Here is a 113,109-nt window from a genome sequence, read left to right on the forward strand (position 1 = left end):
TGTCCATTGACAGATGAACGAATAAACAAAATGCGATATACACATACCATGGACTATAAGCCTTAAAAAGAAGGGAATTCTGATATGTGCTATGGCATGAATGAATCTTGAAAGCATTAGAGGAAAAAAATGAACCACATATAAAAGAAAAATATTGCTATGAGTCCACTTCTATGAGGTACCTAGAGAAGTCAAATTCATAGAGACAGAAGGGGAAATGGTGGTTGCCAGGGGTTGGAGGAGGCAAATAGGGAGTTACTGTTTAATGAATACAGAGTTTCAGTTTGGGATGATGAAAAAGTTCTGGAGGCTGGGCACGGTGGCTCACGCCTGTAATCCCAGTACTTTGGGAGGCCGAGGCAGGTGAATCACCTGAGGCCAGGAGTTCGAGATCAGCCTGGCCAACATGGCAAAACCCCGTCTCTACTAAAAATACAAAAATTAGCCAGGCATGGTGACCCATGCCTGTAACCCCAGCTACTCAGGAGAATGAGACAGGGAAAATTGCTTGAACCCCGGAGGTGGAGGTTGCAGTGAGCCAAGATCGCACCATTGCACTCCAGCCTGGGCAACAAGAGCGAAACTCCGTCTCAAAAAGAAAAAGGAAAAAAAAAAAAAAAAAAGTTCTGGAAACGAATAGTGGGGATGGATGCACGACAATGTAGATATACTTAATGCCACTGAACTGACACTTAAAGATGGTTAAAATGGCAAATTGTATATATTTTTTGACTAGCTTTAAAAAACACACAAAGTGTTGTTTCTCTCTGTTGGACCTTTGAAATTCTGTATAGCAGTGAATCTGAGGTTATTTATTTCTAATACTATGATACCTAAAAACTGCTCTTACTGTGGAAAATCAAAGCATATTGGTAGAAAAATCATATTGAGATGATTTCAGCAGCAAATAGCAGAAGGCAACACAAAATGGCTTGAATAATAAGGAATTTATTATCTCACAAAATGAAAAATGGGGGTGGGGGGGAGCACCTGTAAGGTTGGTGAACTCAGGCAGAGTGGTATCATTCCGGTATCTATACAGGAAGAGGCTGTTCCCTCTTCTCCCTGTATAATGTTCTTTGAGGAAATTCCGCTCTCTGCTACGAGGTGGTTGCCGACATCCTACCATCATATGCGGATTCGGTAACTTCCAGCAGCAGACGAGAAGCTGCCGCTTTGCGCATCTCTTTTCCATAGTGAGGAATGCTTTCTCTAGAAGCCTTCTAGTTGACTTCCTCTCATTTTTCATTGTTCAATACTGGTCACATCCCATCCTTAAACCAATCATAGCACAGGAAATGGTACCACCAGAGGTTACTGCATAACTAGTCAGGATCGTCTGAGGCACTCGGGTTGGGGAGGACACTGAAACAGAAAAAGGAATATGCCACATGGGGGAAGGGCAAAATAGACAACCAACAGGACACAGCCAAGCCTTGAAATTCACTGGAAGTATAATCCTGGGTGACTTGCATTAATATCTCTGAGCCTCAATTTCCACAACTGTGAACTGAGGCTAACAATACCTCCTGCCCCCAATTAGGTGGCTGGGAGGATTGAGAGAATGTTTGCAAAGCACCTAATATAGCGATTTCTATACATTACTGTACTGAATATCATCTCATTGCAGACATACACAATAATGCTTCATAATAATGGCTATCATTATGATTTTTCTTCTCCCAAAAGGGAGAACACACGATTTCTTGGTTATCTTCTTCGGTTACGCATGGAGGTAAACACTCAGAAAATAAATGGCATCTAGAGAAAGAACCGCTGCAGGTTGTGGAATCCAATTCTGTGTCTACCAGAGTCCTAGGGCATATTCGCTTGCACGGCTACCATGATCAAATGCCACAGACTGGGTAGTTTAAACAGCAGAAACTTGTTGTCTCACAGTTCTGGAGGCCAGAAGCTTGGAATCAAGATGTCAAAAGGATTGGTTTCTTCTGAGGGCTGTGAGGGAAGGATCTGTTCCAGGCCTGTCTCCTTGGCTTACAGACTGCTCTGTCTTCACATTGTCTCCCCTCTGTATTTGTCTATGCCCATAATTTCCTCTATTTATTTATTTATTTAGAGACAGAGTCTCACTCTGTCACCCAGGCTGGAGTGCAGTGGCACGACCTCGGCTCACTGCAACCTCTGCCTCCCAGGTTCAAGTGAATCTCCTGCCTCAGCCTCCCAAGTAGCTGGGATTACAGGCACCTGCCACCACGCCCAGCCGATTTCCTCTACTTGTATGAACATCAGTCCTACAGGATTAGAGCCCATCCTACTGACCTGATCTTAATTCGATGATCTCTGTAAAGACTCTAATCTCCAAACATAGTCATATTCTGAGGTACCGGTGGTTAGAACTTCAACATTTGAATTTTGGGGGACATAATTCAACCTGTCACATAAGGTGAAGATTGGCATTGGGAAGTCCATATTCCTTAAAACCAAGAGTGAGAACTCTCATGTCATGTCGTAACACTTTACCCTACCCACACCCATCTCCTTCTCTAATCTCTGTTTTAAATGAATTTGGAAAATAATCGTAAGTCTCACACTGACAAAGCTGGATCCACTGGGTTGTGATATATTTGTGAAGAGACAATTTAGGGATGATTTCCCTAGAGGGGCTATAGGAAACATGACTCTGAAAGAGAGAATAGAAAGTCCCAACTGGTCATTTTAAATGATTTTTTCTTTTCTTTTTTCTTTTTTCTTTTTTTTAGACAAAGTCTCACTCTGTCGCCCAGCCTAGGCTAGAGTGCCATGGGTCACTGCAACCTCCACCTCCCAGGCTCAAGTGATTCTCCCACCTTAGGTTCCCAAGTAGCTGGGATTACATGGAGCCTGGAGGAACTGAGTTGTAACAGATTTGTGAAGAGACAATTTAGGGATCATTCCCCTAGAGGCGCATAGGAAACATGACTCTGGAAGAGAAGATAGGAAGTCCTGATTGGTAATTTTTAATGAACTTTTTTTTTTTTTTTGAGATGGAGTCTCACTCTGTTCCCCAGACTAGAGTGCAATGACGTGATCTCGGCTCACTGCAACCCCTACCTCCTGGGCTCAAGTGCTCTTCCACCTCAGCCTCCCAAGTAGCTGGGATTACAGGCACTCATCGCCATACCCAGCTAATTTGCATATTTTTATATGTTGGCCAGGCTGATCTTGAACTCCTGACCTTAGGTAATCCACTTACCTCTGCCTCCTAAAATGGTGGGATTACAGGCATGAGCCACTGTGCCTGGCCCATTTTAAATGAACATTTATTAAGCACTGAATGCGTGCAGGGCGTGAATACTTTATTCTGCATGATACTGTGGGGCGTGGGTGTGCATGGATGGATGAGATGGGTAAATAACAGCTTAGGATCTAGTGACCATTACAAATGTGTGAACAGCTAACTATGATATAAGGCAGAATGCAAGCGCAAAATAAAACAGCAATGTATTATAAGAGTGCAAAGAAGGTAAAAATGAATGTGGTTGGGGAAATTTGAGTGAGCCTTGAAGGGGAGAAGGTCAAGGTGAGAGGCAGAGATGTAAATGCCCTCAGAAACTTTGAAATTACCATATCTTTTGGGATTGACAAGTACAAATGTGGGTTGCGCTGCTGCATAAGGAAAGGTACAAAGGAGCTGTGAGAGTGAGGATAAGGAGGAGCAGATCCACTTGAAATCATGGGGGAGATATGGGGTCCTAAAGTACTGTGAGCTGCAGTGTCAGGCACCCTGACCTAAAACAGGAATGGCTTGGAAGAGACTGAGATGCATTTTAAGGCAAATCAAGTGCAATTGCCTGGATACTTTGGTCCATGGGAGGAATCAGTGCAGCAACTAGGGGAAAGTGCTTTGGGTTCAGCAGGCCTGAGTCAAGTCCATGTTCACCATTTACTGGTTACATCATATTGGGAAAGATGCTTAAATTCTCTAGGCATTTGTTTTCTCATCTGTAAAGTGAGGATAATCAAATTACTTCTAGTGATCTTGCAAGGACATGTATGGAAACACACAATCTGGTACATAGACTCAATAAATGTTTGCCAATAAAAAAGAAGTTATAGTCATCTATTAATTTTGGACATGGTTGATATGCTGAAGTTCCCTTGTCCTGTAGCAGAATAATTTGTGTCCTTTAAAACCATCAAATCTGCTGTGAACATTTAAGGAGCTGTGAAGCGATAGAAGGAAAAGGTTTGAGAAATAAACAGGGGGTCTTTACTCCATGCCCTCTCCCAGCACACTTCACCCACTGGGAAGGCAGGGAAGGAACAGCAGAGGAGAAACACTGAAGTCAGAGTTAGAGGAGGTGGGTTTGTGTAGACGTCTTACGTGGCATTTCCCTGTGCTGACCTCGTCAAGGTCTGACCTGGGTGATGTGCAGAGGCTGCCATTTCTCCTCTTGACCACTAGAGGGTGAACTGACTTGATCCCCTAGATACAGGTGCAATATAAACAGATGCTTGGATTCCTTGAGTTTGAATGATGACGGCAGGCAGTGGCTGAAAGCAGAGGCAGTGGGGAGGAAGAACTGCCTGAAGCTAGGTCTGGGCCTGGGGCAGGTACAGGGGTGACAGGTCCACTTGAATGAGGTGCAGGTGGATTATAGAAGAATAGATCCTGGAGAAACTGGAGCCAAATTCTGTGGACCACCAGAGGGCAAGACAATGGATTCAGACTTGGGGGTCTCAAAAAACAGTGGTGGGACCTCCTGGTTCTTTTGTTCCTTTTCTCCTTTCTCAAAGTGGCACCATTCCATGATCTGGCAGCTGGAGCAGCAGGTTTAGTTCCCAAATGAGGGGAGGGGCCAAGTGGATGCCAGGAATCTGACAGCCAATGGAAAGGAAAGATAAGGAGGACAGTTGGAACCACATGGGTGACAGAAGGTCAGCTGGAGGGAAGGTGAATAGGACAGATGGCGGAGGTGGCAGACAGTGGGGTGAGAGGGGAGCTCCACATTCCAACCCTTCCCTGGCTGATCACATGTGGTCACTCCAATCCATTAGGGAGGGTGAACACTGTCTTGTGTTGATTGTACAAGGAATGGAGCTCAGTGTATGATGATTCTCCTCTATTGTACTTATAGCAAAAACACCAGCAATTTGCTAGTGGATGTGAGGATCTTACTCAACCCCGAACTGCACAAACATGATAAGAACACAGCAGATACCTGCTGTTTAGGAGGGTGTCCAGAGGACTTTGGCATCATAGTCTGAGCTGATGTTTAGCCAGGACACACACCATAAAGGCCATACTGATTGTGTATGGCCATTGCCCAAAATGATAGGTGGAGGCCTATGCCTGCAGGTTGTTAAACATGTTGCATGGTGACTGACTATCACCCTTGGCAATGGTCACGTCATTCTAGCCAACTGTTTTGGAATGTGTGTTGTGCATATCGAAGATGAGGTTACAAAAAAATACAGAGGTGGGGGGGTGTGGGGCCTCACGTCTGTAATCCTAGCACTTTGGGAGGCCGAGGTGGTTGGATCACTTGAGGTCAGGAGTTCGAGACCAGCCTGGTCAAGTGGTGAAACCATGTCTCTGTTAAAAATACAAAAATTAGCTGGGCATCGTGGCACATGCCTGTAATCCCAGCTACTTGGGAAACTGAGGCAGGAGAATTGCTTGAACCCAGAAGGCCAAGATTGCACCACTGCACTCCAGCCTGGACGACAGAGGGAGACTCCATCTCAAAAACAAAAAAACAAAAAAACAAAAAAAAAAGAGATGGCTTTGTTTAATCCACCACTACTTTTAGAAAAGCAATCTGGGTTATTTCCTACTCAAATCTTTTGAGGTTTCCAAAATACTTCAGTATTTTGTTCTAGATGAAGTTTCATTGTCCTAAGTAGCACTGGGTTCTATATTGAGCAATCATTACTAGTAAACTTTCTGAGGCTAAATAAACTTTAAGTTGTTGTTTTTTGTTTTTTTTTTTGAGATGGAGTCTCGCTCTGTTGCCCAGGCTGGAGTGCAGTGGTGTGATCTCGGCTCACTGCAGCCTCAGCCTCAGGCTCCAGGGTTCCAGCCATTTTCCTGCCTCAGCCTCCCTGGCAGCTGGGATTACAGGCTCATGCCACCATGCCTGGTTAATTTTTGTATTTTTAGTAGAGATGGGGTTTTACCATGTTGGCCAGGCTGGTCTTGAACTCCTGGCCTTAGGTGATCCACCTGCCTCAGCCTCCCAATGTGATAGGATTACAGGTGTGAGGACCATGCCCAGACTAACTTTAAGACTTCTTAGACTTTTTAAGACTTCTTAAAGACTATATATACTTTAAGGTGGCTAATATCACATAAGGGAAAAGTAAATTTGCAGATCAATTTGGTTTAAACATCTATTAGGAAGAATGATAATGTGTTCGGTTAAAGACGACTCTGGCTTATCACTGACACCTTGTGAAAGTTATCTAAACATGGGATCCCACTTCAATGCTTTTAAACAATTTTTTGAGGTATAATTTACACACCATAAAATCCACTCGTGTTAAGTGTAGAATTCAATGATTTTTAGTAGATTTACTGGGTTGTGCAACTACCACCCTAATTCAGTTTCAAGGTGCAATTTTAACATGTAAAATTCAAACACGTTGAGTAGAAAAGTCACTCTCAATATTGGGCTGGATTAGGATCTGCAGGGATATCAAGCACTGAACAGGGTTTGCTTGTTTCCTTATCCCAGTTGCTCTCTCTCTCTGCCTTTTTGCCCCACTGTCTGCCTTCTTCTTAGTGTGTTAGGTGCTGAGGATCCAAGTTGAAAGATGATCTCTGCCCTCCCAGATCAGGAAGACAGTAATGAAAAGTGACTGAAGAGATCATCACATTCTTTTGTGAAAGTGTCATCCCCGACAGAAGGGCTGCCCTGGGTATTATGGGATCACATTAATCTCAGCTCCATGCCAGGTTCTCAGAGATTTAAGGGCTCAGCTCAATAAACATTTATTGGGCACCTGTGCTTCATGCTGCAGGTACAAAGATGAAGAGCTCATCCCTGCCCCAATGTAAGCAACTCTCATACAACCTCAGGTGACTCAGCATCAATCAGTGTTATAGATCTGACTGAGCCTGTAACCCAGTTCCAGCATCTCGACCTTTGCCCATGGGGAAGTGCAGGCACCCCCGACTTGTTCCCTCTGACGATGGGAACAGGCTTTCCCTATTTACTGGCATGACACTTTCCTTTTCTTCCTGCAGTTCTTAGCTCAGAAAACTCCTCTTCAGGGAGGCCCTCCCTGGCCACCGATCTAAAATTTCCCCCAACACACAGACTTCATAATGCCCCACCCCTGCTTTGTTTTCTCCCTTACCTTTTTCACTCTCCAACCTACAAATTATTTATTTATTATGGGACTAAATTCCATTCCTTTTTTTTTTTAATCTCGCCCAAATTCCTATGTAAGGGGTCTGGGGGAGTCATGCCCTACAAATCATAAATTCTCATCAGATGGGTTTTATTTAACCCTATATATCATGATTTACTTTCCACCCTGACTCTGGCATAATATTATAAGGCAAAGAAGAAAATCAACATATTTTACCCCAAAACACGTTTCTTTGCCATAGTTTGAAATGGCCCTGCAAAGCTGTTCTTTGTGGAGGAAAATTTGCATCTGTAAAGAATCTCTGTTAACATAGCGAGATACTTTTCTTCCAGACCCTCTCAATCCTAAAGAGATTAACTAAGATCTGAATAGGAAACATTTGTTGCTTACTGTCTCTATGGGCAGCCGCTATAAGACTTCAAAAGAACTGTGGTCTCCACAATCTTGATCTTAACCTGAACATTCCCTTTCTATCTATCTCAGGTCTTTAGACAAACTCAGCCAATTGTCAACCAGAAAATGTTTAAATTCACCTATAGCCTGGAAGCCCCTGCTTTGAGTTGTTCCTCCTTTCTGGACCGATATTTCTTAAATGTATTTGAGTGATGTCTCAGGCCTCCCTAAGATGTATAAAACCAAGCTGCACCCCGACCACCTTGGACACATGTTCTCAGGACCTCCTGAGGGCTGTGTCATGGGCCATAGTCACTCATATCTGGCTCAGAATAAATCCCTTCAAATATTTTACAGAGTTCGACTCTTTTCGTCCACAGTTGTATTGTCTGATTCCTCTATTAGAATATAAGTTCTGTTAGGGCAGGAATTTGGGGGTGTTTTCTCTATCCTAACCCTAGGACTAGGTTCCCAGTACATAGTCCATACTCAGTGAATATTTGTTGTATGAATTCACGAATATTTGGATCTTTATCTCGGTACCCAGTGCTAGGGTCCCATCTTGATGGCCCATCCTTCAAGACCTGGGATGCAGCCTTGATTCCCTCTCCCTCTCCCACACATGGGCAGTGCCCAGTCTCCAGGCCGATGCCAGATTCTCCGACCATGCTGCCTGCTGGTTCACAGCTCTAAACACTGCCTGGTCCTAACGGCCTTGATCCTGGAATTTCTCACTGAAGACTCTGCTTGGACATGTTGTTGCCTGTTCCTCCTCTGACTCAAACTGTTCTTGCCCGCCCCAGTGTTGGCCTACGACCAGCCTTAAGAACTGGCCTATCCCAGTCTGCCCCAGTTAATTAACCTTCTCTGTGTGACAGCTTTACAAGACTGGACAGAAGGCAGAACACCCATGATGCTCTGTGAATTAAAATCCCAGCCAGTGGCAGCGGAAGACTAAGGATGGGGGTGGTTTTTCCACCTCATGGTGAATGCTTGACTCCCCCAAATAATTGTTTCAAAAGCAGCTGAATAAAAGAGCTGAAAAATTTTGGAACAATTACGGATCCCTGAAATTAGCTTCTGAAGAGTAGTCTTTAAAGTCACTCTTGTATAATCATAACATTTCTAGGCTGAACTTTCCTAGTAAAATCTTGGGATGTTACAACTTACCTTCCTCATTCCAACTCCTTGCCAACGTCAGAGTTTTCAAGACCCTCATTAACTTCTCCTTAAAGTGAATTTCTGGAGCTGGTCCTGGTGGCTCATGCCTGCAATTCCAGCACTTTGGGAGGATGAGGCAGGAAGATAGCTTGAGGCCAGGATCAAGACCAAACCAGAGCAACAAAGAGACACCCCTATCTCTACAAAAATAAAAAAATACAAAAATTAGCTGGGCGTGGTGGTACTCCTGTAGTCTCCCAGTTACTTGGGAGGCTGAGGCAGGAGGAAGCTTAAGCCTAGGAGATAGAGGTTGTGGTGAGCCAGGATTTTGGTCACCACACTCCAGCCTGGGCAACACAGTGAGACCCTGTCTCAAAAAAAAAAAAAAAAAAAAAAATTCTCCTTCCTGCCCTGAAGTTGAGGCTTAAAATAAAGACTCTCGAAGTCTTCTACTTCAAGATTACCTTAGGCCTCTAAAACGTGGATACAGCTTTCACTCTTTTCAGGTGTACGATAGAGGTTTTAGCTTGGTCAAACAAAGGGATAAGGATCAGTCAGAAGACCATAGAAGGCAACGTTTTAATTGGGATCCCCGGGACAACTGATACCCATGCAGCTTTATCTGTTTCTAGATGACCAGTTTTATGTATGTGCTTAGGGACAGCACTTTTGGAAACCCCATCAACAGGTCGTAATTGTGGGACATGACAAGGGTGCTCTGAGTACATTGAGAGTTTTATGGTAGGTTACCTAGCTTCTCCATTGGTTTATAGGGCTTCCTCTGAAAAAACAAAAAACAAACAAACAAAAAAACCCGGGCGCGGTGGCTCATCCCTGTAATCCCAGCACTTTGGGAGGCCGAGGCGGGCAGATCACCTGAGGTCAGGAGTTCCAGACCAGCCTGGCCAACATGGCGAAACCCCATCTCTACCAAAAATACAAAAATTAGCCGGGCGAGGTGGTGCGGGCCTGTAATCCCAGCTACTCGGGAAGCTGAAGCAGGAGAATCGCTTGAACCCGGGAGTCGGAGGTTTCAGTGAACTGAGATCCCGCCACTGCACTCCAGCCTGGGTGACAGAACGAGAGAACGTCTCAAAAAAAGAAAAAAAAATAAAAATAAAAATAAGAAAAAAAAAAAAAAAGAAATCTTGGCAGAAGCATTTCAGTAAGCTACTTGGGGGAGTGAAACTGGGAGCTCTTTCCTTGCGGATACTACCGTAAGACAAAGACGGCTCCACTCCAGCAGTGCGGAAAGGCGGTAAGTACCGCCGGCATCCGTGGGGATCACACACAGCTGAGCCCTGCTGCTGGGGGCCGGGAACGTCCGCAGGCTGAACTTCATCTGAGCTCTAGAAGCGAGTTTTAGGTTTTCATTCTGCAGGGAAATCCTTTAAAAAGGCACCAAAGGGCATGGAACCATCTTCTACCAAGGACCTTTCTCCTCCATTCTCCTACTTCGCAGTTAACTCAAGAGGCGGGAGATTTTCTCCGGGGAACAAGACATTCTAAGTACCTTCCTAGGTCGAAGTTAGGTTTTAAGGTGTGGAATAGGGTGGGTCCCGAGGTTCCGTGGGGTTCGCGCTTCCATATAACCCCTAGGACTTGCATCTCCTTATTCCCCTGCTTCTTGTCCCCCATTTGAGGGATTCAAATAGTGGGGTGTCCGTTCGGGCCTCTTTGGAAAGAGGGGCCCCACCCTGGCTGGACTACGTGAACTTTTAGGGGCAACCAAAAAGTATCTTCGGTGACGAGGATGCAGGGCAGCTTCTGGAAACCTGATGATCTCAGCTCCTCCCTCTCGCTGTTCGGGTCCTAGGCACAGGCTGGGCACCCTCCAACCCGCCCACCGCGGCCCTGGGCCCCCACCCCGACCCCGCCCCTCCTCCCAGCCGCCCCGGCCTGCTTTCACACCTGCCGCCAGCTCGGGTCCCGCTTTTGCATCGTAGAGAGGGCGTCGAGATCCTGGCCTAGGGTGGGCACCAGGTGCAAAGCCGAGGGAGCGCGCAAGAGAGGGCCGGCAGCCCCTCACCCCGGGGCAGGTGGGCGATTCGGGACTGAAAGACAGACGTCCCGGGCCCGCCGGGCTGGGGGCGGGGAGGAGGGGGTGGAGCCGCCGGGGAGGGCGGTGCCGCGGGGAGCTGAGCCCAGCCTCTCCCCCCCACCCGCTTTGGTGCTGGAGTCTCAGTGACAAAAAGCTCCCGCTCGGTGCCCAGCGCCTGGCGGCGGTGTCCGACCGCGAACGCAGAGGGCGGCCAGGCAGGTGGGGGTGTAGCCCGAAGGGCCGGGCCGGGAGCTGGGGCTGCAGGCTCCGCCGCTGCGCTGTCAGCGCCTGCCCCGTGGCTCTCGGCTGGAGGAGCGGCGGCCGCCGGCCCGGGGCGCGCGTCTGGCTGAGCGGGGCTGGCGCGTCGGGACCACCTGGCGATGCTGTCGCCGCCGCCGCCGCCTCTGTAGCGAGCGCCCAAGCCCGCCGCGGAGAAAGGTCGGTGAGTTTCGGTTTGTTTCTTTGCCCGCTCCGGGTCGGGGGCGGACAGAGGGGCGCGCGGGGATGTCTGCGCCCCTACGGCGGCCGCGCCGGAGCCGGGAAAGCGGGAAAGGGCAGCTGCCGCCTGCTGTAACTGGGGGGATCTTCTGGACGGCGGATGGGGTGGCGGGGCCGCAGGGGTCCCGGGGAGAGGAGCGCGGGGTCTGGCGGGGCGTGCGGGAGGTGGTCCCGGGAGTTGCGTGTCTCCCGAGCGCTGGCGGAGTTGAGCGGGCGGCCGCGGCGGAGAGCTGCGCTGTCGGCGGCTCGGCCGAGTCCTCGGATGCCCCCTGGAGCTCCGGTCCGAAGGAGCTCGCCTCGTGCCCGCGCCGCGCGCGCCCCTGGGTGTGCACGTGCGCGCGCGCTCGTCCCAGCTGCGCCCCCGGCCCGCACACACCCCGGCTCGTCGCCTCTCGGTCCCCTTGTCTCGCGCCTTCTCCACCCCTAGAAGTTGCCCCGGGGCCCCTCCCGGAAGGAGAGGACGCTGTGACGGGCAGATGTTGGGGGTCTTTTGTGCAGACACATTCGCCTGGGGCGCTTGCTCCTGGAAGGACAGCGACAGGACAAAGCCAGCTGGACTCGTGGGGCGCTGCTCGGAAGCGGCGGTCTCCAGTCCCGCCTGGGGTGGGGGCATGGCTTGGGGAGCGTTGCCCGGATCTGGAGAGAGTAGAGAAATCGCCAAAACAGAGTGACGGTGACTTGATGAGGTAGCGGACAGGGGCAAACGAAAGAAAGATGCTCCGGATTGCCGTGCCGTGTGTCTGCGCGGGTAACTAGGCGCCCCGCATTCCCGCATGACCGGGTTACCTAGTAGATTTTGCTAGTGTGTCTTTGCCCCAAGATGTTATTCTCCACCCGCTCCGATTTCTTTTTCCTAGGGCTTACTGTTGCTAGTAGACGCTCTGCCACCAGAGGGGAACTCGTGGGCGGGGGAGACTGCGGAGGAGAGGGGAGGTGGTTATTTATCCTATAGAGACAATTAGGAGCCGTGACGCCCCCTTCTCGGCCGTCAGCCCTCCACACCTCAACCGCCTTGCTCCACCTCCTCAGTGTACCCGCTCCAGCCCCGCCGGCCCGGGAGGGCTCTTGGATTTCCTTCTCTGAGGCGCGTATCTAACCCTTCCTGCATGTATTTCACTGCAGGCTGAAGAAAGCTCAGTCTCAATTGTGTTTCCTGCCTGTCAGCCTCTTGCCTCCTAAATGCGTACCATTTCCACTTGATGCCATCATGCAGAAGGGGGTGAAAGAGACTCGGTGACAGATTCAGGTAACCCCCCACGATCTGGGTAGCCGCCTGGGTGTCTCTGGGTCATTTGGGCCGACAGTGCTGGCACAGGGCTGTTTGGGTGGTTTCTGCATCAGCATCGTTCCTATCTGTGAGAAAGGTGTGGGGGCTGTTAAAACTCCAGGTTCAGAGAAAGAAATTGCAAATGACTTTATACCTTCCCTTTGAAGAAGCCATTGGAGGGAGGTGCAGGGTGAATTTGGGATTGTAGAAATCCCACCTGGTTTCCTTTGATGGGAATTTTGATATAATTAATACACAGGCGGTTGTATCTGAATGTGAGGTTTCCATAGATGCCTACTTTCTTATCTGTAGTAATATATTTAGGCTTCAGTCTAGAGGTGGGGTATCCTTTGTTGAAAAGGTGTCATTGGAAGGCTGATTGTACTTTTGCCCAGTGCTCTAATTGAGCACTGGTCAAATGAGGTGACCTTCTTATGAAATACTTTCTCCTGTTCCTTCATTGTAAGAGTGTTTGTAATATTAAGAGAGACACGCTAGCAGTGAGTACTGGGAGGTGGAAGGAAGGGCTGTTGGGGGCAGCAGAAAGAGAACAGAGAAAACAGCTTCAGTGAAGTTTCCATTTCGATAGCCATGAACCTCTCATCTGTATTTTATCTTTAGGTTATTGGGGCTTTTCCAAAAACTCTGGCCTGTTCTTTTCTTTCCAAGGATAGTTCTGTTTTGATGTCAGCCTAACCGGATCTGGGGTTATCTTGGTAAGAGTGCAGTGAAAAAGCATAACCTTCAGACTTAGCAGGACACTCCAGCATTAGCATTTTCTCCTAGAGGGCAGAGTCCTGCGCATCCTACACTAGTAGCAGGGAATAAGGATGGTTATGGAAATGGGCTTTCGATTTTTCTTGTAGGAAGACAGATTGCTGAGGGCCAAAGGCTCCTGGTATACTCTCTTTCACACTGCAGTAGCACCTTGGTATCTGTGACAGATTCTCTCGTCACCATTTTCCTCCAAATCCCTTGAAAAATGAAGTTAAAAACTTGAAAGATTTATTATTCACCTCTAATGTAGTTTTGTTTTGGAAGGTGACTTTAAAACCATAGGTGACACTAGCATTTATCCTTCTACTACCAGCATTCAGGAGTCACTAGTAAAAGTAGTTGGGTTATCTAGTCCCAGGTGAAACAAAGGCCAGTGCTTTGCAAAGACCAGATGAGTAATATGGTGCTAAGCTAGAGGTATTTTTGACAAGTAATTTTTATGTCAGCAATAGTACAGGGTGTGTACTGTGTTGCTGCCAGAAGAAAACACATGTGATGGGATAATAAGGAATGTAATAATGCGATAGAAACAAGGGTGTGGTTTTCTTTTTTAATAGAATAAACACTTCACACACAAAATTCCATATGGCAAAACAGTAGCCTGCGCATGTAAATGCACGTCCAAGAACAAAGATAGCCACAGTGCAGTGTTAGGTTTCATTGTGGTTTTAAATTGTGTACAGTGATAAATCATAATAAAGTGTCCATTGATGCTTATTGTATTTTATTTTTTTATAAGAAGGAGGCTCCCCACCCTCAGATGTGTTTAGCTTTAGGCTGGAGGATCCCAAGACACTATTAGACTGATCTTTGCCTCCAATGCCTGCTTCCTTTCTACAATGCTCATTTATTCATTTAGCAGATGTTTATTGGCATCTGATAGATAATGGACTCTGTGATAGGTAATGGACTCAAGGGGTTGGGATTGGGTGTAGGGGGAGACACAAAATTCAACTCCCTATAGGAAGACCTGATTCTAATTAACTTCAATGGAACCTCAAGAATGGTAGGATTGGACTTCTGGGGAGATAAAATATGGTCATCCAGCCTTGACTTTAATGCCTTTTTCACTGAGGAGCTCACTGCTTCATAAATGGCTGTTCCTGTTGTCAGAAGGTGGCCTTTTCATTGTAGTCTTTTTAGCTGAATTCCATATAGTTCAATCCTTACATTGTTGAGGGTCATTCTGGTTTCATTTCTGATTCCCTCAGAGTTGTTTGAACCCACGTATACTGTCAGCACCCTCTGCTTTTCAAGATAGTGTTCTGTTCCTGATGAAGTTGAATTTTGAAACAAATGCTGTTTTTGCGTGTTATCTGATTTAGAAAACAGATTGATGGGATGCTTTTGCAGATTTTTCTCTTTTTTAAACAGTGATGTACCAGCAAGATAGGTGAGGTTATGCTGCAGTAACAAATACCTCCAAGTCTCCATGGCTAACTAGTTTCTTTCCTTCCCGTGCTGCATCCTGTGTGGTTGGCAGGTGGACCCTGCTCATCGTAGTCACTCAAGGACTCAAACTGATGGAATCTTGGTCTTGATGTGAGCTTGCAAGATCATTGCAGCATTGGGAAGGAAATGCTGCAGGGTCTTGCTCTAGCAATTACGTGATCTCACCCAGAGGTGAGTTCATCACTTTGACCAGAACTCGGCATATGACCCTATTTAATCCCAATTCAATATTTCTTGTGCTGAAAAAGGGAGAAGTGGATATGGGTGAGTAGCACTAGTGACTTCCACAGTGATCTGGTCTAGGTGAGGTTAGAAAGTGTGTCCTACGGGACCTAGCTCAGTGCTTGGTAGGTATTGGATGTCACAAGAGTATTGACTGAATCAACAACCTGTAATTTACAACCTGTATATTTACTACTCCAACCTGTAATTTACTAATATATGGTCTGACCCCAACCTGTAATGTACTACTAATATGTTGATATATTATTTACTAATATGGTTGTACACTGGTCATCAAATAAAATAATTATAATCCTCTCTTTGCCTATTTCAAATGCATGTTTACTCTGAAGTGAAAGGCCATTAGGTATTTTCAAGGCTGATTCACAAGGAGGTTGTGAGCTTAGCATTATGTAATAGAGAGGCGTTACTTACAGACTTTCTCTTCCTCACCATCTGCCTCTTGTTTAAGGCTTCCTGAGTTTGTTTGAAACAACCCAGGGTAGGAAAAGAGTGGCAATGGGCCTAGGGCCACCCAGGAGGTGGCCTCCTGCAGCAGAGACCGCAGGGCAATAGATAAGATCTAAAGGGGACAGGAATGTGTTTAGGGTAAGCTTGGGTCACCCTTTTGTTACTTTGATGTTTACAAAAAGAAATTTGGACAAGAGGCTTTTTCTGGTCACAGGCCTAGCAGAACACCCAGAGAGTTCGGGGACATTTGTGCTTCCATCAGCAACTGTATTGACTAGGAGGGTGGTGAGTTTTAAAGCCTTCCTTACCTCACTCTCCCTAAAAAGAGTTGGATGCTATGGAATAGGCATTGCAGGGTGCTCTGGATTCAGCAGTTGGTGGCTTGCAGAGATTTTGCTTGGGGAAGAGCTTTTCACTCGTACATCTTTGTTCACATTGTGATAACTGCATGCATGGATGAGCATTTTTAAGATTTGATAAATACCTTAAGCATAAGGATAGAATTTAACAAAATGATATTGCTTTTGGTTCGGTACTCACCTTGGCAAAGTCATTTTTATAAAGATAGCTCTCCAAATAAGGAAGTGGTATGGTAAACTATGTTAGTCTCCAAGTCACAGTGACTGAGGGACTGAGGGGGTATCAGTGTCAACCTAGGGAGGTTGAGACCACCCGGCTTCATTCAAGTGATAAGATGTAGCACCCAAAGGGTTTCTGAATTGGGAGATGAGCAGCTGGGAGACCAGCAGGAAAAACCAGATATAGACCATCCAAAAACCCATTCAGGGTGCCTGGGGTTGGGCTGAGGGCCAGGCACAGACTGAGGGAGAAGGAAAATGAAGCCCTGAGGGATAGTCTTGAACTATATTTGGGAAGCCCCAAAAGGCATTTCTGTATTTTCTCTGGCCTCTGCATCCCCACCACTTTAATTTCATACCCAAGTCAGCTGGTCAGGTAGAGGACACTTGTGGCGTGAAAGTGGTTTCTGGCACTGCCCATTGTGACGTCATGGAAACCGGAAAGGAAGAAGGCGTTGGTTTTCCTGCTCCTTTCCCCATGGCTTCGAGAGTTACACTGTGTGATCCTGCAGTCTGACTCCATGATTGAAATCACAACTGGGATAAAGTTGGTAGAGATGCTTCTTAATTTACAGTGGGGCTACATCCTCATAAGTTAAAATAAGTTAAAAATATTGTAAATGGAAAATGCATTTAATACACCTAACCTACTGACATCACAGCTCAGCCTAGCCTACCTTAACTGTGCCCAGAACATGCACATTAGCCTACAATGGGGGCAAAATCATGTAACAAAAAGCCTATTTTGTGTTAAAGCATCAAATATCTCATGTAGTTTATTGAAAGTGAAAAACAGATTGGTTGTATAGGCACTCAAAGTACGGTTTCTACTGAAAGTGTATTGTTTTCACACCATTGTAAAGTCAAAAAATCAAAAGTCATAGGTGAAACAGTTGTAAGTAGAGAACCATCTGTGTTGGTTAAATGCTTAAGGATTTTCTATTTCTAAATGACTCACTGTCATCATAGGATTTAAAGAGGGAGGCCTCAAATAGTGTATCTGTGACCTGCATCTCCTTTGGGTGGTTCTTGACATCCATGATTTCTTGGCCTAGATCATGTTTGGCTGCTGAGGCCTGGACTATGTTCTTTGTGGAGTTGTGAGGGGGCTGCTTGTGATCTCCTGGGAGTGAAGAGGATGCCTTACTTACCCCTTGATGTATTAATGCCTGCATGAATAAAACTCGTTGCAAACATCCTGCCTGATGAAACTTACTCAAACATCACATAGACTTCCTGGGTACCTGCCTTTCTTGCAAAGGAGGGGTTGAGCAGATGAAGATGTGCTGCTGGTGGGAGCAAAGTTATGAGGAAGTGGAATCTCCAAATGTTGTGTTCTGTGCTCGTATCTTCTCTTTCTACAACCTCCTCTCTCCTGCCACTGTCGCATTCCCACCTACCAAGGAAGTGTAACCTTCCCGGCTCAGTTCTGATTTAGACATCCAGATAATCACACTTAGTGCACTCCTCACTGAGGTTTGACAAGAATTGATGAGATTTTGGTGAAAGCTTTGACAGATACTATGGAAATAGGGAATATTCTTCTTCTTCTTCTTTTTTTTTTTTTTTTTTTTTGAGATGGAGTCTTGCTCTGTCACCCAGGCTGGAGTACAGTGGGGCATGATCTCAGTTCACTGTAACCTCTGCCTCCAGGTTCAAACAATTTTCCTGCCTCAGCCTCCCAAGTAGCTGGGATTATTGGGATAATTGTTTTCTATTTTTAGTAGAGACAGGGTTTCACCATGTTGGCCAGGCTGGTCTTGAACTCCTGACCTTGTGATCCACCCGCCTTGGCCTCCCAAAATGCTGGGATTACAGGCGTGAGCCACTGCGCCTAGCCAGGAGCATTCTTCTTAATATTGCGGTTCTACTCCTTAGCAGATTTACTGTTCCCCCTTAGTGACAGTTCCCACTGCCGCATCTTAGTCAAGAACCTTGTTTCTCTCTGGGCTATGACAGTGGTCTTGCTCACTTTCTGGCTTTCCCACCCTCACTCCAGTTTGGAAAATGCTGCCACTCTTAGACCACTAGGCTGATTAATCCTTCATCCCCTCACTTAATAACTTTTCGTTGCTCTTGTGGGAGGAAGCTCATATTGTTCAGTCTTGCTTTTCAAGTTTCTGCAGGTTGACCCCAAACTTCCTTTCCAACCTTGAGTTTTGCTCTGCCTGACTTTAAAACTGAACATTAGCTGGGATGGTTAATCCACTGTTGCCCAAAATGTTTTTCATCGCCTCTTTCTTATTCTAGCACATTCTGTGGCCTAAAATGTCCTCTTCCTTCCTCTGCCTCTATCCTATCGTTAAAGCCTCAGTTCAGCTCTGAACTCTTCTGAAAAATTTAACTTGATCACGTTAGCCTTTAGCAATTCTTTATAATCCAAAGTTCCCTGGCAAAATTGCCTCCATGTCTCATTTCATTCAACATTCATTCATTCATTCTACAAAGGGCACTTGTCATAGATTGTCTTATATTATCACCTAAGATTGAAGTGTCTTTTTCTTTCTGTTTAATTGCAAAGAATAGAAATTCACTCAAGCTAGTTTGCATAAAGGGAGGTAAATTGAAAAGATACCCCCGGATGTCTTGTCATCAAGCCACGTTTCCTAAGAGTTCCGGTGAATGGGACCCTTCCAGTTATCGCTCACCCTGGACCTGCTTAGCTGCAGGAGGAGGGTTGGGGCACAGTTCCTTCCAAGAAGACCTGTGGCTGGCTGATGTAGCAATTGTGACCTGCAATTAGCCTACAATGGGGGCAAAATCATGTAACAAAAAGCCTATTTTGTATTAAAGCATCAAATATCTCTTGTAGTTTATTGACACTGTATTGAAGGTGAAAAACAGATTGGTGGTATAGGCACTCAAGGAGATCTCAGTTCTCTCGCAAGCTCCTTAAAGATGACTGGATGAGGCGTTACACTATTGTGTATTTAACAGTGTTTGTACACAGGAAGGGCTCAATAAACAAATCATTGGTGACTCTTTGACAACACAGAAAATGATTTTGACTTACAGTGATTTAAAGGAATTTTAGACCCTTTAGCTTGAAGTCTCAAAGGAAGTTAAGAGAGAAACTTATTTTTAAGAGCTTCCCCTACTTGCATTCATAATGATTAAATGTTGAATCAAATTAGAATGACCAGGCTGCAGTGAGTATACCAGTGCTTGGGAGGTGAATGAGGGTCATCAGTCTAACAAAATTAGTTGTTATTCCAGGTCTGTTTTTCAACTTCCATTTGCCTCCTACTTTGCCCACAAAAAAAAAAAAAAAAAAAAAGAAAAAGAAAAAGAAAAAACCTCTCAATGGTGACATATAACAGCAGCTTCAGGACTTTACAGCCCACCAGGCCACCCCACAATCTAAAGGAGCAGGCATTGATGTCTGGATTTGCAATGACTGGGTGTAATTGCCCACGACTGACCACCCCATCTCCCTTTATAATTAAGGCTTCAATGCCTTTGTGATATACATCTGTTTTTCCTCTCTTCTTTTGATTGTGGAATACTCATTGACATGATAGAAACTCTTCTTTGATACTCGAAATGCTTGATCATTATGAGAGTGTTATTATGAAAGAGGGAAATAAGTTCAGCTGCTTGAAGAAAATGACCAAAAATACATTAATGTTAAAAATAATACTCTCAGCTAGGCGTGGTGGCTCATGCCTGTAATCCCAGCACTTTGGGAGGCCGAGGCAGGTGGATCACTTGAGGTCAGGAGTCTGAGACCAACCTGGCCAACATGGTGAAACCCCATCTCTACTAAAAATACAAAAATTATCCAGGCACGGTGGTGTGCACCTGTAATCCCAGCTACTTGGGAGGCTGAGCCAGGAGAATTGCTTAAACCTGGGAGGCAGAAGTTGCAGTGAGTTGAGATCATGCCACTGCACTCCTGCGTGGGGGACAGAGTGAGACTTCATCTCCAAAAAACAAAACAAAACAAAACAAACAAACAAAAAACACTCTCAGTTTGAAGGGTAGTGAATGGGGTTGAGATAAATGTCTCAGGAATCAAGTATTTGTTGTGATATTCTTTTGTACTTGTGTTGCTCTGGGGTAGGTTTGCAAATTGCTTCCTCAAAGATTAATAATATGAGATTAGAAGTGGTTGGTGAGCATGTGGACAAATTTGTGTACTTTGGCGAATTTACTGCTTTGTTGCATGAGACATAGGATTACTGCTGTTTTAAGTGAGTAATAGTTAATTCAACCATGCAGTTAAAGAGGCATCCTTAACTGGGATAAATACTTCTCCATCCGCTCCCACTCCTTCGCACTGGTACTTCAGAAACTGAAGGTACAGATCCATCTATTCACCTGTGGTGGTGTGTAAAGTGTCATTTGAAACACTGAGCATCAGAGATTTAAACCACTTATTGGGCAAACAATTGCATTCATTAAATGTATTTGAATGGCTGGGCGTGGTGGCTCACACCTGTAATCCCCGCACTTTGGGAGGCCGAGGCGGGCGGATCACCTGAAGTCAGGAGTTCAAGACTAGCCTGGCCAACATGGTGAAAACCTGTCTCTACTAAAAAATACAAATTAGCCAGGCGTGGTGGTGGGCACCTGTAATCCTAACTACTCTGGAGGCTGAGGCAGGGAGAATTGCTTGAACCTGGGAGGTGGAGGTTGCAGTGAGCTGAGATCGTACCAATGCACTCCAGCCTGGGCGACAGAATGAGACTCTGTCTCAAAAAAAAAAGAAAAAAAAAAAAAGAATGTTGAATGCCTATGTTTTTCCATGCATAATTCTAACAAAAATCCCTGCCTTCTAGCATCCTGTGTGTATTTAACTCATAATTAAGTTGGTTTTCTGCTTTTTTTTGTTTTTGTAATGGCAAAGCTAAACGGGTAGAGAATAAAAGAAGTGTATCTGATATTCTCTCAATTCTCGATACCTTAGCATATGTGCCTGCCTTACATGGCTCTAATTCAGGTAAGTAATTATGAACTGGAATTTTAAAAAGTAATGGGTTTGGGTTTAAATTTCACATCTGCCGTGTGACCTGAGTGCACAAGGTCTGACTGAGCCATGTTCTTCAGCTGCAAAATGGGGGAGAACCAACCTCATTACGTTTGTGTGAGAACAGGAGAGACTTACATATAAAGTGCTTAATGTGTTGTCCTCCACAATGTAAGACTAAATAAATGGCAGCTGTTGCTAAGGTCATGATACCCAGCATCTACCATCCACCAATCACTGGGATCCGTTCTGGCAATATCGGGATGAATAGGCATGGTCTCACCTGAAGAAGCTCTTAAGCTAGCCAAGGAGGTAAGGACATCCAAATAACTACAGCTTCCAGCGTTTACATGGGAGTTTCTTTTGCATGTCATTATTATCAGAGTCTTTCGGTTGGAAAGTCTTTGTAAAGCTTTAAGTGGCTCTGAGTTTAAAATGATAGGCCTTCTCAGGAGGAAGCGGGAAAAAGCTGGAAGCAACTGGAGGAGTCTGAGAAAGGGTTCTGGGCTAGCCCACAGGCAACCTGGGCCTTCCTTAAGGGAGACGAGTCGCCTTTCTCCTGTGGCTTCACTCTTCCCAAGCGAAATGAAGGACATCCTCTTTCCCAGGGTCTGCTTTCTTGGAAATAGAGTGACTCCCAGATTTGCCCATGACTAAGCGCGTACCTGGGTCTTGGAATTTTCCATTTTAAAACAGTCCCAGAAAAATTGGGATGAGCTGGTCACCCTCCAGTCTTGTTCTGTGATTGTTGTTTGGCATCCTGAAGCAGGCTTTGTAGAGATCTAACATTGTTAGTAGAGATACAGCCATCCTACAAGAGAGGAGCAAGTGGGGCAGAAAAAGATGGGAAAAAAACATCGTGGCTTTGGCAACCCCTTTATTTAGGAATCTGCTTTTTGGAATGGGATATTTATTATGATTATTAAAAAGAAGAGAACTGTTTAATAAAGGCAAGGACACTAGGCTATACAATATAAAGTGAATGAGACCTTTTAGAAATTCCTCTTAAAAAGGGGTAGCTGCTTGGGGCCCGGTACACAGTAGACACTCAGTAAAGACTTATTGAAATGGTGGCATCAATTTTTTCTTCAGAAATATTTTTGAAAGCTGCATAGAGAAGTGCAAGGGGCCTCTGAGACCTGCATTCCAGGACAGGTTGAGTGGCTGAACGCTGTGGGTTTTGAACCACTCTGTGCCTCACTCTTCTGGGCCCTTCCACCACTCATTTGAAAATGCATGCGTCTAGATATGCTCTGGGTTTCCTGTGCTGATATCTGAGTGTGTTTATGTTTGAACTGATGCTCTTCATGACTGTGTTTTTTTCTTTCTGGTGGAACCGCATGATGCTAGCAGACGAGTTGCTTTGTCTTTTGTTTGAAGCTAGGGTGCCTCTGGAACGTTCCTGTGTTGTAAACATGATGGCAGTGTGGGCTGGGTGGAGTGGGGCATTGTGTACTCAGCACCCTGTGTTTTCTTTCCAAAGATTCCAGAGGGTTCTTGTGATGAGTCTGTAATACCAAGTGTGGGTTGGGAAGGGAACCAGGCCTGGTTCCACCCTATGGCAGAGATCTTAGAGATCTCAGGAACTGGACTCCAATTTGCCAGCATTTCCTCTCTCTCTCTCTCTCTGAGTCTCCATTACTAACATGTGGGATTGATGGAGACTGTTAAGGCCCTTAGCCAAGCCACCGATTCTTCTAGTATTTCGCTGATACCGCAGATGATAACCCTTTGTGCTCTCTTTCTCCTTGGAACCTTAGCAAATTGCCAGCAACAGTGATTAGTTTGTTGGTTGCCAGTTCTGTAAACCTCACGCACAGAGCACCTGAAGGCAATTGCCAGACACTTGCGTGTCTCTTTCCCATGTAATCATCATGCACACCAAGATACTGTATTCACTGTGTTCCTGGCACGCCAGATTTCTTCATAGTCTATTACTTCACTGAATAAAAAGGCAAATGACTTGTTTTTGGAAGGGGAATCTTATAGGCAAACAGAATGCATTTAATAAATTTCCTTTATTTTTGCACACAAAGTGCTAAATATTAGTACAAAGAGTTCATTTCTCTGCAGATTAAGTACAGGCTAATCTATGTTTTGGATTTTGGATTTTTTTTTGATTTTGTAATATTTGCATTACACTTAACATTCAAACATTATATTTACTGGTTGAGCATTCCACGTCTGAAAATCCAAAATCCAAAATGCTCCAATGAGAATTTCCTTTGAATGTCATGTTTGCACTCAAAAATTTCTGATTTTGGAACATTTCGGATTTCGGATATATGAATTTGAATGCCCAACTGTAGTTTACTTTTCTTTTTTCCAACAGGAATGTCAGATCTATTAAAAATTAATTGTTCATACACCCTATGTCTTATAACAAAATAATAAGTTATTTAAGAATTGCATCTCAAGACAGTCCACACTGCCCTATAAGAAGTCTGTTAATTAACAAGGAAAAATGTCTTCACTGGGAAGGAAATAAGAATATGTCAGATTTCACCCCAAATTTATTTCATCTCATTTGTAGAACTTGTGCGTGGAGATGCTAAACCCTCTTTTTGTGCTCCTTAAAATAACATTCTCTTGGGGTCAAATCTAGTTTGCAATGAAGATTGAAAAATGGATGCCATCTAGACAATTTAGAATTCCTCATAAATTAGGAGGACAGTGACAATCAATTTTGGATTCTCAACCTGATTCAGCCTTCTTACAGTTGCCTCGGCATTCATTTGATTTCATGTCTTTGACTGTTGCAAAGGACAACAGTATTAGCTTCTGTTACCGCTTTTAGTAAAGGTGAATGTGATTTTACTGAGACAAAAACCCTAGAAATAGGTTGTTTGCCTGCAATCTGCAATTCTCCTCTCCCCATCAGGGGAAGCAGTTCTGAACAGGCTCTTTGTCCTCTGGGTTCTGGAGTCTGTTTCCCTCATTTTTATTTCTCCCTCGAGATTCTGACTTGTAAAGAAACGAATTTCTTCCTTTTATGAGGCTTTTTAGTACCAGGTGACTGGTGTCGTTCGATATAATCTATAGTACTTAACAGCTAAGTACACTTTGTTTTCCCCAAGCTGATTACAGTGAAAATAAAATGAGAGGGAGAAGGCTGGACATGGTGGATCACACCTAATCCCAGCACTTTGGGAGGCCGAGGTGTGTGGATCACCTGAGGTCAGATGTTTGAGACCAGCCTGACCAATCTGATGAAACCCCATCTCTACGAAAAATACAAAAATTAGTTGGGCATGGTGGCGTGTACCTGTAATCCCAGCGACTTGGGAAGCTGAGACAGGAGAATTGCTTGATGCACTCCAGCCTGGGCAACGAGAGCGAAACTCTGTCTCAAAAAAAAAAAAAAAAAAAAAAAAGAAAAGAAAAGAAAGGAAAACTAGAGAGAGAAAGACAACAGTTTGAGGGAGGAGGAGTGAGTAAAGAGAAGAATAAGGGTAAATAACTGTGTAGGTGTACAGTATTTTTAAAATTCAATTTTAGTCAAAATGAAGAACAACTGTTGTTTACATAATGGTGTTGGCTTCATAATTAAAAACATTTTTCCCGATGTTTTACAAAATGACATGGAAATTTATCAGATACTTTTCCTTCCCTAACTATTTTGGATTCCACAATGTATTTCATGACAACCAAAAGACAATTTGGGAGAGTGGGGGAGATAACTGTAGTACAAATATAGCAGTAGATAGTGTTTATTAGATGCTTGCATGCTTTCAGTTTAAAGTGCTTTAATCACATTACCTGGGAGGCAGTGGAACTTGGAAAAGTCAGGTGACTTGTCCAAGGTTACGTGGTGAGTTTGTACTGGAGCTGGAACTGGGATGTGTGACCCTGGGCAGTCTGGCTTGAGTCCTTCCTCTTCACTGCCTGTGAGCCACACTCACAACTGGGATTAGGGTTCGAAAGCATTTTGAAAACTTGTTCAGTGTAACGTAATTTAGGAAGAGATCTGACTTCTTTGCCGATCTGTCTTTGGGAACAAAGATGGACGATTTTGGCCACCCATCTGTTGAATGTGTTTGATGTTGACTTAGAGAACAGGTTGTTTGAAAACATGGGTGTCAAGTTTTGTAGGGAAATTTGCAGCGAGATTTCTGGCTATTACCTGAGCTTTGTCCTGTGCTAATTCAGGTTTCTGTGAAGTCAGGTGGTGTGAATTGTTTCTAGAAGGGCCACTTAACTGAACACCAGTGTATATAGTTATGTGAGAGATTCTGTCAGATGCTAGGAGCTTAGGACTTTTGGGAATACGCTACTAAAAAGTGTGAACAACGATTTTTTTTTTTTTTTTTTTTTTTCTGAGACAGAGTTTCACTCTTGTTGCCCAGGCTGGAGTGCAAGGGCATGATCTCGGCTTACTGCAACCTCTTCCTCCTGGGTTCAAGCGATTCTCCAGCCTCAGCCTCCTGAGTAGCTGAGGTTACAGGTGTGAGCCACCACACCTGGCTAATTTTGTGGTTTTTTTTAGTAGAGACGGGGTTTCTCCGTGTTGGTCAGGCTGGTCTCGAACTCCTGACCTCAGGTGATTCTCCCACTTCGGCCTCCTAAAGTGCTGGGATTACAGGCGTGAGCCACCGTGCCTGGCCTCAAAAAACTGTTTTTACAATCCTCCCTCCCTGGTTACTGTTTCCCCCTGACCCCATAGCAGAAAGTGGAATAAATCATACCCTTTTTGATTCCCATTCCTTTGTGTAGTTCCCTTTCCCTGGAACACTCTTTCTCCCTATCTTCCTCTCCGCCCTCCCGCAAAACACAGCATAGTGGTGGAAAGCTGTAAGTACCACATATACAGTCGTCCCTCGATATCTATGGGGTACTGAATCCAGGAACCCCCTTAGAAACCAAGATTCATGCATGCTCAAGTACCTGATATAAAATGTCATAGTTTTCGCATATAACCTATGCACTTCCTCCTGTACACTTTAAATCATCACTAGATTTCCTCTAAAGCCTAATGCAATGTAAATGCTATGCAAATATAATGTAAACATGATGTAAATATAAATGTAAGTTGTTTTACCATATTGTTGAGCAAGTAATGACAAAATGAAGAAGTCTGTGCACATTCAGTGCGGAGGTAACCATTTGGTATTATTTTTCCTGAATATTTTTGATCCATGGTTGGTTGAATCCACAGATGTGCGAACCAGATATGGAGGGCAGACTGTACTTTCTTCGATACTTCATTCCCATTTCACTTGTCCTATTGATCCTCCTCCAGCTCCCTCAGGCGGGCTTACTTTTCTTTCCATTTGTTCTTTCTAATCCCACTTACCCTGTGCGTGATAATTCTGCATATGGTTGCCTCTGCAGCTCTATTGTAAGTTCTTTAGCTGTAGGAACTGCTATCATTTGAATGTACGTGTCCCTCCAAAATTCATGTTGGAACTTAAACCCCAAGATGATGGTATTAAGAGCTGGGCCTTTAGGAGTTGATTAGGCCATGAAGGCTCTGCCCTTTTGAATGGGATTAATGCCCAAAGAGGCTTCAGAGAATGCCACGCCCTTCCATTTCTTCTGCCACGTGAGGACACAACAATAAAGTGTCGTCTTAGAAACAGAGGCCTCTCACTAGATACTGAATCCACGGGTGCCATGATCTTGGATTTCTCAGCTTCCGGAACTGTGAGAAATAAATATTTATTATTTACAAATCACCCAATCACAAGTATTTTGTTGTGGCAGCACAAACAGACTAAGACAGAAATCTTGTCTTGTTCAGGAGTTTGGATGAATGAATGGAGGCTCGAACAAGCAAAGGAACAGACAAATGACTAACACGTGAGTTTGTTGGGATTGCCTAGGGTGTGTGTTAGTGGACGATGATGTTAGACCTGAGCATGAACCTGTGACTGTGGCAGAGGCTGGCTAGATGCTCACCAGAATCTCGGCATTTTGACCTCTGGGGCTGGATAATTCTTTACTGTGGGAAGACCGTCCTGTGCAGCGTGGGATGTTTAGTAGCATCCCTGGATTCTACTCACTAGGTGTCAGTTGTCCCAGTTCAATCAAAGATGTCTCCAGACATTGCCAGATGTCCCCTAGGGGACAAAATTGCCCCTAGTTGACAATCACTGTACTATACCACTTTCTATACCTAGGTGGGGCCATGTGACTGGTTCTCACCAATGGGATGTGTATGGAAATGAGAGACAGTTCAGAGTGGGATACCTTTTCTACCCTCATTTCTTTCTAATCTGCTGGTCAGTTTCCAGGGTCCAGGGGAGAAGTCTGAAGTCCTAGGATATGACAGAAGGAACCTGGGTTCCTAAGAGACCTTGTGGAGCAGATCCTCCCTTGCCAAGTGTCATTGGAATACACTGTGAAGAAGAGAGTAAACCATTACTACATTTGGCCACTCAGATTTGGGGGTGTTCATTTTGGCAGTCTACGGTCTGACCTTCCCTAACATTTGGGACGAAGGGACCTTGCTGAAGCAGCCATGCCAGTGAATAAAAATAAAGATTCCAAACCAAAAAATGGGACAGATTTTGTTTTTTTCTTGTGCAGCATCAGCCTTATTGCTATAATTATTATAATTTCTATATTTTATCAGAAAATGAGATGATAAAATTTGTTTTTCCTACCACTCTAATAATGTTGACGTGTGATTAACAAGCAGCTTTGAGCTGTAAATACTTTTAGTAGAAAGTAATAAAACCTCAAGTGTACTGGCAGTTTTCATTTCACTGTGTATGTATATGTATCTGCAACACAAGTTCAAGTTGAGATATTTGCGGCAATTTATGTATAAGGTATTTTAACATTTTTTTGGGGAACAGTGACAGATGTGGTTACCCTGCAGTCACAGCTGTTCCCCACACCATTAATAAATACATCACTGTATGATATGACAGTCTTTGAAATGGACTCTTACATGCTTAGTCCAACTGAATGCCATGGATTAGTGTCCTGTAAAATGCTGAACCCAAGAACTTGCTAATCAGACTAAATTCAGTGCACCATTCTAAATTTATTCTGCCGCAATCAATTGTATTTGTCATTGTGTCTATGCAGAACCCCTGACCAAAATACGTAAGTCAAATGGTTTCATTTGGTGCCCATCTGGATGACAACAGCCGAGTTGTTTGTGGGAGACAATGGCTATTTGTGGATGAGTCTTTCGGTGGCTGGAAGCTCTGTGTTTGGTTCAGTGGTCTGTGTGCCTGCTCTATTTGCACAGGATTCAATCCTTTGTACAAAGAGCAACCCCAACTGAGTTTCACCATACCTATCAGTCAAAATCCCTGTCTCCAGGAAATATAGCAGATCTGGCTTGAGGATACAATGGTCAAGTCCCTTTTTCTAGTAAATATCCTGCTAGGAGTCTTAACTTCCAGATATCTGAGTCTAGTGTTTTGTTCCACCATATAAAGCATTTGCACAATAATTAGCATAAGACTGACACTTATGCTATGAATCGTGTGCTAGGCTCTAAGGGTTTTGCTACAGTACGTGCATACTCCTCACAGCAATCCTAAGGGGGAGAGTAGACAGTACTATTAATATCTCTATTATATGGGTGAGGAAATTGAAGCACAGAGAGCTTAAATGACTTGCTTGAGGTCACAAAGCAAGTAAAAGCCAGAGCTGGGATTAGAACCCATGCAGGATGTCTCCAGCATTGATGCTGTAAGCCACTGCAGTGTGCTGCCTCAGCCTTGTCTTTTCTGTTAAGGAGATGTGCTTTCTCTGAGATCTCTTGTATTTGCATGACTTCGACTAACATCTGTATATGATGCTTTAAAAGAGTTGTTGATATTATTGCTTAATTTTTGTGTGGGCTGAGTGTACTTTCTCAACTTCATTGTCAGCTGATGCTCTTGTATCTTCCCTAACTCTTGGCATAATGCTTCCATGTCAGAAAGTAGTTCATTAGCATGTTGATTTGGTTATTTTTATACCAAGATGCTCCTTTAGGAGGTTACCCTGCAGGAGTAAGAACATGTGTACAAAGGGATGCAAACGCCAGGCGGTATGGGAATGAAATGGTAGTGGAATTCGGAGGATTCAGAATGCTTTCACAAAAGATGTAGTATTTGACAATGCCCGTGAAGGGTAGATAGTAATTGTCTGGACACGTGGCAGTGAGGAATGGCATTGGTGACAGCATGGGGATAGGTGACTCCTGTCTTCCAGACAGTGAGTAATGCTTTATGACTGGGACTGGGAGTATAGGAGTATGAGAGTAGGAATAGTATGAAAAAGGATTGGAAAGGTTGGTGGGAGGGGGACTTATTTGCCAGGAAGCCATTGATGGTTTGGGGACTGGAGGAGGATGTGGTCATAAAGCTGTGTTTTTAGAAGCTTAATCAGGCAGTCATCAATATGGATTGGAGCAAGAAGGGACAAAGGTGGGGAGACCATGGAGGTGGGTGGGGGAGGTCCAGAGATGTAGTGAAGACCTGAACCCTTGGAGAGGGTGGCAAGAATGGGAGTGTGAGTGAATGCAAGAGACATTTCAGAGACAGAACTAATAGTAGTTTGGAGATTAACTGAATGAGTGATGAGACATACACAGGTTTTCAAATCTGAGGTATTGGGTGAATAATGGTAACAAATATAAAATTGCAGGGAAAAAAACAGATTTGGGAAAAATTAAGAGTTTGCTTTAGAAACAGCATTGAGTGGACAGGTCAGAGCTGTACCTTTGTGGGTAATCCATGCCCAAATGGTCATTATGAATGTGAGGCTTAAACACCTTGCCATCAGGGAGAGAAGCCCTCTAAACAGCTGACCATGTAAAGGCATAGGTCTGAAGGATTGAAGGAACGAAGAAAAAAAATGTGTTTTCTGGAACAGAGGACACTTGCATGCACTGACAATTAAATTATATGTCTTATTTAAAGTTAAGATGTAGCTTAACTTATGTTTATTATTCCCAAATTGGTTATGATTTCAACTGGATTTAAAATACTGAAAATATTTTACAGACTGTGCAGGACTGTTCCATATAGGACCCTGTCTGGAATATTGGGAATCTGGTTGGCAGATCTCTTCTCATACAAATTGGTTAACTCATTAGCCTCCAAATGTTACCCAAGTTGTTGCCTCATTTAGAATGCCTGCCTTCCCTTTCTTCCTCTATCCTTCTATTCAAACCCTAACTCTTCCTTCAATACCCGGTTCAGATCCCATCTCTGAATCCCTGATTCCAACTGGAAATGGCCTTTGCTGCCTCCAACATCTTGCAGACCATGGCATATCACTGGGGATGGCCAGGTGCTGGCCGGTGATGCAGGTGGGTCTTTGAGGGCTGGACTTACCTTATTCATCTTTGCATCTCAAGAATCTTACTTATTTTCTTCACCAGGTCAGCATAAAGAGTGTTTAAGGTCTGTACCCAATGAAGTTAAACTTCATCTAAATTGTAAAAAAACTTAGCTGAAATAAAATACACTGTGGAAGTGACTTTAATATCCTGAAAACACAAGAGCTAAGAACCAGACTGGGATTAGATACCCCACTATGCTTAGCCCTAAACCCAAGTAGTTAAATTAACAAAACTATTCACCAGAGAACTACAAGCAACAGCTTACACCTACTTGGCGGTGCTTTATATCCTTCTAGAGGAGCCTGTTCTATAATCGATAAACCCCGATATACCTCACCGTCTCTTGCCACTCAGCCTGTATACCACCAGTTTCAGCAAACCCTAAAAAGGCCTTAAAGTAACCATGAGAACTGGTATGTCTCTCACTAGTTCTGCCTTCTTAAGGATTGTGGTGATCTAATGCTTTTTAAAATAGTCCCACACTTTTTTGAATATGATTTATTGGGTGGTCCTAGTTGGTTGATCGAGGACTCTTTCATCAAGAAACGTTCTTTCCACTCTGTGCACGCTAACTACACTTTGGTAGCTGAATCCTGTGTCTGTATTCAGAAATACAATATGTTGGCTATCACCAATGTCTAGGTTTATGTTTGTCTGCTCTTCGAAAGACACTGACTACCTTGATGGATTCTTCTCTTTGGTCTGTTCATGCGCTGTTAAACTGCGGCAGCAAGGAGGTAATATTAGGGGAAATTATTGTGTCATTTTGCCTTTGGTTTTACCTAAGATGTCAGGGTAGCTTTTCAGGAACTGAAGTACACTCAAGCCCAAACAAGTAAAACAGTAGTAAAGTATAAAATTAGTTTTTATATTTCTAAAATTAAATTAATTAGACAAAGTACACTTATTATGGTATGAAGAATGATCATGAATAAGCAGAATGAAACTATGCTTATTAAGATAGATTAGGAAAATACTTTAGAGGATGCAAGGGGTTTACTGTTCCTTTTATGAGATTTGTTTACTAATAAAATTTCATCTCCATCAGCCTCAACAAACTCCCAGTAATTAGTACCGATTAGCTAAGATCTGTTACCCTGGGCTTGGACCGTTCCATTTTCTGGGAAAACAAGTCCGCTTTCCTTGGGTTGTGGGGAAAGAAGTTTTATTTCCTCAGAAAATATGTCAAGTAAACGGATGTTCGTAACGGACTTTTCAATAATTAGAGTTTACTATGTCAGCAGAAGAAGAAACAAATGGTGGTGGTAACCCCACTGCTGTAAGATGTGAGGCCTGCCCGTGTTTAAGAATGGAGACTGAGGCTGGGCATGGTGGCTCACACCTGTAATCCCAGCACTTTGGGCGGCCGAGTGGGTGGATCACCTGAGGTCAGAAGTTCAAGACCAGCCTGACCAACATGGTGAAACCCTGTCTCTACTAGAAATACAAAAATTAGCCAGGCATGGTGACATGCCTGTAATCCCAGCTACTTGGGAGGCTGAGGCAGGAGAATCGCTTGAACCCAGGAGGCAGAGGTTGCAGTGAGTCGAGATCACGCCATTGCACCCCAGCCTGGGCAACAAGAGTGAAACTCCATCTCAAAAAACAAGCAAGAAAAAGAAAGGAGACTGCAAAATTTTGAGTACAATTTTAAATATTAAATATTTCTGATATTTGTACTTGTGTAAATTAAAAAATTTCTAATATACTTGGCAATAACTAACTTTTAAGCATTTTGTGAAACTCTGCAGAAGTTACCCAATTTCATTCTCATAATAATTTAGGAGTAGGTTCTGTCTTTGCCCTGTATTTTTTCATGGGCAGACAGAAAGCACAGTAAACTTTAGTAGCTTGCTCAAGATTGTGTTAGCAAGTGGCAGAACCAGAACAGAACCCCAAATCTGGTAAGTAGAAGCATTGATATGTTGTAGTCCATTAAAATATGTTAATCTTTCAAAACTTTGCTGTAAGTTATTGAAAAGTACCAACAAAAGGAAGCTATTATCAGAAACAAAATAAACTAATAATAAACATCTTTAGAGTAATTATTTGCTCACTACAAAAATGAGCATGGTATTAAAAATGAAATACAAATTTTAAGAGTTTTAATTTCAGTCATGGTGTGCTATAGTAATAATAGAGTTGTAATATCTTATTGTGGCTATTTTGTTTCTATACCAGAAATTCATCAGGAAATTATAGCACAACAAATAGCTGTGAAAATCATGATGGTAGTAATTATATCAATGACATAGTTGTGGAAGAAGAGAATAATGAGGTTATTTTGAGGGAAGTCCACTACAGTAGAATAGCAAATGCTTTTCAAATGTAGGGCAAGCCAGAAGGGAAAGAGACCTAACTTTGGGTTTATAATGTATCATGAAAATGGGGGATTGGGAGCAGGGGGTAGTTTCAGGAATACTTTGGTGATTAAAAATTGGACTGCGAGGAGTTAATTTGGAATTTTTAACCAGACATTTTCAAGGTCGTTAGCAATAGTTTTGGCTCTGATAGTAAAATTTTTAAACAAGCATTGTTAGTCTCTAGCCTGTTGCTCTATGAAGTTTCTACCTGTAAGACTGGAAGGAACTTCAACCATCAGGTTTGCTACCTGATGTGGTTTGGATCTATGTCCCTACCCAAATCTCATGTTGAATTGTAACCCCCAGTGTTGGAGATGGGGCCTGGTGAAAGGTGATCGGATCATGGGGGTGGAACCTTCATGATGGTTTAGCATTATCCTTTTGGTGCTGTTCTCCTGATAGAGTTCTCACGAGACCTGGTTGTTTAAAAGTTATAGCACCTCCCCCGCCCTTGGTCCTGCCATGTAAGATGCCTATTCCCACTTTGCCTTCTACCGTGTTTGTAAGTTTCCTGAGGCCTACCCAGAGCTGAGCAGATGCCAGCATCATGCTTCCTGGACAGCCTGCGGAACCGTGAGCCAATTAAGCCTCTTTTCTTTATAAATTACCCAGTCTGAAGTATTTCTTTATAGCAATGTGAGAACTGACCCATATGCTGCCTTTAATATAGGATCCTTTCTTGGAGGCTCCCTCACAAGAGGTTTTAGTTGTTGCCATGAAGATATGTAGGTGTTAGAGGCTTACTACCTCCCAAGTAAATTGCTCTTATTTTATAGTTGGAAAACCTGAGACTAAAAGAGGTAATTCGATAGACCAAGGGCTCTGCAGCTCCGAGGTGGACCATGAATTGTCCCTGCCAGAACAAGCCAGGCTGTTCATGCTCCGAAGCCCAGTCTTACCTTCTGAAGGTTTGGCATCGGGATACCATGAACCCCTGCCATACAATCCCACAACCTGCAGAGTAGCCTGGTTTTACCATTAGAGATTCATTTCTCAATGATGTGGTGAAAACAGCATGAATTTTGTTCATTTGGTCAGCTGAGGGCAATAACCCTTCTGTTTATTTTCAGCCCTGTGATCCTAAGTAAATTACTCAGCCTTGCTGAGCCTCTGTGTTCTGGTTTAAGGTGAGACCAGCAGTACCTATCTCGAGAGGTCATGGAGATGATGAATCCTGGTTATTGATGTGGTGGAGCACTTGCAAGGTATCTGGTGCTATTTTCAGTATTGTATATGTGTTACCTAATTCTCAGAACAGTAGTCTAAGGTGGGAATCCAGAGGCAGGCCCAGAGGAATGAAATGATGTGTCTGAGTCCAGAAGCTGGTAGGTGGACAATTCAGTGTGAATCAATTCCCTTCGGGTTTTTTTTTTTTTTTTTTTTTTTTTTTAATGGTGGGATGGGGGGCGGTTCACTGTCTGTGAATCCTATCCTAAACTGACAGTGTCCTTGTGGAGGTAACACGCACACACTTCCGAGAGGTTGTAGTAGCCAATGATTTCAATCGAAGCCTAAGGTAATAGCCTCTAACAGAAAATACAAATGCTTCTAGTAAATTCTAATAGCCTCTCTGGGAAGCAGGTGCAGGGCCTTGTAATGCCATTATCAGGATGGGGTTGGGGATGTCTGATGGAGGGAATGTGGAAAAGACTAAGGTGGCCCATTATCTAGACAGCTGGGCTGAACTGATTTGGGGCTGGAATCATGGGTGTGATGTGTGCGATGGGTTAGGAGTCAGGTGGGCGTCGGAGGTCGAGAAGGAGTTAGGGAAACAGAGAGAAACAGGGATGCTCAGTTTCCCCTGGACTCTTTTGCCTGAACTGGACCTGGCTCCTTATGTGGGTTTAGCTTCCTTTCTTGTTGGGCCCAAAGAAGGGAGGTCCATAAATCATAGTAGGAAAATAGGACCTTGATCCTTTTTCTTTCTTGGTTAACCTTGAAAGAACTCCCCTTCTCCCTGCATCCTAAAAAAGGAGAGGATGAATGCCCTGATGGAAAATCTACAGGGGGTAGCATTCAGAGTTCATGCTTGGCCAAGAGGCAAACAGCATAGCAGGCTTTGGAACCACAGAGTCAGCAGGGACTTGAAGTCTTCTCTTGAGGGACAACAAGCTAGCGGGTAAAGTGACAAGCGTGGTCTCCCCTTTATTCCTGGGGTGGAAGAAAACCAGAGCAGGGGAGAGCCCAGAGTAAGAAAATACCACGTGGGAGATGAGGACAGGAAATGCATCAGACATGAAGATTTCCAAGCCTGTGCGTATTTACAGTAATCAATCCCACCCTCATAGGCTGGAATCAGGAGAGCCTGTTTCTCTTTGGAGTGCGGAGGCCACGTCACAGCTGCAATGGGATTTGACAACCAAAAGCTCCCTGCTGTGTTTTCCACACCCCCACCCCGACACAGCTTCTTTATAATCCTAAAAGCAGGGTATTCATGATACCTGATGTGGGTGCGGGAACGTAATATTTCCAAGTTTTCAAATTATTTCTTTCCAAGAGAGTGTGAGGTGTGGAAGAAATGGAAATACTTTTTCATGGTATAACAAGTTATATGGTGACTTGCCTGTCTTTTCCTTCGTGGATAGAAATCAGAGTCAACAAGCCCAAGGTAAAAGCCTCTATCAAGAAATACAAATGCTTCTAGCAAATCCTAGTGACACTGTTTCTCTCATGGTTTCCTGTTCAAGGTCCATTTGCTTCTAAACTTTCTGATTTTCCTTTACATCATTGTTGTGCCAAGTTCATGGACGCATGAAAGCTGAGGAAGTTGGTGGGTAAGTGGCTTGTCTGAGTTTATGAAGATGATAAGCTTCCAGGTGTGTGGATATGTGTGCATGTGTGTGTGTGAATGTGTGTGTGTCCACTCAATTATATGAGTTTTCCTTTTCAATCATTTACTGGACATTCATTTATTTTGAAGTTCCTTCTAAAACCTGTACTTGTTCTAATGATCTGTGGTGTCTCCCCGGCACCCTGCAGGATCAGCTAAGTTCTTGATGCCAAACTTTGCTGCATCCTTTATTGAAGGTGTGAGTGTAAAGTAAACCCAAACAGATGGAAATAACACAAAAGTTTGTGTTCCTTTGTCAAGTGTGTCTCTGGGTGTTCGCCTTTAGTGCCGTCTGTGGTGAGGTGACAGGGCATTCCACATTTAGTTCTTTTTCAGTAACAGAATCTCTTTTCAGGTGCAAGAGACAATACCTCCAGGGCCCACATTTATTTGGAAGTAGGGGTTGTTTTTATGTATCCTAAAAGATGAATCTTGGAGACCAGTTTTTTTGAACACTTGAGTTGCTTGGAAATATGACTGGAAGAAGGTCTCTGACAACTTTTTGACCCCACTGGTGATTTTGTGGAGTTAGCAGTTGAAATTTGAGGATAGACATTCCCTATTTCTTTGGATTTTACTAATTAGGGTTTTGTGGTCAGTGAAATGATTAAGACTGGGCTTTCCTTTAGCTCCTCCTACTTAAAGAGACATGGTAAACTTAGGAAATTTTATGTAACAAATGAGATTACCTCTGAGATGTTAGAATATTCTCAGAATCTTTTCTGATAACCTCAAATGCTTATGAAAAATGTGTGTTCTTACAAATGGTGAATGCTTTTTAGTTACTCTAACCATGAAACTGGGAACCCTAAGCACCTCAAGTATGGACGATTTATTGTCCATTCGATTTTAAGTCATCTATGAAGATGTGTGGATGCCGCTGGTCTTTTCACACTGTTGCTTTGTAATGCCTACTCCTGACTTGGCTACACGCTCCACTGCTCTGTCTTTCCGCCACATAACTACAAGGCACACTACTGATTTATGCTTTTCATTCATTTCCTGGACATTCATTTACTTTGAAGTTCCTTCTAAAACCTGTACTTTTTTTTTTTTCTGAGACGGAGCCTTGCTTTTGTTGCCCAGGCTGGAGTGCAATGACGCGATCTCGACTCACTGCAACCTCCGCCTCCCGGGTTCATGCGATTCTCCTGCCTCAGCCTCCTGAGTAGCTGGGACTACAGGCGCCCGCCACAACGCCCGGCCAATTTTTTTATTTTTAGTAGAGATGGGGTTTCACCACGTTTGCCAGGCTGGTCTCAAACTTTTGGGTAATCTACCCGCCTCGGCCTCCCAAAGTGCTGGGATTACGGGCGTGAGCCACTGCACCCGGCCTAAAGCCTGTACTTATTCTAATGACCTCAGTGGCTTCCCAGTGCCCTGCAGGATCAGCTGAGGGGTGGCTGGGCTGGGTTTACCTCTGTCCTGTGGTCTCTGAACTGATACTGTGCAGTGTAGCAGCTCTTGAGACTTGGAATAAGCTGGGAGGAAAAGAGAAGTATTGGGACAAATTTTTAACATGCTTTTAAACATCCCTGAAACATAACACAGATATATGCTGTAGGCTTACAGCAACCCCTGAAGGCCAGCCTCTACAGTGGGCAGCGTGTTCTGAAAGCCTGTGCTGGCTGCGAGGAAAATGGGGAGAGGAGCCAGGAAAAGGCCAGCTGCCCACATTACCGTGAATCTCCTCGGACAACTTTGTAAGTGAGGAGCTGGGGTATCTGAATTGCCCCTAGGAGGCTCGTTAAGTTCTAAGAAGGTGAGCAAAATTGATTTAATATATTTTTCGTGTTAGCTAGCATATTCATTTAAGGTTAAATTTACATAATAGTAAAGTTGTATTTTTATGTGCGTTTTGTGTATTTTTATAGTACAGTGGGGGTTCCTTATAGAATTAGTGTGCTCTGGACGTTCGTGGCCATTTTATAGGATTTAGGAGCAGTATTTTACATTTTAAATGATTACTGTGAATCCAGTTGTTATTTTTATTTTTCCTGCTGCATTGCTGGTAATATCTAGGTTTATCTGATGCTGAGTTTATAGTCAGAAATGTATCCCAGGATGGTGAGGCCAGCGATGTGGCGAGTTCAGCCTGGTTTACATATGGTTCACCCTGGGTTGGGGGTTGCCATACAGTTTCATCAATAGTGGGTGCTCTCCCTCCTTAAAATTAAAAAAATAAAAAACAGAACAACCAAACTCCTTTCAAATATCTCTTTGACCCTGCTCCCCCTCCTCCCAGGAAACAACTATAAAAACCAGAAGGAGCTAACAATTCAGTTTGTCATCTTTTTTTTTTTTTGAGAGGGCGTCTCGCTCTGTCACCCAGGCTGGAGTGCAATGGCGCAATCTCCACTCACTGCAACCTCTGCCTCCCGGGTTCAAGTGATTCTCCTGCCTCAGCCTCCTGAGTAGCTGGGGCTGCAGGAGGATGCCACCATACCAACTAATTTTTTGTATTTTTAGTAGAGATTGGGTCTCGCCATGTTGGCCAGGTTGGTCTTGAACTCCTGATCTCAAGTAATCCACCCACCTCCCAAAGTGTTGGGATTACAAGTGTGAGTCACAGCGCCCAGTCCCCAACCTCTTTATATTTGTCATGCATGGGTAACTCTTGAGTTCCCACCTCTTGCTCTGCCACAGGCTTTCTTCCTACTTCAGCTGGTGAGATTCTAGGCGTTCTCCCCTCTGTTGATTGCAATGTTTGATGTTTGGTGAGAAAAAGTATTCCTGATGTGCAGTGTATAATAAGGCCACATAAGCCCCTTCCCATCCCTCCACCCCTGCTTATAAGGGATCTGACAGTCATTTTGGGACAAGCCCCTAAGTCTGTTTTTTTGTGTTGTTTTGCTTTTTAAAGTTTCACTGATGATTTGCCTTAATGCATTCCTTGGTGCCAAAGGTGTGGGCCGTCTTGTCACATGCTGCTCAGTGGTGGGGACAGCGGGCAACTAGGGGAAAGCCAGAGCCGCTGCTTTGAGGTCATACCCCCAGTGTCACCGCCAGTGTTGGGAGGAAGTAGTGAATGGTTGATGAAGGGATGAACGTGGCACTGTAGGAGCACACAGCAGGGAGAGGAGACATGGAGGAGCACAGGGAACACCGTGTGCAAGTAACTGATGGAGATAGAAGGCAGATGGAGGGCAGGGGTCAGATGAGGCTGGTAACATAGCCAAGTCACCAAAGGACGCGGAGACCCTGCTGGGGTGTGTGGCCTCCCTCTTGGTACTAAGGAGCCATGGGACGGCACGATCAGGTGGCTCAAAGTACAGAAATGCAGACCGAGAGTGTGGGTGTGAATCTTGGCCTCGCAGATCCTCACTCTATAGCTTGGGGGACTGTTTGAACATCTTTGCTGCCAGCTCCTGGTCTGTAATAAGAAGACAATGAAGGTGACTTCCTCAAGTTGTCCTGAGGATAAAGGAATCCCCATGTATAAGGCACCTGGTGGAGAGTAGCCGTCCATGGGGCTGCCTGGGCCCAACTTGCTGTCTAGAAGCAGTAGATTGGATGGTTGGCATTGGGGAGAGATGGGAGGCAGGGAGAACCTAGTTTGCAGGGCTTTGTGATGATCTGGGCAGTGGTTACCAGAGGGGGTGGGGCCCTGTGCCACCACCAAATTCCCTTGGAGGTGGGAGTATGTGGCCAGGAATATTCCTGCCTGTTCCTCCACTCAGCCATAAGAGTGAACCCAGGCAGTGCGAGGAACAGACCTGAGAGAAATTTTAGGAGGCAGAATAACCAGGGCTTGGTAACATTTAGGAAGCCTTATATCATCTGTTGGACAACAGGGTAACTCTTGTGCCTGATTGTTCTAACAGGAAGATATGTAATCGACACTCAACTGACTAGCCTTCCTTGCAGACTAAAAGAAAATAGGCATTTTAAAAAATGGTTTTAAGCAGATTTTTTTGTAGGTTTCTTTGGGGATTGGGACAGCTTTCATGGGAATATTTGCCTTCAACTTAAAGTGAGTTTCCTTGGAAGTCCATTGGGCTCTGTGTCTAAACTCTAATGTTCAGAAAATTCTTTTCTGAGGTACAAAGTATTTGTCTATTGTGAAACTCTTTGTGGCAACAGAGACTCTAAGAACTAAATTCCATAATGGAATGGAAGCTGCTAGCAGGGGATTATCTAGTACTCCGGTTTAGGCAATTTGCAAAAACAATTCAGCAAAGTCTATAAAGGTGATGGGGGACAAATAGTATTGCTTTTTTTTTGTGCTGCCAACCAGGTTTGTCACGTGGCTTAGTAATTTAGATAGAAACAGCCATGAATCACTGCTTAGAGTTTTGCATTTAATTTTATCCTGGAAGCAATTTCCTCTCAAATTCTTGAGCTGTAGTTATTAATGAATTAAACATTATGAAACCCAGAGAACTATTAATTCATTTCGAAATAAGTAGACATTTAAATCCGAAGAAGAAACCTTACATTTTTTCAGTAGTGTTTAATATTTTCAAGCTGACAAAATGTGGCATGGCATTTTGTGGATGTGGTTTCCCCAGAATGATTATTGGTGGGTATCGGAGTATATGTGCCAGACAATTTGGCTGCAGGTTCTACGGGTGTGATGTTGTGATATAATAAGAAACATATATATTTGGTTTTTGTCCTCCATTTCCGGGTACCGAGCTCCTAAAACCCTTGTAATTTCCTGCGTGATAGAGGTTACAGGAATATTTTTTTGTTTTTCATCCTAAACTCCTTTTTTTTTTTTTTTTTTTTGAGATGGAATTTCGCTCTTGTTGCCCAAGAGCGTGCAGTGGTGCGAGCTCGGCTCACTGCAACCTCTGCCTCCTGGGTTCAAGTGATTCTCCTGCCTCAGCCTCTTGAGTAGCTGGGATTACAGGCACGCGCCACCACGCCCGGCTAATTTTTTGTATTTTTAGTAGAAACAGGGTTTCACCACGTTCGCCGGGCTGGTTTTAGACCTCAGGTGATCCACTCGCTTTGGCAGGCGTAAGCCACCATGCCCAACCATAAACTCCTTTCATCCGTACCTTAGCTTATGCTAATATGGTGACTCTTGGTGGGCTCTTAGCTGGCCTCAGAGTGCCAGCTGGTTGCCAGAGGAACCAACCCTGTGATTAGAGGGTTGTGACTTTCAGCCTCATCCCAGACCTCCTGGTAGGGAAGAAGGGCTGAAGATGGAGTTAATCCAGAGTGGCCAATAATTTAATCGACCATATCTACACAATGGAGCCTCCATCAAACCCCTAAGTGATAGGGTTCTGGTAGGTGAACACTTGGAGGAGCTGGGGGAGGGTGACGCCTTCTACAAGGTCATGGAAACTCTGTGCACCCAACCTGGCCCTGTGTATTTCTTCCATTTGGCTGATCTGAGTTGTATCCATTATCATAAACCAGTAATAGTCATAAACTGTTCCTGAGTTCTGCCAGCCATTCTCACAGAGTTCTGCTAGCCATTCTTACAAGTTATTAAACCGGAGAGGGGGTAGTGAGAAACCCCACTGATAGCCAGTCAGTCAGAAGCACAGGAGGCCTGGGACTTATGCTTGGTGTCTGAAATGGCGGCAGATTTGTGGGGCTGAGCCCCTGACCTGTGGGGTCTGTGCTGACTCCGTGTAGTTAGGGTCACAATGGAATTGAATTACAGGACACCCGATTGGTGTTGGAGAGTCGGAGACTTGGTTGTTGAGGTGGAAGACACCCATGTGTTTGATGTCAGAAATGTTCTATGGGTAGAAACAGACTGTGGCTGTAAGGGGCAGGAGAGAGAAGTCAGCTTCTCTTGATAACCAATGACTGGGTGTTTTTCAGAAAGAGAAAGATTAAAATATATGGAAAAGGCAGCTGATTAGAGTGGGAGCTCCCCACCCAAGTTCTTTATCAGCAGTGCTGCTCAGCTCAACCCTTTCAGTCCTATTCTTACCTTGGACACCTGTCACTCCGCCCTGGCTCTGCCTTCCTTACTCTTGTCAGGTGTTGCTTTGGGGAAAAGATTTGTCCAGTCATCAGATGTCCTTGGACATCAGTGTGTAATGCACCCACCACTCAAGCACTCTTCAAAGCCCAGCATCAGGAAAACGTTCTTTGTACAGCATGCTAGGTGAGGACAGGCCATACGGTTAGACAGGATCGCTTGAAGATTTGGAAGCACAAAATGAGACAGGATACAAAAGCTGAAGACTTGGCTTTTTCAGCCTGGAAAATGTGCTTAGTTTTTTTCCCCAAAGATATTAAATACTTCATGTAAAAAGTCAGTAGGAGAATCTACAGATTGTGTCTGCAGTGATGTTACCTGAACAACTGAGAAAAGTCAGAGGACTACTTTTTTTTTTTTTTTTTTTGACACAGAGTTTCACTCTGTCGCTAGGCTGGAGTGTGGTAGCACCATCTCTGCTCACTGCAACCTCCGCCTCCCAGGTTCAAGTGATTCTCCTGAGTCAGCCTCCTGAGTAGCTGGGACTACAGGTGCCCACCACCACGCCTGGCTAATATTTTTGTATTTTTAGTAGAGACGGGATTTCACTGTGTTAGCCAGGATGGTCTTGATCTCCTGACCTACTGATCTGCCTGCCTTGGCCTCCCAAATGCTGGGGTTACAGATGTGAGCCACCACGCCTGGCCAAGGGACTACTTTTCAAAAGCGGATGTTTTACGGGCAGCACATTTGGTTTGTTTTGGACATGGATGGCTTCCAGAACCTTTGGTTAACCTGTCTTCAAAATTTTTTAAAGATAGTATTTTGGGCTGTGTGTAGGGAAAACTCTCTGTGTTTTTTTCTTTGTTCTCACACGTCAACAATCATCAGCACACAACTAGAGACACCAACTGAGTATCCTCTAATTCAGTTCCAACACTGTCTACCCAGAGATAGTGTCAGATCCCACTGGTTAAGGGCTCAGTCCCCAAGACCACCCCTACCCGCACACCAGTGATAAGTCTGGGCCTCTCTGGAACTTCTGGCCCACGAGCTTCAAGTTGGGGTCCCCAGAACCCCTGCTTTGGCTTTGATGAATTTGCTGGAGCAGCTCACAGAACTTGGTGAAACCCTTACTTATGTTTACTGGTTTATTGTAAAAGATATTGCAAAGGATACCAATGAAGAGAATGTGGGATGAGGGATACGGGGCAGGGTGTGGAGCTTCTGTGCCCTCCCTGGGTGCCACCCTCCAGGAACCTCAGCGTGCTCAGCTGTTTGGAGACTCCTTGAACCCTGTCCACTGGTTTTTTTAAGGAAGCTTCATGATGTCAGCATTCCTTCCCCCAGGGCACAGGGTGGGACCCCCTCACTGGAGGGTCTTACGACCCTCCATCAGAAAGACAGTAGTGTTCTGCCCTGGGACAGGTGAAGGGGAGGTAGAAGAAGGTCAGAGGCCCGCCCCGAGACCCAACATACCCAGCATTATAACAAAAGACCATAACAAGGGCTATGGAAGTCATGAGCTGGGAACCACAGAGGAAAGCCAGTACATATCATAACACCACAGACGGTTTCTTACCCTTTCCTGCCACCTTTTGAAAAGCCTCTTGCTCTTACTTCACCTCTTGCTCTTACTTCACCTCTTGCTCTTGCTTTGTCAGCTGAAGTTCTTCTCAGGACCGTCATCTCCTCTCTGGGCAGTCCCTGATCCCATCTGAGCCTTAGTTTCCTCGTGTGTGAAATGGGAATGAGAATTTTTGCCTCCTTCTCTGCCACGCACATTGTCGTGAAGATTAAATGAGATGATAGACATGAAAGTACTGCGTCTAGTGCCTTTCTGGAAGCATATGAAGCAGAGAGGAAATGGGGGTCAGGATGGAGGAGGCAGGGCTTTGTATTCACATGTAAATAGGGAGAAAAAAGCCTCAACTCCTACCTTTTCCCACTCGTGGTCCTTCCCCAACTTAGGACCTGAATTAGATAGAAGGTCCAGCTTCTTCTGGGAAGGAAGGTTCTTCTGAGGGCCTCAGGGAGTTGTCTTCGTTTTTCCAATGTAACCAAGCCACTGCTGTGAAAGGTGTTCCTTAGTGGTATAGTTTGGATGTCTGACCCCTCCAAATCTCATGTTGAAAATTAATGTCCAGTGTTAGAGGTGGGGGCCTAATAGGAGGTGTTGAGGTCACAGGAGCAGATCCGTCGTGAATAGATGAATGCTCTGTGGGTTGGGGAGTGGGTTCTCACTCTGTTAGTTTCCATGAGGGCTGGTTGTTACAAAGAGCCTGCCTCCTCACCCTTGCTTCCTTTCTGGCCATGCGATCTCTGCACATGCCAGCTTCCCTTTGCCCGCTGCCGTAAGTGGAAGCAGCTTGAGGCCCTCGCCAAATGCCCAGTCTTGAACCTTCTGGCCAATGGAACTGTGAGCTACATAAACCTGTTTTCTTTATAAATTACCCAGCCTCATGTATTCCTAACTAGCAACACTAAAAGGACTAAGACACTGAGCGTAACATGTACAGTCATGCCTCACTTGATGACAGGGATATATTTTCAGAAATGCATCTTTGTGATTTTGTTTTATGAACATTATGGAGTGAGTACACTTACACAAGCCTAGGTGGTGTAGCCTAGTACACATGTAGGCTATACAGTACAGCCATTGCTCCAAGACCGCAAACCTGTGCGGCATATTATTAGACCGAATACTGCAAGCAGTTGTAACACACACAGTATTTGTTTATGCAAGCATGGAAGAGATACAATAAAAATATGGTATAAAAGATAAAAAAGGTACATCTGTGTAGGACACTTAGCATGAATGGAGCTTGCAGGACTGGAAGTTGCTCTGAGTGAGTCAGGATGTGAGTGGTGAGTGCATGTGAAGGCCTGTGTGTTAGACTTTTATGCAACCGGCAGCACGGTAGGTTTCTTTACACCAGCCTCACCATCAACATGTGAGTAATGCATTGCAATGCAACGATGCTCTGATGGCTGTATCACCAGGCAACAGAAAATTTCCGGCTCCATTATAATCTTATGGGACCAGCATCTTCGATGTGGTCTGTTATTGACCAAAACGTTATGTGGTACAGGACTGCATTTTCTTTTTGCTATTTGGTGCTGCTTCTAAATTGGGAGGGTTTTATGATTCCTCAGTTGCTTGCTTCCCCCTTATGTGAGTTTTCTAGGGCCGCCTTAACAAAGTGGGTGGCTTCAAATAACAGAAACTCTGTCACAGTTTCGGAGGCTGGAAGTCCACAGGCATGGTGTCGGCAGGCCCATGCACTTCTGAGACCCATGGGGAGAACCCTTCCTCCCTTCCCCAGCTTCTCATGCTATTGGCAGTCCTTGGCATTCCTGGCTTTTGGCTCCTGTCATCACATGGCTGTCTCTCCTTGTGACATGTGTCCTTCTGTATTGAAGGACACTAGTCGTGTTGGATTAAGGGCTAACCCTACTCCAGTATGACCTCATCTTAACTAATGACATCTGCAGTGACCCAATTTCCAAATAAGACTACATTCTGAGATGTTGGGGGTCAGGATTTCTTTTCTTTTTTTTTCTTTGAGACGGAGTCTCTGTTGTCCAGGCTGGAGTGCAGTAGTGTAATCTTGGCTCACTGCAACCTCCACCTCGTGGATTCACACCATTCTTTTGCCTCAGCCTCCTGAGTAGCTGGGATTACAGGCGCCTGCCACCACACCTGGCTAATTTTTATATTTTTAGTAGAGATGGGATTTCACCATGTTGGCCAGTCTGGTGCTGAATTCCTGACCTCAAGTGATCTGCCCGCCTCGGCCTCCCAAACTGCTAGGGTTGCAGGCATGAGCCACCGTGCCCGGCTTAGGTGTCAGGATTTCAACATCTCTTTTTGGGAGACACAACTCAGCTCATTCCCCTGCCCTGCACAGGTGGGCGATGCTTCTTTGCTCTGCAGCCTCCAGGCCCTTCTTCGAAGGCAGCGTCTCCTGCTCTGCATGGGAATGAAGCTCCCTGACTCTCCAGAACCCTTCGCCTTGCAATTATGTCTCTGACGAATGTGTTGGGAGCCCCGGGAACACTGTGTGAAAGAGGCGTGACGTTTCTGAAGCCCGTCAGGTTTGAATTTGCACCGCAATAGAGTGTGCCCTCTCATGCTCTGTTGCCTATTTCACTGCAGTCAACTAAGCCTGAAACTGAGGGCCTTTGATGGTACCGGTGGGAAGGACAAAAGTCCTTCCAGTTTTATTTGAAACAATTGGTTTGGTCGGAAGTACCGAGGTGGGAATTTGAGCAAGTGCGTACTCGTCCCAGTCTGTGGGGTGGAACAAGTGCACAGTGGCATCTGAATGGTGGTGATGACTTGTAGGCAGCCACCAGCCCTCATCTATAATAGGGGGTCATGGCTGAGGGACGTCAGACGGGCCCATGTGGCTTAGAAAGGGCTTCCTTCACCCTCCTGTAATTAGATATTGACATCACCCAGTGCGTAAGAAACATGGAGTTTCCCCAAATATGATTTATACAGTAAGAACAAAGCCAGGGGACCCCAAATTTAGTTTTTGTTTTGTCTCAGGCTTGCTGACCGAACTTAAGCACATTTCCTATTAAAACGGGATCTCCGTTTTTGTGAAAATAGTGAAATTTGCTGCATCATGATGTCTGCAAGGCAATTAATAGGTTGCTGAATGCAAACTTCTGGCAGACCTCAAGTAAACAGCCAGGGGTGATGATGAGGATGGCCACTCTCCAGCTTCGTCTCCACGGAATACAGAAGTTTGAGACTGGGACACAGGATTTCAGTAAGAACAAGGCTAGACTTAGGAAAGGGTACTGTGGACTGGCTTGGTGGGAGCCCTGAGTGGAAGTTGAAAACTGGGGGAAGTGGAGGGGCTGCAGTAGCGTTGGGGGCCCGGGGCATCTTTCAGGGTGATGGGTTGGGATGTGAAATCTAGGGAGAAGGTATTGGGGAAATATTTCTGGAGGTGGCTGGATCTCAGGGGCAGATTCCTCATCTAGGGTTTAGAGTTGCAGGGGAGATAGGTCCAGAGAGCTTGGGGGAGGGAAGGGCTGAGAGGAATCTAACAAGTGGCTGGATCTCAGGGCAGATTCCTTATCCTAGGGTATACAGTTGCAGGGGAGATAGGTCCAGAGGGCTTGGGGGAGGGAGGGGCTGGCAGGAATCTAACAAGTGTCAGGTTCAAAGAGCTAAGGAATCAAGAAAGCACTCAATGTCACAGAGCTCTGGGCAGGAGGTCACAGCCAAGCCCACAGTCAGCGGGACCTGAGTGGAGTCCCAGAGAGTTATACCAAACTACCTAAATGTCTTTACTAAGTTTAGGGCTGGTCCTGGAAATTGGGGTAGAGGGTTTGCGTGTGACTGCAGAGGAAGGTTTCAGAAAGACAGACAATTGTCTTTTTCAGTCTCTGCTGGGGGGGCTCTGCTTCATTTATTTAGTAGATTATAGCAGAGGAGACCCAAACATAAAGCTAAACCCATCCCCACTACCTCAGATTGACTAGAGTTGTTTTTTGCTCCTGCTGTTATTGTTTTAGTTGTCTGATTATTTATATAATCACAAGGCAAATGTGTTATTTTGGAAAATGCTCTTGAATGTAGATGTTTATACACTTCCATGACAAATTTACTTTAAATGACTATTGAGTAACAGGACTGAGGCTGAAAGGTGTTTTGTGATAGGCTATTATCTGAAACTAGAATGAACAAAGACCCGTAGTTTTTTTTTTTAATTATTATTTATTTATTTATTTATTTTTATTTATTACTGGCGAGTCCCTGGAGGATATGGAACATGTGGGATCATTTGCTACTTTTGTGCCCCTGTATTGTCAGAACACGGCCATGAGATGGAAGCTGTGGTCATTTAAAGGAAGTAACAGTAGGTTTGAAGAAAAATTATAGCAATAACAACAGACTGTGGGGAACATTCTCTTGCCTATTGCTGTTTGAAGAGAAAAAACCATTTTTATGGCTTTTGAAAATTTGCTTCATTCTGCCAGGATTCAAACTAGACTATTCTGAGGCCCTAAAGGTTCTAAAGCAATTCTCAGGCAAAATAGTTGGCAGCTTTTAGTATAAAAATTATTTCAGTTTCACCATGAAAATAAAATCATGTGGACACAGTGTGTGGTTCCCGGAGTAGGCATTGAAGATCTAGGCTTTTGACATGAATTGACTTTGGACAAATCATTTAATCGCCTTAAGTCTCAGTTTTCTCATCGGCAAGATAGAAAAGTATCTGCACTTTCTCCCTGTTACAGTGTTGGGGGTAATGGAGACAGAACTTGAACCCTGATGTGTAATGCAAGTCAGGGTAGGAATTATCAGCACAAAGTAAAAAGTGAGATTCCTCTCTTTTATGCCTGTTCCCCTGCCTGTATTTTAATTATATTCACTCTAGAGTTTTGATTGAATAATGCTGGTTTCTCCTTGTTTTACTACTTAATTAATTTAAAATGTTGCCCTGGGTAATAGCTCTGTATCTAAATGAGGGCTGTTAGAAGAGGAGGGATTGTGTGTACAGATGCTTGTAAATAATGCTTAGGTGACACTATTGTGATAATTATAGCTTTTTGAAGATGAGCTTTATAGCTAGTCCTCAATTTTCCTGTCGCTTCTTTCCTGGGCTCTTCCACTTCAGGGAGCACATTTGTTACGTGGAGCTAGCTGTTCGGGGAACTGAATCCCAAGAGACGTCAGCAGCTCTGTGAATCCACTTTTCATTTTCTGTGCCTAACTTTGCAAATCCTCAAAAGTACAGAAGATTGCTCAACCACCCCTCCCCAAACTCCTCACCTCTAGTAAGGATGTGGAATGAGTAAGTACAGCAGAAAGAACGGGTATCAAATCTCCTAAACACTCCAGTTTTCAAATCCCAGGAATAGCCATCCCTGGATCCAAGAGACCCGGAAGTGATGCTGGGTCCTTGGTGGCTAGAAGGGTCCTAGCGATGACCCTTTATGTGGGATTTGCATCTCACAACTGTCTTCCCACCCCTTTCTGTGCCTGTGCTCAGGGAGCCCTGAGTGCTAGAGCTGGCATGAAAGAAATAGGTGCTGTGGCAGATAAGTCCCTAATAGGCATCTTCGAAATTAACTCTTGGGACCCCCAGCCTTGTAGTGTTCCCAGGAGAGGAACCCATTGTGTATTTCCTGGTGTCGTTTTCCAGCTTATGTGTGTTCTCCAGCATTTAGTTTTCAAGAGTCTTCGACATTGGCTTCATTGTCATTGCTTTACTCACCAACTCAATTAGAATCTCATTTCAGATAGAAATCAGCCAGTTAATTTTGTTAATGGATCTTTTGGAAGCTTTTAGAGTCAGAGCTGGAAAAGACCTTGGAAGGTCATCTCATCCAGCCCTCTCCCCTTGCAGATGAGAACCTTGACACCCAAAGAAATCATGTGACTAGGCTAGTGAGTTAGTGTCAGAGTGGGGACTAGAACCCAGGGTTCTTTAAGTACCTCATTGTAGGGCAACATGGCGTGGTCATATTAAAGTATGTGGAGTAGTGAATACTTAGCAGGTGTACTCTCTTTCAGTTTACTCAGTTTATTTTTGATGCTATTGTCACGGGATCCTTGGGGAGTCACTCCGCCAGCCGGAAACCTCTGTGGCCAACGACACCTTCTGCCTGAGTATTGCTCGTGCCTGCTGGGCTCGTTCTGCCCACTTGGCCTGGCGAGCTGCGCTCAGTTCATGCTACTGGCCCAGATCCCACACCTGCCAAGGATGAGCCAGGCATGGAGTGATGAGACCGTATGGTGAGCGAGTGTGGGGTCCAGCCACTGTGCGCAGCCAGGCACACCCGGGGCTGTGGTGGGGCAGGGCAGCTCCAGGTGCTGGCACAGGTGCTGGTTCCATGCGAGGCTGCAGCTGCACCATATGTACTGCACGTGGCTTCCACTGCAGGCACCCACATCTGGACGAGAACGCAGTGGCACCCAGAAGGTTGGAGATGCCAGGAACCGCAAGGCCCCAAAGAGGGTGCCACAGCCCTGGCTCGGGGAGCCCCTAAGTCTGGTCTATGGAGTGCACAGTCCTGGCTGCGCCTCCCCCACTACAGCTGGCATCCCTGCAATGGCTGCTCCAGACAGGCCACTTCTCCCATCACTATGATATCATCAAAATAATGAATTACATGAACCAGAACTTCCTAATTTTATTAAACTTTTAAGGTTGACTCCTGGTAAACCAGAATTCTCTTACAATGACATCCTCATTGAAAGGCTTTACAAAATGCATTTGTTTTAGTTTTCTGAATTAGTGACCACAATTGACTCTTTCTTAGATATTGGGGAATCTTGCTGTCCTTCAAATCATTCCTCCCACTGGTTATAATTGTGTAAGATGATAGCTTCAGAACATGGCTTTGGCATGAACACAAGCCAGCAGCTCCCTCTCCGCACCACCATTAGCTTATTTAAAATATCATATTTAGGTTGTTTGAATTCTTCCACATGACCTTTAAAAGCCCTATTGCTGGTATTTTATAGTATTTGAGACAGTCTATGAGTTATCTGTAGTTCAGAAAAGTCATGTAACTTGCTGCTATTATACCAGTTGCATTTTGATGTGACATTGATTTTTTTCCACCCGCTATTTTCACATCAGGTTGAACACAGACATAGGCGAAATATAAGCCTGGCAGCAAGCTTTGCTTGGCTTGTTTACTTCTCTCATTGGTAAAGTGGCCATGATTCAGCACTGGGTTCTTTTCTCCCTGATGTGCTAGTGGAAGGAGAGAGAGAGGAAATTCCAGGTTACCAATAGCAGTATGACCATCATAGTAGAAAACTGCAATTTGTAGTCACTACCTTCTGATTACCCCAGCTAAAATAATACCCCATTCAAAAAATGACTAAATGAGGCTCCAGATACCACCTTCCAGCCCTCTTTAATTCTATCAGTTGAGAAAGAGGAAGAGGGGAGGAAACTATGGAAAATCATTGAGAGGATGGTTTCCTGTGTAATTTCGAATAGATTGTGTTGAACATGGAAAACACTGGTGTTACCTATTGTGCATTTCCTTCAAGGCTGTTGCTGTGTGTATGTCTTAGCAAGTTCAGATTATTTTGCACTCTCAAAACTGAAGGTTTACTTTTTACCCCCATATACTTTCTTGCATGACCAGTCTCTTAGATTATTGTGACGTTGTAGTCTGTATAATGAATTCCTGCCTTGGTGGGCTTTCTGGTTCCTTTGAACCTTAGGGAAAGGCTTGGTTAGTTTTCATTTGGTATGCATTGGCTGAGAAGCAGAGATAACTGAGGGAAAGTAAAAACACTTCTTGTTAACTGTATAGTGGAAGCTTGGAAAAGAAAAAAATATTGCAAACATCACCTTATCACGGGGAGTCAATAAGCAGTGGCAGAAAGAAAGTGGGACTTGGAGTTGTAAGATTAGGTATCAGCTTGGACCATTTCCCTGTGTGGACCTGGGCAAGTCATGCAACCCTCAGCCTGAGTTTTCTCAGTTGAAAAATGGGCAGGTGCGCAGGGAGGATGGGCACAACAGGGGTGGCGATATTTGCCTTACTCTGTGGTGAATAATGGACCCCAGAGAAGTCCTTGTCCTCATCCTTGGAACCTCATCCTTGGAACTTGTGAATATGTTACCTTACATGGCAAAAGGGACTTCAAGGAAGTGATTAAGTTAAGGATCTTGAAATGGTGAGTTTATCTTGAAATATCTGGTTGAGCCCAATCCAGTCACAGGGGTTTTTATGAAAAAGAGGTAGAAGAGTCAGAGTTAGTAGTAGGAGATACAGTGACAGAACAAGAGTAATACAGGGAAAGGGCTTGTGAGCTGGGGAACGCAGGCAGCCACTGGCAGCTAAAAAAGGCAAGGAACTGGCTGGGTGCGGTGGTGGCTCAGCTTGTAATCCCAGCACTTTAGGAGGCCGAGGTGGGCGGATCTTCTGAGGTCAGGAGTTCAAGACCAGCCTGGCCAACATAGTGAAACCCTGTCTCTACTAAAAATATAAAATATTAGCTAAATATGGTGACATATGCCTGTAGTCCCAGCTACTCGGGAGGCTGAGGAAGGAGAATTGCTTGACCCTGGGAGGCAGAGGTTGCGATGAGCTGTGATTGCACCATTATACTCCAGCCTGGGCAACAAGAGCAAAACTCCATCTCCAAAAAAAAAAAAAAAAAAAAAAAAAGGACAAGGAACGAGATTCTCCCTTTAGAGCCCCCCAGAAAGAACCAGCTCTGCCAACACCTTCGCTTTAGCACGAGGAGACCAATTCAGACATCTGGGCTCCAGACCTGTAAGATAATCAATTCATGTTGCTTTAAGCTGCTAAGTTTCTGGTAATTTGTTACAGTGGCAATAGGAAACTAATCAACTAGCCTATGCCAGTTCTTGTAGTGGTTATATGTGACATTGTATCTTATATATTTATACATTTCAAAGTGCTACATAGATGTTACCACTTTTTAAATGGATCTTTTTGTATTCATCTAGATTTCCAGGTTGTGATTAGAATGAGTCAGGAAGACCAGGAGAACAATAAAAAGGGCTTCTTAATTAGGCAGTGAACAGATTGTCTCTGAAAATGTTAAACTCATGTTATTGAATGCTTCTTCATTGTGAAATTATTCATGGCCATTAGTACCTGTGAGGCACTTTTAGGGGAGCAGTCAGGTGTGTGCCTCACTTTCTGTAGCTGTGGGTCTCAACCTTGTGAGCTCAGTGGAGTCATCTGGAGAGCTTTTAAAAGTTCTGATGTCCAGGCAGCACCCCCAAGACAATTGAATCAGAACCTCAGGAAGTCAAACCACAACAATGGAATTTTTTAAATCTCTCTAGGTGATGGAAGTGTGCAGCTAAGTTTGGGACTCACTGCAGAGGTATTGTGTTTGCTGAATAAGATTATAAATCAGTTTCTCTTTGAAGACTGACAATCTAAATATTCTTTTGAGTTTTGGGGGAAGTGGGTGGTCTGTTGAGGACTCTGTCTTGTATGTTTCAATGATATATACAGTGAGGGATGATGTAACTGTGGCAGGAAATACAAAAGTATTTGTTACCTAACACTCTTGAGTATGTTCAGCACACAGGTTGGTATGTCCTGGTGGCAAACACATTTCCAATCAGCCAACATTTTTCTCCTCTTGTTGCCCAGAGGTTTTTTAAAAAGCAGTAGTGAGGGGAAAAAAAGGAAGATGTCTAGGCCTTTTCCTCAAATGGGCGAGTCCCTTGAGACTTGAGGAATATTGTTTTTACTTCTGTCTTATGTCCTTACGTTTCCAGTCTGGAGGAGAAATAATCATATTGGAATATTTTCCTTTGGAACCTCTGTTTCTAGAAGCCACGGTTTTTGAAAATTACCATTGCTGCTGGCCTCGTCATATTCCTGGGTGTTTTGAGAGCAGATGTGCCCCCTGGCTGGCTCTGGGCTGCCTGTCACTGAGAGCGCCCTGGCCTTTGACAGTAGGTGATGTCATTTGCCTTATATATGTCACAGGGAGGATATTATAGATAAAATTGTTTTAATAAGCCACAAGGTGCTCTGCAGATGTTGTTGTTATATTTTCAGTGAGACTTCTAGGTTGAGGTTGGAAAGATGATAGAAAGCCTGTAGAATAAGTTTATTATATTCATGTACTGCTGTATAAGAACAGATGGGGGGAAAATAACAGTTGTTATTTTCTAGTATCCTGTGGTATTGACCAAGTAGAGGCTCTAGTGCCATGTAACTTCTTACTGGTTATTTAAGCAATTGAGTTTAATTTTCTCAACTATAAATGGAAACATTAATGCTTGGCTTTTTTAAGGTTGCCCTGGGTGAACTTGGGTGTCCAGACAGTCTGGATTATATTGTCTCAGTTTAACCCTTGGCTCTGAAACTTACTGTCTGGGGGATACTCAGGTAGTTACTTCACTTATGTGTACCTCCATTTCCTCATCTGTAGAAAATGGGTAAATAAGATCCCCTTCCATAGGGCTGTGGTAAGGATGAGATAAGGCACGGGGAAAACTGGGCACAGTTCCTGAGCATCTCACTGCAGCCTCACCCCTGAAGCTGGGGCAGCCCAGGCACTTGCGTAAGTGTTTTCTCCTCTTTTCCTTCCTCCCTCCTCTCTTCAATAAGCATTTATTGGACACCTACTCCTGGTAGAAATATGGTATAGATGCAGTGTTTATGCAAAGTGGACACCCTTGTGAAGGACTTCAGCGATTTAAAGTTTGATTTTAAAAATGAAAATTAAAAAAATAAAGTTTGATTTAAAATATTGACACAAAGTAGTGATGGGAGGGAGGGATGGGGTGAGTACAGCCTGTCTCTTTCTAATGGGTCAGAAAGATAAGACCTCAGAAGGTTTATTTGCACCGACTAGTGTCAGATCATAAGATTTTTTTTGTTTTGTTTTGTTTTTAATCATTGTGTATATCAGCAGATGGTCTCGAGGACCAAGCAGAGAGACGTTGCTGGCTGATGCACCGGGTAGTAGGTACCCTGGGGAGTGGCCATGATTTTCTGATTTGATTGGCTACACAGTCAGTCATGTATCAAAGCAAACATGGTGATTGGGCATTTCCACGTGCCCAGAGCTTCACTAGCCATTCAGGGGTGCAAGCTGTCTGCCTGGATGGAGCTTCCTGAGTACCTGCACACCTCACAGCCTAAGGGTGAGGTGCTCCGGGGGAGGATGCAAGGTAGGAGGTGAGTAAGCGCTCATCAGTTCTATGAGCTCCAAGAAGTGGTTTGGATAAACCATGAAACTGTCTATATTTTAACCTCCCTGTTTTTAGAGTAGCATTCACATACAGGTTTACTTGGTTGTCCTGAATTTATATCTTTTTCATAGCAAACGGTCCAAACTGAAATCCTCCTTTTTCCAAGATTCCCTTAGTAAATATTTGTTATGCTCTAATCGAGTATATGGAGCTTGAGTCTGCCTCTCAGTAACTTGAAATTTATTAGTGATTAGAACTGCTAACCAAGTTTGATGGTGATCATAATCGCACTGTGTTATTTTTAACTCTGCTTTTCAAGAGTGGAAAAGAATTATTTCAAGGGTATAGAATAATTCTAGCAAATGCTCAAAGAAATTTTGTTCTGTCACCAATTTCACTTAAAAACCACATATGAAAAATGAGAGGATTGTAATAATGATAATGATAGCATTCTGCATTCAAGGAGTTATTCTGTGCCAGGCGATATGTCAAGGGCTTTGCACACATTTCTCATTTTATCAGCCAGAAGCGGTATGAGGTCGTGCTTGCTTAGTGTTCACATTTTACTGACAAGGGGCATTGAGGAATAACAAGGTTAGATAACGTGCCCACGTTCAAAGAGCTTCTCAGTGGAAGGCCTTCCATTTGAGTCCATACTTATGTGTGCTTTCAACACTACTGTATTATTGCCTTGGGTAGAATCCACAGTTAGGTGGTTGAGAGAGAAGAAGCTCTAAAAGAGAGAGGAAGAAAATATTGGCTAATTCACCCCAATATGTCCCTGCCAGGTTTGGATGAAGAGGAACCATATTTAGACATCTTAGAGATAGTCAGTAAGCACTGAGAGAGAGAATTGCCTCAGGTCACACAGTACTTGATAGAACTTAACCCAGAAGCCAGGTGCTCCTCAAACTCATTTGATGATGTCAGGGCATGGTGGCTCAAACCTGTAGTCCCAGCAGTTTGGGAGGCTGAGGCAGAGGATTGTTTGAGGCTAAGAGTTCAAGACCAGCCTGGGCAACATAGTGAGACCCCTTCTCTTAAAAAAACCCAAGCCAAACCAAAACAACAACCACAACAACACTCATTCAATGAGGATTCAGTCCATACAATTGCATGCTTTCAAACTAATTGATAGAGGAGAGATCCATTTTGTTTTGGATAATCTAAAACCATAGTTTTAAGAACTTTCCATTTGAGTTAAATTTTGAAATTTCTTTCTGCATATTTTGGAACACTGCACAGGGCTTGGCATCAGCTCAGTGGCACTTTGGGTAGGTTACTTCAACCCCCTTCGTATGGCTATTGGGAGGAAGAGGCGCTAATGACACCTAAAGCTTTGTAGGCATTTGTTGTAATTGCTCAGGGATTGACCACTTGTGATACTTTTGACATAATTTTAGAAAAGGGAGCCAAGTTCTCAAAAGTAATTATGGGTCCAGGGAAATTCCTCAGGGTTAACTTCAAGGTAGCAAAAATGTAGATTTTCTAAAAAGGAAAATTTCTGGCCATGCCACATAGTGATTGGGTCTTGGTTTTTATGTGTTGTGTACTGGAGACCATTTGCCCCAGACAAAGGATTTAGTACTGAGATTATGAGCTGGTAAAGCCCCATAGGGCAGTACTCCCCCGATTCTCCACCCATCTCCCCTCAGTGGAGTGAGAGAGAGGAGGCAGGGAGTCATAGCACGGGTTGACACAGACTTGGCTCCCAAATCCCGGGGGATTCACAGTTGACAATGACGGGAAAGTAAGGAATGCTCGAAGGCCCTCTCCACGCTCCCCTTCCCTGTCTTCCCTGGGCTGGTGCAGAGTCCAGGATCTCCATGGGCTATTGGTTTGTGCTGGAGATTCTGCATCCCTGTGGATCATTCTGCAGTCTTTTGAGACCTCTGTGGGCTGTGTCCTGGCTCTCCTGTCCCCTGGCTTCAGGTTGGGTTAGGCCACTGGCAGGAGACTGAAAGACAAGATGGAGAATTCTGAGTACTTTCCTCCTCCCTGCCTAAGCCTCTTATCCCCATCTGTACATCAGCTCCTGCCGGGCACGCCTCTTCCATGGCTCCAAACTTTCACTGCTTCTGGTGACAGCTGCTGTCTTGCCCCCTCCTCTCTGAGGTCAGTAGGGGCTTTCCACAGGTGCTGGTCTCTGGGGGCCTTGTAGGACCATTAACCCTGCATAGACCTACACACAGTTCCTTCCAAAGCCTCTCCACAAATACTACTTAGGAAGGTAACTGTGTTAGGCTTAGCCCACATACAGTCTGGGGGGCTGTGTGTAGAAAGCATACGGATGTTGCTTGCTATTCTCTTACTGACTTCTGGTTTTATCTGGGGGAAGGTGATGGTAGCAGGGCGGCGTTGATTTTTTTTTCTTTGACTATATTTGACATATAAACTTAGAGCTTCTCTTTTAGGCTATGGAATCATTCAAAAATGTGGCATAATTACTAATGGTTAGAAAAATTGTGGAAGCACTGATATCTTGCAAAAATATTGAGAAAGCTAGAAAACTTTAGCTGTTGTGGTGGGTCAGAGAGAGAGGGAGAGGGAGAGACAGGGCAGAGTTAGTTAGAGCGTGCTCTTCATGCTACCTCATAGGGTTTTAGTTAGCTGATGTGAGAAGAGCCCAGAGGCACTTTTAAAATCAGGTGTCTACTGTGCGCCAGGCACAGTTCCAGATGCTGGGAACGCAGCCCCGAATGAAACACGCAGGGGGCTTATGTTCTGGGGAGATAGCGGGCGACTCCATGTAAAATCAGATGGGTAGATTACATAAGGTGTTAGAAGATGATCTGTATCTGGAGAGAAATAATCACAGAAAGGGAAGCGTGAGTGTTGTGAGAGTTTGCAATGTGTGAAAAGGCAGTCAAGGAAGACCTTCTGAAGAAAGTGATATTTGAGCTCAGACTTGAAGGAGGTGAAAAGGAAAAATACATCAGCATCTGAGAGAAGAGATTCCAAGCAGAGAGAAGAATAGGTAGGAAGGCCAGGCCATTGACTGAAGGGGAGGACTGTGGCTAGAGCAGGTTTGGGAAGTGGATGGGAGGGCGACTGGGAATTCCATTTTGGAAATACTAACTTTGAGACGCCTGTGAGAAACCCAAGGAGTGATCTCAAACGCATGACTATTGTCGATGTTTAGTAGTTTTAAGTTTCAAATTGTATCACCGTTGGTGGCTTGCTTTCTCTGAGGTGTGTTTTAAGAAACATAAATGTTTACACCATGGTTTCGATAGTGATTTTGAGAGTAAGCCTAGGGACAGAATATGCAATGCCTGTATCCTCCCTTGATAGGAAAACCACCTCTGCGTAGTTAACAGATTTGAGGACACTTGCGGGAATTTTTTCTGAGCTGAGAGATTTTTGCCACTGTTTGACCAGCTCTGACTGTAACAATACCAAACCCTTTTTTAGAGCAGAGCTGTGTTTTATGGCATTATGCAATGAAAGTTTCAAGTCGCCCACAAAAGCAGACCCCATGCAAATAGAAATAGCACATTTCTCAAAGCCCCAATTTGCTTGTGTGTTAAAGCTTTGCTGCCCTTTTGGATGTATTTTTGCTTTTAAATGTTACTCCGGTACTTCTTTTTTTGTGTGTTTTTCTCTCCACTTCTCTCTTTTTATTTATTTCTGAAAGCTCTGTTTTCTTGGTGGCAATGTTGCAGTTGCTCCGAATAGTGAGGTGAGGCTAAGTATGGGGGAGGAGTACCAGTGTTTGCTGAACAGTTACTATGTGCACTTCTGGGCTGGATACCTTGCTACTTACCCCCATTTAATCCTCATAACAGTATTTTGATGGAGGTGTGATTGTCCCTGAGTTACAGATGAAGAAGCAGATACTCAGTAAGGTTAACTTGCAGAAGGCTACATTACTAATTGGTGACAAGAGTTGAGACTCAAATCCAGACTAGTGGATTTCCAAGCTCCAGAGTCTCCACAGCTCAGGCAAAGCTTTCTCTGCAGGCAGTTTAGTGCTTCTAGATATCAGTGCATTGCATTGTCTGGCTTTTGTACTAATGAAGGTGAGGAGAGCAGTATTAATATTTCTATGTCTGGTGCTTCTTTCATAAATATTTCTATGAATTTCCCAGAATGTACAGAACACCTGTCCGGTGCCAGGTGTTTGCTCAGTGTTGAGTTGGTGGCAGCAAGGACTTCTGGAGCTTCCACCCTAGCAAACATTTAGTAAGGAATCACTCAGGAGAAAAGTGTTGCGGGGAAAGGAAGGAGTAGGTGCTCAACGAGTGTGCATCTGTGAGTTGGGGACCACTTTTCCCCTTACCTCAACCTGTAAGACAATGAATTGTCCAGGTCAGGGAGGTAGAGAAGAAACTCTTGGCAGCAGAAGCAACATGAACAGAGGCTCAAGGTAGCAATGAGATGAGATTGAATGATGAGATTGCACAGGCACAGTGGGTAGAGGGAGGTGAGAAGGGGGCTTACTATTTGGTAGTAAGTGACTGTGTGACTGTTGTACCTTTGACTTTTTATTACATGACACCATGGAAACTCCCCAAAGATAGTTTTTTGGGATTGTTTTTTATTAAAAAAGAAAGAAAAAATTGAGGAAAAGGCAAGAACAAGAGAGAGTGATTGGGTTGAGAATTATGAAGTGTATATCTTTGTACTTTGAGGCTGCTATGAGAAAATACCATAGACTGGGTGGCTTATAACAACAGAAATTTCTTGCTCACAGTTCTGGAGGCTGGGAAGTTCAAGATCAAGGCAGATTTGGTGTCTTGTGAGAGCCCATTTTCTGGTTCATAAAGGGCATCTGCTGTGTCCTCACATGGTGGAACGAGATAAGTGAGCTCCGTTGGACTTATTTTATAAGGGCACTAACCCCATTCAGGAGGGCTGAGTCCTCATGACCTAGTCACCCCCCCCATCCCCCACCCCCCACACACAAAGTCCCACCTCTTAATACCTTCACGTTGGTGATTAGGTTTCAACATATGCATTTTGGAGAGACACAAACATTGAGACTGTAGCAGTGTGCATTGACTAAATTTTTGAACAGGCCTATGGTCAGGTTCATCAAACAAAAGTGATTCCTGAGAGGAGGGTTGCAATGAGGAGTACTATTATTCGGACTGCCTCTGCTATGGGAGGTCAGTTCCTTGAAGAATGAAGATAGCGAGTGCATTATAGGGCAGTAATCTATAGCCTTGTTTTGGTGAAAAATTGACTTCACATAAACCCTTCAATGTCTTAAAGTACAAATGTATCTACCATTTTAAAATGAAACACTATAAAAACTTTCCAAACCTGCTTTAGGGGAAGCAGCCGTTTTGACTATAAATTTCAAACTTCACCTAAATAGAAGAGAGATTGATGTTTTCCTAGCACAGAAGCTCCCAGGTGGCTGAGTAAGTTTGAGCGGCAGCGGCCTGAGTGGTCTGCTCTGCGTGCCCAGCTGGCTGGGGCTGGTGTGTGGGCTTGGCAAGAGGTCTGGCACTCTGAGCAGACTTCATTGTTTAATGAGGTTTTATTTGAGATCCCTAGCATTGCTCTTCTTACATAGCACAGCCAAAACTGTCACCTCTACAAGTGAATAAGAGAATCGTCTTGGGTGGGTGCAGTGGCTCACGCCCATTATCCCATTGCTTTGGAAGGCTGATGGGGGAGGATAGCTTGAGCCCAGGAGTTTAAGGCTGCAATGAGCTATGATCAGGCCACTGCACTCCAGCCTGGGCAACAGAGTGAGATCCTGTCTGTAAAAGCAAACAAAAAACCCACCACCCATCAACAAAATAAAATCATCTTAACTCAGTCTTTGCATTTGTATAACAATCCTCCAGTGGCACCAACGTTTTCAGCCCTCATGTCCACTTATGGCCCTCAGGAGGAACGGAAGGAATAAAATGAATGAAATAAGCTCTTTGTTAGTTGCCCTCCATAAATTGTTAATCACTGGGGCTAATAGGTGAATAAATGCCTTTTTTTTTTTTTTTTTTTTAAACAAGGCCGTTGTGAATATCTAAAGGTCATCAGAGCCTTTTAAAACTGGGTTAAAATACATTTTGCACCTTCCCTTGATAAATTAAGTTTCATCACATCTTACTGCCCTTATTAGACCTACAGGTTTTAAGCACATATGACCTACCGACCCATGCTCTGGTTACGCTTATTCTGTCGTAAACCCCAGTCATTGGGTAGACACAAGATGAATAATTTGTTGGCCTGTTTGTGCTAGTGATTTCAAAAAGGAAGCTTAGCTTTTAGATAAAAAATGCTACTGTAAATATTCTGCAGTCCTGAACATATTTCTTACACACAAACAATAATACCAACAAGCACATGAAACTCACCAGAACCAGCATGGCTTTTTCCACCAGATCGACATAATGGATGGTTTTCTTTTGCCAAGGTGAAGGATAGTGGTAAGGTATTGTTTTTATGATTGTCCAATAGTCTTTTACTCATAACTCCTCTCAGGTTTGTTGGTGTGAGATTTTATAAAAGATATTTGCTCATGAATTTGACTTTGACTTTCATATAAAATGATTAGTTAGTTTCTTTCTTTCTTTCTTTCTTTCTTTCTTTCTTTCTTTCTTTCTTTCTTTCTTTCTTTCTTTCTTTCTTTCTTTCTTTCTTTCTCTCTCTCTCTGTCTCTCTCTGTCTCTCTCTCCTTCCTTCCTTCCTTTTCTCTCTCTCTCTCTCCCTTTTTCTTTCTCTTTCTTTCTTTTCTCTCGTTCTCCTTATCTGCTTATCTATTTATTTTTACTGTGGTAAAATACAAATAACATAAAATCAAGCATTTCAACCATTTTTAACTATACAATTCAGTGGTGGTAAATACATTCACAATGTTGTACAACCATAACTTCCATCCATCTTCGTAACTCTTTTCATCTTGTAAAACTTAAACTCTATGTCCATTAAATAATAACTCCTCCTTCCCCATTCCCTGGCAACCATGATTCTATTAATTCTTTCTGTCTTTATAATTTTGACTACTCTAAGTACCTCATGTAAGTGGAATCACATAGTATTTGCTTTTAGTGACTGACTTATTTCACTGAACATAATGTCCTCAAAATTCATCCATGTTGTAATATGTTAGAATTTCCTGCTGTCTTAAGGCTGAATAATATTCAATTGTATGGACATACCATATTTTGCTTTGCCATTCATCTGTCCATGGGCATTTGGGTATTTTCCCACGTTTTAACTGTTGTAAATAATGTTGCTACAAACATGGGTGTAGAAATACTCATCGAGACCCTGCTTTCAATTTTTTGGGGTAAATACTCAGAGGTGGAATTGCTGGATGATAGGTTGATTTTATTTTTAATTTTTGAGGAACTGCCATACTGTTTTAAAACAACAGTTATTGCTATAGATTTGTAAACAATAGCCAACAATCCTGAAGAATGTTAATATCTAATTTAGTGATGCTTAAGTTGAGAAACCAGTGAAACTGACGAGAAACACACCACTGACTGTAGTCATTTCTAGTGAGAGGTGGCTTTTCTGTAGGGTGCGCAGGAGTTGAAAAGAAAATAGTTTTCTCAGTCATTCAGCAACAGTTGTTCAGGTGCTCTTGGCACATACCTGGCATTCTAAAATCCTTCCCACAAAGCAGGTTATCAGATACCTGGCTAGCTCTGAACTTTAAAATGCAAGACACTTGGAAGGAAAACACATTTAAACCACTTCCATTCTGTAGAGTCAGGTTGCTGTGAATGGAGAGGTTACCAGAACGAGTCATGAAACAGGATGATATGGTTTGGCTCTGTGCCCCCACCCAAATCTTGTCTTGTAGCTCCCATAATTTCTCCATGTTGTGGGAGGGACCTGATAGGAGATGATGGAATTACGGGGCTGTGTCTTTCCCGTGCTGTTCTTGTGATAGTGAATGGGTCTCCTGAGATCTGATGGTTTTAAAAATGGGAGTTTCTCTGCACCAGCACTCCCTTTGCCTGCTGCTATCCACATAAGATGTGACTTGCTCCTTCTTGCCTTCCACCATGATTGTGAGGCCTCCCCAGCCATGTGGAACTGTAAGTCCAATAAACCTCTTTCTTTTGTAAATTGCCTGGTCTCAGGTATGTCTTTATCAGCAGCACGAAAATAGACTAATACATGGGAAGAACAGAAGCTCACTCATGAAGGTGCTCAATAGTCCAGCATTTGACTTTTTGCCATGAAGGAAGAGAGAGGCCAGAGAAGAGTCTCTTGCGGGTCCTAATTTTTGTGAAAACAAGTCTCCAGGGACAAAGCCCTTGTGACTACCGGCTTGGGTGTGACAGCTGCCAGCCTTGTTCCAGCAATGACAGCAGCCTCCAGAAGAGAAATGGGCCACTGGGGAACGCGAAAGAATGTGTTTTGCTTTTATGTCTGGTATGTGGTCAGCTGTCAATTAATAGAACTGTGCTGTGAGTTAGAAAACTAGGCCACAAAGGGGCTTTCAGGAAGTGTTTATAATGTGGAATTATTCTGACACTCACTGTGATGGCTAGAAAATGGAACAATGGCTTGTTCATGACAAATTGTTCAGTAGGAAAAAATGTCATAAGCAGAATTGCTGGTTAAGAAAATAACAAAGCGAATATGATAAACTTGTGGTAAAAATACATGTGATCCCTTAATAAAACTCAGAGCTGGATTTAGTTTTGTGATTTGCTGTTAGATTCCTTGTGCTAGCTTTAAAGTGATACCTTTTAGTATAGCCCAGGGGTCAAATGCAACCCACCTCATGTTTTTGTAAATAAAGTTTTATTGGAACACAGTCATGTCCATTTGTTACGTATTGTTAATGTCTGCTTTCTGTTAACAGTGGTAGAGTTGAGAAGTTGTAACAGATGCTGTGTGGCACACAAAGCCTAAAATATTACCATCTGTCCCTGTACAAAGAGTGTATTGACCCATGTTCTACAACCTTGCCACTGAAAGCAGGATTAGTGATTCACTGGCATGTTGAAGTTTGAGACCAGTTCTTCACTTGTGGTTTCATGGAGAGGCTTAAGTGATTGCACTCCATGAAATTATACACACAATTCTATTTTTGTACAAATGTGTATTTTTCTACATCTCTACCCACACAGAGGTAGAGGGGTCTGTAAGCCTTATCACTTTTTCAGAGTGACTTGTAACCCCCAAAAGTTAAGAATCCCTAGACTAGAAAGGGTGGCCTTGACTCAGTATGGGTTCATGTCCAAAATGATGGTTGGTTGGAAAGATCTTACTCTTCTACACCAAAAATAGATCCAGCTCAAGTTCATTTATTCATTATTCTTAAATAAAGCGTATAAATTTGCAGCACAGCACAGAGGTGGGCTATGTCATTTTGTAACTATTATTAATGGAGAAGGGACTATTTCATGAATATTGGTTCCTTGTGCCTTAATAACTAGTGTCATGTTATGTTGCAGGTCTGGAGATATTTATTACATGCCTCTCCCACCTTGATAAAGTGAAAACTCTCTCATGTCCAGAATGTTAGGACTTTGTAGTGACTTTTAATGGGAAACTAGAAATCACAGCTAGTTAGCTTGACAGTGTTATTAAACTTCCATCATGTATGGAACCCTGCAAGAATTTCTAAAAACCAGAAAATGAAATCTGAAATGAACCAAGCCTGACTTCTGATCAGCTTCCCCGTGAACTGCTGCTCCATGTGCCCCATGGGTCTTTCTCACCCCATGCCAGCCTCCTGCAGTAGGTGGTAGGAACCAGATAATTTATGTGTGGTTTTGTGTTACCCAGGTGGACAGGTGCTTCTGGAGATGGAAGCTGGGAAGAGCAGTTAAGGGAAGAATGACAATGGTGCTTTTAGAAAGCTGTGGTTTCACAGGTAGGGAAGGGAAAAGGCTCCAAAATGCAAAACTAGCCAAAGAGAACAGACCTTGTCACTTCCACAAACCTAGAAAGGTACATGCTACACTGTCTATCCATTAGAGATTAATATAGGGAAAGATGGACTATTGCTATTAAAAATATACATCCTTTTTGGATTTTTCAGTGGGAGAATTCTCTAGAACAAATAGGTCCCTGGGTGCTAGGCCCCCTTCTAGGAGCTGGGTTCTGGGAGCTGGAATGGAATTGTGCAAGGTTCAGGACTAGTTCTCAGGCTCCCTGGGACCCAGGGACTCCAAAACATCCATCTGTGAAGCCACAAGCTAGAAGCATATGCACAGAGTATGGCAAGGATGATGCAGTCAGATAGAACTAGGAGTTTCCAGACTAAAATGTGAAGAAGGACCACTTAGAGACAGAATACCCACCCCACCCCCATCCTCTGCCCTGTACCCACAGCCCCTTGGGGTTCTGGGTTATGAAGAAGAGACAGACCAGGATCCTAGGAGATTTTACAGATGTTGAGGCTTGACTGCTTTGTGGGAGCAAGACTTTGGACACTGTGGTCCATTCAAGCTGTTATAGCAAAATACCATAGACTGGGTGGCTTATAAACAACAAAACCTTATTTCTCACAATTCTGGAGGCTGGGAAATCCAAGATCAAGATACTGGCACATTCAGTGTCTGGTAAGAGCCCATTTCCTGGTCACGCACAGTATTTTGCTGTGTTCTTACATGAGGGAAAGAGCAAATAAGCTCCCCTGGGCATTTAGGTTACATTTATTTCCTAGCCGTGCCCACGGGCATGCATGGGAGCAGTGATACCCAATGGCAATGAGCACACCTGTTACCCAGGCCTTGGTTTCTAAGTGACGTTTTTCACTAAAAGGAGCCAGGGCTCCCTGGAGAAATGGCTGAATCTGGGCCTGGGGATGGGGAAATACAAATTGAGCCTGAAATATTTTTCATGTCACAAAGTAAGACAGTGCTCAAAGAATGATGGGGACATATCAAAAGCGCACAGGAGCCAGTTTGGAGGTAGTTGCCCTGGCCAAGCACCTTGGCCTGAAACCTGAAACTTGGGACAGTTTCAGCATCAGAAAAAAGATAGTGTAATAGATCATAACTCACTGAATAATATAAAATCTATGAGTCCATATCACTATAAATATATAGGAAATAAGTGAGAATGTTCTAACTTCACTAGAATGCCAACTAATAAATGTGGAAGAAAAGATGGGATTTAAAAAATAATTTGGCAATTATTAATTAGTTGTAATTAATTTAGGCGAGACATTTTTAAGAATGATAAATTAGTGGCCAAAAGTTTGATAAAGAATAGGATATTTACATAGTCAGGGTATTGCTCCACAAAATACTTCTTAAATGTAAAAAGAGGAGGAGAATCCAAGGAGGGACAGGTGATCGAAGTTACTACACCACCACCATCTGCTAGGATGGGGTGGGAACATAATGGCATTGCTTCTGTAATAGCTCCTCCTCTCCAAAATAAAAAAAAAAACACCAAGGTAAACCTGAATCCATTCATGAGAAAACATCACACAAACCCAAACTGAGGGATATTCTATGAAATATTAATAACTTCTGGAAATCTTTAAGACTGTCAATGTTATGAAAGTCAAGGAAAGACTAGGAACTGTTGCAGATTGAGGAAGACTAAAGGATTACGACAAGTAAATGCAACCTGTGATCTTAGGCTCTATCCCTTTGCATTCTTGGAGGAACACTGGGTGAAACGTGGATGAGATCTGTGGTAGTGTACCAAAGTAGATTTCCTGATTTTAATGACCGTACTGCAGTTATGTAGAAAATACTTGGAGCATATGGGCATAACGGGACCTCAGGCTAGTACTTTTTTTTTTTTTTTTTTATTTTGCCGCAAAGTGGGATCTGATGGGTGAACATTATGTTTATTGAAGTTGTAGAAGATGACAGCCAAGTTCAGCTTGGATTGGAGAAGTGTAAGGAAGGTGAGAGTGAATGGGCTGTTTCTAATATTATCAGCAGAGAAGCAGGTTCTCACAGGGACAAGGAGGATGAGAGGGCAGGTGGGATGTGCTGTAGCCAATTTAGGGTCAAGAAGCATCAGCTGACAAAAGGAGGGAGTAAAGGAGTCAAGTCATGAGAAAAGGCTGGATGAAGACTGATAGATCTGAACGTGGAGGTGAACAGCGGAGGGAGGTGCATCAATCTTTGTCAGCCCTCTAGTGCCATCCTGATAAACCGCAGCTCTTCCTTCTCTTCCCAGCCGTGAATGTTAGTGCTGTCTGGGGACCGTCTGTGGCTATCTATAGATGCTTTGGGACCAAGTTGAGGGGTTGCCAGGGACTTCAGAGGAATGATGACTGTTCGTTCTAGAAAAGGAGGTTGGTTTAAGCTCACACTGAGGTCCATTTCATTGAATCTTGGTTCTTTGAGATTCATTTCTGCTAATGTTAATGAAAATTTGACTGGCTGGAAGTGCAGATCCAAAATGGGAGGATATAAGTACGACTCCTCTGTCTCTGGTTACAGGGCTGATCTCTGGAGTCTTTTATGATTTGGTCCCTTGAACATGCCAAAGCAAATGAAAAGCCAAAAGAGGAATCTGAAATTGAATCAGGATTGTTTGTGTTTCATATTAATTCAATTCACCAAAGGATATGAATGCCTAGTATGTGCTTTGGATGCTGCAGTTTACAAAGATAATGAACATGTGTTTCTTGCTCTACAGGAAACAAAGTCTGATGGGGGTGAGAATGGTGAATGAACAAGTAATTATGCAGCACAGGAATTGTTTAACAGGGACTGATAAAGGCTGAGGGTTTGGGAAGGAACTGATAAAGGCTGAGGGTTTGAGGGGAGGGAAGGAACCTCTACTTTTGTATGTGGGGGCGGGAAGACTTCAAGTCAGAGGAACCATGTGTGTGTTTCTTCAAAGACTGGCACAGAGGCGAGAAATCAGAGGTTAAAGAGTGTGTGGAGCCTTGGTGAAGACGGGAGGCAGGAGATGAGGCCTAGGTTTTGTTGGATCCAGATCCCCAGGACCTTGTGGGCCATCCTTGCAAAGTCTGAAGGGAAGAGTGCATTTGGGTGCTGTGAGCCAGGAACTCTGCTAGACACTTTGTCTGCGCAAAATAGAAATTATATCAAGAACAGCACTAAGTTAGGAAGCGTTATTTTTGTGGATCCTCACACAAGTTGTTTAAAGGGCTATTGGCAGCTTTTCTAGAAGCACAAGAGGCTTTCTATCCCTGTTTTGAGGCTTTCTCCTATCAAGAATCTTAGAAATAAAAGGAACAGGTGGAATGGAGATCTGTGCGAGGGATTTTGTTATATGGGGATGCAGATAAGTCCATAGTAATTAAAAAAATACTTTGAAAACTGTAAAATATGCAGAAATGTGGAGAGATTGATACAAAGTCGGCAGTCTTAACATTTCATCTCATTTGCAGACATCGTGACCCTTTACCCTGGAATACTTCCAGTAAATATCTCCTGATAATAAGGACTTTCTCTGACATAATCGCACCATTATCACACCTAAGAAATTCACGTTAATTAAATAATGTCATCTAATATGCAGTTCATATTTAAAAATGCCTTGTATCACTGTGGGCATTTTCCCCACTCAATCCTGGATCTCATTGTGGTTCATGAATAAAATTTGGTTTCCTCATCTTCTTAGTGTCTTAAAATCTAGAACAATCTCTTTGCTTTTTGTTTTCCTTTCCATGACATTGACAGTTTTGAGGACCTAGGACTAGTCCTATATGTCTCATCATCCCTGTCATGACTGGATGCAAGACGAACATTTAGGCCTGAAACCTCATAAGGGATGTTGCCTTCTTCCCATTGCATCACCTTGGGAAGCATGATGTCAGCTCGTCCATTGTTGAGGGTGCTAAAGTTGATCTTCAGTTAAGGTGATATCTGTAAAGATAACTCTCTTTATCATTTAATAAGCAATCTGTGAGCTGATACTTTGAGACATGTAAATATCCTGTCTTTCAAAACCTTTAATCCAATGATTTTAGCATCTATTGATGATTTATGCCTAAATTGGTGATTACATTGGAGATGGTAAAATGGTGGCTTTCAAAAAGTTTAGTCAGTCGTAATCACCCCTCTATTCCTGCCTTTCTTTCGCCTTCTTTTTCTGTATGTTTCCCTCTTTGAGTGTTACTATGGAGTCAAGGATATTTTTTTAATTCAATGTCTTATAAAACATTACCATCTGTCTTAGCTAGCTTGGGCTGCCCTAACAAAACAACATTGACTGGGTGGGTTAAACAAGCATTTATTTCTCATAGTTCTGCAAGCTGGGAAGTCTAAGATCAAGGTGCTGACCATGGTCAGATTCGGGTGGGAATCTTCTTTCTGGTTTGCAGACAGCCACTTTCTTGCTGTATCCTCACTTGGCAGGAGAGAGAGAGGGTGCTGATCTTTTCTTCTTCTTTTAAGGGCACTAATCCCATCTTGGGGCCTTACCTTCATGACCTCATCTAAACCTAGTTACCTCCCAAAGGCCCTACCTCCAAATGTCATCACATTGGGGGTTAGGGTTTCAACATATGAGTTTTGGGGGGACACAGACATTCCGTCTATAGCACCCTTTTTTTTTTTTCTTTTTAAATATTCAGATGTTTCCAAATTTGGCCACTCCACTGTGAGCTGGCTCCTGGGGCCTTTTGACATGTACCCATGTCCCCACTTGATGGCACAAAAGGATGTTCCAGGCTTTGTATTCACTTTGTATTTTCCCTCCCCCAGACCTGGAATCAACCATTTCTCCAAGGATGTCAGCTTCTTTTTAGTGAGAAATGCTATTTAGACACCAAGATCTGGGAACTAAGTGTGCTCATTGTTACTGGACTGTCACTGTTTCTAGGCCTTTCAGTTGACAAGGCTTAGAAATTTATGTATTATTTTAAATCATGGGCATAATCTGATGGTTCCAATTTAAATTCAGTACAACTATGTTCCTTCTCACCTTCTCCCATTCTAAAATTTTTGTTTCTCCTTCCACAGTGAGAAAGTCTTGGCCTTGTTTTCTGACAATATCAATCTAGTTGCTTATTTGTTTTAGCATATGGTCTATACAAAATAGTTTCAGAATTACTACTATACTAGTATCAATACCAATACCAACAACTAACCAACTAGGTAAAATTCAAGACTGCTTTACAGTTATTATTGTTACAGAATGTACCCCACTAAAGGCGTATGGAATGCTTGTATTCAAAAGAGATTTGAATGTGGTTCTATTGTTGAGTTGAATCCAGTTTACTTGTTTCTGTTTGTATTTAATTTTAGGGTTTGATTTTGTTCATCCTTTTTAATTTATTATGTTTGATATGTAATATATTTACATGGATCAAAAGTCAAAAATTCAAAAAAGGCATATTGAAAGAGGTCTCCCATGCCTTTACTCTCTGTTCCCACCTGTCTCCTTATTCGTGACCCTTTCCTTTAATTGATTTGTCATTTCTGTGTTTATTTTTGTAAAAATAAATATATATTCTTACTCTTTCACCTTGAAATAAGGTGAACTCTTTCACGTAACGATATAACCTGGCTCCTATTCCAAAGCCATTCATAAACATCTTTCTTATTCTTGTTTTACAAACACATACTACTCCATCAGGTGGAGAGATATAGTTTAGTCAGATTCCTATGGATAGGAATTTAGAATTTTTTCCTATTGCAAATAATGATGAAATGAATTACCTTGTAAATATGCTCTTTTGTACTATGGAGCTGTATTTTCAGAGTGAATACTTACAAATGGAATTGCGGGGTCAAAAGTTAAATCATATGTAGCTTTATTGGATAATGCCACATTCCCCTGCTACCATTTTGTCTTCCGATTTAGCAGTGTTTGAGAGTGTCTATTTTGGGGCAAATTGTTAGAGCCCTTTTTAGTTAGAATGAGGAATTATCAGTGACTCTCAACCCTCAATTGGCATCAGAATCACCCAGGGAACCTTGCCTTTTTGCAGATCTTTGCAGTGGGACCTTACCCCCAGACACTGATTTATCAGGTTTTCTGTGGACATTATGAAGCATGGATTCAGATTATTTTGTAGATGTACTAGTTTAACATCTGAGTTTAGTTACCTACCTAGTAACTTTCTTTTAACTAACCATTCTGCGAGGAGATATAATAAAAGCATACTCATCATGTATGAATCTTACTATACTCATGATTTCTGAATTGCCTGCAAATACTGGTAGCCAGATATGCCTAATTTTTTTTTAAATGCCTAATTTCAGTTAGTTTTCACCCCTTCTACAAGCATTTATTGAGCACTTACTGAGTGCCAGTCATTGCCTAGGTACTGCAGAAAGAATACAAGCCAGACCAGATCCCTGTCCTTGGGGTCTTCTTTGTAGCCAAGGGAGATGAAGGTAAATAAAGGTCAATAGAGTCCATCAGTTGGCTAGATGCTGGGTGTGTGTCTAGGTTCCTGCCCTTTAAGGAACTCATTTTTCAGTGTGGGAGACAACAAGGACACAGAATATGATCATTCTAGAAAGGGGTCCTAGGAGAACATAGAAGTGGTGTCTAAGCCAGCTGGTGGGGAATGGGAAGGCTTCTTGGAGGAGGTGATAGACATTTGAGCTGAAAGCAATGTGCCTCTGTCATCTGTAAGCCATTCTTTCTCTTGGCTTGGGATGCTGTCCTTCTCTTTTTTGGTTCCAGGCCAAAAGGACAGCATCCCAAGCTAAGAGAAAGCATGACTTAGAGATGAGAAATGCACGTTGCTTTTTGAGATGTGCAAGTGACTCAGAGTTGCTGGAGTGTGGGATTCAAGCCAGGACATAACAAAAATAAGATTGGACAACTAACCAGGGGTCACATCTTTTGCTCCAGTGTCTGGTGCATAGTAGGTGCTTAATAAAGCACTGGATGGTTGATTGAGTGAATGATGACTTGCTGATTTGTGGAAAAGAGCAGTTTTGCATTAGATTTTTGCTAACCACACATAATTAAAGGAGTTGGTGTTCTTAGCGTATCTGATATTTTATCGTTTGGATAAAACTTTTTTTTTTTTTCTAAAAAGCCCAAGTGGCAATCAGATTATGAAAGTAGCTATAATTGAGAGAGGTCACCTGAGGTGATATATCACCCCATTCTAGATCTATGGACAGGAAGAAAAATCTCTTCAAATTGTTGTCACAATGCTTTTGTCTCTTTATCTGCTTATTATAATCCAGCTTCAGGGATGGATGACATTTTTAAAATGCATAGTCCCTTTGGCCCTGAGAGCTCTTGTAATGTTTCCCATCAGCTAAAGAAAAACAAACAGATGAGACTAACAGACGGCCCTCGTGTTCAGTTATGTTAGCCCTAGAATCACTTCCTCAGGAAATCGTGTTTGTGTGTGTCTGTGGTTCTGTGGTTTCATTGATATTCCATTAGGGGGAAATGCAGAGGAGTTTCGACAATTAAAACGATCATTTGAAGGACAGGAGTTCTTAGTGGAAGCTGGAATTGGATTTGCAGCTGTGGCAGTGGGGCATTGTGAAGCACCTTAAATTTAGATTTCTTTGAGGCTTTGCTACCTCTGCCTTCTTTCTAATGTAGGTTACATTTCACCTTGTTTTATTTTAAGTGACTCAATAACTTGAGAGTATTAGTTAGAGAATTATTTTCTGAAATAGACTGGCTGTCTCAATAAGCCAATTTAATCTGATTCTTGAGAGCTCCATCAGCTAATGGTTTGTGAGAAATCTATCTTCATTTAAATCTGTATTTGTTGTTTTACTCCTAGTATTGCTGCATCCCCAGGAAAGGCGTCAGAATATGCATAAAGCAAGGAAATAATAGTTTTCTCTGTTGGTAGAAGTCAGTGCATTTTACTAGAGACACAGGCTGAGGAGTGGAAGAAAGCACGCTGCCATCCCTTAACTGGCACAGTGACTGAATTAATATATGCCTTACAATTTCTTCTGCTTTGATAAATATCTTGAATTAAGCAGATACAGATTTTCCATGTTATAGGTACTCATAAAATGGGAACAGACTGATAAAAGCCATAGCAATATCCCTGTGTGGAGTGAAGGTCATGATATGCCGAGTGGCAAGATGTATTATCATCTAATTACTATTTGGTGATTGAAACCATGTTCTTTGTATCGGGCGAGACCTAGTAATACAGGTGGGTTCTAAACACAGGGTGGCTTTTAAAATCCTGTCAATTTTATTTGCTGGCCCAGAAGATTCTTGTAAGGATTTTCTGCCTGTAAAATGCATGCCTGTTAAATCAGGCTGTTTTTTTAATTCATAGGTAGAATTAAATATTCTACCTGTGGGTAATTAAAATATTTTGGGTAAATAAAAAATATTAACTTATTGATTTTAGATACTTTTCATGACTATTCTGAGAAAGATAAGTTATTGAGAATATTTTCACAAAGGAAATGAAAGCTGAAACTCAAGATGTTATTTGTGGATTAAACAGGCTTAATTCTACAGGGTATGCATAGCTATTTGGGAAATATTTTTGTCTTACTGAATTAGAATAGCAGTTTTTACCAAATGAAACTTAATTACTTTAACTAAAATGACTAGCTTAGGACAAATAAATATTTTATATTGTAAAAAGACATTTTTATTTTTAAAGTAGTTTTAGTTAAGTAGTACATATATACATGTGCACTTAAAACAAAAACGAAAATCCATATACTGTGAATAACAGTAGTACAGACTTTCCTACTTGTGCACATCTGAAATGCCTTAGAATGCATTCACCCCAATCAAAAATATATCCTTTTGCATTGGTAGAAATTACTATTAAGTGTTGATCATTATCGATTAATTCAGATGTTTAATGGCTCTCAACAGTTTACAAATATGACTTGAATATTTTACTTCCCCTAAAATTGAATACATTTGATGTTATGAAGAACAATTGCAACGACTATAACAAAACCAGTTCAAGGCTTAGAAACTGTGTCTCATAGTTTCAAGAAAATGAATTGGATTTTATTTGGCCTGTATGTGTGAGTATGATTATAGATCATGACATACTCCCCTACACACACACACCCCCACACACATAATACTATATTTATAATAATATTTACATTTTAAATAGGTTACATAATTTTTAAAAATGTTCCGGAAGTCAATCGTTTCTTTTTTTCTTTTTTCTTTTTTTGAGACGGAGCCTCGCTGTCACCCAGTGGGAGTGCAGTGGCCCGGCCTTGGCTCACTGCAAGCTCCGCCTCCCAGGTTCAGGCCATTCTCCTGCCTCAGCCTCCCGAGTAGCTGGGACTACTGGTGCCCGCTACCATGCCCGGCTATTATTTGTATTTTTAGTAGAGACGGGGTTTCACGATGTTATCCAGGATGGTCTGGATCTCCTGACCTGGTGATCCGCCCGCCTCGGCCTCAGAAAGTTCTGGGATTACAGGCGTGAGCCGCCGCGCCCGGCCAGATTGTTTCTTATCGATGATAGGACTCAAAGTTTTTACCATTTAACAGGACACTTTTTAAAACAGAAGTCATTAACATGTAACGTTTTTAATTAAATGAATTATTGTTTTCTATCTGACATAGAAATTGTATTTACAGTGGTTTTTGTTTGTTTTGCTTTGAGGGCAGTTAGTGACAGTAGGAGGTGAGCATTGTGTTCTCAATTGCTTATTTTTTTTTTTTCTTACATCTTAAATACTTTGTGTATAGTCTTGGATATAAAAGTGTGAATAATCCATAACCTCACATTTCAGTTCCTGGATCCTTAGAAAGTTAAATATTCTTATTACGGAGATAATGAGGGAGACAATAAGAGCAGGGTGCATTTTCATCCTGGTGTTATTGAATAAATTTGTGCCCAGTGTGTGCCATCTACTGTGCTGGGCAAGCTTTCATTAGTCTGTAAAATGTGTCCACTCAGAGAGGAGGAAGGAGCTCAAGCTGAATAAGCAGCAAAGGGAAAGATGATGAATCTGAGCTTTTCCTCTGGCTGATTCTGTAATCACAGCCCAGGGTTTAGAGCGGGAGGGATTTACAAGACGAGAAGTGGCGGTGGACTAGAGACAGTGGTGATCTGAGGACCTAAAGACCAGCCCCAGCCTGGCACACAGAACCCCTTCTAAGTACTTAGCTGCAGCTTTTCAGAGATGAGGAGAATTTGAGTGCTGTTAAGGTTTAATCTCTATAAACATAAATATTTGTGATTCATAGTCTCTTCCATATCCTTTGTTTCTTTCTAGAAGGCCTATTAATGGAAATACCTATTTCTTTATTGTCTAATAATAGACCTGGTGAAATATAACTTCATATAAATAAAATTATAGGGTAAAGCTAGTTTCCCAATAGTTGTCTAAATTACACATACAAGTCAGGACTTTGCTAGTTACAAAATCTCAAGATGCAGGAGAGTATTGGCCATCTCTGTAACCTTCAGATACCACTGTCTTCGCTGAACTTTGTCACAGCTGTGCCCCTCAGAAATGCTTCCTCCATCCAGTTGCCTCACTGGGAAATCAGGGATCTTTTCTATACTCCTCCCTTACTCTCAGCTCTCTGTACTTCAAGCCAATCTCCAAGCCTTCTTCCTCCTCCTTCATCCCTACCTTCATTCCAGCCTTGCCCCTCTCTCCTTTAGTTCAGGCTCTGCCAATTCATGTCTCACTCTACTGCCAGAGTGGCTTAAAAAGAAAAAATAATACACAATCAAATATTACTCAGCCATAAAAAGGAAATTCCAATACATGTTATAACGTGGGTGGACCTTGAAAACATGCTTAATGAAATAAGCCAGACAAATATTAGGACACTGGTCGAAGGACAAATAGTGTACAGTCCCACTCTTAAGAGGTACCTGGAACAGGCAAATTCATAGAGCCAGAAAAGTGACAGGTTAGTAGGGGCTGGGGGTGGGAGAAATGGGGAGCGGTTGTTGAATGAGTATGGAGTTCTGTCTGGGATGATAAAAAAGCTCTGGAAAGGGCCGGGCACTGTGACTCACACCTGTAATCCCAGCACTTTGGGAGGACAAGGTGGGTGGATCACTTGAGGTCAGGAGTTTGAGACCAGCCTGGCCAAATAGCGAGACCCGCCCCCCCATCTCAATATACAATAAATTAGCCAGGCACGGTGGTGCATACCCATAGTCCCAGCTACCCGGGAGTCTGAGGCAGGAGAATCGCTGGAACCCGGGAAGCAGAGGCTGTAGTGAGCCAAGATCACATCACTGCACTCCGGCCTGGGCGACAGAGTGAGACTCTGTCTCAAAAAAAAAGCACTCTGGAAATAGATGGGATGGCTACACATGATGGTGACTTAAAGCCATCAAATTATACACTTTGAAATGGCTAAAAGAGTAAGAATGTTAATAGCAATAATAACGCAGTTATAACAGTTACACTTGCCCTTCTGAAGTCTTCACAAGCCCCACAGCCTACAGGACAAAACTCAGATTACAGAATAGGAGGGGACCGACCTTTCTCTTCCATTCCTCAGATTCTCGCTTCTTCTCACAACATAAGAACTTCCACTTCCAGCTCCTCCTGGAGGCCTGGCCTTTCTCAGCACCCCTTGCTTTGGATTGGAAGAGGAGGGGAAAGGTTTGGATGGCATCCTGCCCCTTCTCCCCTCTTCACTCACCTTCAACTGCCCTACGATGTCTCTCTCTTTCTCTCTCTCCACACCATCTCTCTCTCTCCCTCCCCCAATCTCTCTCTCTCCCTCCCCCAATCTCTCTCTCTCCCTCCCCCAATCTCTCTCTCTCCCTTCCCCAATCTCTCTCTCCCTGGGCCTTGTTTTGCTCTCTGCTTCTGCTGCCCCCTAGTGACCTGGCCCATCCCGGCTGCAGGGACAGCCGCTCTGGTCCTCAGGACCACCCCTGCTTTAGAGTGCTGGGGCCAGCAGAGTGGACCTTAACCCCCATCTGTTTCTGGGTCTATGCCTCCTCTGGCCGAGCTGATTAGTCATCCTGAGAACTGCCACACCGCACACCGCTGGGCAGGCCAGTCCTCCAGGCTGTGCCCTGCGTCTCCTTCCCGCCTCCCCTTATGGTGATATTTGCTGTGAGAAGAGCTAAACCACCTGCCATGTGCCGCCCTACCTGCTCAACATGTATGAATGCGTGTTAATCTTAACAACTCTGTTGCAGAGGGATTTGACTCACTGGAGGTCCCAGGCTCTGGTCCCTGCCCGTAACCACCCCAGGCACTGCCTCCCCTCGTCTTGGTCTCTGTGCCTTTGTGTCTGCTGAGTCCTCACCTTTGAAATTGAAATGGTATTTTTTCTTGAAAAATCATTCCTGGCTGCCCCAGACAGACGTAAGTTCTCCTTCTTCCAGTTCAACCTGATACTTCCACGTGAAGCCCAGATCAATCACATGACTGCAGTTTCTTCATGTTGAGCATGGCTGTCTGTATTCCCCACCAGCCTTAGCAGGAGAGGACCCTGTCTTTTTTCTTTAGATTCCACAAACCTAGAGTAGTGCCTCATACTCAATATGTATTTGAATATGCCTGTGTTAATAGTTGTATTTGTTACTCTATGGCTTTCTCTGGGAAATACGAATATGAAGTTGGACGAAAACTTTGTTTCTAAAAGCACACTAAAGTACCCTGAGAATATCACCACTTTTTTTTTTTTTTTTCCCCTAAACCAATACCTATGGATTGGGCTTTAAATACACAAATTTGCCAGTGAAATGGTGTACACCTGTAGTCCCAGCTACTCCGGAGGCTGGGGTGGGAGGATCACTTGAGGCCAGGAATTGGTGGCTGCAGTGAGCTATGATTGTGTCCCTGCACTGCACCCTGGGCAGGATGGCAAGATCCCATCTCTACAAAAAAAATGTTTTTTGGAAAAGTAGCTGGGCATGGTGGTGTGCATCTGTAGTCTCAGCTACTCGGGAGGGTAAGGCAGGAAGATTGCTGGAGGCCAGGAGTTCAAGGACGCAATGAGCTATGATCATGCTTGTGAATAGTCACTCTACTGGCTTGGGCAACGTGGCAAGACCCCGTCTCTTAAAAAAGAGAGGAAGGAAGAAAAAACCACAAATTCAAATTCTCTGGAAAGCAGAGCAGTGGCCATTAGTGGCAGAGATAGGGGTAGATGGATGAACTGCACGAGGCACAAGGGAACCTTTTGGGGTGGAGGAAATATCTTGATTGGCATAGTGGCTACACAGGTGAGTACATTTGTCAAAACTGGTTGAACTGTACGCTGAAAATATGTGCATTTTATTGCTGATACACTTTGCCTTAAATTTAAGAAAGCAAGAGGAGAAATCTGGTTTTTTGTTGTTGTTGTTAGGTTAGAAAAGGTGGATTAATGATGGATGATGTTAGGTTGCACTGCTGTTCCATATCTAGTTTCAAGGTTTGTACTTTTTTCTTTCCTTGTTACCTTGCCTAAATGGAAAATCAACCCTCATTGAGTTACTGCAGCTGGAAGTAAGAAAAAGCAGAAGTAATGGGCAGACTGACAGCTGACTCCCTGTAGTGCTTAATTTTAGTACCAATGCCTTTAGGAATTCTTTGCAACTTCAGTGTAAGGCTTAACTCGCGCGATGAATCATCAATATTGAGGGTAGGTAGAGAAGTTGCAGCAATAAACACTCCGTGCTCAAAGAAAATAATGTTATGAATGGCTTTTGAATAGACTTATTTAAAGAGATATCTATAAAACCCACTGGGCTTTTACTTTACCATTCTTTCCAAATGTTACGATAGAATGTTCTCTGGGTAATTTGAGGAAATTTAAAGAAATACATATTTTTTAATGTGTGAAAGTAAATGAGTCTTAACAATTAGGTAGGTTTTTGTTTTGTTGTTGTTTGTTTTTTGATTGAGCCAAGATTTTCCCTCTATGCATCTCCTTCCAGTCTTAGGGTACCTCAAATTAATGAAGCTCTACTCATCATAAATCATACGTGTTCTTTAGTATTTTGAAGGAATACTGAATGTGTTTGGGCAATTTATTCAATGTCCCTTCTTGATTGTCAAGGTGAACCACCATACGATACTGCTGTGTAGAGTGAGATTAACCTGGCCAAATCGAAATTTATTCAGCTACTTTGTAGCCTGCTATAGCTATGCAAGGGAACACGGGAATTATGGCCAAAGTTCAGACTATAAGGAGGAATTTATCATCATGTCTTTGTGAAGTTTCATCAGATAAGGAATTAGCTTTAATCTGGAGCTATCATTATGACTTTTGGTATCATTGCACATATTGTTGAAATAATAGATCCCTATTTCAAAGGATGAAGAAGGCTTGGACCCCTTCCTATATGTTCTCAATAATGGCAAATAATGGCCATTGTTTATGTTCTTTGCTCAGCTCTTTCTGGTTGTCTGGAAACAGTTACTTAAAAACAACATTGCATCTGTAAGCCTTATTGTCTCCAAAATAGAATGCACAACAATTTTGAAAATATTTTGCATTCTGGAGCTTGACAGAAAACTCAGGTAAGGTAATCACTGTTAGGGCAACAAGCTGATTTCCAGGTAGATGTCTCCAGAGTAATATACTAAATTTAGGGGAATCAGGAAAGGGCTCATGGAAAATGGTATAGATCTGAGGTCAACAAATAATAGCCTGTTTTTATAAATGCAGTTTTATTCGAACTGTTGGGGAGGAAAAGTTCTTGTCCTAGGTTCAGTGTCACGGACATGCAAATGAAAGTAACCCAAAACATGTAAAGAGGAGAAAAAGTTTATAGATGCATACAACGTGTGCCCAGATGAATGTAAGGATTACATACCTAACTTAGTAGGGGAAGGGTGGGGGTGAGGCCTCTATGGGAAGAACAAATAGGTATCTTTAGGAAAGACAAATGGGTTTTTAGGAGTTCAAACGGGAGATAAGAATGTTTGCGATTTGTGATAAGATGTGTGTTTGCATGTGTGAGTGGTTTTTCTGTCTTCTTCGTGGCCATGAAACTACCCTGGAGAGGGGGTTTATGGTGGATTTCTCTTGGTTTCTCTCCTGGAAATAGACCTGCCCTAAAGAGGGAATTGGTGGCAGTTCTCATTTCTCAGAAGTTTCTGCTTTTGGTTAGATAAGGGATGTTCCACAAGTCTTCTTTCTGCATCTACTGAGTCTCAAATGCCTCCAGCTTAAAATAGCCTTTATACCAACTCTGGGGTTTCCACTGGGTCCCCACAGAACACAGGCTTGCTCACTCCTTGAGATACTGTCTATGACTGCTTTCACACTTTGATGGCAGAGTTTAGTATCTGTGAAAGACACTGTAGGGTCTGCAAAGCCTAGAAGCTGCATATACTACCTGCCCATTTCCAGGAAAAGGTTGTGGGTCCCTGACATAGATAAAATATAATGGGAAAATGTTTTTGAAAGCCAACAAATTGACTTAAGGTTTCAATTTGTTCTGGAATTTGTGGTTGGTAAAAAAAATTAAGAATAGGAAACATGTGTAGTTCGTTTTATTAAAATGTAAATTTGTACATGGTAACTTTGGGCCTTTGGGGGCCCTGTATATCTTGGACATGAAGAGTAGGGGCACTGGAGGGCTGTAGCAGAGAGAGGCCTTTGCTCTCCAAGGGAGCCGAGCTACTTGGAGGCCCTTGCAGCCCCTAAGGCACAACTCTCAGCCCTCAAACCCTTCACCTCCAGTGATGACTTTGTGTGCTTCCCTGGTCTGTGGCTGCCTCCAGACCTTAAGTTACCATCTTAATATCTTGCATCTCTTGAGGTTTGTGGTTGGAGTCTACCTGTATGATGCTGACAGGGTCAGTTGTGATGTTTAATCAAATAGAGGAAATGCCACTGTCCTTCCCCTGAGTTTTCTTCTCTCTCCAGTATCTCCGGAGTGGAAAGAACAATGGGCCAGCTTGTAGGCTCCTTAAATTCCAAATGTGCTTTCTGGCTCTGACAGGCGATGATAGTTCTGTTTAATGTTTCTGCTTAATCCCTACATATGATCAATTGGACGTACAGGCTTAGTTGAAGAAGAGTCTCCTTCCAGTGTTCTGTCTACCCTTCTCTCTTTCCCATGGTTCTCTTTGTATGGTTCTTTCCTTCTGGTTGTACATCCAGGCTCCTTGAGGGTAGGACTCGTGTTTGCCATGGCAACCCCTGTGTCTTGAATAGTATACAAGGTGAGTTCACAATAAACATCTGCTTACTCACCACTATGTGCTTTGCAGCTGTTCAGCTGCTGGTAAGACTTAGTAGGATTTTTGTTTTTCCATCTCTTTGGCTTTCCCTGTGTGCTTGATTTGTCAGTTATTTCAACTCTATTCAGAATTCTAGCAGTCAGGGTAATTGATCATCTTTATTTGCTCTACCTGTCTGTCTGTCTGTCTGTTGGCATCTTTTATCACTCCCTCTGTCCAGGGAGCCTGGGGATCTCCTGACAGTCTTTTGTAGCTCTTTCCTTCTTTAATGACCATGAGCAACTTTTTCTTGACTGTCACTGAGTGATCAGAGCAAATGAAGATAAAGCCATGTGTTTGATGAATGCCAGTGCTAACCTTGGCCTCCTGCACAAGCCAGTAAACTGTGCAGCTTCTTTTCAAGGTAGAGTTGGGAACCCCTTCATCCGGTAACAAGTTTGGGTAATAGGAATATCTTTCTTCATCTGGGAAGGATACTGATTAGACTTGAAGGAGTTTTTCTTTTGACAGTTGCTAAAAAATTGAAGTTGTAGCATTTTCTGTTAGGGTATGGGCTCTAGCTAGATGCGTTCATTAAGTTGAAGGCATAAAGGGAGAACTTGCTAAGTAGTTTACATGCCCACTTCCCCATCTCACATAAATGTGCATTCTTGCCAGATCACTAACAGATAATATTTGTAAATCATCTGTCAGGGATGAGAAGCATAGAATAAGTGGCCTGGTAGTACTGCCATGCGGTTGGAAACCCAGCAGTGTTTTCAGCAATTATTTAGGTCAGAATATTTTTACTAGAAGATGCTTTAGGGGACCATCTAGTCCAGAGTCCTCATTTGTCAGGGGAGGAAATAGGAGGTTCATCTAGAGGTTATTTGCTTAAGGTAACCTATCTACGTGAGGACAGAATAAGAGCTAGAATCCTTATCTCCTGATTCCTAATAGTAATGATTGGCAGATGTCCAAACAAAAACCAGTAGTTATCATCACTCATTGCAATAATGACATGTGGTTTTAATTCCTAAAAATGTCTAGATTCCAATATACTTTGATTTTTAAATATGCATCACCAAACCGTGGAGGGGTCAAATTCATTCATTGTTTTTTAATTTGATGTAAATGAAATGCACCCGGGGCTGGGTAAATACCTCTCTAGGGACCGTGGAGCTTGATGAGTTGAGTTTTGTAGTGACAGAATTGGCACATGCCCTAGCAGAGTCCCCTGGCACAGGATGCCCTTGGCTCCATGGCACATGCAGACGGGGACAGCACCTAGACTGCAGCCAGGCCAGTTGGGCCCACATTTTTCCTAATGGGCTGTGTTGGCAGGGCCAGGCCTTCAGTAGTGTGGTGAGTTCCTGGGGTGACCTTGGCCTTCTAGATAGTGTGCTGCTTTTGTCTGGGTCAGCCACTATTATTCTCTCTTTCCCATCCTGCCTGCCTCTGCCACCTCCGTCAGGTGGCCTCCAGCACTGTCAGCATCCCCTGCCCTATTCCCTGTTTAAATATTTAAACATCTTAAATAACCAAAAGGCGGGGTGTGGTGACCCATGCCTGTAATCCCAGCACTTTGGGAGGCAAAGGCAGGCAGATCACTTGAAGTCAGGATTCGAGACCAACCTGGCCAATATGGCGAAACCCCATTTCTACTAAAAATACAAAAAAAAAAATTAGCTGGGCATGGTGGTGCACACCTGTAATCCCAGCTACTCAGGAGGCTGATGCAGGAGAATAGCTTGAACCCAGGAAACGGAGGTTGCGGTGAGCTGAGATTTCACCACTGCATTCCAGCCTGGGTGAGTGAGAGTCCATCTCAGTTTTCACTTTCTGGATTCTTTGCTTCATCAAATACAGCAAAACCAGGATGCTCATAGGAGGAAACTGTGCAAATATTAGATCTCGAGCCAATGGAATTCTCAGTTGAGATTTGTCAGAGTCCTGCTCCATTAAAACAATGACTGTAGTTACATCAGTTGGACGATGCGTGTATGCAGCAGTTGTGTCCTGGAAGGATTGCTTTTTGCTACCAGAGGACAAAAAGTCAATGACACATCTGTCACCAGGCATTCCCATTCTTGCCACTAATTGGAGTGTTTGCTAAGATCCAATATAACTAAGTGGCTGGCAAGCCAGCTGAAATACCAGATGAAATGGAATTGTGATTATTTTGTTTAATCCCATTTCAAATATTTATGTTTTATTGAAGATTTGAGTAGATGGCCTGTATCAGAAAGATGTGCTATTTCAATAGGAAAAGAAAAGCAACGTAGTGCCTAGTTTAATCTCTGCATCTGAGTTTTTTCCCAACACAACCATTGAATTTAAGGTCCTCATAGAGACTATCAACTGGAACGCTTCAAGGTCAGCCAGATGTAATCAATATCAGATCAGGCCACAATTCCACAGAGAGGCTTCATAATTAACCCCACTGTCGCAGAATGTATGAAGGTTCTTAAGAGTGTAAGCAGAGTAAAACGATCTGGATTATCTACTTCACTGACTTTTTTTTATCCTTGGGCTCATATCCCTGGACTTCTAAAAGCAACTGGGATTATAAAAATTCAATGTTGGAGAGCTTTGCTATTTTACCACCTACCAAATGAATGGGCGCACTTTGCCACACCCGTACCTTTTCAAAAGATGAATAAAATTATGTATAGTTTTTAAAAAGAAATTTTATTTTGTGAAAGTAAATTGTTATTGTAAAGGACTTTCAAAAGTACCCAATATCTATGGCCTCAAAATAACAACAGCAACAACAACACAAAGACCCCTTTTGTTTATCTGTGTGTTGTTCAATTAATATTATTTATGTAACTAGGTGCTGTTTTATGAGGTTATGTTTGAAATAAGTTCTATCTTGGGAGCCATCCATTTTTTGAGAATGCCCTCCCTAAGCTACTGTTCTTCTCTTTGCGGTCTGTTTTTCTCTTTGATCTTGACTTTAAGTTATTTTCAAATAAATTGTGGTGACATTTAAAAATTGTTCTCGTATGTTTTCTTATATACTTGTTCTTATGCGTTCTACTGAAGTACTCTTTCCCTTTAAATCTTAATGAGTATTTTATTGGAGTATCACATCTTGCTCTTCCTGTAAGGAAAACAAGGCCAAACACAGGTCTCTGAAGCAGCAGTCCCCAGCCTTTTTGACACCAGGGATGGGTTTTGTGGAAGACAATTTTTCCACAGGATGGATGGGTAGGGAGCAATGATTTCAGGACGAAACTGTTCCACCTCAGATCATCAAGCATTAGTTAGATCCTCATAAGGAGTGTGCAACCTAGATATCTCACGTATGAAGTTCACAATACGGTTCATGCTCCTATGAGAATCTAATGCCATCGCTGATCTGATGGGAGGTGGAGCTCAGGCGGGGATTATCTCTCACCAGCTGCCCACCTTCTGCTGTGTAGCCCGGTTCCTTACAGGTTGTAGACTGGTACCACTTGGTGGCCTGGGGGTTGCAGACCCCTGCCCTAAAGTAATCACTGATATGTGTTTATTATAACACACTTGATAGGGAACTCTGAATTTCTTCTCTGGTCTACGTGGACTTTGTTTCCATTCTTTCTTCTATAGTTGACGCACATCTTTAGACTTTATGATGAAAGGGTTTGGAAAGAATGAGTCATCATTAGCTTCACTCCATAGCCTCATAAATTTCCTTCTCTTGACCTAACGAATCATCATCATTACTAATTATGCTCCAGAAAATAAACTGGAATGCAGTACAGACTGGCTTCATGTAGAACACATCAGGGCATAAATCAGAGAGGTTGCTGTCAAAATGGCTTGAGTGGCAAATAGGAACTTTTTCCCCTTCTGTTTTTGCATTCAGCTTGAATTGTAAGGCCTAGAACTTACTTGGATAGAGTTGGAAATTGAATAGGATAATCTAATTTTAAGGAAGCTTAACACAAATCAAGAGAACATTACTTGGAACATAAATTTATGAGTAAAATTGCCTAGTGGTTTTGTTGACAAATGATGGCGCGTAGGTCTTGGGGCAGGCCCAGGAAGAACACTTGTGTGCCTCCTCCTAGGCTGTTCCAAGTGGCAGCTCTTTGATAGCCAGGAAGTGCCTCTGGGCAGATCTGTGCCTCAGCGCAGAACACCAGACTGAGTGGAGAGGAGGTGGAGAACAAGCACTGTCCTCTCTGAACCTTTCACTGTGTGGAAGTAGGTGGATCCCCTGAGCTCGCTTGACCTTCAGCCACAGCTCCATCACCCCTGCTTGGCCAGGGAGAAAGCAGCCCCAGAGAAGGTAAATGACTTTGGTCTGGTGTCACAGCTGGTTAGTGACAGAGCTAGGCTTAGAGCCCAAGGTTCTTTGAGTCCCAAATGTTGGTTCTTCCCACTCTGCTGAGCTGCTTCCCACATTGTTATGTAGAAGTTAAGGCAAATAGTATGGAAGGAAAGAAGGTTAATAAGTAAATTGGTGGTCACTGTTTTGATAGGATGTCATGAAACGTTTTTGTCCCCAACCTCATTTACAATTGAGGGTGGTTGTCCTGGGTGCAATGTTAAGGAAAAGTCTCTCCAAATTCATAAAATTGCAGGAGTCTGTACAATTTTATACCCTGCCTCATTTTATTGTTTCTACCCACCCATAGCTCAGCGTGATCAATCCTTCCCCTCAGGCACAGCCACATCTCCGTAGAGTCAATCATAGTCTCACCTGATCTCTGTCTGCGCACTTCAACCTGGAGAGAGAGAGAAAAGGATTCACCAATAAACCCTGTATTTTGTTTTAAGAAAAAAAAATGTATTACCTTGGGTATAAAATTATAGAAGAATTTTATGCTACTCTCTTTGACTCTTTTTTTTTTTTTTTTTGTGAGATGGCATTTCACTCTGTCATTTAGGCTGGAGGGCAGTGGTGCGATGTTGCCTCACTGTGGTCTCCACCTCCCGGGTTTAAGTGATTCTCCTGCCTCAGCCTCCTGAGTAGCTGGGATTACAGATGTACACCACCACACCCAGCTAATTTTTTTTTATTTTTAGTAAAGACAGCATCTCACTATGTTGGCCAGGCTGGTCTTGAACTCCTGGCCTCAAGTGATCTGCCTGCCTTGGCCCCCCAAAGTGCTGGGATTACAGGTGTGAGCTACTGTGCCTGACCTTCTCTTTGACTCTTTAGTATCTTCCTGCTTAACTTAAATACCTTCCCCAGCACCTCCAATGGAATATGGCCTGAACAGAACTCACTGTATTTCTCTTCGTGATCCCTATTTCTCATAATGACACTACCTTCCTCTAAAGGCTTCATTTTTGGCTTCTTTCCCTGTACAACCTCATTGTAATACCCTGCAAGATCCTGCTGGAATTCTGTGAACCTCTTCACACATCTCATCATTCCGTGCTAATCATCACTATTCACTTCAGCTACTCATTAACTCTGGCCTAATGTTGTGATAGCCTCCCAATAGGTCTTTCCAGTCTTCCCTTGAATGAATTGTTCTGCTACTCTTAACCTTTCTGGTGTCTTCCCATTGCTCACTCCTGAATCCTTGGCCTGGCACTGGGGGCTGCCCATGGTCCGCAGTCTGTGGCCTATGCCTGACTAAGCTCATTTCTCCCCTCCCTGTGTGATCTGCTATCCCTGGTTGGGTTTGGGGAGAGTGCTTGCAGGTTCTCTGAGAGTTTTATTTCTTTAAAAGGCATCCGTATCAGAGACTGTTAAGGGCTAAACCGATCAAACTCTTAGAGAAGACTTCTGTAAGTTACTCTAGTATTAGAAACAATCCTCTAGCCAGTGTCCCACGTAGACTAGGAAATAATTCTGTAATCACTCAACCTTCTTTCCTTTGCTCATGCTGATTCCATAACACCAAATCCCCTGAGACACATAGATTTTATGTGTCTAATTCCATAATCCAGAGTTTTCACTAAACTCTCCCTGATTCCTTCGGCTCCCTTAGGGTACCTTATATTTACATTACAATTGTCTAAGTACTTAGCACTCCCATCTCTAGGCCAGGACTTTCTTATGGGCAATGACAGGATCTTAGTTACAAGGGACAAAAAGAAACATCATGCTTGACACATAGCAGATATTCAATGAAAATTGAATGAATAAATGAATGAAAGAAGAAAATACATTCATGTGTTCCTTCTTATCTAAGTTTAAGTTGTTTTCAGGTAGAATCTGGGTCTGATTTATATCCTACAGTATTTAGCATTGTGCTTTGTGCATAATAGATATTCCATAAATATTTTTTGAATTAGTGGATAGCTATGTAGTTGATCCTGATATGAACTTTCTGAATGCTACATTACTGTATTTCACTTTTGGTAACTTAAGTGCTTTTAATATAGCTAATATATTTTATTTTAAAGTATGTTGATCTTTTGATTGTTACTAGTTTTTAACAGTGGTTATTTTTGTCTTTGAACTGGTTTTTTTGTTGTTGTTGTTTTGTTTTGTTTGAGACAGGGTCTCACTCTGTCATCTAGGCTGGAGTGCAGTGGTGCAAACATGGCTCATTGCAGCCTCAACCTTCCAGGCTCTGGTGGTCCTCCCACCTCAGCCTACTGAGTAGCTGGGACTAGAGGCGCGTGCCACCATGGCTGCCTAGTTTTTGTATTTTTTGTAGAGATAGGGTTTCACCATGTTGCCCAGGCTGGTCTGGAACTCCTAAGCTCAAATGATTCCCCTTCCTCAGCCTTCCAAAATGCTGGGATTGCAGGTGTGAGCCCCCACATCGGCCAGGTCGGCTTTTGCTGCGTTCTTAATTTCGATGGTTAACACGTTATGTGTCATGGGTGGAGGTGCTTTCTTAATTTCATAAAGGAAATTAGAAAGAAAAAGGAAGAGTTACTTTTAAGAAAAATGTGAAGGAGCTTATCTATTTGTTATAGTTCCCATCTCTAGGTGTTGGTGGGGTTCTGGGACTAGCAATTTTTTCTGCAATAGTGATTGAGTAGTTCTTTCTAGAGTCATCATGACTCCATCCAGGGACACATAATTTGGATGCTTTCAATGGGAAACTGAGTCAGGCAGCCTTTATTGAAATGCCAGTGGAACATTAGAGGGCATTCCCAAACTTCAGTGAAGCTGAACTAAGTTTCTCTGCCTCTCCTCCATACCAGGATGCTAACAGTTTTGTTTGTTTGTTTGTTTTTGTTTTTGTTTGTTGTTTTTTTTTACAATGAGGAATGCTTGCCAGTCTTCCCTGACAACCTTTAACTATAGAATATTTTATTTCAATTAGTGAATTAATGGGTCAGTCATCTCTCTATCTGAGGGCTTTGGTTCCAGGACCCCCATGTATACCAAAGCCTGCAAATACTCAAGGCCCACAGTTGGTACTATAAAACCCAAGAATATGAAAAGACGGCCCTTGGTATACAGGGACTTTGCATCCTGAGAATGCTGTATTTTAGATGTCATTTGGTTGCAGATGCAGAACCCACTCATAGAAAGGGCTGACTGTATCTATTCAAAAAATTCGTACTTAAGTGGATCCATGTGGTTCAAACCTGTGTTGTTCAAGGGTCAATTATACTTGCTTTTAGTCATGCTACTTGGTACATGCCTAGGTAGTAATGAAACAAAAAGAACTGACTGGAAAATGTCAGTGATGCGTTTGTGATGAGTGTGCCTTTGTGATCCACACTGCCTTAAGGTTCACTGCTGCTTTTGGTTTTGTTGCTGTTTGGGGTTTTTTGTTTTGTTCTCTTCAAATGGTTTGGTGGGAAAGATGAAAGATGCCTTCACGTGCTTCTTCTGTAGTGTCGCTTTAATTCTCTGTGAAGAGGAACAGTCCTAACCCATATATGTAAACTGAGCAAGCTAGTTATACCTAGGTTTGTGAAGTTGCCTAAATCTTGCAATTAAGACTTACAAGTGGGTAAACAGAGTCAGGAAAAAAGGTCAGAGGATCTAAGGAGAGGAATTTACTTCTAGGAAATGCTATGAACTTATTGGAAGCAGGAGAGTTTCTCCAGTATATTTTAGAAGGATGACCCAGAGTTTGCTGAAATGTACAAACCAGAAACAAAATACTCTCTCTTTATGAAATGCGGAGGCATCATCTACACCTGTTGGAGGTGTTCATTTTTTTAGAAATGAACGAAGTATTTGCTATGATATGCTCTCGGAGACAACTTTCATTTACCTTTCACTGGGCGTTATGGGAATCCTGTAGTCTCAAGAGTGGTACATTTTTAGACTTTTGGCCCAGTGTCAAGTCTTTTGAGCAATGGTATAAATCCATTAGATATGTTGACATCTCAACGTCTTTGAAATGATTAAGATTGTTTGCATTGTTTGTCTCTCTCAGAAATGAACACACCTGTGAGTACTGGATGCCTGTGAGCTCGCCATCACCCGCACTGCAAAGACACAGGGCGGCAGCCTCTGAGAAGCAGCTCCTTCCCCTTCACCTTGGCCTTGCCCTTCCTGCTCACAGTCCACCATGGAGACGCTGTCCCAGGACTCTCTGCTGGAATGTCAGATCTGTTTCAATTACTACAGCCCCCGGCGCAGGCCCAAGTTGCTGGACTGCAAGCACACCTGCTGTTCAGTGTGCCTCCAGCAGATGAGGACCAGCCAGAAGGACGTGCGGTGCCCCTGGTGCCGCGGTGTCACCAAGCTGCCCCCTGGCTTCTCCGTGTCGCAGCTCCCCGATGACCCGGAGGTCCTGGCTGTCATCGCCATTCCACACACTTCCGAACACACCCCGGTCTTCATCAAACTTCCCAGCAATGGGTGCTACATGCTGCCCCTGCCCATCTCCAAGGAGCGTGCGCTGCTGCCCGGAGACATGGGCTGCCGCCTGCTGCCCGGGAGCCAGCAGAAGTCCGTCACCGTGGTGACCATCCCTGCTGAACAGCAGCCTCTGCAAGGTGGGGCTCCCCAGGAGGCAGCGGAGGAGGAGCAGGACAGGCGGGGCGTGGTGAAAAGCTCCACCTGGTCGGGGGTGTGCACTGTCATCTTGGTGGCTTGCGTCCTGGTCTTCCTCCTCGGCATCGTGCTCCACAACATGTCTTGCATTTCTAAGCGCTTCACTGTGATATCCTGTGGCTGAACAGGGCTACAGGGAAGTCTCTTGTGGGTGCCAACTTAGGGGTTGAGCAGGTTGATGATGAGATCCCGGTGAGAAGATGGGGGGCGACACTGACCATTTGGTGCTGAGCGCTGGCCTCTGCATTGCCTCTTGATTACCCCAAAACAGACACAAAGGACAGAAGGTGAGGTCTCAACAAGATACCAAGCGAATTGTCCTGAGTGTTGATGGCAACAGCTTGGAAGACGATTGCATGCATCCTCATAATCATGTATTCAATGGACTGTAATTTATGATTTTTCAAAGTTATGTTACGAGATAGACATATTCTACTTAGACGTGAAACTGTACAAGTGCGTACAATGTGACCTTCTCTAAATGTGGTAGATTCAAACAAAGATGCTATGTAGACAAGTAGAATTAAACCTGCGAATCCATGTAAAAATTCAGTGAAGACATGCACTGCTGGCTTCTTTACTTTTTTTTTTTTCTTTTAATTGAAACCCAGTCTTCATTTAGTTGCTAAGGCTTTTATACGTTTTGAATGGCACCAAAACAAAATAAGTCAAAATGGACAGTCTTTATTTTTTTTGGAGAAAATATTTGAACAAGTGTCTCCAATGTGTTGTGTTTTGTCATGAACCTTCATTTTCTTCACTTGTAATTAGAACTTGCTACGTGTTTATGAAACTGAAAGCTCAACAGGGGAGCAATAAACCGAGAAATCATGAGAAATGTCTAATCCCACAGGAAACCTGTATGCCGATTTTTCTCAAGCCATCTCACAAAACAAGAATTTCAAATGTAAATACTGTGCATTTGTGTGTGTATGTATGTGTGTCTAATTTGATTTACCTCAGGTGTTTGAGTCTTTGCTGAAGAATCCTGGATTAAGACTTAATTGGGCATGAGTGAGTCCAGTCTCTGAAGCGGTGGCCACTTCATGGACATCTTGACCCAGCAGGGAGTCTCCTGCCCGTCACCTGCAACACTCACCCCTCATCTGTGTATTGAAGTCCTGCCTTTTGTAAGAGGCAAATGGAGAGTAACAGAAGAGTGTCTTTTCTCCTGGTTTTGGAGTCTCGTGCTGGCCATGAGTGTTGTGATTGACGGCCAGCCCGGGCGGGCATTTTAATAGATGGTCTGTGATTCTTTTTTGAAAGATGCTCTTCCACAAGAGTTAAGCCAGTTAGAATTCCAGTTTCCTCTTGTTGATATAAGAGAGAAGATCTCCTGCATTTTAACAGTTTTTACTGACAAAAGTGGCAAGGTAAACTAACAGCTGAAATTCCCAATATAAGTGGACCAGTTCCTCATAAACTGTCAAATATTCTTAAATGTGTAATGATTATAGATGCTCATGAAGAAAGATCTGCCAGAAGTGAGTGATAAATTCCTATCCCTGGGTGCATGTGCATTCAGAAATAGCTGTGAGCTTTACAGTTCTCATCTAACTTCTTTTAAGGAATTCATGAAGCAAGTGGTATGTGACAAGGACTCCACTTATAAATATAACTGTTTTTATGTTCCACTGAATCCCTGAAAATGGTGAGGAGGGTTGGGGGAAGTGAAGGAAAGACAAGCAGGGCTAATTCTAAAAAGCAAGGCTAGAAAATAGCCCTGTGAGGTCAAGACAATTTAATTTATTTACATGCTACCTGTTATTTTCAAGCAGCACAAAATATGCATATAAAAGTGATGGAATTAACGTGAAATAAAACAAAAATATAATGACTACAATACAAAGCTAATACCGCTAATTGGCATGAGAATTTCAACATAAAATTATGAGCTATGATTTTTCAAATTTGTCATAAAACCTTTAGGAAATGTATTTGAAAGCTCAAAATAGAAATTAGGTTAAAATGCCATTTTATTGTGTAAGCTCTTGGGCATTATACAACAAATAATCTAGGATTTATTTGGTATTAATAATTTAGGTATCATATTAGCTGAATACTATCCTCTATTACATAACATAATATACTGTTGGGTTAGTGTCAATTTCTCAAACTCTCCCAGGCTGCTGTAATGCATGTCTGACCTAATTTCTATTTCTCTTGGAGGAAAATGCACACACACACACACACACACACACACACACACACCACAGAAATGTTGCATTAAGAATGCTACATTTCAAATAGACTTTACCCTTGCAATTTTAAGCTATGCCATATTCAGATTAATTTTATGAGTGATATCTGCATATGTTCTGTACAGTATGAAATGACTGATTCTGTAGTATAGTATGTGATAGAGTTCTACTTGTTAAAGTAGGTTAGATATAGACACTAATGTGTGTGATGATAGTGTCCTGTGTTTCTTAGTGCAAATCTGTAAAAACGTCTATAGAACTTTTACTTAAAAACAATCCTGTGCTAGAGCTGCCATTAAGCGTGCAAAATTAATTGGCTGTATGGTAGATTCTTGACCTTAAATTTAACAATAACAACCCAAATCAGATTATTAATTTTTTTTTTGCGAGTCTTACTGACCTAAGAAACATTGTTTAAATTGTTTAAATGGATTCTACCTGCAGTTATTTGTGTACCTGTTTGTTGGGGTGTGCATTCTTGTGTGTGTGTGTGTGTGTGTGTGTGTGTGTGTGTGAGAGAGAGAGAGAGAGAGAGAGAGATAGAGAGTGAGAATCTCAGTCTGCCAGATAGAATTTTATAGGCTTAGTGATGTTTTAATGTTGCTTGGCATCCCATTGCTCTGGCCTCTTCTGGAATTTACCAATGACCCTTACCAAACACATCTACCCATGTGACCAAAGTCCACTGACACAAGAGGCCAGAATTCATACTTGCACATTAATGAAAAGTCACAACTGGAAAGCACAGAAAGTTAGAGCTGAAAGCAGCCTCCGGTGGCTTCATTTTGTAGATGAGTCCGTTTTGTAATTCTGCAGACAAGGGGGGATATGAACTTTGCACTGCAGTGTCTTCTTGTTCCATCCTAGGTCTGTCTACATCTCTATCTGGCTATGATCCTTTCTAGGGTTGATGAATACCCTTTATTGAGTCAACTACTACTTTAAAGGATTTTTTTTGTAGGTTTATGTACTCAGTTAGCATCTACCTCTCTGGGAAAATGAAAGGAGGGTTGAGTTAGGGATGAGTATAGATGTTGAAAAACAACTATCAAACCATGTGGTTTGAGTTTTTAAAATTGTAAAACATTGGTGTCCAAACCTCCCACCCCACTTGTATGTAAAGGACAGTGAGTGTTGTGTAAATAGTAAACTACAAGAAGCATGAATTTTCATTTTTATTAATGATCTTGGAATAAGTAAGAGAATGCTTAATATGTTAAGTAGAGCCAAGAATGCGACTAAGAAGCATTGTCGTTGGAAAAATTTTGTATAATGACTTGGGGCATAAGTTGTGATGAAAAGGCAACTCGGTTTTCGGTTCCAGTCATACTTAGTGATCAGAAAGCTCTAAGATATTTTCTTTAAAAATAGAATTAAGTTTAATTTTTTGCATGGCTTACAGATTGGGTCCCTTGAAGGTTAAACCATGTGATGGTATAACCCGTGAGATCTTCTAGATGGGCTCTGTTCAATAGGGCTTTCTGTGATGATGGAAATGCTCGAAAACCTGTGCCATCTGGTATAGTAGCCACCAGACTTTTAGGCAGTTAAAATGGGGTTACTACAAGGTAAGAACTGGATTTCAAATTTTATTTAATTTTAATTAGCTGAAATATAAATAGCCATATGTGTCTAGTGGTTGCCATATTGAACAATGCAGTTCTGGGTGATTGTGCTTGGAGATCTAGCATCAAGGTATTAATGGCGTAACGGTGAGGCTAAGAAAAGAGTTTGTGGGCTAGGAACATGCAGGTGGAAAAAGGCAAAAAATTCCTTTCTGGGCTTAAAAAGTGTATGATCTCAAGTATGACAGTAAAAATTCATTGTTGCCCTTTGGAACTGTTGCTTATAGACTGTAGACCAAGGAATGATCAGTGAAGCTTAAAGAGCGCTTTATTAAGCCGCTTTTCTGGGATCATTAGTTGCATGTGAACCTGTTGTCCAAAAATAGTAGTTAGACAGTAGCTGTAAAATGTTTGACTTGCAAACTATGCATGACCCGTACTGTGAAATTGGGTCTTGTGGCCAAAAAATAAATGTTACAGGAAAAAAAAAAAAAAAAAGCCTAATGAAATCCCTGTTCACTTCCAATATCTTATCCAAACTTCATTGCTGTATTAGTAAGGTGCAAATGTAAGAGCAAGCATGCTTTGCAGTGTTCAGACTGGTTTTGTTTGCCCTTGAAGGCCAGCTTGTCATTGTATTTGGTGTGGGCATATGTGGGCATCATTTTTCAGATGCCAGACTAAAATGTAGGTACTATTTTTAGAATGAGATTTGACATTGTTTTAGTCACTTTCTTTTTTAAGCAAAAATTTCAGTTATCACTGAGAGTTGAAGATTTGAAGCTTTGCACAAAAGCACTTCTTTTAACAGTAAAAAGTATTGTCCGTGAAATTTAAAGACTTTAAGGTTACTAAAGCTACAAGAATTACTTTTTAGCTAAATAAAAGGAAGCAGAAAATTCAGTTTGAGATATATTTTCCTATAAAGACCCGATTCTTACTGATAATCTGGTATTTATTCCAGTCTAGATTTTGTTTTGAAGAGTTCCCATCCCTTTATTTGAAAACTTACGTTGTTTCAAAATTGGTTAGTCTACTTTTCATTGTTTTCCAAATGGAATATATACAAAATGCATTTACTTCATTTTAGCAGAAATGGGTTGTTTCGTTTTTTGGGGTTTTTTTCTAGAACTCATCAAATGGGCAAGACTTTCCTTCTTAGCTTGCCTTTAAAAGTCATTTATTTTGTTTTACTTTTTGCCAAGATAGTAATCTATCTTTAGCCTTAAGAAGAAGATAGAAGTTCAAAAGTTATCAGTGCAAGAGGAGTGATACACAAAAGACTTCAATTTCTATCTTTTCTCAGAAAAATGATGCTGCCCACCAGTCAGCATTTTGTTTCCACATAAGAAGTGTCAGGTAATCAGTCTGTCATCCCTGACCTAGATAGAGAAGCTGTTGCTTGACATTTCCATCATTCTCAGCAAATTGTCACCCACAAGGTAATTCTTACCAAAACAGAAACTACTGAGAAGAATAAGGTAGTCAAGGTAATTCAGTAGCTGTTTTGAAAGTAGTAGTCTATTTCAAAAGCAATGATGTTCAGTTGCCGAATTTTGTTCAACATGAGACACTTATTTATATATTTATTTATTTATTTATGAGATGGAGTTTCACTCTTGTTGCCCAGGCCAGAGTGCAATGGCATCATCTCAGCTCACTGTAACCTCCACCTCCCAGGTTCAAGCTATTCTCCTGCCTCAGCCTCCCGAGTAGCTGGGATTACAGGCATGCGCCACCATGCCCGGCTAATTTTGTATTATTTTAAGTAGAGATGGGGTTTCTCCATGTTAGTCAGGCTGGTCTCCAACTTCTGACCTCTGGTAATCTGCCCGCCTCGGCCTCCCAAAGTTCTGGGATTACAGGCATGAGCCACCGCACCCAGCCGACATGAAACACTTCTAAAAGATAAGTGGAAATTCAAGCCATTGATTTTTCTGACACAACTGACTTACTACACACACACACACACACACACACACCCCATGATTTGGCTGTAATTGGAGTTAAAAATCAAGTAAAATCTGTTATTAGTCATGTTTTCCAATTTGTGAGTTATACAATATTGGATTAGATGTTAATTTCTTAACTATTGCTATGGGCTGCATACATTATGTCAAACTAACTACCTTTGGGAGTGTCCATATAAACACTTGAAACTTTTCAGATATATGAAGAGGTAGGTTCTACTGTATACATTTTATTGGAAAGCCGTTGATCATTAAAGAACATAAGCAGGTGGGGCATTTAATTTCTTCCAAATACCTTATTTTTGGATCTGCTCAAGTGGTTAGGGCAAGTGCACCATATTATTCCTGAACCCCTGCAATTTGGGTTCCTATTTTTCTGCACAAATTTTCTTGCTCAGTCGAGCCAATGACTTTTTTTTTTTTTTTTTCTCTCCAGAATTCACTGCCTGGGGTATCCCACTATATATATGTCTCACCTATGATGTAGTGGTGCTTGAAACACTCATCTCATAAGCTAGATTTTATTATTCTAATCTAAGGTATTTTATATTATTCATACTATGATATTTTTAGGGACAATCAGTAATGGTTGGGGCAGAGTACTGAGGGACCTCCTGAAGTCTGCAACAGCATGCATTTTCTTTGTTTTTCTGGAGTGCTTCCCTGTAGTTGTCTTTGTTCTAGAACACTGCTCTAAATTTATTGCCATGGGATGGAGGGCTAGTAGCCCATGTGAAAGTCTTCTGTAATCTCCTTGGGGTGTGAGTTATTGGGTTATTCTAACAGGAGTTTTCCAAAGGGATGGTCCATTTTTAATTCAACATTTGCTTTTTGAAGATCCAGAAGTAGACAGTTGGATATAATAGTGGTGGAAGAGCATGGGCTGTAAACAGAAGGAAACAGAGATGACAAATGCCTCTTAAAGGGGATCTAGTTGATACCTCTGTTAAATAGTGGCAGAACACAGTAGCTGGTACCTTACACTGTGCTTTAGGAAAATTCTGTGAAGATTTCATTTACAAATCCTCATAGGATTTTCTGGGTTGAGGGACAACCCAACTATTAAGTAGAGGGAGAGGGAGAAGGAGAGGGAAAGGGAGAGGGAAAAGGAGAGGGAGAGGGAGAGGGAAAAGGAGAAGGAGAGAGAGAGGGAGAGGTGAAGCATTGGATCTATGTCAAGGTACAGGCAGATATACCCAGAGAGGGAAAAAATACTTAATAAAGGAAGAGTATAGTTGCAAAACAAGACATACAGGAGCTGAAGCAGACATGGCAGAAACCAGCTGGAGAAAGCACAGGACAACTAGGACAATTTAGTTAAGCACAATCTGTCATTCCAGTATGGACTACCAAGTTCAATTCAGGATGCTTCAGTTGAAGACACATGGGGTAATGTGCTCAGCTGATGAGGGTCCAAGGAGGCCCCATTTTCCCTGTCACCCTATCCTATGTTCGTGCTTTGGATCGTTAGCACACTAGGCAATTTCAGAGCCCGCTCTAGAGTTGGTTGCCACGTCAGTGCAGACAGACTCTAGAATCCTCTTAACCATGGAATGCAAGGCCTATTCCTGTGGATCTATCCTGACTTGATTATGTCAGTACTGTTGGGAAAATGAGTTCAAGAATATTTCAGTTTATATATCCTGGTCGCTGTCATATATTTTTTCATTTCACCACTTGTTTGTGTTTGCCTCACTCAACAGTCATAGGTGTGGAAGCTGGTTTCAGCTTGGGACTGTTACAAACTCCCAACACAAGCCATCTAGCTGCAGCCCAGGGTTTCTCCCACCCTACAGCTTCAGCGGTGGGTTCCCTGGCCCTCTTGATAACAAATATTCCAGTCTAATGGCTAGATTAATGCTGCTCAGAGGCTATTAACTCAAATCCTTGATGTGTTTCATTTACAATTATGTGGATTATTTATTTTAGGAGCTTTTTTTTTAAGGGCCAAATAGCCCGACAGATAAATGAACTGCTGGGCTGTGTAGAAAATACTGTCCAAATGTTGCCAAATATTGACTTCGTAAAGGGGATATCAAGCTGCTGTTTATAAATCTGAATGTCTTAAAAGCATTCTTGCTTGCGCTCTCTGTTATAGATGGTGTCTTAGTCAGTCCTGAGTTTTCCAATGAACCCAATTTTAATATATGGTATTTTTGTATGCCAAACTGGTGTCTTGTCCTTTGTATATGTGGTAATGTTGATTTTATGACTACTGTAAAAACACATTTGCTATGATTAAAATTCATAAAATGATTTCAAATAGACTCACGTATTGTTTTTTTCCCCCCTCTTAACCCCAGGAAAAGAAAAAAAATTGGTGAGATTTTCATCATCAGTTATTCTAAGGATTTTAGTAGACTTGGGTAATAAAGCAGTAAGAAGATCCTGAGCCAAGGATTTCAAATGGAGGTGACTTTCAAGTAGATCCTCTGAGAGGCCAAAGAACACATCTTTAATGAGTAAACCCAAGCTTGTCTTTGCAACTTGGGTTTTCATGGTGTCTGGTGGCCCTTCCTTTATCCTCCACTGTTTAGAAATTGTGCTGCATGCCCCAGGCCCCAGAACCCTCTTGTTGCACCGTATACAGAACAACTTCATGCAGCCCCTGTGTAGTCAGGTAGAGTGACTTGGCCTCTTGGCCCTGAGTCTGGAAAGGTGTTCTTCAATTAATGTTCTCATCAATAGGGTATTTTGGAGAGCCTTTTTTGACAAAAAGCATCCTGTCTTTCAATAACTGGATCATATAAATGAATTTCAATTTAGTTTAGCAGGTAGCCTACTCCTAATTAAGGGCTATCAATGACCTGGTATGCTTGGGTGCAGGTGTAAGCATGCTCTGGCTTTCTGGGAAATTATAAAGTAATCCCCATAGTTTTAAAAGTGAGATGTGGCCAGGCACAGTGTCTCATGCCTGTAATCCCAGCTTTTTGGGAGGCCAAGGGTGGAGGATAACTTGAGGCCAAGAGTTTGAGACCAGCCTGGGCAGCATAGTGGGACCTCTGTCTCTACAAAAATTAATGAGGAAATTAGCCAGGCATGGTGGTGCATACCTGTAGTCCTAGTTTACTCATGAGGCTGAGCCTAGAAGTCACTTGAGCCTAGGAGTTTGAGGCTACAGTGAACCTGATTGTGCCACTGTACTCCAGCCTGGGTGACAGAGTGAGACGTTCTCTCCTAAATAAATAAATAAATAAGAGACATTACTGTGATTCAATACTCACTTCTTATACCAAAAATGCAAGGAGTATTGTATTGTCTGTATTCTTAAATGTGCAAAATTTATTTCTGCTCTGTGGATTTCCCTGGTTTCAAGTAGCATGGGGCAGAGGTGGGTGGGTGGGTAGGAATTTCTTTGCTTGAGTTGGTTACTCATTCTTGAAGCTCTCTATCAGCTACAGAAGAACTTGATTAGAGGAAGGCAGAGAGGCATTTAAGGAAGGCATTTAGATGCCCTGGCTTCTCCAGGTCTTAGCTCCTTCATTCCGGGAGCCAATGGTATCTACACTCTTATGTTATCAAGACTCACCTGTAGACTTGATGGGGACAGAGCAAAGGAGAGGGGGTCTTGGGAAAGCTCTATAGGTGCATCTTGCCTAGGAATAGACACATTGGCAACCTCTTCAGATGACACTATTGGTGGTGGCACAGGTTTTCTGCCTCTGGATGTGGGCCTGGAAGGAGAGGATGAGGCCATGCTAGCTCCAGGATCCCTGCAGAAGAAGAATGCGTGTGAGTAGCTGAAGATTAGGCAGAGGGATATGAAGGTGCAGAGAGAGAGGGTAAGCAGGTCTGGCATTCACTGCATGCCATCCTCACCCTCAGGCCTTCCACACACACAACCCTCCAACACTCCACCTAATTTCCTGAAATGAAAGCCCATCTACCTGCCCATACACTTTTTCTTAATGCTTTTGTTTTCAGAGATAATTCTTGGAAGAGAAACCCATTTTCAGTGTACACAATATAGCACTAGGCTGTGTAAATGGCAGGGGAGGAGTGGAAGGGTTTCTAGAATCAAGACGGAATCTCTGCTTTTCTTTTTATAGATTTGAAAACTTTTGCACAATTTTACTTGACCCATATAATGACACAGCTATAATTCGATTCAGTCTCTCTCACTCCCCAAAACTGCTCCTTGAATCCCCTCTTTATTGTGTTGGCACATGCGTATTTGTTTTTATTATTTGCAAGAGTAAGTGAATGTATAGACATGTACGTGTGCATGTGGGTGTATACGCATGCATATGTGAACATTTCATGGACTCTTGGCATAGATTTTTTTCAAGGTTAAGAGGGTGAAGATCTTTAAAGAGGGATCAGAAAAACACTCTGATTTGGAATTACTTCTTTTATTTTTTTAGATCAAGTTTCACTCTTGTTGTCCAGGCTGGAGTGCAATGTTGCAATCTCAGCTGACTGCAAGCTCCGCCTCCTGGGTTCAAGTGATTCTCCTGACTCAGCCTCCCAGTAGCTGGGATTACAGGCATGTGCCGCCACACCTGGCTAATTTTGTATTTTTTAGTAGTGACAGGGTTTCTCCATGTTGGTCAGGCTGATCTCAAACTCCCGACGTCAGATGATTCACCTGCCTGGGCCTCTCAAAGTGCTGGGATTGCAGGCATGAGCCACTGCGCCAGGCCAGGAAAGGATTATTTCTGTGGAATAATGAGGAAAATTAGGGAGAAGGAAAGCCCCTTCAACCTTTTGTTACTTCATGCAGAGTTTCCATGATGGGCGGGGACGATGGCTGCTGAGATGAGCAAGGTGGGAACAGCCCTTGACCACGTAGGGGAGAAAGAGAAACTTCTTTTCTCACCCATCACAAGGTTTATGGCTGACACCCATCAATAAGATAAATGCATAACACATTTATTTAATATAAACTTTATGTGACATGGGAGCCTTCAGAAAAAGGACCCAAAGACTCAGAAGAAATTATTTTTATGGACACTCATCCGGAAGTATAATTGGAGGACAAAAGGGTCTAATCTAATGGTAATAAACTGGGGGTTGGGGGAACTTAGTAGGACCCATTTGTTCAGATTCCTCCTGGAATCCCTGCATGCCATTTCTTTTCTCTGGTTATAGGGTGACGTATCTGTCATATGGGGATCTTCAGGGCAGAAAGGAGGAAGAAGATCAGAGAGTGAGCTTCCTAGGTTTTAAGGTCTGCTTCAGAGAAGAAGGGACAGGTGGAATTCTAGTTTCTATGGCCCAGTTCAAGAGAAAGAGGGTGGAGAAGGTCAGAGAGACCTTCCTGCTTTTGAAGTTTTCTCAATTTCCTTCGGCTTAAAATACTCAGTATGCCAAGGAGCCATACATTGGGGTATCATGTTCTGAACCCTGACTTCATGTGAATCTTAGAGTCTTGTAGGAAAGACAGGCAATGATAATAAACAATGTCCAGGTCCAGTGCAAAGGTGCAGGGGATTTGAATGCATGTAACAAGGAAGACAGATGGAAGCCTTGCCTGATGGGCTTGCCTGATGGGTTTGGGATAGGAGCAGAGTCAGAAAAGGCGTTCTGGAAAAAGTGGCTTCTAGAATAAGAGCTAAGGGATGAATTGAGATCAGTGAGGAACATTTCTGGAAACACACTCAAGAAGGCATCACAAGAGAAAAAGGAGGCATAGGGCATGGAGACTTCTCTCTGAGGTAAGTTGGCTTCTCTTGTCAGCCTCCCTGCAATTTGTACATTGTCTTGTGCCAATTATACTGCAATTGATGATGTTTCAGTATGACATCCCAGTCCCCAAGAATATCCACTGCGATGGTCTGTATGTTATGTCCCCCTCCAAATTCATTTGTTGAAATGCTAAACCCCAAGATAATGTTGCTAGAAGGTGAGGCCTTTGGTGAGGTGATCAGGTCATGAGGGTGAGGCTGTCATGAATGGGACTGATGACCTTATAAAAGGGACTCAAGGGAGCTGCTTTGCCCCTTCCACCATGCGAGCACACAGCTGGAAGTCACCATCTATGAACCAGGAAACGGGCCCTCACCAGACACCACATCTCTCAGCACCTTGATCTTGGACTTCTCAGCTGCCAGAACTATGAGAAATAGGCTTTTGCTTATAAGTCACCCAGTTTGTAGTATTTTGTTATAGCAGCCCAAACAGACTAAGATACCCATAGAAGAACATTTTACAAAAGCACAACTATAGGGTTGATTTTATAGGTAGATACTTTTTCATAAGACATAATTACGTGTGAAACTGGCTGTGCAATGGACATTTGCTTCATCATGTTCATATAACATGTAATTATTTTCTTCTGCCTATGCTCTGTGCAGAAGAAAAGAATGCACAGAATCTTTTATTCCAATAGTTGTGCCACTAGTTTCCGAATCAAACAGATTCAGACTCCAATATTGCTGACACGGGCTGCAAATAAACCTCTGTCTAAGGTACAGTCTTGAAAAGGGCATTTTCCAAGCTGTGTTTTGAGATATTATTAATAGTAGGTATTTTATGAAAAATATTTTGTGATTAAATAAGCTGGGAAAACACTGGGTTAAACAGTTTTTTTTTTTTTAATTGCATAACTTTTCAGAGCCTTTAATATGTACATTAGTCAGGGTTCTCTACAGAAACAGAACCAACTGTGTGTGTGTTGGGGGTTGGGGTGGGGAAGGGGAGAGAGAGATATTTTAAGGAATTGGCTCACATGATTGTGGAATGTGGCAAGTCTAAAATCTGCAGGGTAGGTCATCAGGCTGGAGACCCAGGGGAAAAATAATGCTGCAGCTTGAGCCCCGGTGGCCTGTTGGAAGAATTCCCCTTTCCTTGGGAGAAGTCAGTCTTTTTTCTCTTAAGGTCTTCAGTTGATTGCATGAGGCCCACCCACATAATGGAGGGCAGTCTACTTTACTCAGAGTCTACAGATTTCAATGTTAATTGTATCTAAAAAATGTCTTCACAGCAACATTCAGAAAGGTGTTTAACCAAATATTTTAGTATTATGGTCTAACCAAACTGACACATAAAATTAGCCATCACAATATGCTAAGGGGCCCTGGACATCTCTAAAATGGGAATATAATATGTATCACTTTCTCCCAATTTATATGAGTAAAGAATCCATCATCTGCACAATGTCTATTGATGTCTAGTAGAACACGGTTGGGGGAATACTGGCCTTGAATAATAATTCACTATTTTGACTTACTCCATTCATTTCTGCGTTGAAGTGATACTCAAAGTCTGGCCCAAAGCAAACCAACCACCAACCTATAAATTAAATGCCCATATTTACATAAGAAGATCGAACCATTAGCTTGTGTTTTATTTTTTATTTTAAAACAATATCATGTAAACATAAAATAACCCGATACTTATATTAGATTTACCTTGATGACATATTGTAAGTAATTTGCAAGCTAATATGTACTGCACACATTACCAATGAAATTTTCTCATATGAGTAAATTATGGGGGAAATATGTATACATCTGCTTTAGCAATAAGAGTATGGATGAATCATACTTAAATGCAGTGCAAACATATCAGAGTCTAGTTTTAGAAAATTATAGCCTGAAAATTTATAAATATTCATTACTACATATTGTGGGGTTAGAAATAACCCACAACAAACTAAACTGATAATGATGAGCAAAACCAACAATAATTTGCTATTAAGCAAGAAGAATAGCAATGAAAAAACATGATCAATTCAAGACAGCACTGATAATAAGTATCCTTCCCACAAATTGTAGGAATTTCAACTATTTGCACATGCAGTAGGAGCCCAGCAATGTTGGGAAAATATCGAATTAACAAAATACAGAATTGGAGCCATTGCTAAACACTCTAAGCTCTGAAAAGCACTCATTTTGGTTCAAAAATGCAAAATTTAGCAAATCATCTGTAGGCAGTTATTAATGAGTTGATCTCATTCAGGCATTTAACAAGTTTTGGGGTTGCTAAGCAACCTGTTAATAAAACCTATTGGCCCTCCCAAGTGGGCAGAAGGCCATGCATTGAGAACCACTCTCTAGAAGATTAGGCAAACAAAAAAAACAAATTTATGAACATGGGCAATACATATAAATGAGAAATGGAGCAATTTTCCATTTCATAAAACATCACTTTAATAGAAATAAAATTTCATGGAATAAAAGCAATAGTTGTAATATTTACTTTCAAATATGCTCAGGATATACTCAAGACAAGAACTATCCATGTTCTATACATTTCTATCAGTTTTTATGTACTTTAAACACATAAGATCCCACTATGCATTGGCTAAGTTCCCTATGAAATTATACCCCCCACCCCAACCATTTAGGACAAATCACACCTTCTTTCTAGCTTTATGTCAGACAACCAAGGAATTGTCTACTTTTTAAAAATCCCATATTGTTGCCTCATCACCCACATTTGGAAAGGTAAAATTCATTCCTCTGTAAAATGTTTATACCTCCTTAAGTTTCAGTCCAGCTTCTCCAGCCCTTCACAAAGAAGATATTGATAGTTTTGTATATTTATATGGAAATGGTTATTAATTTTACAATGACTTCTGTTTATGTAAGTGATGTTTTGCTTACAAATGTAGGATAGACTAAATAGTAAATTTTGCAGAGAAGCAGAATTAGTGAATGTGGTGTGAAATGAGGAAGACTTCCTATGAGAGATTTTGAAGTAAGCACTACTGGCAGTGGAGAGCCTGCTGCCTCTGCCTGGAATGTCACTGATAGACTGCATCTATCCATTCTTGCCACTCACCACTGCATCCTGTGGCACCTAAGAGAATAATTGCTACTCAGTAAATATTTGCTGGATGAATGAGTGTCTAAGTCATACTGTCTGCTGAGACAATTGAGTAACATTAGGCTTCGGATGCACCAACAGTTTTGGAATATTCGGGGTGGCTGGGTCTCTTTTCTTGGCAGATCTTATCATTTTCTGCACTTAAGAGTCTTGTAATTGCTGTGGGGAATAGTTTGCTCTCTCTTTCCCACCCATCAAACCCATTTTAATGAGCTGTTTCTGTTCTGCTGTCTTCCTGAAATAAAATCATTTCCTCTTCCTCAGAATGTTCATGCTCAAGGCTCACTGGCTTGGCAACTGGGTTGTTAATCAGAATTAACTAATGTCAAGTCTCTATCTGCCCTATTACTTTGACCATTTACAGATGCTGTGCATTTTCCCCATAGTCCATTAATTTGAATACATGATCACACTCCATTCTGTTGTATTCAATTACAGTGCTTGCTTGGTATGGGTTTAGGAGGGAGGGGGCAGTGCTGCACTAGGGTGAGGCAGGCAAGGCGCCTAGGGTGGAACATTTTAGGGGGCGCTCACTCCTTCGGGGGTCTCCCTTGCCTCACCCCATCCTGGCACTGGGAGGAGAAAGATTTGAGTGTGTGTGAGCATGTGTTAGTCTTGACTGTAACTAGATCAAAAGTAAGATCAGATGTACATCGCTGGTTTTCCCAACAGTTTCCAAAGCAATCTTCTCGACATAGTGCTCGGTAAATACGGCATATGCCAAAGTGTAAAATAATCCAAATTACAAGGTGATACCTTATCTTTCCAGTGAGAAGACCTAACAAACAAAGCACAATATGATTTAGGCCAACTTGAAGATGTCAACTTTTGTAGATATAGATGTGAAATGTTCACTTTACATATGATTCACCTTCATTGTACAACAGGTTTTAAATCTTATGTTTTTCTATTTGCCTTTTTAAAAAGCCAATTATATCAGGTGACCTGTATAAGAATCTAAAACTAGCAGTTTCTGGCCTGGTGCAGTGGCTCACACTTGTAATCCTAGTACTTTGGGAGGCCAAGGCAGGCCGATCACATGAGGTCAGGAGTTCAAGACCAGCCTGGCCAACATGGTGAAACCCCATCTCCACTAAAAATACAAAAATCAGCTGGGCATGGTGGTGGGTGTTTGTAATCTCAGCTATTCAGGAGGCTGATGTAGGAGAAACACTTGAACCTGGGAGGCGGAGGTTGTAGTGAGCTGAAATGGCGCCACTGCATGCCAGCCTAGGTGACAGAATGAGACTCTGTCTCAAAAAGTAAAAATATAAAAATAAATAAAGTAAAATAAAACAAACAGTTTCCTCATATTACAATCGGGGTAGTAATAGCAGCTGATTTAGAGGGTTGCTGTGAGGATTAAAACAATTAAGGCAAATAAAAGACTTAGGACAGTTCCTGGCATATTGGGAGATCTCAGCAAAGCATTGCTACATGTGTGCGTGTATGCTCACACGTGTAGGTGTTTCTAGCCCATGTGTCTAACCCAGGTAGAACTTTGTTGTTCAAAGTATCTGGACCTCATACTAGAAAAGACAATGACGATGTAAATGAGGGCTACCTCTTCCTTTCTGAGGGCAAGATCTTGAGGGGAAACAACTTTCCCTTTTCTCTGGGAATATACAGTATTTATCAAGTAACCAATTGACTCCACTTGAGAAGACCTGCATTCAAATCTCAATGGGAGGTTCTAGAGAGATAAGCTGAATTGAGGTTGAAGAAAAGGCAGTTGGGAGACAAAGCCCCCAAAATAACAATGACCGATTCTCTGTGCACATAGGACTTCCTTGAATTTCTCATGCCTTTAGAGAGCCTTTTCCCCCCTTTTCTTACTTTTCCCTCAAATAAAGAGCCTGTTTCTCATCTCATTACCATCTCCACTTTACTCTTCAAGACTGAGTGACTGGATACATCTAATTCAACTGGATTTATTTGAGAAGCTTAGGAACTAATTTATTTCATTGATTCTTACAGCTTGCCCACTACCCAGGGATTCTGGGCACATACAAATGATCTGCGTGAGATTGGCAAACAAGAACTGGTGATAGATGAAGAGTAAGCAAACAGTCTAAAAACATTAGTCAAAAGGACTCTTCCCTTCTAGAAATGCTTGGTTAAGCAAGTTGGTCTTATAGTTTTCTTGGATCTGGGCATTTAGGCTCACACTGCTTGTCTTTTTACTGACATGCACAAGAGAAGTGTTGCTAAGCCCCAGGGTAAGAGTGGAGTAATCAGAGAGGAGCCTCGTGGGGCAGTGTGAGGGCAACAGGAGGCCAGGGGCACCTGCCACTCGCCCTGCAAAGGTCTGGGCTCTTCCCCTGGAGGGCTATTTGTTTTGTGATTCAATAAGGGAAAGGCCCTGAGGCAGATGATTGTGTGTCCTCCAAAGGTCTCTAGTAGTTTCAATCTGGATTCAAGGAGAAAAAGGGAAAGATGCTAGTCCACACTAAAGAGAGGCCAGGAAGGAACAAAACTCTTCCCTTGTTGAAGGGAACCAGAGTTGAAGATTGTCTGAAGATTTCCATTTGGGAGAAAAGCACTAATACTGAAACAATAGAAATAAAACCAGAATGCTGTTTTTGGTCCTCCTTTTAAGTCCTTCCTGGGCTGAGGAGACCTTGGGGATACCACACTGTTCCTGTCACTTGCTGTCAGTCTTTGAGCAGGCCACCTAGCTCTCTGGGCCTCCATTTTCTTATATGAAAGATGATGAGGTCGCCCTGCAGTAGAAGTTTTCAAAGGATGTTCCCAGAGAGCCCTAGGAGCCACCAGGGAACGACTAGGGAAGGCTGTGGCCGCTCCAACCAATCCAGCATACATTTTGTCTGGGAAAAGGAGTTCTACTGGAAAAAGGTGATTTCTTGGTGATTTCTAAGGTGCTTTCCAGTTCTACTATACTTTTTCTCTAGCCAGTCTTTTCCCACGAATTTGTTTAACTAGTTTGGATCCAAATGTGGATTTAGGCAGCTTCTCTCAAAGGGATTCCCGAAACAAACTGCTAACATACCCTTCTTTAAGGTCGTTCCCTCTACCAGGTGGGTCAGAGGCCTTTTGTTTTCTTCACAGTCAAAGTTCGATGGGATAAACTGGCTGATTTTTTAAAAGGCAGCCTCAGAACAATGAGGCTTTGAATGGGCCTCCCAGCCCAAAGTGCTCTCTAAATGGAAAATATTATTACAGCAAGACTAATCCCTTTTTATAGCAATAAACGCAGACCCAGTCATGTAAATACATTGGCAGAATCAGCCAGATTTAACTCTCTGAATGGAAAATGTTTTTCAACAAGTAGGTCCAGGAGCAACAAATAAATGATGTGCTTAGCAAGAGGGGAAGATGTGACCTTGGCCTTTTGAATGCACTCATATATGGGATGCAGGAGAATGGAGACACCAAACAAAATTAGTGTATATTAATGTGCCAAACAACAGCACACTTCTCATGATGTCAGAGAAGCCTAAAAGCAAATTAAGCCTAAATAGGGCACCAGATGCTTTTTGGTTTTCATAGTGATGGAGACAGAGCTTCACAGACCTATTAGCCTTTCCATTTAAAGCAGAAATTTTACCCAAGCAGCAGAGAGGAGGTGAAGGCCTCCTGTCAAGCACCTCATAAATTCTCATTCACTGTGCCAGAGCCATGTGTCTGTGCAAGTGGATTCACTGTTTATTTAAAAAGCAAACCAGAGGCACTCCTGTATTTCTTCCCATTTGTCAGGCCATTTGTGTCTAGATCAATAACTCTGAGACTCCTACAGTCTGCTAAAAGTTTCAACTTTCTTTAAAATTTTTCATTCCCATGACTGATAGCATATTGTTGAGCAAACTTTTATTTTCTGGGGATGCATAAGTAGGAAAATTGTGGGGAGGGGAGGTTTGTTTGTTTTTGTTTTTGTTTTTTTGACACAGGGTCTTGCTCTGTCACCCAGGCTGGAGTGCAGTGGTCCAAACACAGCTCATCAATCCATGGGCTCCAGTAATCCTCCCACTTCAGCCTCCCATGAAGCCGGGACTACAGGTGTATGCTACCACACCTGGCTAATTTTTTTATTTTTTGTAGAGACGAAGTCTCACTGTGTGTGTTGCCCAGATTGGTCTCAAACTCCTGACTGCAAATGACCCTCCTGCCTTGGCCTTCCAGAGTGCTGGGATTACAGGTGTGAGCCCCACCACACCTGGCCAGGAAATTGCTTTGAGATGATTATTCTATGGAGTGATGGTGGAAGGAAACCTGGACCACAGTAAGCAGATTTGGGTCTAACTCGTACTTTTCAGTTTGCTATCTGTATTGACCTTGGGAAAAATGAGTTCATCCCTCTGAATCTCAGTTTCTTCATCTGCCAAATGGGGATGATAAAACCTATTTTTCTTGCCTGTCATAATTACTCTGGGCATCAAGAAATATAATGAAACTTGCAAAAATGCTTCAAAAAGCTGAAAAGTATAACATAGGTTAATGAAATGCTTCCCCTTAATAGCAAATGCTCATTAAATGCCTGTTAAATGAATGACTATAAAGACCAATAAAAGAAGCACTGTCTTTGTTTATTTTTCTTTTATTTCTTTATGGCCACTGCCCTGATTTAGATGTTCATCAGGAATTTCCAATCTCCTCCTGACTAATGGCCTTGTCTTCTGCTCTGTCTCTACCACTGGCTCTTTACTAAAGCTTGTACGTTCCTTCAAAGACCACAGATTTCTGAGGATGCCCCTCTCCTCATTAAACCCTTTTCTGGCTCCCTGTCATCAATAAGACCAGGATCCAGGTAGCTTAGCATAACAATACCCAGGTTCCTTATGAAACTCCTCCTACATATATACCCCTCCAGTCTATTTCTAAGTTCCCACAGCGTTAAAATATTTTAAATGTTCCCTGGATGCACTCGTTTATATACTGTTTCTCCCTGCCTGTCAGTCTGGTCTGACTGGGAAACTCTTTCAATTTTCAAAATCCAGCACAGAGGTCATATGCACCAGGAAGCTTTCCTGACCCTACAAGAGAGACCTCAGCTGTCTCTCCTCTGTGGTTCCCTGGTACGTTAAGGATTTGTATTCTCATGCTTATCATCTTGTGAATATACTTAATGCCACTGACTTGGCACTAACACTCAAAAATGGTGAAAATGGAAAATATTATTTCTGTTTTTCCACAATAAAAAAAATTAAAATAGGCTGGGCGCGGTGGCTCATGCCTGTAATCCCAGCACTTTCGGAGGTCGAGGCGGATGAATCACCTGAGGTCAGGAGTTCGAGACCAGCCTGGCCAACTTGGTGAAACTCCATTTCTACTAAAAATACAAAAATTAGCCGGGTGTGGTGGCGTACGCCTGTAATCCCAGCTATTCCAGAGGCTGAGGTGGGAGAATATCTGGAACCTGGGAGGCAGAGGTTGCAATGAGCTGAGATTGTGCCACTGCACTCCAGGCTGGGCGACAGACCGAGACTCCATCTCAAAAAAAAAAAAAAAAAAAAAAAAAAAAAAAAAAAATTAAGATAAAAAGCAAATGAGGAGGAATGCTAGCAGTTTTGTAAGACTAAAGCTTCCTCCTGAGGCAGCCAAAGAGGTGGGAAGTGTAATAGAGACTCTGACACTTGCTGTCAGCAAACAGAGTTCTGACACTTGCTCTCAGCAAACAGAGTTTAATTAATCAGGGCAAGGCCTTTTGCACCAGCTCTTACCAGTGCACCAAAGGCTCAGAACAATTACTGTTGACAGAGCAAAATCATGTGGCAGGGAGAAAAATATCTTAAGTTTCCTCTTTAAAATTTGGGAATTATCCAGAGTAAATGTACTGTGTCTATATCAGGGTAAGCGGGGTTAAATATATTCTGCGCACACTAAAACTGAAGTCATTTGAAATGCAAAGTGTTGGGTGAGAGAAAAAGCTGCTCATTTAGCTGACCTGGGTCAGAGCTGCAAAGCAGTCGTCCCATCCAGCCAGAAACTGTGTTCCATTTGATGTACAAACGTGTTTCTCTTAGTTGCCAATACTTTAAAATCTGGCTATTTCTTACAAATATTTGGATTTCTAACTTTTCTTGAAAAATCAGAAGATGTGTGTTACCAGTATCATAGAGTGGGTATTCGTTCTTCCCCATCTGCCCTGGATGTGCAGAATTAATATTTCTATCCTGTTCTTAGTGTCATTCATTTATGTTCTCTGGTTGGCCTCTGTGGCCATTTGAGTTCCCTATATCAGATTTAAGTCTTACCTTTCCCTTTTTGTTTTAATACATTTTTTGTAGAGATGGAGTTCTCACTTTGCTGCCTAGGCTGGTCTCGAACTCCTGGCCTCAAACAGTCCTCCTGCCTTGGCCTCCCAAAGTGTTAGCATTACAGGCATGAGCCCCTGCGCCTGGCCTTACCTTTCCTTTATCTCACCTCCTCAGTAAAACTTTTCCATCTTTCAACTTTCTTCCTTGGTGTCTCTTCATTCCTGTAGTAGTTGTTATGTCTATACCATTCTTGGTTCTTATCACATATTATTTTTTATAATGTAATGTAGGCATGCCAGAAAGTTCCATATTTTCTAAAAAAGAAAATTTAATTACTTTGCCTCACTCTCTATTTCTGTTTCTGAAGACAGTCAATGAATATATCTGTCTCATGACCCCAGGTAGATTGTAAGACCCTCAAGTGCATAGACCATACCTTAAGACATGTTTTTTGTTTGTTTGTTTGTTTTTTTTCACCAAGCATAGGTTGAGTTGTTGTCAATAATAAATCAATAGGTTTGGGAATGTCTTTAAGAACAAACATGAGTCATGAGTGCAGACTGGCTAGATTATCCATGGCTAGAGCATAGATGAAGAAATAGACTTCATCTCTTGGGAAGTCAAGGCATTTTCCATATCTGATGGAATTAAATTATCATGTCTCATCCTTTTGCCAATACCTGTCCTTGTTTAAAGGGCAGAAAGTATGATGGACTCATGCAAATTCATCCTTCAGTCCTGGGGGAGGAATTCATGGCTTCTGGATTGGCTTGATTATTTTTGCTCAAGGAGGCTCTCCCTATAATGATAAAGGCATTTTTACCAAAAGAAGATAGCAGCTGTGTAAGTTCATGCTATAGCATTTTCAGTGAATCAATGTTCAATTATGATTATAACTCTGTAACTGATATGACTTATGTGTTAGGAAGAATGGTGGTTTGGAGATGAAGAAGGGAGGCTATGACAAACAGAAATTTCAAGAGAGGGTAAATGAAGTTCATTGTTATTGAGAAGTCACAGTAATTTATATTAATAGGAAAAACATTCTTGAAATTTAAAGAAAAAATGTGAAACTAAATAAAACGTTGCAAAAATTGAGTTCCAACATCTTGACCCTGTGTGGTTTAATACTCTCTAGTAAAGTCAAATACAGGGAATCCTTGCTTTGCGTGGCCCCAATTAGTGTGATTTTTAATAAATGTTTTTTTCATTTAAAATATTTTTTAGTCCTCATGTGTGGAAGGCACTGTGGGGAGTGAGATAAGATGGGGTTATGGTATAAATTTTGCCCCCAAAGGAAGGAATTTTAGAATGAAGAAAGGAGATGGGGAATATACAAAGGGATTATAATATAAGTTAAATATGATTTTCTTTAATGATAAGAATTAATATTTACTATCAGCTACGTGCCAGGCTCTGGGCTAAATACTTTCCACGATTTAACTTATTTAACTTTCACAACCACTGGGTACCTCCTTTTTCAAAACAAACAAACATAAGATGTGACTTAAAGATGGTAAATGATTTGTCCAAGATAACACAGCTAGAAAGCTGCGCTCTTAACCATTGTGCCCTGTTGACTTGTCTAAATGTGATAAATATCAAGACGAAGGTGTAACTGGAAGGCAAGAGTCTGCTTCTACTTAGGAGAAGGGAAATTAAGGGAGGCTTCTTGGAGGAAGTGGCCTCACTAGTGGCATTTGACTCTACTATATGCAGAATTACTTGGATTCAGGGAGAGGACATTCAAAGAGGTTTTAGTATAAACAGAGGCAGGGTGTTAAAAAAACTTAAGAGTGCATTTAGGGCGGACAAGAAGTTTGTGCTTGGCTGAAATTGGAGGATAAGAAAATGTACAAATAGGCTTAGAAGGAAAATTTGAGGTAAGATCACACAAGAAGGCTTAAATGCCAGGCAAAATAGTTTGAACTTTGTTGAAATCAATCAATAGTACCTATTGAAACTTTTGAGCAGAGAGGTGGAATGAGGAAAGGCTGTGTCTTGCAATGAATACGCTGGCCAACTATGCAAAGGGTGGATTTGATCAGGACAGTCTGGTCAGAGAGACCAATTAGGAGTCCCGAAAAGGGCATTGGCAGTGAAATGGAAAAGCATGAAATGAGAGGCAGAATGGATGGCATTTGTGATGACTGTGGCAGGGGAGGGTCCAAGAAAAGGGAGGGTGGAATAAAAGATAACTCAACCTGGTGAGAAGTCTAGATAATTCTGTATTTTCTTCCAATTTACACTTTGTTTACGCTTTAACATTTATCTTTGATCCCCAGACAGAAGTCAAATCGGAATTTTATTGCAGAATTCTTTTGTGAGATGCAGTGAATGCCAATGGAACAAAGCTACTTAAATTATGAGCTGTAAAGCTTCACGTCCCTTTTCCCAGTGAAAATCTCATTAGCCTACCATTTGAAAAGTAGCACATGCAAATCTGAGTTTGTTTGGCTTGTACGATTTGATCCGCTTAAAGTGATAGTTTTTTAGGAGTGTGGCAGGTAGCCTGAAATTTCAATTAGATAAGCTAGAGGTTTACCTGTTGGAAGAGAGAGATATTATCTTCCTGTTGCTAGGTGATGGGTCTCTGAAGCAATAGTTCAGTCTTAAAGGAACAGAGCTGTTTTTAAGTTCCTTTTCTTTTGAAAACAAAGATCAATTTAAAACTAACCCCAAATGCCCTGCTTGAGTTGTACACAGAATGAGACAGCCTGCCTGCTGTAGATCCACCAAACCTTCCATCCACCCCAAATTTTCATGGACAAGCCTCCTTTACTGTAACTATAGGGGATGGGCAACATGACTAGGATTAGTGCTGGGAGCTGTCCTCATTGCTTTGTATGCATTGTTGCTTCCTAATTTTATAATATAGATACTATTTTTTCTTCCCCTTAACGATAGTGTGACAGTTAATTTTATGTGTTGACTTGGGTAGACTATGGTACCCAGCTGTTTTGTCAAACACAGTCTACATATCGCTGAGAAGGTATTTTGTGGATGTGATTTGACATTTAAATTAGTACACTTCGAGTAAAGCAAATTACTCTCCATCATGAGGGTGGGCCTTATCCAACCAGTTGAATTGAATCTTAAGAGCAAAGATTGAGGTTCCTTGAGGAAGCAGAAACTTTCCTCAACACTGTAACATAGAAACCCTGCCTTGAGTTTCCAGCATGCTGCCCCGTGGAACTCACATTCAAGACTTGCAACATCAACTCTTATCCTCACTTCTCACCTGCCAGATAGTCCTGCAGATTTCAGACTTGCCAGCTCCCACAACTGTGTGAGCCAATTTTTTAAAAGACATCAATCTCTCTTTCTCTCTCTCCATTTCTTTTTTTCTCTCTAGAGCTAT

At 42.7% G+C, this 113,109-nt stretch overlaps 1 protein-coding gene and 1 long non-coding RNA gene across 7 annotated transcripts; one reads left to right on the forward strand and one right to left on the reverse strand.

The window, feature by feature from the left end:
* Window positions 1–960: 960 nt before the first annotated feature.
* On the reverse strand, window positions 961–10,969 carry LOC140708985 (uncharacterized). Its single transcript, XR_012089291.1, has 3 exons — window positions 10,783–10,969; window positions 8,881–9,071; window positions 961–1,365 (listed from the first exon to the last, which is right to left on the reverse strand). It is a non-coding gene; the product is annotated as an uncharacterized lncRNA (long non-coding RNA).
* Window positions 10,970–11,074: 105 nt separating this feature from the next.
* RNF152 (ring finger protein 152) lies at window positions 11,075–93,300 on the forward strand. Of its 6 annotated transcripts, XM_037987968.2 has the most exons (3): window positions 11,075–11,350; window positions 12,533–12,656; window positions 88,403–93,300. In XM_037987968.2, the coding sequence occupies exon 3, from the start codon at window positions 88,538–88,540 to the stop codon at window positions 89,147–89,149; it is 612 nt and encodes a 203-aa protein (XP_037843896.1). In that variant the 5' UTR covers window positions 11,075–11,350; window positions 12,533–12,656; window positions 88,403–88,537; the 3' UTR covers window positions 89,150–93,300. The 6 variants fall into 6 exon arrangements, 5 of the variants coding, with proteins under 5 accessions (XP_037843896.1, XP_037843897.1, XP_008012081.1 ...); XM_037987969.2 differs by lacking the exon at window positions 12,533–12,656 and having other exon boundaries at window positions 11,075–11,354; XM_008013890.3 differs by lacking the exon at window positions 12,533–12,656.
* Window positions 93,301–113,109: the final 19,809 nt, after the last annotated feature.

This window comes from Chlorocebus sabaeus, chromosome 18, assembly GCF_047675955.1.
Source record: "Chlorocebus sabaeus isolate Y175 chromosome 18, mChlSab1.0.hap1, whole genome shotgun sequence".
NCBI lineage: Eukaryota > Metazoa > Chordata > Mammalia > Primates > Cercopithecidae > Chlorocebus > Chlorocebus sabaeus.

Excerpts from the sequence above, each read along its gene's own strand:
- RNF152 (XM_037987969.2), top strand. The coding sequence starts at position 88,538 with ATGGAGACGCTGTCCCAGGACTCTCTGCTGGAATGTCAGATCTGTTTC.